Source organism: Odocoileus virginianus, chromosome 15 (assembly GCF_023699985.2).
Source record: "Odocoileus virginianus isolate 20LAN1187 ecotype Illinois chromosome 15, Ovbor_1.2, whole genome shotgun sequence".
Lineage (NCBI taxonomy): Eukaryota > Metazoa > Chordata > Mammalia > Artiodactyla > Cervidae > Odocoileus > Odocoileus virginianus.
Window position 1 is genome coordinate 28837820 of NC_069688.1, and position 144179 is coordinate 28981998.

At 36.5% G+C, this 144179-nt stretch overlaps 2 protein-coding genes, 1 long non-coding RNA gene and 1 other non-coding gene across 8 annotated transcripts; 2 read left to right on the forward strand and 2 right to left on the reverse strand.

Moving 5' to 3' along the window:
- The first annotated feature begins 1225 nt into the window (after positions 1 to 1225).
- ZC2HC1A (zinc finger C2HC-type containing 1A) lies at positions 1226 to 51071 on the forward strand. Of its 2 annotated transcripts, XM_020894107.2 has the most exons (10): positions 1226 to 1334; positions 16820 to 16893; positions 19196 to 19312; positions 24416 to 24557; positions 27051 to 27199; positions 32633 to 32732; positions 33350 to 33449; positions 42284 to 42400; positions 45965 to 46072; positions 49741 to 51071. In XM_020894107.2, exons 1-10 carry the CDS (start codon positions 1319 to 1321, stop codon positions 49904 to 49906), a joined length of 1089 nt encoding a protein of 362 aa, XP_020749766.2. In that variant the 5' UTR covers positions 1226 to 1318; the 3' UTR covers positions 49907 to 51071. The 2 variants fall into 2 exon arrangements, with proteins under 2 accessions (XP_020749766.2, XP_020749768.2); XM_020894109.2 differs by lacking the exon at positions 42284 to 42400.
- On the reverse strand, positions 19623 to 19745 carry LOC139038525 (small nucleolar RNA SNORA26). Its single transcript, XR_011491570.1, has one exon. It is a non-coding gene; the product is annotated as a small nucleolar RNA SNORA26 (small nucleolar RNA).
- A 1443-nt stretch (positions 51072 to 52514) lies between the features above and the next one.
- On the forward strand, positions 52515 to 64084 carry LOC139038465 (uncharacterized). 2 transcript variants are annotated; one of them, XR_011491468.1, is made up of 4 exons: positions 52515 to 55702; positions 56740 to 57021; positions 61923 to 62034; positions 63996 to 64083. It is a non-coding gene; the product is annotated as an uncharacterized lncRNA (long non-coding RNA). The 2 variants fall into 2 exon arrangements; XR_011491469.1 differs by lacking the exon at positions 61923 to 62034 and having other exon boundaries at positions 63996 to 64084.
- Positions 63628 to 115377, reverse strand: IL7 (interleukin 7). Of its 3 annotated transcripts, XM_020894110.2 has the most exons (6): positions 115067 to 115377; positions 108949 to 109082; positions 72460 to 72540; positions 71296 to 71427; positions 68096 to 68149; positions 63628 to 64671 (listed from the first exon to the last, which is right to left on the reverse strand). In XM_020894110.2, exons 1-6 carry the CDS (start codon positions 115074 to 115076, stop codon positions 64552 to 64554), a joined length of 531 nt encoding a protein of 176 aa, XP_020749769.1. In that variant the 5' UTR covers positions 115077 to 115377; the 3' UTR covers positions 63628 to 64551. The 3 variants fall into 3 exon arrangements, with proteins under 3 accessions (XP_020749769.1, XP_020749770.1, XP_070333304.1); XM_020894111.2 differs by lacking the exon at positions 72460 to 72540; XM_070477203.1 differs by lacking the exon at positions 68096 to 68149.
- Between the last annotated feature and the right edge of the window lie 28802 nt (positions 115378 to 144179).

Here is a 144179-nt window from a genome sequence, read left to right on the forward strand (position 1 = left end):
TATATAAGCAGACAAGCTTAGATATGATGTCAACATTTTGCAACTGAACAGAGTAATACGAGAATTCATATAAGATTAGTTACGGAAATTACACTAATACTGACAAATTGCGGAAACTCCAATATTTCGGCCACCTCATGTGAAGAGTTGACTCATTGGAAAAGACCCTGATGCTGGGAGGGATTTGGGGCAGGAGGAGAAGGGGACGACAGAGGATGAGATGGCTGGATGGCATCACCGACTTGATGGGCATGAGTTTGAGTAAACTCCGGGAGTTGGTGATGGACAGGGAGGCCTGGCGTGCTGTGATTCACGGGTCGCAAAGAATCGGACAAGACTGAGCGATTGAACTGAGCTGATACTAGAGTTAGCCAATGAGATGGCTTATTACTGCTAAATCAAATTTTCAGACATTTAGTTCTGGGGAAATGTGTTAGACTGTTAACCAGAGGTTTTAGCTAGTTTTGCAGTTACCTTTATCCTAAGAGGTTTTGACAGAAACAGGTTTCCATCTGTCATATATAGTTTCCCCCCTAAACTCCCTGATCAAAAACCTAGTTTTATGTCACCTCCTCAGTTGGGGCGCCGACTGACTAGTTCCAAGTCTGGGGCCTGGGAAGGCCAAAAGTAGCCTAAGAGGAACGTAGCTCTGGGTTTTCCCTTTAATTTTCGGCCCAAGCTTTTCTGCTGAGGAAATTGTTTCTGAGGGCCGAGAGAAATCTCAGTTCCACAATTCCAGATAGAAAGTACTATTTCTGTAGGAAAACAGTCCTAACACTCACATATCCATGTGTGAAGAGAAAGTCTAGGAAATAGACTCCGGTGAAGTGTGACTCCATAGCGGGGAATGGAGAGGGTGCTGCTCAAGAGTGTGTAGGACGTGGGGTCTGTTTGCGTGTTTGCTTCAAGTCCTCAGAGAGGGACAGATGGCAATTCAGAACTGCACTTCATTGAGGGACTGCTGACGGGAACCCTGAGGTGCTGAGATATTCTAAACAAAAGGCTAAGGCGTAAGAAAAACAAGGCGAGAGTCGAACAAAGGCCGCCATTGGGCGGCAAGAGGCAATCCAACACGGTGCACTCACCCAGAGAGCCGCTGAACCGCGGAGCTGGGCGGCCCCCGCGCAGCGGCTGCAGGAGGCGGGCCACCTAGAGTCCCCGCCCCCTCGTAGCCCCCGCCCCTCCCGCGCCGGGCCAATGGGAGCTCGGAATATTAGCAGGTGGGAGGCGCGGCCGGGTTGCTACAGCCGGAGCTGGGCGGTGGCGGCTGTGGCGGGTGCAGCTCAAGGAGTTCGGCAGATCCAGAAGCGTTGGCGCAATGGAGGGACTGGAAGGTGAGGAGATGAAAGGATGTGGGCGGGGCGCCTGGGGGTGGGGTGGCGGGGGGAAGGGTCTGCCCTGGACCTCGGTACCCGGGAGGCGAGGGCAGGTTTCATAGTGGTGGACCCCGCCGCTCCTTCGGAGGCCGGGATGATCCGGCTCTCTGCAGCCCCCGACGCGGTCGAGCTGATGATCCTTAGGCTACCCCTCCTCAGACGGTTTATACCTGAGGCGCTCCTCCGCCCTACCCCCACAAGCCTGATCTGCCCTCTGGTAAACGCCTGCAAATTCCTTCTTACCATTTTCTGGTCTGCCTGACTCCCTGAGTGTCCTATTGGTAATAACAGCCTCTGGCCAAATTTTATTTTCCTTGCAAAGTGGACTCTCCATTCATGTCTGCCGCCTCCCCACCGCCAGCCTTTGCAGGAGCCCCGGGGTGTGTCTCCAGCCTTGAGCTGCTGATACTTTCCTTGGCCACTTTCCTTGGTTTCCCTAGGTAACCGTTTTTCCATTTCTGCAGCATCTTTTATGGGAGGGGTGCCGAGAGCATCTCTCGAGGAAATGTCACGGGCCAGTTTTAGAGCCGGGACAATAGGTTAACAGAAGGGTTTAAGGGTTTATTCACGAGGACTCTCTAAGGAAAAGCCGACATTGATTCTTTATCTTTGAGTTTATCTTTGTGTTGTACCAGGACTCCAGATTTTGCTTTGTTCCCTGTTCTTTCACTTCCCGGTTCTCCTTACCTATGTTATCCTGTGTGATACAGCATTTGCTTAAAGACAACAAAGGAAAAGAAGAAAATAGCATTAGCAATAGCGGTTTCAAGATTCCTTTTCAAATTGTGCTTAATCCTTCTGATGAAGAATAACCCTAACAGAACTGAGGGATCCTGTTGCAATGATTTAGCTTTTTTTCCTCCTCTTAATTTACATAGATTCAGATGGAATTAATAAACAGAGTCATTGAGCCCTGTGTATTGTTGCATGCTGGAGAGTAAATTATTTTAGGTTGTGTTATGAAAAGAAAAGTAATAACTGTTAACTTTCTGCAGTGACCTAGTCTCACCAAAAAGCAAATACAGTAATGAGTATGATATTATTTCATGCTTTTGCTCCTAGGTGACGCTCTCATACTAACCACCTTGAGGATGATAGATAATCGACACCTGTGATGATTTTCTGTTTGTGTGCAGCTGCAGTGTACTATAACAAATGAAGTTCTTGTTCTTTACTTATTTAATTTATTTTAGGCAGATCACTCGAAGTTTCCATGAAGTAGGGATTGTAATGGTATTCCTTACTCAAGGTGTTTTTGTTTAGAGAACTCCTAGAGACATCTTATTATTATTATTTTTAATGAATTTTCAAACATATGGTGGTATTTTAGCATAGGATCTTGGGTTCTGGATTTCTTATGAAGTTATTTTAATACACATACAGTGCTTTAGAACGGTTTTTCTGAAGCTTTATTTTTCTATTATTTTATTTAGCATTTGTAATTGAGGCAAAGATCTTCATCTGACTTTTCATTTATTTATGCTAAGCATCTAAAACAATGTCTGATACAAAGTAGGTATTCAATAAATATTTGTTAGATAAATGACTTTGTCCATGAGAGGTCCTGGGGATGCGAGAAAAAATCAAAAGTCAAAGCGCTCTTCTCATTGAGCCTACATTTTAGTGAATCTTATGTTTTAGCAGTGCTGACATTACTTTTGAAATCTTACCATTAATGCTCTTAAAATACAATGAAAACCTATTATAATACTCAATTACATGGGTGAAGAAAAACATGAATTCTGCTGTAATATGTTACATATTAATACATATTAGTATGTAATATGTTATGTTATCATGGGTATGTTTTAGGGGCCCAACTTGTGATGTTTCATGTTAAACAGTACTTCTTTATGCGTTTAATTTTTTTTTAAACAAAATTAAGTTGCTACCATTAACAATGTTATGGTGTGTTAATTGTAATGAATTAGGTTACAATATATGAAATTATTCTTTTTCTAGAGCAAAACAGTTGAATATTGGTAATTTCAAAAGGTAATGAATTTTTTTATTTTAATAAAATAAAAGCTCTCAGTTTTGTTGAAATTAGTGCCTTTCTTTTTCTCCTCCATCTTTTAAAAAATTAGCCCTTGTTAGGTCTCACTTTATAAAGATGAAATTTGAGTCTTAATGAGGAATTAATTCATTAATTCATTAATTAATAATTCATTAATTTATTCCTCTGTGACTTCATTTAATACACAGTGGTAAATTGGTACAGTGATGATAGAGTTTTCCCTTATTGAAAATTAAAATCCAGCATATCAAAGGTGTCTAATGAACCTCATATTGCAGTATTCAGTAGAAAATCTTTGAGAATTTGCTTAATACATACCATGTGTGCTTGTGTGGTTAGTTGCTCAGACATGTCTGTCTCTTTGCGACCCCAAGGACTGTAACCTGCCAGGCACCTCTGTCTAAGAATTTCTTCAGGCAAGAATAATGGAGTGGATTGCCATTCCCTTCTCCAGGGGATCTTCCCGACCCAGGGATCAAACCCCTCTCCTGCATTGCAGAAGGATTCTTTACCATAATAATTGAGTAAATATAGTACTGCTTGCCATTAAATTAAAAGGAATTAAACCCATGTTTTTAATTGAAGCCAGTTAGCACGATTGAAGTGACTTAGCAGCAGCAGCAAACTAAACTTGATTGTGAAATCAGAAAATATATGTACTCCTGAAAAATTTTATTGAAGATTATCATACTCTTGGGGCTTCCCTGGTAACTCAGCTGTTAAAGAATCCATCTGCAATGCAGAAGACCCCAGTCCAATCCCTGGGTTGTGAAGATCCCTGGAGAAGGTATAGGCTACACACTCTGGTTTTCTTGGGCTTCCAGGGTGGTTCAAATGGTAAAGAATTCAAGTGCAATGAGGGAGACCTGGATTCAGTCCCTGGGCTGGGAAGATCCCATGGGGAAGGAAATGGCTACTCACTGCAGTATTCATGCTTGGAGAATTACACGGACAGAGGAGCCTGGCAGGCTACAGTCCATGGGGTTGCAAGAGTTGGACACAACTTAGCGACTAAACCACCACCCTGCGCTATAGGTGTGTCTAAAGGCAATAAAAGTCATTCTAGACCTGGGAAGGTTCAGTCTCTTTCAAGCTTTTCATCTGTCAAATGGAGAGAGGACAAACCCTAAGCAGGTTTTATCCATATGTATTGTCATTCCTTTCATGTGTGGATAAGTCATTATTAAAAATTGTGACAGATCTTCCTGCCTAGTCCTTTTTTGGACTGCTAGAATTAGTAGGGCTTAGGGTACTGCCCGCTAAAACTTGATTAACCTTTGATTGCTCTTTTCTAATGTAGCTCTTAATGTAGTTGAAGAAAGCCATGCTGTCCCTTTAGGGGTTTTTGTTTGTTTTTCCCTAATCTAAGCTCTGGTTTAACTGATAATTCATCATCTTTACTAATTTATCTTGATTCTTTTTTTTTTTTTTTGGTACTGACTTTGATGCCATATTATTTTAATAGCCAATGTATTGGACAGATCTGTGCTTGGATCCTTGCTTTGTTTCTTTTTAGCTTTGGAGCTAATACACTCCAATCTACCTGAACTATATTAAATATTAAATGATGTAACATATATTAAGCATTTGGCAAACTGCCTAGTACATAGGAGGCCGCCTTTAGTGCTTGTTTATTGGATGGATAAAAATCCCAGGAAGTGTGTTAGAACCTTAAGAGTGGTTCAGTATAGGTACAACATAGCAGACTTGGAAGGGGTTGTGGGCAATCTCACTAGATAACTGTGGCAGCAGAAAAGGTTGGAGAAGGGAGAGGCTGGAAATGTGTATATGTGATAAAGATCTGAACTAAGGCAAAAGCAGCAGAAATTAAGGGGAGATAGGTATAGAAGACATTTCTGTGATGGAGAGATGAGATAGAACTGCTGGATGTGGGAGGGAGGAGGAATCGAGGATAAAGCAGTTGTGTATCTTGGACTAAGACGTAATACTATCTTTAACCAAGAGAAGGACAAGTTTGGAAGATGAGGTAATGATTTTGGCTTTAGAAATGTTGTATCTGTGTGGTACTCGGGGCATATCTGGTAGAAAAGTTTTATAGCTGCCTGTAAATATCTATCTGGAGTTTTTAGTTTAGTAGTTATCAGCTTATTAGTGACAGAAAATAGGTATGTTTGCTCAGCGAAGCTAGATTTAACAAGATGAAGAAAAAAAAACTTGGGGGGGACTGATGCTTTAAGGTTGAGCAGGAAAGGAAACTAGAGTAGGGGGCAGGCATTCTTTAAAAAGGCTTAAAAATTGTCAAGAAAGGGAAGTGGGGGAGAATGAAGATTTACCGAGTATGTTGGAAAAAGCCTGTCACACTTTGTATTCTTAGAGACCTAGGTACTAACCAGGTGCAACCCTGCTGGCTTGTGAAATCTGAAACACTTGGGCTTAGGAGAAAGAAAGATCACTGAAGCCAAGAGAGAAAGGGCTTTAAAGGTAGAAGGGATTGGTGAGCAATGCCTCGTGATACAGGAAGGTCCTGTAAGGTGAGGATTCAAGAGGCATTTCAATTTGACAATTAATAGATTAATGGTAATCAGTTGCTTCTGTTTCCTAAGGTCTTTGTCTCCTTATTGAAGAAACTTTACCTGATCGTACCTACTTCCCAGACACACGCAGAGTATTATGACTGTCTTCTCTCTGCTTACTCTGTTCTGTTTTTCTGTCGTTGCACTGTGCTTTTCACTACAATACATTTTATAAACAGTGATAGTAGCTCAGTCGTGTCTGACTCTTTGCAACCTCATGAACTATAGCCTGCCAGGCTCCTCAGTTCTTGGGATTCTCCAGGGAAGAATACTGGAGTGGGTAGCCATTCCTTTCTCCAGGGCATCTTCCTGACCCAGGAATGGAACCTGAGTCTCCCACATTGCAGGCAATATTTTACCATCTGAAAAACTAAAGAAGCCCATATAAACAGGTAAATATATAAAATGTCAGGTAGTGAAAAAAAGTGATTCCCCCCCCCCCCCCCCCAAAGAGTAGAAGCTTGGTAAGATCAGGGTCTTTGATTTCATCTTGTTTGCCTAATTTCATCCCTGTTTGCATCCTATTTTCATATTTCATCCTGTTTTCATCCATTTCATATCTCATTTCATTCCTGTTTGCCTAATTCCTAGAACAGTTCCTGTCTCATCGTAGGTGCTCAATAAGTACTTGTTGACTCAACATATGTGTCTATTTTAATACAGTGTTTAGTCCTGATAAAGCTTGCCTGTATTTCAGATTGGGAGTGAATGAAAGGTAGAGAGGAGTTAGTCAGTAAATGTAAGCCAGTGTTTCAAAAAACATGTTACACAGGATATTGGTCCTAAATAACTTTTAGGCACAGAAAGGATTTCTGTTGGGAAAATAACAGCATACTAAATCTCTCTCTCTCTCTCTCAAGACTGAGGAAGTTCTACTCTTAAGAAAACCTGTTTGTTTAATCTAGCATTTTCCAAACATTTAACCATAAGCAAAGGATTTGAGGGTGATTGGTAGAGGTAGTGGAAATGACTAGTCAAGTTCAAACAGGATAGGAATGGAAGTACAGCCAGGAATGGGTTATAAGAAAAATGCAAGTCTCTGTAGTTAGAGCACTTGTGTATTTTAAGAGTCCAGAGGTGGAGCTTTCTGAGTTCTTTTAGAAGTGGTTGTTTTTGCTGGAGTGCAGGTCACTAAAGTGGACAAAGGGTGAAGGCTGTGTGCTGAGTAGGTTAAGGGTGACTGTGAAATACTGAAATCTAGGATGAGCTGAAAGAGGAATAGCTTACAAGATATTAGAGATCATTGACCTGGAAGTAATTTGATTTTAAAAAAGGGTTGGAGGGGGAAAGTAGTAAAACAACTGCCATGTACTTCAAAGGAGAGGTTTATTGAGATCTTTTTTTAAAAACTTTTATATTGGAGTATCGCTGATTAACAATGTTATGATAGTTTTAGGATAGCAAACGGCCTCAACCATATGTATGCATGTATCTGCATAATGCCCTCCCATCCATGCTGCCAAATAACATTGACCTGAGTTTCCTGTGTACATGTCAGTCCCAAAGGTTGGTTTCAGATAAGCAAGTGACCAGTGGTGAAGGGACAGGCATGTTACACAGAGGCCAGAACTGTTCTTAAGTTATGAGTCTTCTTTTGGAAATGTTCCCTGCTGTTTCTTAAATGTATACATTTTAGAATGTCATAACTATTTTAGATAAAAGCATATTCTTTCATATCACCTATATAATAGTATTATATAAAGATGTCATTTCAAGCCTTATTATCATGCAGAGCAGATTTTGAAATTGTTCAGTACAGTAAGTCATTACAGAATCAACAGTGTGTTTAGGATAAATTTTGTAAGGAGAGGGTGGCTGCTTTAGAATATTAAGTACTTACTCACTTGGTTCTGTCCATCAGTTTGAGTGCTTCTTTCATCAGTGAGTTATCATCTCTCTCTACTGTATTTTTATAAGTCACCCAGTTCTCTAGCTTTTGCCACTCAGGAGAGAGTAGTAGAGTTTGCCTCATGCCCTGGAGAGTAGTAATTTTTATTTTATTGCTTGTGAAGCATTTTTATGTATAACATCTCAGTTGATCCTCTTGAATTTTAAGGTAGATTGAGCAGATGTTATCTTCATTTAACAGATGTTAAACTTGAGGCCACCTATGTGACTACTCATATATTTTCTTATAGTTCATTTAGTGAAAACTTTTCCAACAAGGAGAGAGACATCATGTTCTTTGCTCAAGGTCCTCACAGATTCTCAGTTCTGTGTAAAGACAAGTGAAAGTCACTTCCTCAACATCTTGCAGTTGGTCAGTCGGTTTCATCATTCTTATTTATGACAAACTTTCTTTTTTAAATATAACACCAGTAAGGGAGGTGTCTTATTATCCATATACTTTTAAGGGAGATTTTATTAAATAAATATGCTATATTTATTATGATGTATTAGAGATAGAAGGGGTGCTCCTAGGTCATTTAATCTTAACATCCTTATTTTATATAAGAGGAATGTGAGCCGTAGAGAGGTTTAATATCTTGCCCAGCAAGTCATAGTTCAAAATGACAGAGCTGAGACTTGACTTAGATAATATGAGACAAATTCCAGTGCCTTTTCTATTGTAGAGGATATTAGATCATTGCCATTAGGACTAACTGTGGCTTCGTGACTCTAAAGCCTAAGCTGCTTATCATGACCTCTTGGTAGACATTCTTTGCAGGAGATGTTGATACCAGCACACGTGACATATTTTGTGGATTATAGGGCTATGCTCTAAAAGAGAAAACTAAATTTATATATATATATATATATTTATTTTGAATAACGTAATGACTTTTCATTTTTTGAAATAATTTAAAATGTTTTCTCTTTAATGCTATTTCCTCTTTTTTATGCCTTTGGTGATAATAATTTTCTTTTTCTTTAAATACAATTTGAACTTGTTTGAAGACTTGTAGGAATTAATCCCAGGGGTTGATTTTATGGTAATATTCTTGTTGCCATTATATTAAGTTTTAAACTTTTGTATTAAAAAAAAAATGGAAGAGGATTTGGTTCTTAGATATAGAACCAAAGAAGTAAATCATGTAGACTGTGGACTTTATCAAGCAGTGATTGTATATCTCTACCCTGTGTCACTATTGCTTGGTACATGCTTGGCAGGTAGTAGGAACTCAAGTCGGCATTCACATTATTTCCATGTGTTAACTGATTTTTCTCAACAGTTAATTTTCAACAGATTTTTCTTTGTTATCTATTTAACAAGGAAATACTAAAATATACTTTGAAGCAAGTAGCATGTGGTACTATTCAGCATTTTATATTGATACATTTTTAAATCATTGTTTGGAATTTAAAGGAAGACATGAAAACTATAAATAGGAAAGCAGTATGTAGTATCACTTTGACAGTCCTTATGAAGACATTTTAATCCTCATGTATCTAATGGATTCAGCTGCCAGCAACTGCCTCAGCTTTCTGGACAATTAATGGAATTAAGTGATCCAGATAAATGAAGTTGCTTTGATCTCCCTAAATAACCTAGTCTTTGGTACTAGAAAGGACAAATCAGGCAAAGCTTAGCTATGCTTTTGTACTGTTCACAGCTTAACTGCCACCGTACAGGCATTGGCTTCTATCTGAAATGACAAATAGTCACTGTCTGCCACTGAAATAGGGCAGAGGAACACCTGAAGTATGGAAGAACAAAGCGTTCTTCTGTTACGTCTGCTTGTCTTCCCACCAATGTCTGTTTTGATCCTCCTGATAAGTTTTGTGTGGACTCAATAAATGCCCAACAACATATATATGAAGTCAATAACTGTACTTTTTTCATGAGTTTATTTGTCACTTCTAAAAGATAATGGTTCTCTGATAAAACAATTTTAACCATCAGTAAAATCAGTTCAGTTCAGTCTCTCAGTCATGTCTGACTCTTTGCGACCCCGTGGACTGCAGCACGCCAGGCTTCCCTGTCCATTACCAGCTCTTGGAGCTTGCTCATACTCACATCCTTCGACTCGGTGATGCCATCAACTGTCTTATCCTCTGTCATCCCCTTCTCTTCCCGTCTTCAGACTTTCCCAGCATCAGGGTTTTTTTCCAGTGAGTCAGTTCTTTGCATCAGGTGGCCAGAGTATTGGAGTTTCAGCTTCAGCATCAGTCCTTCCAAAGAATATTCAGGACTGATTTCCTTTATGATTGACTGGTTTGATTTCCTTGCTGTCCAAGGGAATCTCAAGAGTCGTCTCCAACACCAGAGTTCAAAAGCATCAGTTCTTCAGCACTCAGCTTTCTTTATGGTCCAACTCTCACATCCATACATGACTACTGGAAAAACCATAGCTTTGACTAGATGGACCTTTATTGGCAAAGTAATGTCTCTACTTTATAATATGCTGTCTAGGTTGGTCATAGATTTTCTTCCAAGGAGCAAGTGTCTTTTAATTTCATGGCTGTAATCACCACCTGCAGTGTTTTTGGATCCCCCGAAATAAAGTCTGTCACTGTTTCCATTGTTTGCCCATCTGTTTGCCATGAAGTGATGGGACCAGATGCCATGCTCTTAGTTTTTTGAATGTTGAGTTTTAACCCAGCTTTTTCAGTCTCCTCTTTCACTTTCATCAAGAGGCTCTTTAGTTTTCTTTGCTTTCTGCCATAAGGGTGGTGTCATATGCGTATTTGAGGTTATTGATATTTCTCCAAGCAATCTTAATTCCAGCTTATGCTTCATCCAGCCTGGTTTTTCGCATGATGTACTGTGCGTATAAGTTAAATAAGCATGGTGACAATATATAGCCTTGACGTTTTGCTTTCCCAATTTATTCAGTAGAAAATATGGTAAGGATACTATGTTTGTCATTTTAATGAAAATTACAGATATAGAAATAAATTTAGGTGTGGTATTTAGCTAGAAAATAAAATGACAAATTGGCTTAGTTATATAGATCCCAAGGAATGCAGTGAGTGTGTGTATGTATGATGAAATTTGTTATGTGAAAGTACATGAAAGATGCATTATGATAACTTGATTTTGTGAAAGTTAAAGAGACTTCTTTGTTTAATGAACTGTGTCAGATACATTAATGTCCAATTATCTCAATTTGCTGGTCCAGTGAATCTTAATATTATGTGTATGAACAAATGAACAGTTCACATAATGCATAGTAACTAGGTGATCTTTTCCTTAAAGCATAATACTTCTGAGTTTGGTGGGGACAACATTCTTTTTATTCTAGACTCCCTAATCATATTAGGAAGCCACCTCACTAATCTCCAGTATTATTTCTTCCTTTTTTTTTTTTTATTTAAAACTATTATATTGTGGAAAAATAGACATAACATAAAATTTACAGTTTTAACCATTTTTAAGTGTATGATTCAGTTGTATTAAGTACATTCGCATTGCTGTGCAGCCATCATTACTGTCCATCCCCAGAATGGCCTCATCATCCAAATTGTAGCATCTGTTTTCTTCTTATTTTCCTTCCAGTTTGGTATATGTAATTGACATAGAGCACTGTGTAAGCGATACAGGATAATGGTTTGACTTACATATATCATAAAATGATTACCACAGTAAATTTAGTGAACATTTCTCATCTTACATAGATACAAAATAACAGGAAAAGAACATTTTTTTTTTTCCTTCTGGTGAGAAACTCTCAGGATCCAATCTTTTAACTTTCATATACAATATAGAACTGTTAATTATCTTTATCATATTGTCCATTACATCCCTAGTACTTATTTATAACTGGAAATTTGTACTTTCTGATGACCTTCACCCATCTTCCTTCAACCCCAATTCTGGTAACCACGCATTTGATCTCTTTTTCTATGAGTTTCTTTGGGAAGTATAAAATTATTGGGAAGTATAAAGTATTGGGAAGTATAAAGACTATAAAACTATTAATGTTCCTGGGGCAGAGTATAGTGATTTGATGCTTCTCTACATTTCAAAAAGATTACCATAATAAGTTTAGTTACTGTCTGTCATCATGCAAGATATTATATTATTGCTGACCATATTTCCCATGCTGTACCTCTCATACCTGTGATTCATTTATTTTGTAACTGAAAGTTTGTATCCTTTAATTTCTCTTACCTATTTCCCACCCTTCCCTGCACCCCCCCCACCAGAAACCATCTGTTTGTTCTTTGTGTCTATGACTATGCTTGTTTTATAAGTTTGTTCATTTGTTTTGTTTTTTAGATTCTGTGTGTAAGTGAAAGTATACAGAATTTGTCTTATTTTACTTAGCATAGTACCCTCTAGACTCATCCATTTTGTCACAGGTGACAAGATTTCAGTATGAGCACTGATTCAGTCTTGGGATATTGTATTTGTCCATATATCCATTTTATTGGCATTTAATTGTTCAGGGTAATCTCTTATCCTTTGTATTTCCATGGTGTTAAGTATAACTTCTCCACTTCCATTTCTAATTTTTTAATTTGCTCCCTCTTTTTTTCTTGATGAGACTTGCTGAAGTTTTATCAATTTTTTTTTAATCTTTTCAAAGAACCAGCTTGTATTTTAATTGATTTTTAAAATCATTTTTAATCTCTATTTAATTAATTCTCCTATTTTCTTTATGATTTCTTTTCTGCTAATTTTTGAGTTTTGTTTTTCTTTCTCTAGTTCCTTTAGGTGTAAGATTAGGTTGTTTATTTGAGATTTTTCCTATTTCCTGAGATAGATTTGTATTGCTATAAACTTCCCTCATAGAACTGCATTTGCTGCAACTATAAATTTTGGATCATTGTGTTTTTTGTTTTCATTTGTCTCTAGATATTTTTTACTTTGGGATTTTTTCAGTGACCCATTAGTTGTTTAGTTCTATATATTTGTGTGTTTTTTTGGACAGTTTTTTCCCCTTGTAGTTGATTCCTGGTCTCAGCATGAAGTTTCTTGGTATGATTTCAGTCATAAATTCATGGAGACTTGTTTTGTGGCCTAGCACAGAACAACCACTCGTTATGTAGTTTGTCCTGGAGAATGTTCCATGTGCACTTGAAAAGAGGTGTATTCTGATGCTTTTGGATATAATATTCTATATATGTTAAGACCATTTGGTTTAAGGCCAGTGTTTCCTTACGAATTTTCTCTCTGAATGATATGTTCATTGATGTAGGTGGGGTGTTAAAGTCCCTGCTGTTATTGTGTTATTGTCCATTTCCTTTTTATTTGTTTGTTAATATTTACTTTATGCATTTAGGTGTATCTGTTGAGTGCGTATATATTTACAATTGTTACAGCTTCTTAGATTGATCTCTTTATTAGGTAGAGTCCTACTTTGTCTTTTGTTACAGGCAGTGGTTTAAAGTCTGCTTTGTCTGATATAAGTCTGCTACTTAGGTTTTTTTCTAAATTTCTGTTTGTGTGGAATCCCTTTGTCCATCCCTTCACTTTCAGTCTCTTTTCCTTTAGATCTTGATTGAGTCTCTTGAGCAGCATATATAAGGTCTTGTTTTTGTTTCCACTGAGCTACCCTGTGTCTTTTGATTATAGCACTCTATGTCTATATACATTTAATTGTTAATAGGTATGTATTCACTGACATTTTTGAAATTGTTTCCAGGTTTATTTTGTAGTTTTGTTTTTGTTGTTGTTCTTGTTTTCTTGTTTGGCTCTCTTTCCTTGTGATTTGATAACTTATCTCTAGTATTAAGTTTAGATACAGGGTCAAACAGGACTGAAGCGAGGCAGCAGCAGACGCAGCAGTAGCAGTAGATTCCTTTCAGTGTTTTGTGTTTGTGTCTCATAGATTTTTTAGTTTGTGGTTTCAATAGCAATCTGTCTGTGGTTATTTTAAGCTGATGTGATGTCCTCTTTAGTTTTGAGTGTATTTTAACAATCCTGCATTTTTATTCCTCTTCTATGTTAAATGTTTTTGACATCATATTCTAGATCATTTGATTTTTATATTTCTTAACTACTTTATCTATGGAAGATATTACTAATTCTATCTTTTAATCTTTCTACTGGCTTTATTAGTGGTTGGTCTGCCACCTTTACAGTGTATTTGCTTTTACCAGTGAGATTTTTCCTTCCCTAACTTTCATATTTCTAGGTGAGGCCTTTTGGTTAGAGAAGTCCATTTTCATTTCTTGTAGAGCTAGTTTCATGGTACTGAACCTTTTAACTCTGCTTGTCTGGAAAACTTTTTATCTTTCTTCAAGCCTGAATGATAGCTTTGCTGAGTAGAGTATTGGTTGTAGATTTTTTTTCCTTTCATCATTTTAAATGTATCATGACATTCCCTTCTGTTGTGTAGGATTTCTACTGAAAAGTCAATTTATGATCTTATGTAAGTTCCCATGTATGTAACTATTTACTTTTCCCTTGCTGCTGTTAACACTCTGTCTTTAATTTTAGCCATTATAATTACACTGTTTTTTGGTGTGGTCCATTTGGGTAGATTCTGTTTGGGGCTACTCTCTGTGCCTCCTGAACCTGGATGACTGTTTCCCTTCCCAGGTTAGGAAAGTTTTCAGTCATTTTGTCTTCTAATATGTTCTTTGCACCTCACTTCTTTTTGAACTCCCATAGTGCAAATGTTAGTATGCCTGATGTTGTCTCAAAGGTCTCTTGGACTGGCCTGATTTTTAAAATTCTTTCTGTTCAGCTTGAGTGATTTCTACTACTCTCTCATCTTGCTGTTCCAGTCCTCTATATCATCTTAATCTACTGTGGATTCCTTCCAGTATGTTTTTTATTTCACTTAATTGCAGTCTTCAGCTCTGTTTCATTCTTCTTTGTGTTTTCTCTTTCTGAAACTTCTCACTGTGTTTTGCTGTTCTTCTCCCAAGTTCTTTGAGCATTTTTGTGATTGTTACGTTAAACTCTTTACTGGGTAAGTTCCTTAGCTCCACTTCCCTCAGTGCTTCTCGTCTTTTATCTTCCTCCTTTGTTTGAAACATACTCCTCTGTCTCCTCATTTTGCCTAACTTGCTGTTTTTATTTCTATTTATTTGGTAGGTTGGTTACATTGCTTGGTCTTGTTGGAGTGGAATTTTGTAGGAAAAGTTCTGTGCCTCCCAGCAGCTCACTACTCTGGTCACCAGAGCCTTATGTTTCAGGAGAGCCCCCATGTGGCCTCATAGGCCCGTCTGATATGGTGGGCTGATTGCTGTGAGCGGTCTAGTTGGCACTGATGGTCCCTGGTCCAGTTGATGCTAGGCTCGGCCTTTGTGGATGCTGACTGCGCTGGCGGTAGGCCCAGGGCATGCGGGGGCTGTACCCTGGGCTTCCACGGCTCGTGCTGGTCCCCTGGTGGGCAGAGCTGGCTGGATCTGATGTGGCTGGCTGAAGCGGTTTCCCAGACGGTGTCAGCCCACAGGTCTGCAGCTTTGGGGCCAAGGGAGCCCAGCGGCTGCTGCCTGGCTGTCCACCTGGCTGGTGGGTCAGGCCAGGTCCTGGAGTTAGTGCCAGCCCTCTGGTGGGTGGAGCTGGGTCTTGGGTTCTGTGGTGATAGGGCTGGGTCCGTGGTAGGCAGGGGGAATCAAGGCACCCGGTGGTCTCTGTCAGCCTGCTGTTGGGTGAAGCTGTGTCCCTGCAGTTAGATGCTAGCCAGTGGGTCCCTGGGACTGTAACAGACTGTAACAGGTGGGCAGGGCTGAGTCCTGGCACTAATAAGCTGGAGGTAGGACTCCATAACGTTTTTTGCTGGCATTAGCATTCCTAGTGGTAGAGGGAGCTCTAAGATGTGGTTGCCACTGAGTCCCAGTTGCCTGCTTCTCCCTGGGAGGCTCTCCAAGATGAGCATGTGTGCCTGCCCAAGACAGTTTAAAATGACTGCTTCTGCCCTGTGTTTTGGAGAATGCAAATTTTGTGTGAGTTCTTTAACAATGGAGTCTCTGTTTCCTGCAGCCTTCTCTGTCCCTTGAAAGTTAGCCCCCAGCCTTCAAAGCTAAACATTCTTGGGTTTCATCTTCCCGTTGCAGGACTCCCTGGATTGAGGAGTCCAGTGTGGGGCTTGGACTCCTTGCTCCTTGGGGGGAACCTCTGCAGTTGTGATTATTCTTGTGTGGTGGGTAGCCTACCTGAGGCTATGGGTCTGGACTATACCATGTCCCCACCTCTCCTGCCTGTCTCATTATAGTTCCTTCTTTTATCTTTAGTTGTGGAAAATTGTTGCTACTAGTCTTCAGGTTTTCATGATACCTGCTCCATAAATAGTTGTAATTTTGTTGTGCTCATGGAAGGAGGTAAACTCAGGATTTTCCTACTCATCTCCTCTAGCCCACTTAGCCACCAATGTTATTTTTTTAATGCTTTGATGATAAGTAATATATATTAATCTTCAGATAAATTTTGTTTTTAAACTTTAGTAATTTACAATAGAGACAGCCTGTATTTAATTAAGAGTATGACAAATTGATTTGGTTAAAATAGAACAAAACCAGTTTCAGCAGTATTAGTTTGTTTCTTTTTAAATTATAAATTCTGTGTTTGGTATTTGCCTTTTGATCACTGATAACTTTAAGTCTTGTGCATTTTAATTGGTAAAGTTGCTTATCTCAAAGTAATACAAGAGATTTTCACAAGAACTGACCGCTTATATTGGAGAAGGAAATGGCAACCCACTCCAGTATTCTTGCCTAGAGAATCCTGTGGACAGAGGAGCCTGGAGGGCTGCTGTCCATAGGGTCGCACAGAGTCGGATACGACTGAAGCGACTTAGCATGCATGCATGCATTGGAGGAGAAGGAAATGGCAACCCACTCCAGTATTCTTGCCTGGAGAATCCCAGGGACAGAGGAGCCTGGTGGGCTGCCGTCCATGGGGTCGCACAGAGTTGGACACGAGTGCTAAGTCGGAAGTGACTTAGCAGCAGCAGCAACAGACCACTTATATATGAAATTAAGTAAAGACTAAAATGTAGACATTTCACAACAAGAGCCACTGAATATTTTGACTACATTCTTTTCTGTCCTAGAAAATGGAAGTGTCCAAGTTGGAGAATTGTTACCTTGCAAGATTTGTGGAAGAACATTCTTTCCAGCGGCATTGGTGAGTACCTTATTCCTTTGGTGTTTGATAGAGCTTTAGTGGTTTAATACTTCAGAACAGTGGCAAGATATATAAAGAGATACTGGCTAATGTTCTTTGCTCAAGAGTACCAGTTCTATCTATTCATTCTTGCAGAGTATTCTCTTTGCTTCAGAGATTGATTGGTCTTCAAAACTCCTCTGTTAGGGTATTAAAGTATTCCTTCCCTTGTGGGACTGTTAATGAAACCAAAACAAAAACTCTTAGTAATACTCTTAAAAATAACATATTTAAAGAAGCAGAAGGATATGATGTTTTGGATTTGCTTTAAACCTCAGGAAAAAAATTTGGGGCTTGAGATAGATGAAATAAGATTGTTAAAATGTTGGTAATTATTGAGGCAGGGGATCAGTAAATGGAGCTAATTATACCATTTTATCAGTTCTTATGTATGTTTGAAATATTCCAAAGAAAAAGTATTTTAATTAAAACTGTTCCTAAAATATATTATGCATTCTTTAGAATGCAAATACATTTATATGCAAATATAAATAGAAGCACACCTTACTTTAAAATAAAATATCTAGCTAAATAGAGAATAAGTAAAAAACAATATATCTTATATATTCTGTTTTAGGTTCAAATATAAATAGGTATTTATGAATATTTTCATTTAGAATAAAGATTTTTCTTTGCGTATGGATCTGCTGTTTAGAGTTCTGTCACATTTTATTTTACATCCTTACTGTTTCCAGGTTTTCTTTAAAGCAGTGAGAGGGAATTAATGATCCAAAATGGCCACCTGACTATAGCCTTCTCTTAAATATTAACAGCTTTTTAATCCTTTCTTGCTCATACTTACTTAAGTAACTTTTGTTGTAACTTAAGTAACATTTGTTGTCATTGAGTCACTATTTTTCAACCATTTTCAAAGCTTTTTAAGCTGAGTTTTCACAGGGGGGATATCTTTTTTGGTGCTCATTTGTTTAATATTTAATCAGTATCAGTTTGTACAGTATATCAGTTTTTGGAGTAGGTGCTACATTCTTTTGATATATACTACTCAGTATGAGGACAGCCATTTCTAGAAAGTTGCCTGTTAACCATGCTTTTTTTTTTTTAATATTTAAGAAATTTTATTTTAATAGTTATAATTGTTGCATTTGTCAGAATGAAATCTGAAAACAAATATGTTTTACAAGTATGTAAAACAATTGAATATTGATTTTATATTGAAAATATTAGTGGCTCTATAACATGGAATCAGATAGTTCTGTTTCTTGTTCTCCTAGATAAAGCTTAATATTTCCAACTTGTTCATTGTTTATCAAAATAGAAAAGAAAACAGTGCATTGAGTATACTGTGTTGTTAGTCAACATGTTTTATTAAGGGGAAGGATTATTACTTATCCAGTTAATTTGAGATCAGTTAAGAGAGCTTCCATTGTAATGGCTGTAAATGAGTTGGAAACCATATTTTTGAAAAATTGCACATACAAAAGAACTGTAGGAATGAAACACTAGATAGCACAGGAAAAATCCATGATAAAAATAAGGTAGAAAATTTCATTTCCAGAAACGGGGAGAAGATGGTTGTGGAGAAAAGGCAGAAACATGACCACCTGGTCTTGGGCTGTGTTAACAAACTGCTATTACATGAGCTGAGTAGAGGAATCCAAACTGTTGTTATTATGTTAGCTTTTGTAATCCTAAGGCTAAAACATTTTCCATTTACATTCCTTTTTGTAGTATCTATTTTCAGGTATTTAGTAATAAAGATATAACTTTTTTGCCCCCACTTAAATAGCTGTGTCTTACATGCATTAGCTTCCTTATTCTTAGCAGTATGAAAACCAGGAGAATGTTAAATAACTTGCAATAAAATTTGGGAGAATATTTATATTTTCTTGTTGTGAGAAAGATATCTTATAGCATGTTTATATATATATGTTTAGCTATTTAGTTAAAGCAAGCAATGTCTTATTTATGCCTTATTATTATTGAAGAGTTGACTCACTGGAAAAGACCCTGATGCTGGGAGGGATTGGGGGCAGGAGGAGAAGGGGACGACAGAGGATGAGGTGGCTGGATGGCATCCCTGACTCAATGGACATGAGTTTGGGTGGACTCTGGGAGTTGGTGATGGACAGGGAGGCCTGGCGTGCTGCGATTCATGGGGTCGCAAAGAGTTGGGCACAACTGAGCGACTGAACTGAACTGATTATTTATCTTCAGGTTTTAAACTGGTCTCTAGTGACAATTAAAATCTTATAGTCTTCTTGTAGAAAAGAAAATGATATGTTGTATTTCTTTATTTGAACAGAAAAAACATGGACCTATTTGCCAGAAAACTGCCACTAAAAAACGGAAGACTTTTGATTCAAGCAGACAAAGAGCTGAAGGAACTGATATTCCAACAGTAAAACCTCTTAAACCTAGGGTAATTCTATGACCTTTTGAATAGTATAAACCTTGCTGCTATGTGTAGTGAAAAAAAATAATTATCTGTTATGCTAATATTGAAGAGTAAGCAGAATTCTATGTCATGTTCTCAGTTTAAAAGTTATCATAGACTTATTTATTTTGAATTTCAACAAAAGGGGGACCAAAGTACTCTCCAACTACAGTGAGGTTTTTTTTTTGTTTGTTTTTCTTTTTATTGTCAAATCGAAGGTCAAGTTTAGATTTAATGACTTAGGTATTAACTATACACATGCTAGTAAGTGGTAAGACTTAAAATCTTCCGATTCAGTTGTGACTCCAGACAGGATCTAGAGAGGAGATCTAAAAATCTCTTCTCTGGGTTTTATGGAGACTTTCTTTACCCTCCTGGGTTAGCCTGTTAAGGCACTGCGTCAGCCTTAAGAGGGCAATGGAAAGGGCGATACAGTGAGGTTTTTGTAGCATTGGAGAGTCAGTTCCTGAGCTATTAGGCTGGAAATAACTGAAAAGTCTTCGCATGTTCTTTGTAACTCATTGTTCATTACTTGGCTATAGTTTATGTCTCTGTTACTAGTAGTGTAATCCATGTAGTATATAAAAGGAAAGCTATTAGTTACAAATGCTTTAGCCTAATAAGTATTATCTTGATTGATTTTTTAGCATTTGTGATCTTAGTATGCCTTCCGGGGAGAAGTTTTATCCATTGCTCAATTGTTCACAAATTGACCACTGTCAGCTTACTTTCTTCTTTGTAAAAAAGCAAGGAATCTCCTATGCTAGCTAATCTCTCCTTAATACCACCTGTCATGATATTTTATTTGCTAAGAATAAATCACATAAATACTTAGACATGTTTTAAAGAGTCATTTTAGTGCAGTAGTCAAAATTTGAGTGCCTGATTTATATGTTTTTGAAACAAACTGTTTTCAGTAGTAATAGCTTTTCCCAGTGGTACAGGAAAACATTTCTCTATGGGACAGTTAATCGTACTAGTAAAGTCCTTTGATAATAAAAAAGAAGTCAGTTCATCTTTGTTTTTCAGTCTATGAATATTTAAGGGGAGGATGGAGAAGCTTGGACAAGGTGCATACGTTATTTAGTTTTCCCCGGTAACCTGTCAGATATGTGATTATGTTAACTTTAATTAGCTTATGTAAACTAGTCAAGTCTTTGGAGGCAGTATAAAGTTTGAAAGCTGGCTCAGCAGTCAGACTGCCTGGATTTACCCCTGGCTCTGCTACTCTGTTGTAACAGGCGAGTTACTTAGTCTGTACGTCTGTTTTCTGTAAAATGGTGATAGGAGTTATCTATCTTGTGGAATTATTAGGGGAATTACAGTAAGTTTATCCATGGTGATCTCTCAGTAATTTTTTTTTTAATTGGAAGGCAATTGCTTTACAGTGTTGTGTTGGTTTCTGCCACACAACAACACAAATCAGCCGTAGCGTGTGTGTGTGTGTGTGTGTGTGTGTGTGTGTGTGTGTGTAAATCCCCTCACTCTGGAGCCTCCCCTCCCCACAGGGCTGGGCTCCCTGTGTTATGAAGCAGCTTCCCACTAGCTATCTGTTTTAACATGGTAGTGTATATACGTCAGTGCTGCTCTATCAGTTCGCCTATCCTCTCTTTCCCCTACTGTGTCCACAAGTCTGTTATCTGTTCCTGCCCTGCAAATTAGTTCATCAATACCATTTTTCTAGATTCCATGTGTGTGTTAATATGGGATATTTGTTCTTCTCTTTCTGACTTGACTCCATGTAAAACAGACTTTAGGTTCATCCACCTCAATTCAGCTGACTCACATTCATTCTTTTTTGGGGGGCTGAGTAGTATCTCATTGTATGTATATATCACAGCTTCTTTATCCTTTCATCTATGAAAGGACATCCAGGTTATTTCTTTAAAGAGGAGGTTTGTATACTTTAAAAAACTTAATCTTTAAGAAAAAGCCAAGTAAAAACTTATTTTATGATAAGTAGTTTTATTTTCTTGCTCCTTAAAGTGTGGTCAATAGAGCAGTAATAGCAGCACTGTTTTGGAAACTTGTTAAAAATGCAGAGTCTCCGGTTCCTCCCAGACATACTAAATTCGAATCTGCATGTTAACAAAATATTTGAATGAGTCATATGCATATTAACTGGAGAAACAGTATATTAGAAGATTTTAAACATTGTAGTATGGGCTTCCCAGGCACAGTGATAAAGAATTCTCCTGTCAGTGCAATAGATGCAGGAGATGTAGGTTTGATCCCAGTCGGGAAGATCTCCTGGAGGACTAAGTGGCAACCCACTCCGGTATTTTTGCCTGGAGAATCCCATGAACACAGCAGCTTGGCATGCAACAGTCCATGAGGTCAGGAGTCAGATGCAGCTGAGCACACACAAATGTCATGGTGAGGTTCTCAATACAGAAATCACAAGCAGAGTGGAGCAAAGCAAATACAAACTCCCATTTTTGGAGGAATTCAGGCGTACTCCAGGGACTACAAACAAAATATGTCTCTTTCTCCTCTCAAAGTCGCTCTGTCATGTCTGTAGCCATTCTTTCTCCAGGGGATCTTTGCAGCCCGGGGATCAAACCCGGGTCTCCCACACTGTAGGCAGTTTCTTGACTGTCTGAGCCGCAAGGATATGTCAGAGCTGCCCAAAGAAGCAGATCCAGGAGAGGCTACCAGGAGAAGAGCAGGAAGTTGCTGGGGCACCCCTGGCCTAGAAGCTGAGAACCTGCCACCTTGCATTGAGGGGTCTCCTCACCCTTAAAGGCGACTCCTTAAAGATGAGGGCTCTTATCTGAAGGTACATATCCCCCGTTTATCGCAGCAGAGGCAGGAACGGGGGTGAGCTGCAGGAACCTGGAATGAGCTGAAAGTGGAATGAGCCTGTCTGAAACTGGACAAAAGCCAGGAGGGAGGAAGTGGGAGGAGGCACCGAGATGTGAAGAGGTCCAGGGCAGAGGCTCTCAGAAAGCACTAATGGGAAAGATAATTCCCTTTCTGACGGTGAGGGGGCCACTTTACAGTGTCCTGTTTCTGAAGTGGTTAGTGTAAGAATTGAGGGAAGTATAGATGGCAGCAGCAGGCCTCCTGGACATGTGTTGTTTTAGAGAAGCAGAAGAGGAATGTCTGTGTAATCAATTTTGTTGCTTTCATAATGACTAGTTGGAAGGTTGTTTTCTTGTTTGCTATTTTTTGAAAGAATTTTTAAAAGATTGGTGCTTTTTCTTCCTTAAATGTCCTCATGTATAAAGGCAGCCATCTCAGCCAGGAGTTTCCTTTGTGGTTCTTTTAATAATAGATTCATTAAAAAGAAACAAAGGCTATCATTGTTGTAATGGGATGTAATGTTAATGTGCAGAAAGGTTTCATATTTCAACAAACAACTCATTGAAATATAAAAATGATTAAAAGATTCTTACGAAAGAACAGCACAAAATATATTTAGGAATTTAGTCACTCAGCTGTGTCTGGCTCTTTGTGACCCCAAGGACTGGGGCTCGCCAGGCTCCTCTGTCCACAGAATCCTCCAGGCAAGAATACTGGAGTGGATTGCCATTTCCTTCTCCAGTTTAGGAATAACCTTATAGTAACAAAGGTGGAAAACTTTCACAAAGAATATTTTTAAAAACTACTGAAAGATCCAAACAAACATGTTTTCTAATGGAAATATGTCACATTCTTAGATAAGTAAATCTCAGCTAAATAGAGATTTTAAGTTAAATTGTGTATGAATGGAATGTTTAATTTTTCCAGTTTAAATGTAGTTTTAAAAAACATGCTGACTCTAAATTTCAAATGGAAAAATATACATATAAGAATAACCAGAAAATATTGAAAGAGAAGCAGAATAAAGTAGAGTTAACCTTTGTTGTTTAGTTGCTCAGTTGTGTCCAACTCTTGCAACTCTTCCAAGTGTCATGGACTGTAGCCCGCCAGGCGTCACTGTCCATGGGATTTCCCAGGAAAGAATACTGGAGTGGGTTGCTGTTCCTTCTCCAGGGGATCTTCCCGATCCAGGGATTGAACTGCGTCTCCTGTGTCTCCTGCATTGGCAAGCGGGTTCTTTACCACTGAGCCACCAAGGAAGTCTCTTTACTGAATATTAAAATATTATAAAATCTCAATATTTAAAACATGAGTATTGACACATGTAGTCGAAACAGTGGAACACAGAGTTCAGAAATAGGCCCAAATGCCAAAGAGAATATGATAAAGGTGTTGTCTCGGTTCAGTAGGCAGAAAAGTCAATAAAGGGTGGTGAGGCAGCTGCATAGCTATGTTAGAAAACAAAAAATAAAGTTGAGTCCATATGTCACTCCATACATGAGGATAAATTCCAAATGAATAAAAGATTAAAAATCTTAAAAATGAATCCATGAAAGGACTAGGTAGAAACTTGGGAAATTTTTATTTTACCTTGGTGTGAGGCTGGACTTGCTAAGGGACTGCAAATATGGAGACAATGAAAGAAAAAGTAAGTTCACCTGCATTTAAAAAATAATTCTGCGTATCAGAGGACACTTAGACAAGGTTAAAAGAGATATATGGTGGGGGATGGGCGAGGCTAGTCTATAAAAAAAATTACTTGAAGTTTTTAAAAACAGAAAAAAGGCCAATAACCCAATAGATACGTTGACCAGGCTTTATAAACACACCACAGAAAAGGCAATACAAATGATTCTTAATGATACAAAAAGATGTTCGTTTTCACTCATTACAGGGAAAAAGCCAGTTAAAAACCACAGAAAGAACTGTTTTTCACCTTTCTTATCAGTTAAAAAAACAACAACAATATTTCAGTATCATACAATGTTGGAGAAACTATGGGAGAATAGGGAAATACACCCTTAGTGGTGGGTTAAATGTTTGTAACACTGACAGGCAGTTTAGCAGTGTCTGACACAATTTACAGTTGTATTTAAAAGTTGCATATAAATACAGTTGCCTAAAGTTTCTTTTTAAAATTATAACTTTGGCAAGAAGATCATTTAAGGATCCTGATAAGAGAACACTTAAAATATTTCCTTGAGTTTTGTTTTAATATATTAAAAACTGTTTTTGAAAACTAGTTTTTTTCTGTTTTGTTTTGCTTTTTTAATTTGTTTACAGCCTGAACCACCAAAGAAGCCATCTAATTGGAGAAGAAAGCATGAAGAGTTCATTGCCACAATAAGAGCGGCTAAAGGCCTTGGTCAAGTGCTGAAAGAGGGTGGCAAACTTCCCCCACCTCCTCCACCGTCTTATGATCCTGGTATATGGCATATTTTGACTGAAACTGTTCATATGGGGACAAAATACTGATTGTATTGATAGAGTTCTTATAAATTTTAAGATATTACTAAACTTAATTTATAATAATTGAACTTGATGAAGCATAATCTTGGTAAGTTTCCTGTAAAATAATGGTGACAGTCCGGGCATTTAGGCTTATAAAGACACGGCAGTGTTGAACATAGAAATGCATCATATTTTTATGTCAGTACTTTTATTTAAACTTTGTCTCTCAGTACTTTTGTAAGGCATTTAATATAATTTAAGAATTATTGTAGTAGTGTAGTGTTAGTTGCTTAGTCGTGTCCAACTCTTTCCAGCCACAAGAACTGGAGCCCACCAGGCTCCTCTGTCCATGGGATTCTTCAGGCAAGAATACTGGAGTGGGTGGCCATTTAGTATTTAATGTAATTTAAAAATTATTGTAGTAACTATTAAATGTTCCAGGAAAACATTTTAATCATGCATATTGTCAGTTGAAATGGAGTCATTCAGTAAGATTCAGATAGTTATGTTGCTTAGTTCTTTGGTATCATCTCATCTAGAAAGGGGAATTAAATAATAATTTTGCTTCTAAAAATGTATTACTCTAGTGGGATAACCACCATATAAACATATTACTAAATTTTCCCTAAATTCATGTATTTTTATATTTTCTTCATTTGGTGGGTAAAAGTTGCTTGTTTATCCTTACCAAAAGCAAGGCAAGATGCTGGCAAGATGCTATGAGATAATTGAGATACTGAAAGATTTAAAATAGCACCGTTGACATTTTGCCATTGGGTACAGAGTAGCCTCAAGAAGTAGTTATTTTAATATAGCAAGTTAGCTGCTTTAAAATTGTGTTAGTATTCTAGATTGGGATTAGTTTGTTAGCAAAGGGAAAGTTAGATATGATCCTTTATAACATTTTATTGTCGAAGAGGTTGATAAACCATTTGTATAAAGGGCCAATAGTTAATCTCTTAGGTTATCGCAAGCCATAAGGTCTCTGTTGCAGCTGTTCCTTTCTGCCACCGTTTCTAGAAGTCAGCCACAGAAAATGTGTAAATGGCTGTGTTCCAATAAAACTTTATGAAAACATGTTGCAGTCAAGCTGGATTTGGCCCATGGGTCCTTGTTTGCCAATTTTGTCTGAGCCTTAGTAATTAACTTTAATGCTTTGAGTATCTCTGGAATGTTCCATCTGGGTGTGAGTCTCTTCTATTTCTGCCTTAATTTTCTCCATGAAGTTGAATTCTCTCTTTGTTTTAGAGGTGTTTGTATATTGTATCTGATTCAACATAGGTATATTTCTCATGTTTGCATAAGTCAGAGAGAGAGAGAGTGACAGTTCTTCAGGGTATTTTGAACTTTAGAGAATTTTTTTATCTCTTGGCCCTAACAAAACAACTTCTTTGTTATAAGAGGTTTTAGATGTGTTTCACTAGTTAGCAGGACACATTTCTGATCTTGAGATGAGTGTAAATTCTAAAAAGCAAACTCCATCTCAAAAAGTAAACCTGTTGAAATAAATTGATTTTTTTGTGACCTTGCTAAGTTGTTATATTTATTTCTCCTTGCTATCTCATAGATTTGAAATCTTTTACACTGCTACAAAATTTGATTTTTTCTGGGATAACTTTAAGATTTAATTTTATAAAAAATTTTGTTTATAGTATGCATTACATTTGGGAATCCCTGGTGGCTCAGAGGGTAAAGCATTTGCCGGCAATGCGGGAGACCAGGGTTTGATCCCTGGGTTGGGAATATCCCCTGGAGAAGGAAATGGCAACCCACTCCAGTATTCTTGCCTGGAAAATTCCATGGATGGAGGAGCCTGGTGGGCTACAGTCCATGTGGTCCCAAAGAATCGGACATGACTGAGCGACTTCGCTTTCACTTTCACATTTGGGAAGCATATTTAATCTTTGAGGCATCTGCAGTTTCTTAAACTTGAATTAATTATGTTAATGAGATATATTTTTATCACTTCTTCCATCTGTTGGGACCTCTAAGGAAAATAAAACTCTATAAAGCCTTTTACACTATTTCTTGACAGCTTTTATCTAACCAAAATTAAAGATTTTAACAGATGAGCCCAGTTTTTAAAGTATATGTTTAATGTAATCTGTTATTAATAATTAACCTAGTCTACCATATAAAAAATATATGTTTGATGAAAAGATATGGTATTATAGAGGCAAAAATGAATTAACATTTTTCCTTATTTTTTTATAGTGAGGATTTATTGTTTTTCAGCCCTCAAATTTGATTCTAAGCTGGAAGAAAATTGTGATTTAGCATATGCTAGCAGGCTTTTTTTCTCAAATGTCTTTACTAAGTTCCTATAAGTCAGGTTGGGTGGTTATAAAGAAACGAGTTTTTGCTTCGCAAACATTGTTTTTATGTCTTAAGTTACTGTTTATAAAACTTATAATTCTTTATGACTCATTTCAAGTATTTTATTACTAATCTGTTTCTTCTGTTTTAGACTATATTCAGTGTCCATATTGCCAGAGAAGATTTAATGAAAATGCAGCTGATAGACATATAAATTTCTGTAAAGAACAGGCAGCACGTATTAGTAATAAAGGCAAATTTTCTACTGATACCAAAGGAAAATCAACTTCTCGGACACAGGTAATCATTGTAATCATTCCTGCAAATAAATAATGAGGTGATTTAAGTTCATGGTTTTGTGTTTGTTCTTTACAGAACATTTAACTACAGTTTTCTCACCCGCTAAAATTTACATATTAATGTTCAAGGATTTAGTAAGAAATTTGAATGGCTATGTGAGAACAAAATTTGAAGTAGACTTGGGTTAGTAAAGACTTAAAAAACATACAGATTAAAAGAGGTATTAGGGAAAAAGAAAGGGTTAAAAATTGGTATAGTAGATTGAGAGGAAACTAGAGGGGTTAGATGAGTGAGAAATTGGTATTAAAAATTCACGTTTGAAAATCATGTGAATAATGAATATTTTCATGTGATATGAGTAATATTTCATGTGAAATGAGTAACACATTTCAGGAAATGAAAGCATAGGTGCACATCCAGACCTCTACTTTTGAACTTTTAGGCAAAAGGGATGTTAATATGTGTAAACCTTTATTTCTTCACCTGTGAAGTAATCTGCATAACTATTGTGAGAAACAAATGAAATGATGTATGTGAAAGCAGTTAAGAGAACCATAAATCATAAGATAATTTTGTAATGTGTACTTTATTTTTGCACTACTGTTGTTTTTTTTTAAGTATATTGTTATGTAAAAACTTTGACAGTATTATACTTCTAAGCAAATTTTATTTTTCACAAAGCTTTCGTTTAACTTTTTTTTTTGGACTGTAAATTTAGCAAGTGGTAATAATCAAATTCACTTGTTACTTATGAATAAAATATTGGATAAAAAGATCCCATTGCAATTGAGACCTCTTTGAGAGAATCCTGCTATTGAATTTCTGTAAATACTATTGGAAATAGAGCATATGATTATGGAGAAAGCACAGCAAACAAAACTCATTTTGAAGAATTTCCAAAACAGATGGCAAACAAAGCTTATCTTTTAAATAGTTAAAGAACACCCTAAAAGATTTTTAAGAATAAAATAATAGAGCAAGGGAAATAAAATAGGATGTGTATATTTCAACAGCGTGGTGCCAAATGATTCATAAATGTAAAATCCAGCTAGTTTTTAGTTCCCACCTTAAATTTTCAATTCTGATTCCATGCCCAGTGATGTATATTTATTTCAGTCTAATTCCATATTTTCTCATTGTGTTCACTTGTTTTTGAGTAATACTGTACCAAGTACTGGATCTATATTAGTAAACTAAGTAGAATACTTTTCCTAAAAATGCTTAAATGCTTCCTTATCATATTTAGTGACTCTAATCTGGTCTTATTGCAGCCCACTACAAATACAGTAAAGATCAGGTTTTTGTAGTTAAAAAAAAATTCTACCATTCAGTTAAGCTTTCATAATTCTTCATTAGGAATTTTGTCAGGTTCAAGCCTGGTTGTATTAAAGTAGACCCAGGAAATGCCGTGGCATTACAGGCCAAAACATGGCATCTAATGTATGCTGAGTTACATATTGTTATTTTAAAAGAACAAATTAAATAACCCATGCATAATTTAGATCCTGCATCAGATTAGGTTAGGCTGAGCTACCTTATGAGTTTCAAGCAACACAGTAAGTATTTTGTGTTTAGGAATTTTCAGTATTCTGATTGATTCTTACTTACCCTACTTATTCTGAAGTAGTGAAGTTTTAAGTCTGAAAATGTGCCTTTCAATTGTTGATAATGTTTTCTGATTATTAAAGGGCTTTCTATTCTCTATGGAAAATTAAGTATACATGTATATATTCTAAAAATTATCACCATAGTTAATATTTTAAATATTTATCTCTAAGCTCTTATTTTTTACAACACTTGTACTCTGACTTTTTTCTTATAGTTTTCTCCAGTTATTTTTTTTTTTTTTTTGGTAAATTATATGCAGAAAAAAATGCACAGCACATAAATTTATGTGTAACCACAGGAGCATTGAGAAATAGACTATTCTTAGTGTTACAGAAGCCTCACTGCACTGTTTCAGTCCCAGTATGTAATGTTCTCCCACTCTCAGCCCCAAGCATCTTGAAGTAGTCACTATTTTGATTTTACATACAATCAATTTTTGCCTTTATTTATAGTCTCCAGACCATGATGATATTTTTATCTATGATAGCTTTATAAATACTTTTCTTAAAGTGTAGTTGGTTTTTACCTTGTAGCTCATCCAGCCCAGGATTTCTCATGATGTGCTCATTTCTCATGATGTAGGTTAAACAAACAGGGCAACAGCAGACAGCCCTGTTTTACTTTCTCGATCTTTAACCAATCCATACAGGATACTAACTGTTGCTTCTTGACCTGCAAACAGGTTTCTCAGGAGACAGATAAGATGGTTTGGTATTCCCATCTGTAAGAGCTTTCCACAATTTGTCATGATTCAAACAATCAAAGGCTTTAGCTTAGTCAATGGAACAGAGATAGATGTTTTTCTGAAATTCCCTTGCTTTCTTGATAATCCAATGAATCTTGGCAGTTTGGTCTCTAGTTGTCCTCTTTCTTTCTTGAACCCAGCCTGGACATCTGGAAGTTCTAAGTTCATATAATGCTGAAGCCTAGCATGCAAGATTTTAAGCGTGACCTTACTAGCATGGGAGATGAGTGCAAATGTCCAATGGTTAGCACATTCTTTGGTACTGCCGTTTTGGAACTGGGATGAGTATTAACCTTTTCCAGTTCTGTCACCACTGCTGGGTCTTCCAGATTTGCTGACATGATGAATGCAACACCTTGATGGCATCATCCTTTACGGTTTTGAATAGTTCTGCTGGAATTTCATCATATCCACTAGCTTTATCAACAGTAGTTCTTAAGGCCCACTTGACTTCACACTCCAGAATGTCTGACTCTGGGTGACTAACCATACCATCGTAGTAATCGGGTTCATTAAGATCTTTTTTATACAGTTCTTCCATGTATTCTTTCTATCTCTTCTTGATCTCTTCAGTGTCTACTAGGTCTTTACCATTTTTATCCTTTATTGTGCCCATCTTTGGGCTGAATGCTGCCTTGGTTCAAATAAATAAATACCTTCTCCCATTTTATCAGAAATAAAAAAGTCTTTGTGAACATGAATATTTTACCAAGGAAATGTATTAGGTTTGTGATCTGTATAAAAACACATGAAATAATCACCTCCCTAATACATGGTAAACAAAACATGTATTGAGTATAACTGTAAAAATAGACTTTGTTCTTCTGATCATTAAAATGAATTTATGCAAAATCGTTGCTAGCTAGAGTCATCCTGAATGCCTAGTAGTAGAATTTCAGCTTGATGTGTAGAACTGATAAAATACAGCTCAGTAAGGAAGGAGTCATATTATCTAGGTCAGGGGAACAGCCAGTTACTGAGAGATATATGAGTATGTTTTAAACTAGAGGCATTCAGAGTGGTATGAGAAGTCAGTAAAGAAACTAACCTGACTTGTTCTGACGGAAAGTAATAGGAAATACTGTAGTAGATAGATACAGCTGGGCTAGATTCTCATCAGCTCAGAAAACCTGACCAAAAGACTGAGTAAAATAATAGGAGGTCTAATACAGAGCAGAAAAACAAAGCACTTTTTGAAAGAAATATTCTGCCTTTTTCTGTTTATAAGCCATTAAATTAATATAGAAATTCCTAATATATACATAGAAATCCTTATTCCCAGTTTATAATGCTTCAAGGGCTCTTCCTGCCTAAAACTTGACCTCTCAGTGTATATTGTTCTGTTTTGATAATTAGCAAAATGTGAAAGAGTCACCAACCTGTTTCTTAATCCAATTTTATTGACTGTAGTTTTAGTAGGCATGCCTCTAATATTTTGACAAGTCTGTGTTAGGTCTTGTTTTCCATAGTGTTAGTTTTTAAATCTTTCCTAATATATTCAATAGTATTGATATTTTCATGGGAAAGACTGATACTACCAGAAATACCTCTTAGGTTTTCTAAGAAACAGTGTATTTATATGGCTCCATATACATTTCCAAAGTCTCCTAGTCATTTACATTTGACTGACAGTTATTGAAGGTTTTCTAGTTGCCAAGTGGTTAAGAAATGGAAGTTTCTGGCATTATAGTGTCAAATGTGCTTGTTTATGTGTGTGTGTATGTGTGTGTGTGAGACCCGTTTATAAGATTTATTTTTGTAAAAGGTCAAATACTGAATTTTGAAGAGTTACAATGTGTGATTTTAATGTTTGTGCTTAGCCAGCAGTTTTTAATAGCAGAGCATCTTAAATTTTATACTGATAATAGGTTATAAATATGATTTGATTTTTATTTATTTTTTATTTTTTTCCATTTATTTTTATTAGTTGGAGGCTAATTACTTTACATCATTGCACTGGTTTTTGTCATACATTGAAATGAATTAGCCATGGATTTACATGTATTCCCCATCCCGGTCCCCCCTCCCACCTCCCTCTCCACCCGATCCCTCTGGGTCTTCCCAGTGCACCAGGCCCGAGCACTTGTCTCATGCACCCAACCTGGGCTGGTGATCTGTTTCACCCTAGATAATATACATGTTTCGATGATTTGATTTTTAAAAGTTGGACTTAAAACCAGTTTCTCTCATAAAGTCCTAAGAATAGGGCTCAAGTACACAGGCAAGCACAATAATCACCTTATAGTTGGCAAACAGGGCGAGGACTGAGACAGTATGAGTCTTAATTCCTGCTCTGTTAAGTGGGTGTAACCCTGGGCAAGTTTACTTCTTTATATTGGGGTGGGTGATCAATAAGATGCTTTATATTCAGTAACAGAGAAGAATTTTGTTTAAATAAGAGACAGTAAAACAAACTTGATGGTGATATTTCTCTGTAGAGAAAAAAATGAGAATAAATGAGATAAGCTGAAATACCGTATCTTTTCTCAGCCCATATCCCATTCATGTAACATGCTCTGGTGAGGTTAATGAAGAATTAGCTCTTTGTTTTCACATTGGGGCAACAATCCGTTAGACAGCTATTTAAAACTTGTTCAGGCTTATATGTGCTCTTAGGAATTTTCATCAGTAAGATATGTGTCTGGATTATATATACGAAATATAAAACCATACCAAGGAACATACAAAAATCTTGACCTTTAAAACCACACCACTGAGTGAGCATCTTTGGGTGGTTTTAAGTTTTTCTAATAATATGGTTGGCATTTAAAATCTTAACATTGAGGAAATTTTTTCCATTTGATCCATTTTGTTTTCTTTGAACTGGGAAAAGTTACTCGCTATTTTAGCAGCAGAACATCTGAGCCAGAATTTTAGTATGCCAATTTGGAGAAGGAACATTTCTTGGGTAACTTCTCTCTAAGGTGATATGTTTTAACCTACTCTTTCTAAATTTGGATAATTTGAGTAGGTGGTAAAACATATGACACATTTAAGGGAATGTGTGCTTTTGAAATACTGGTTTGTAATCCATAATCAAAATGTGATGTTGATAAAACATTGTGTTTTCATTGTTTTAGTATAAGCCGCCTGCACTTAAAAAGTTAAATTCTCCTGGGACCACCTCATCAGGATCATCACGATTACCACAGCCAAGTGGCACTAGCAAAACTGTTGTGGGTAATGAGATCTGTAAAATAACTTGATTTTTTTTTTATTTTAACATCAGAATCGGTAGAGAAGGAAATGACAGTATTCTGTTTTGGATTATTTAACACTAGGTTTATTAGGAGTTGATGTGGAAGATAAGTAATTATTTTGGGTAAAAATAAAGTAACTTTCAGTAGCTTATACTTTAGATGTTTTGTAGTCCTTTTTTAGCGTAAATGTCTGTCCTTGATGTAGTTACCGATATATCATCTCTTCAGAGTAGTCAACCAAAGTCCTTTTCTTGATTCTTTGACCACAGTATTTTTTCCCCTTGTTTCTGTCTATACCTGTCTAAACTTGATAATTATCCTTAATAGGCAAATATTTAATGTTTTAAAGAAGATCTTGATTGCTGAAGTGTACCTTCATTTGTATGTAAATTGTAAGAAATAAGTACAGAAATTAGAAATGAAGGATGCTGTGTGTTGTTCCATAAAAATTTTACTTAATTTTGGATTTGATCATTCATTTTGATTTTTTGCCACGAAGATTTATTGCCACGAAAGCATTGTTTTGTCAGGTGCTCTGGTTAATGTGATTTTTCTTTTTCAGAGTGTTGTTAAAACTAATGCCTTTTTTATTAAAAGGTGCTCCCTCAGCTAAAGTGTCTTCAGTTGGCAGCTCTTCGGGAAACAAACTTCAGACCTTGTCTCCCTCCCATAAAGGGATAGCAGTCCCTCATGTAGGGTAAGTCTGTATGGAACTTCATCTCTTAGTGATGTGTATATTCACACATGCCTGGTACTAAGGTTTTGTTCTATTTAGGTAACATGGAGTCACACAGAGTCAGATACGACTGGAGTGACTTAGCACACACAAGCACATACACAGTTGGCTTTTTCATTAATCTCAATTTTCTAAGTTTGTCTTTTAATATATTGCTGATCAGGAGCTTTCACATTGCTTTTAAGAGTCTAAATTAGTATAACCAGTTTGGAAGAAGTTCTGGTGGCATTTATCAAGAGCCTTAAACATTCACATTTTCCATTTCATAGTTTTAATTCCGAGAATCTAGTCTAATGAAATTACTTAAAATACAGTAGACCTTTTATACTAACAATTTTTTTTAAGCATGTATCAGGCACTGTGCTAGACGTTTAACATTATTTTTATTAAAACCACCCCACTGCCATAGGAGGAGAGGATCAGAGAAGCAAAGTAATTTGCTCAAAGCCACACAGCTGTCAAAGAGTTGGTAGCATGATACAAATTGACCTGTCTTTGGTGATAAGCATCAGTCTCTTTACATATGGTTTTATTATAATGTAAAAAAAAAATGTGTAGCTATGTTTGAATATCAAATTGTGAAAATCTACAAAGTGATACTATACAATCATAAAATATATATAAATTTTAAAAAGATGAGTCTACTGTTATTGGAGAAGTAGGTTGGCTATAAACTCCGTGTATACTTTGATAGAAACTATAACAATTTAATACTATTTATGTTTCTATAGTTTTATGTATATGCTTTTTAATAAAGCAGCATAATTAAGCCTTCAGCAATTATTTTATTGTGGGAAAATTCATTGATAACACTAGAGTTTTTAATAGAAATCTTTCTATTCTAGTAGAAACTCACTTTTCATTTTGATAAACAAGAAAACTAAGGGATGGCCATATGATTATTAGAATGTAGCCTTATTCTTTTATTTTTTACAGATACTGTTTATAAAGTTGGTTTAGGAAGCCTGACACATTATTTTCAGAGCTAGAGTCTCAGTTTGGTTTTTATATAGGAAAAAATAGGATGGTATCTTTTTTTTTTCCATTTATTTTTATTAGTTGGAGGCTAATTACAATATTGTAAGGATGGTATCTATCAATAGAGAGTAACTGCCTTTTGTTTCCTAATTTGGATTACATATAAAGTGTTTAAGATCTAAAGATAGTTTATTGTAATTATCATTGTAGAAAAAGAACAAGATCAGCTAACAAGATCTGGTTAGTTAAATGATTTTCTTTTTGTCATGCTTCCAAAAAAGAGAGACAGGCTATCCTTAAGAAAGAGACAGGTTATCAGTAGAACAGCTGGTTGAAAGTAAAAGGTTCTCATCTTCCAGTGCTAAAAAAAAAAAAAACTTATCTGATTTTCTTTTTATAGCTTCTCTACTGAGTTGACTCATTAGGTACGTAAATATAGAAATATCAATATGTTTTAAGTTTATAAATGGGGGTTTCATTTATGGTTGACTGAATTATAGGCTGGTAATTTTTTTAGTACCTTTCCTATCATACTGGTAATCTTAACCAGTTGGCACTATTAAGTTATACTGACACTCTTTTTAAGGGGGCATCTGAAGCTGGCTGGTAAAATGGAAAGGGTTACTGAATTTTGGATTAAAATACTAGATTTCTAGATCCTACTTTACCCCTAACTAGTAGCTACCTGACTTAGTTCTTATCTGTTTTCTCCTTCTTGCTCTGACAACTTTAAGTCTGCTTACACCTTGACAGCTGATGAACATTTGTTAATCTTTAGGAGGAAATTTTTTTACTAATGAGAAAAAGCTTTGGGCACAAGAATTTTAAAAGTTGTGCACTGCTATAATGCTATAAAGATTTAAAAATTTTTGTTTGTCCCTTGTTAAACTGTCAGACATGACTGTTTAAATCTCATTTGTCCATACTATATATGATGCTTATGTGTTAAAGGACTGTTTCTAACTGCTGGAAAGAGAGTGGCAATGTATGCTTCTGACCAATATATTACTTTTTTTTTTTCTTTAAGGCCAATATATTACTATGAGTTAATATAATTACTGTATTAACTGATAGCAATATGATTATTATACTGAATAGAATCATTCATAGCTGTCAGAGCTCATTCCTTTTTTAGAATTACTGAGGTAATGGTTTGTTTCTTTTCCTTACTAGATTATAAAATCTGTGATGGCAAAGCTCTGTGTGTGCTTTGCTTACAGATGTAACTACAAAATGTAGTATAATGTTTGGCATACAGACACATGAATTTTTCATGAATATATGAAATAATAGTGAGTCAATAAATTCAGTTCCTGATTTGTTAACTTTTTGCAACATCACAGAATCATGGTTCTGGTACTTGTAAGGTAATTACTTGAGGTTTGTATGACTGTTCTTTTGTCTTCATACTGAAAAATTGAAGGCAAAAAGAGAAGGCGGTGGCAGAGGATGAGATGGCTAGACAGCATCACCGACTCCGTGGGTCTGAATTTGAGCAAACTCCAGAAGATAGTGAAAGACAGGGAAGCCTGATGTGCTGCAATCCATGGGGTCGCAAAGAGTCAGACATAACTTAGTGACTGAACAACAACAAAAATGATTATCATGATTTTTATTAACACAGATAAATCAGAATTGAGTAAAGACAGGAATAAGACATCTAGAATTAAGACATCTGGTTCAAGAAGTTGAGCATCTTTTAAGATTAGTAAAATGAGTCATTTTGGTGGTTTGAAATTATTTAAAGTCAGGTGTGTATAATCTTTATTGTGTCTGCCTGCAATCATACATATCAGTGATCTATAATATTTAGCATATATTGAAATCACACCACAGAAAAATTTACCTTTTTACTTGAAAAAATTCTCATATGTTTGATAATTCTAGACAACCTGTGGGTCAGCTGATTTTAATAGAATTTTTTAAAGCAAAATACACTCTAATAGAAATTTTTTTCTTGTACCAAAAATAGTTTTCTTTATTCCTAGAGATATTAGAAGTATGATGAAACCCAGAGTTTTAAATAAATATTGCTATACTTGAATTGTGTCAGATAGTTTACACAGTTGTACCTTTAGAATTATGTTGTCTTAATGGTTAATTACTAACTTAAATGGATATTTCAGCTGATAATTTTCAATAGTTGAAGTATCAAATTGCAGAGATTTACTTCTGTTCAATTGCTCTGAGAACTAGAAGTTTACTTTGGAGATAGGATATAGTAGGTGTGTTAAAAGTAGAGAAACAGTGCAGGTAAGGAGCATTTTTTTTTTTTTTTGGATGAAAAAAGAAATTGGTTTCTCATGCTTTATATTAACAGGAGTGAGGAATGAATGTCTAGGTTTTGAGTATATGTTTGTATGAGTGGAAACAGGCTTTTCTTATAAGCCAATCTTTTGATGTGTGTGGTTTGTGTGTACCATTATTTAGATCTTTATGAACTTCTCTGACTTTCATTATTGGTCTGGAAATGCCTCAACCTAAAATTGCACAGTTTGGCTTCCTATGTGGATAACAATTATTTCAACTGTTAGTCTAAGGAAGCTCACTTTGCCATGGAATTGAGTTACTATGTTATCTGTATAGAACTTAATCAATGAGTTTAGGACCAGAAGTATAAGTATGGAAGGCTTTGAAACTTTGAGAGCCTCGAAACATCATAGCTGTAGATGTCCACAAAGACACAAAATACCTCTTGGTAAGATTGATCCCCAAATTATTTTAGAAGTCGTCTTTTTGTTTTATCTCTTCTGCTCTGTTATAGTGTACAGGACTGAGTGGCTTATTTCCTAAGAATTCACCCATGGTGTCAACAATAAACAGGGACCTTTCCTAGGTTAAAGTTTATCTCAACTCAGAAATAGATGGATATGTTGCCAAATACTTGCTGCATTGCCAAAAACACTCATTTAGCAATGAATATTGGAAAGCCTGCTGAAGCATTGTTCCTTTCTAGATACACTATTCATATCATGGCAATTACATACAGCTAGAGATAGTCCTTTTAAAAACCCTGGGTCTATCATTTATATAAATGTATCAGCTTGACAAAATGTTATGTATTTTTGTCTTGGACTATAAGATAGTGATTTTGATCATAACTCTTTATGGTAAAATTTTAGATCATCATTGAAATCTGCCTTTCATTTAGATTTTCAAAAATTTAAAATACTGGCATCCTCTCAAGTATGGAATTTTGATGCTTTAGAGTAGGTGATCTTTTTGAACTATGGTCTGAGGGCCAAATCCTGCCCAACAGTTGTTTTTATTGGAACATGGCTGCACATGGCCAGTGGTAAATTGTCTATGGCTGCGTTCATGCTATAGTTGCAGAGTTGAGTGCGACAGAGACAGTATAGCCTATAAAGCCTGAAATATTTACTTTTTGGCTTTTTATAGGAAAAGTTTGCCACTCCCTGTTTTAGAACGGGTAAGTTGAAGGTAGGGATTTTTATTTATTTATCATTTATTCCCAAAGATGGAATTATATGGACTATCTAAGAAGTTAGACCACATATTAGTGTTCCAGTTAACCAAAGGGTATTTTTTTTTAACTTTCATTAATCCATTCAAACACATTTCTGTGACTGAATTAAAAGAATAGTAACATTAAAAGTATACTTCCATGTTGACTCTGACCAAATCTAAATACCAATGTAAGGATATATCCTTGAACTTCATATGGGAATTCTGTGTTTTGTATGTCAGATGGGAATTCTGTTTTGTATATCAGATTGCTTAGTCTACACCAAATTTGTCCTGTGTAGATGTGCTTGGTTGGCTTTAAAATAATGTTCCTTCTTTTCTTTAACAGCAGCAAGACTGTTAAATGAACTTCTTTATTCCTGCCTAAATCTTTTAGACCTTTCATGTAGCATTGTCATTACTGAATTGGACCCTTTGAAAGAAAAATAGCATAGAGGCACTCTGAAAACATTGATGTTGATAGTTCTGTAATGATTACTATCACACTGAAATTACAATTCTCAAACTTTGTAAATAAGGTAAAAATATAATATGGTAGATTTTTCATTGTTTTTCTCTAAAATTTATTATCAGAGTAACCCCAGTTGTAGATAGATGTATAAGCTAAGTATTAAAATCACCAGTGGTGATGTTTTTCATAACTTGCAACATCAAAGACCCCTGAGAGCAGGGCAAAACATATAATAGAGAATTCCTGCTTCCTTTACTTGTTTTATTCACTTTCTTAAGTCAGTTATCGTTGGTTTGCAAGAACAAGAAACACAGCAAGAAGAAACTTCGACCAAAGAGCAATCAGTTGGGTTTAAAACTTAAAATTCCTTTTGAAAATATGTCTCTACTTTTGCAAAGAATTCAGTTTCTTTCCAAATATCCCTTTATCTTGTTGCTACTTTGACTTATTTTTAATGCTACTGAAGGAAGAGGGACAGAAAAGAAATGGTTTAATAGAGAAGGAAATGTGGATAAAGAGCATTCTTGTTCACTAAAATAAATGTGAAAATGGTACATGAGAGCTGGTCTGGATCCAAGTCAGTTTAGGAAAATATTTAAGTATTTGAAAGATCTTTTGTTGTAAACTGATAATCTTAGCTTTTTAAATTTTTTATTGATATATAGTTGATGTACAGTATTCACAATTTTTAAAGGTTATAATATATTTAAAATTCTTAGAATATTTGGGTATATTCCTTGTGTTATACAATGTATCATTATAGCCTAATTATTTTATACATAGTAGTTTAAACATCTGTGTCCCCCACTCCAAATTGCCTCTCCTTCCTTCCCTCTTCACACTGGTAACCACTATCTTTGAGTCAGTTTCTTTTTTTGTTCCATTCACTAGTTTATTTGTTAGATTCCACATATGTTATGTAATAGTATTTGTAATGTATATACTTTATATATTTGTAATTTATATACAAATACTATTAGTAATAGTATTTGTCTTTCTCTAAGTGATGGACTTCACTTAGCATATTACCCTCCATGTCTATCCATGTTATTGCTAATGGCAAAATTTCGTCCCTTTTAATGGCTGTGTAGTATTCCATTTTCCATTTGTTTTTGTGTGTGTGTGCATGTATGTACATATATATATATATATAAACCTCATCTTCTTTATCCATTTATCTGTTGATGGACACTTAGGTTGCTTCCGTTATCATGGCACTTGTAAATAGTGCTGCCGTAAATGTTGGGGCATATCTTTTTGAGTTAGTGTTTTTTCAGATGTATACCCAGGAGTGGAATTACTGGGCCATGTGGTAATTTTATTTTTAGTTTTTTGAGAAATCTCCATATAGTTTTCCACAATGATTGCACCAGTTTTTATCTTTACCAATAGTGTAAGAGGGTTCCCTTTTCTGCACATCCTCACGAACATTTGTTATTTGTGTCTTTTCTATGATAGCCTTCTGACAGTTGTGAGTTGGTAGCTCATTGTGGTTTTAATTTGTATTTCTCTGATGATTAACTACAATGAGCATCTTTTCCTATGCCTTTTGGCTTTAGAAAATATCAAGTTTGGAAAAATGTCTAGTGAGGTCTTTTGCTTTTTTGATATTGAGTTGTATGATCTGTTTATATATTTTGGATATTAACCCCTTATTGGTCATACCATTTGCAAATATTTTCTCCCATTCATTTGGTTGTCTTGTCCATGGTTTACTTTGATGTCCAAATGGTTTACTTTCATTTTAATTAGGTCCTGGGATAATTACCTTAACATTGACTGTCATTTCAAGATTTTTAAAATATGTATGTTAGCAAAATTTTATATGTAAAAGCACCTAAATAGATACTAATTTATATAAAGATTATATTTATTAAAATTATGTAAAATGCATTTATGTGCAAACTTACATATTATATGACCTTGATTACATTGAGAATTTAAAATGTATTTTTATTTAGCTAGCCCTTGAAAATAACATAGCATAACAATAGAAATCTACAGTGGAATGAAGTGATTTGAGCTTAATAACAACATTTACTAACATTTAGCCTAAGTAGCATTTGAACTGTGATATACATACATATACACAGGTAGACCTAGACCTGGGTCTCTGGCATTGCAGGCAGATACTCTACCATCGGAGCCACCAGGGAAGACCAGCCTAAGTAACATTTGAATTGTGGGTGTGTATATATACACATTCATATACATGGTAGACAAACAAATTGAGTTGAATTTCATAGCACAGGTATGTGGTAGTAAAATCATCATTGAAATCTGCCTTTTAAAAAAATTACATTTTAAAAATCTGATAATACTAGCAATCCTTTCATATATAGAAAATCTGTAATATTCCCAATAGAGAATTGCCTTTACATTTTTATTAGATTCTACTCGTCTCCTTTGTTTTATCATTTGTTAGATTTTAGTAGTTCTTACCTTGTGAGAGGAATCCATGTTTTAAATGTTTCTAAATTTTAATTCTGAGTTTTAATTTCAGTAACTTTTTTTTTTCTGAGGAAGAAAGTAAAATCTTTTCTTTTTCCAAATCCACAGATACCGTTTGTAAAAAAAAAATACTGTTTGGAACAATAATGCTTTGATTGTTATTACATAATTTTTAAAAAAATCTGATTTATTAATTAAAATTCTAAATAGGTTAATTTTCTACTAATTGCTCACAAATAAAATGCATAAAATGTTAATCTCACAAATTTTAGAAGTTTTGTTATTTTATATGTAATAAATATGCAATATGTTTATTGGAGGCATTTTAAAAAATTCTTTAAAATGTTTTACTGAGTGTGATGTAAACACCTAATGTAAAGCAGCACCGCCTGCAAAGTATTGATATCAACTTTTACAGCAGAATGCCTGCTGCTTATAGGATATTGAAGGAACAGAGACTGGATAAAATGAGTCCCTCTGTAGAGATCCTTATTATCTAGAGGGATGACCAGATTCTTTGAGACACTAAACTCTGTAATAAGAACAAAGCTTCAGGTCTGTCTGATTTACCACAGTATCCCCAGAATTTAGCACAGTGCCTGATACATAGTAGGTGCTCAGGATTTAAATGAGTAAACAAAAATCCCTTAAAAAAACTCTTTGTTATCAAGCAGTGATGTGTCATTCAATAGTCATTGAAGGTAGAACTCCTAGTTTTCTAATTTAATTTTCCCTGCTTCCTACTATGAATGGATTGATTGATGATAGTATCATTTGTTTGATGTAAAATAATGAAATCTCTGCAAACCTACAGTTTTCTGTTATTCAGTAGCTGACAGTCCTTTCTAATTTTGGTTAAAAATATTAGCTTCAGACAGCATGGCCACTTATAATTTTTCCATGTAGTTTTTAAAATTGCCATCATCAGTGTTTTCATAGGGTCATGCTTAATGTTTCTTTGGATAAATTTCAGAAATAGGAAAGTTCTGTGAATTCAGGGAAGGGGACAGTTAGATGATTTGTGAGCTCCATAAGAACAAGCATCATATGTGTATTTATTTACCAGAATAATAACTTCCAGTTCACTGCTAGCTTCACAAATTTTAAACAGTTGTCCTTCTTAAGGTGGTTTTTTTTTTTTTTTAAATTGATTCCACTGCCCTGATATGTGTAAGCGTGGATTATGTTAGTATGTTTGTCAAAACTGGCAGGGTGGCCTGTGTAGTCAGATTTTCATATTTAATAATGGCAATTGTATGAACTATCTGAGGATTCTTTTTGACATTAGTCCTTACTCTGGCTGTCAGATAATTATGAAAGAGCTTGGGGGGTAGATTTCTGATGAATCAGAATAATGTCTTATTTTTTTTTTTAATATAAAGAAACAGTAGCATTCTCCTTATGGGTACACCTTTATATATTTTAATAGTAAGATGGACAAGTTAGGCCCTCCACTTCGAACTGGAAGACATGTGCAAAAGTTGTATGAGAGTGATACAAAATCAGACAGTGCCATCAAAAGACATGAGTTATTACCCATTTACAAGTAAGTATTTGTAACTCAGTTTGGTTAATGTTTTTCAGATATTTCCTTAAAGGCTTTATATAATGAAATACTATAAATCTGTACATTGCTATACTTAAAATTTTTTATTTACTCATTTTTAAGCCAAGAAGTGTTGAATAATCTTCTAGGATTTATAACACTTTGATTTTTGATGAGCATTTTTATTATCCTGTCTATTTTTAGAGCGTTCATTGAACAAAATTTACATTTTAATTTTAAATTAAATTTTAATTTTCAGAGGGTTGAAATGAGTTACCTTAATAATTTTATTTTTATGAAACTTTTTTAGGAGTAAAATAGGGAACATTACATCATTTATTATATAAATAAAATATTGCTAGAGTATCTCTTAGTTAAGTAGATGATAAATTTATTATAAAAAAGCAGGAAAAAGATCTTAGAACACATTCAATCCAGGGATCCTTAGTCTTTGTGTTAGATAGTTACAAACTCCACGTAACACAGGGCAGTAATCACATTCCCTTCTTTGTACTGGCCCGCAGACTAAGAGGAGAAGCAGGAGTGACAGTGGCAGTCTTGGGACTCTGCACGAGTCTTCCAAGCTTACAAGTTTGTGCCCCCAAAGCAAGTCTTGCCCTCTCATCTTAAAATGATGACTTGAGGGTCTCATAAGTTAAATTACTTAATAGAGCTCACCTGATTAACTTTTAAACCAAAGTCTACCACAGCATTCTTTTTTCCATAAATAATAATACATTTAGCTAGATATATAATAAAACAAAGACAGGAAAAGTCTGAGTCTTTAGCAGCCATCATGTGTTGTTTTTAAGTAGACAGTGATAAATCCTAGAAGGAAGAATTTGTGCGCTGAGCTTTTCTTTGTACTGTTCCTGCTGTCTGTACCTTCCGAAGCAGATCGCAAAGAAACGGTGTTTAGCAGTGGGGTAGAGGAAGTGCCGTTGCAAAGTTAGACCTTCTTTTATTATTGGCTTTAACTCTAGCAGGCAGATTGTATTAATGGACACATAATAAGGTAGCACTTTCAGACTCTGACCAGGAAGAAAAATGTGTTGATGGTGTGAGACCTGGAGTAGCATGTTTTAAGTACTGATCAAAATGGTTCTTGGCATTCCAGTTCTACCTTATAGATGTTACTAAAAATACACAATAGGCATTGAATAATGACACCTGTTGTTGATAACTTATATTTTATGTATTTTTAAAATTATTTTCTAATTTGAGTAACTATTGATATGAAGTTGTATGTGTATATGCATTGCTATGTTTGTACTGTCTATATATCATATGTACATTATATGGGGGCAATAGTATTTCTAACAAGTTTTCGTTCTTGAGCCAAAAAACCAAAACCCCTGTTCACCCTGTTCCTCTGTGACTCTCACTTGGAGGAATTGCCATTTGGCAGGGAGTTTTCAGAGACTGAGTTCCTAAAAAGGCATGTGATAGCTCTGCAACGTCCCGAGAGGGGCCATGTGAAAGGAGAGCAGCATACGCCTCATGGGTGGACTTGCAGTGAGTGTTTGAAGGCCATTTGAAGAGGTTCAGGCTGACCCATCCGTGCACCAGGGTGATTCTCGTCAAAGTTTAGAAATAGTTTAAGTATTCAAAGTTGCCTTCCTTTGAATGACATCACTACATGTTGAATATAAGATTTGGAATGAGACCCACATAAATTCAAATTCAAACACTCTGGCCATGTAATATGAGTGAAAGTTGCTCAGTCAAGTCTGACTCTTTGCGACCCCACGGACTGTAGTCCATGGGAATTCTCCAGGCTAGAATACTGAAGTGGGTTGCCTTTCCCTTCTCCAGAGGATCTTTCCAACAGCAGGGATCGAACCCAGGTCTCCTGCATTGCAGGAGGATTCTTTACCAGCTGAACCACATGGGAAGCCCCCAAGAATACTGGAGTGTTATCCCTTCTTAAGTGGATGTTTCCGACCCAGGAATCGAACTGGGATCTCCTGCTTTGCAGGCAGATTCTTTACCAACTGAGCTATCAGGGAAGCCCGGCCATGTAATAGCTTTGCACTTAATCTCTCTGACTATGAGTTTCTTCAACTTTAAAATGGGAATGATATCTTCAGATATTTTTGTGGAGATTAAAGAAAGCGAAGTATGTTTAGTACCTGGTATCATATCTGGCATGTAATGGGCATTTGGAAAATTTGTATGTATTTTGGAGACAACTGTTTAAAATTTGTGGAGACTCTCTCCAGCTTTGCTATATAAGTAGAGAAGGAAGAATTTCACCCAGAGTTTGAGAACTTATAAAGGTGTATTTTTAAAGAGAATTCTGCTTGATCAGGTAACACAATATTGCTTATCTCTGAAATGAAAAGATTTAACTAAATTTCTAAAGAGAGGGAGGAAACTAACACTATAGAACATCTTGCACCTAGTTCTGCAATGACTTACCTGTCACCTTGGGGAAATTACTTAACTATTCTTTGCCTCAGTTGCCTCCTTTGCAAGATAGAATTAGTAATCCTTACTGCTTCATAGGATTATTATGAGGATTAAATAAATTTTATATGAAGACGATTTGAAATGTAGCCATAGGAATTCCCTCGCGGTCCAGTGGTTAGGACTCTGCACTTCCACTGCAGGGGGCATGGATTCGATCCCTGGTTGGAGAACTAAGATCCCTCATGCTGTGAGGTGTGGCCAGGAAAAAAAAATGCATCTACATCAAATGTAGTAAACAGTGTTAATGTAAGTGTTAACTTGTAGTAGCAATACTAATAGTAGTAATACCATCATCACCCTTAGCTATGCCAAATGTAGTATCAATTACATTTTATATATCTGACTTCTATAAGTGATGATGGTCACATGTTATACGCAAGGGAACTTGGACTCAGATTGCCACACCCAGAGTTGTTCAGTGGCAGTTGGGATTTGAATCCAGATTCATCTGAATTCCAAAGCCTATACATTTTACCATTTTTACCTCATACGTAAGTGTTCTTTGATTCCGGAATTTTCAGAAGGTGAGTTCAGAAAGGTATGATCAGCCACTTTACTGATAACAGATAGCCCAGGTTGTGTAGTTGGTGAAATTAAAATCTTTAGAGGCAAGAGTATATTATTAACCGATTCATTCTAGTTGCTTTTTCTAAGATCAAGCTTTCATAAATGGAATATTATTCTTTAAAAATGGTTAGCAAAATTTTTAACCACATCTCATACATCTAACATTATTATTTAACTCTAGGCACTCAACAAGACTTATCTCTAGTTTGAGGGGACTGTAGATTTAAACTTTAAAAAATTTTGAAGTGTTTTAGAATGACTAACATAAATTTCATGTCAAGAATATATAGACATTTTTAAATGATTTTATGTACCCTCAAGATAATGTTAGTCAATGCAAAATGCTTCAGCTTTTACTTCGTATTAAGGATTTCAGATGTGAAATAATTATGGATTTTAATCTTTTGAGTTTACCTCTCTATAGCTTCTAATTATTTTTCTAATCATTCTAATAAGCAATTTGTGAAAGAAATGCTTACTATTCAGTAGTTTTTTTTTATTATGCCATCTATTTCTGTCTTCTAGGACTAACATCAAACCTCGAAATTCCACACCACCTAGTTTGGCCCGAAATCCTGCCTCAGGTGTGCTTACAAGCAAAAGAAAAACATATAGTGATAGCTACATGGCCAGGTATGTTTGTAATAACTAAAATAAAAATAAGTGTTCCTTGTTTTCCAAAGACCATGTACAAAATTTCTGTCAGGTTATTAATAGAAAATCTAATTTTTCCTGTGTGATTTAATTTGACTTTAATGTTATACAATAAAGACCTAATTTTGGGTGTAAATAATATTTTCTTATACCTTGTAGATGTAATTTTCATGGTAAATATTCAGATAGTTTGTTCAGTACCACTGGATGCATTTGTGTTTTTTATGTCTTAATTTTAACTGCAGCATGGTTATTTTTACCTCTTCAAATTGAATAATAGACTTTTTGCACTACTGCTGTTATAATTTTCAGCAGCATTTTAGTGCATTTAAATTCCTCTGATGAGACTGTGATTATCCATGTACGTCCATTTCTAACATGTCACAGTATTTGCGCGGCTTTGACATTGGCTCTGTTTTTCAATCTATAATGAAATCATTCCAGTTATAAATATTTTATTTTTCATATGTATCCCAACTTATTCCATAAAGTTTTAAGGAAAGGTACAGAAATGTATAGTGAAATACAACATCGTTTTTTAAATGAAAGAAAAATAGGAAAAGGAAAGGTGACAATTAAAAGATAAAGTGGAAAAAAGAGTGTGGTTAGTTCACAAAGTTTGTGTCATGAGACCTGTAGATAGGCCAGCCCTGGGCCACAAAGTGGCGCATAAACTTCGTTGTAGTAGCCACAGTACAGGAGAATAGAAGAATAGTTACATGATTCTTGTTGTTTGAAGCAGAAAAATAAATCATTTTTTCTGAGAAAGTACAACTAGTCCTGAGACCTTAAAAGTTCTGCTGTGATTTCTCATACAGAAGCACTGCGTAATTTAGTGGTTAACTTATTAATTAACATCCTACTGAATCCATACTAAATAGGGCAATGGATTTCATAGGGTTTGTTTTTTTTTAAGATGCCTATAGTGCACGCCTATAACATGACCATCTTGTGATACACCGAAACCAGTTGTGATGTGGTTGTATTATATGAAAGTATATATATTGTCTACTTTTGTTATAAGTATGTAATGTGTACAGACATTCATTATTAATATTTAATCTGGGAATAGATTTTTAAGTAAGATGCTAGCTCTCCCTCTTGGTTTTGCCCACTAGAGGAAGAATCTATGGAGATTTCCAAAACCAAACATGTGGAGGTCTCTCCCAGATGGAGAGTGGGGTCTGGCCGTCTGACATTTAGAAAGTTTCAAGGGTGATGCTTATGCTTAAGATGAGAACCACAGAGGAATTGATAAGTTGCTGTCTTTTCAGCTAGATTGTTTAATAAGTATTGTTTGTCTCACCTGAGGCTTTGATACATATTTTTGATTCATATAAGGAAGTGAGCTTCTGTTTCTTAGAGTCCTGAATTATGGCTGTACTGTGTTCTATATGTGTGGAACCATGTGCTTTGAATCAGTGCTGAGTTTAAGATTAACATTCTGTTATAAAATGGAAAATTTAATAAATACATATGCTTGAATAAATAAATAATTTTATCTTTCCAAAGAGGCAGACAAAGTGTTAACAGGCAGGAGCAAAAGTCACATTAAAAAATGTTTGGGATATTCTTTTTTTTTTTCTTTTCTTTTCAGACCTTTTTATCTGATAGGAAGCCCTGAGCCTTACTCACCTGAGTTAAACTCATCCTCCCTCCTAGACAAAATTATTTATAACCGAAACAGAAGGAGAATTCTCAGAGATTTATTTTTCTGGAAGTCTGATAGATTACGTATCCTGGACAACCCCTTCCAAATAGAACACCTAGAAATACTGGATAAAAGGGAAAAATATATATTTCTGAATGTATAGCTTAGCTTTCAGTAAAGAAAGGAAATTTCCAAAGAAAAAAAATAGGAAGAAAGTTAGAGATCAATTTGGTAAATTAACTGTGACACTGCAGCTACTTTTGAGGTTTTCAGTGTCTTCACTACATAGACTTGGGTTTTAAGGTCATTTGGGGAGAGAGGAATTGACTTCTGGGACTTGTACAAGATAGTGTTAAAAACTTTTCCTCACCCTTCCCACCATGCCTCTTGCTCTAAGCCAGGATTCTTGAGAAGTTCAGCAAAGATTCTTCTTAGACTCAGCCAGAGACGTTTATATGACTGTGTATTACGTTCGTCACTGGGACTGTTTTCAGAAACAGGAGGTGATAGCAGGGCCGCATCAGGTGTTTTCTCTTCATGGGAGGCTTTGCAGCATTCCTGAAGCTTGTCTTCCTCAGCTATCCAACTGTCAGCTTAGGTATAAGAGAATAAGATCTCATAGGCGGGTATAGGGTCAGTTTAAGAAGTCCTTTCTCCCAAAGGGAATCGGCATCTCATAAGAACAGTTTCATAGACATAGCTTCCTGGTTATCCTGAGGGATATGTCCGGTTTCAGTGAACTGCTTGCAAACCCTGTTGCCTAGAAACATAGCTGACATTTCACCTCTGCTGGGTTTTCATTAAACAGAGCTGAGAAGTTATCCCAAGGTCAAATGTGTCCACAGAAGAGGAGAAAGGTTGTATTAACCCTTCTCTCACAGTATTCAGAGAGTTATCTCTTGAGTGAAAGCTGGACTGGGGAAAAAAAAAAACAACTATCAGGAATAAGAGATTCCAAGGATACTTGTCTGTCCTAGCCATGGCTCAGAGGGATGTGAATTCCCACTGATAATTCATAACTATAGGTGGGCCTTCATATGAGTTTAAGGTTTGAAAGTAAAACATCTGCATATTCTAATAAATTCTTAACTGAAAAAATAACTTGGATACTCTTGGTTGAAGAGCTTCCTCGAAGCTTAGAAAAGCAAAAGCAGAAAGAGCCATCTTGTGAAATGCTGTTAACCCAGGCCTCCTGATTCTCACAGGTGAACACATGAGCTTGCAATTCTGAACTACAAAACAAACATATTTCAAGCCATACAGGGAAACAGGGAATCAGTCATGAGTGACAACAGAAAACAAACACATATGCCCAAGACTTAAGATACTGAAATTCTTCAGACATTACTTATAAAATAAGTCAGTTTGAAGTATATAAAGGAATAAGACAGGGAATTGAAGTCACTAACAGTGACAGTATAATATCACAGAAAGATTAGAGATCTTTGCAGAAGAACCAAACAACTCAATACAAGAGGGATAAAGTTCAGTTCAATTCAGTCGCTCAGTCATGTCCTACTCTTTGCGACCCCATTCACTGCAACTCACCAGACTTCCCTGTCCTTCAGTTTCTCCTGGAGTTTGCTCAAACTCATGTCCATTGAGGTGGTGATGCCATTCAAACATCTCATCCTTTTTTGCCCCTTTCTCCTTCTGCCCTCAGTCTTTCCCAGCATCAGGGTCTTTTCCAGTGAGTCAGCTCTTCTCATCAGGTGGCCAAAGTATTGGAGCTTTAGCGTCAGTCCTTCAAATGAATATTTAGGGTTGATTTCCTTCAGGATTGACTGGTTTGATCTCCTTGCTGCCCAATAGGCTTCTCTAGCACCACAGTTCGAAAGCATCAGTTCTTTGGCATCAGTTCTTCAAGAGCATTAATGATGAGATTAAGAACCTTTTAGTTATACTTAATAATACTGTTTTCTGTTTCCCAAGGCCTACAGATTGAAAATTACTGTCATGAACTTTGTGTTTCATCTTTCTCTCTGTACCTCTCCAGGCCAGATGGAGACTACATCTCTTCATTTAATGGTGGAAACACGAAAGGCATTGAAGGAAATTCAGCGGGACACTTACCAAAATTCTGCCATGAATGTGGGACTAAATACCCTGTAGAATGGGCAAAGTTCTGCTGTGAATGTGGCGTTCGAAGAATGGTTCTGTGAACAGAATCCAAAAAAAGAAAAAGCTTAGTCCTGAATATTATGATTATTGCTGCTTGGACATCTAGAGCACTTCCTCTAGTGATTTCGTGCTAAAATTACTCAAAATACTTTTTTTCAACAGTTTTTGGAGCATAATTCTTTGGCCGTGTAATGTGCGTGTATATATGTGTGTGTACATATACTGTATATAATAAATACCTGGTAACCTAAGCTGTGCCATTCAAGGACATACCTACTTATCAGTCAGAAAATAACTTTTAAGTGGAATCATTTAACTTAGGTGTTCCTTTTCTGTTGTTAAAGTACATTATGTATACTTCCACAAACAATCCAGCATTAGTGCTTAACGCTGTAAGCTTTCAGATGATCATTACTTTGAGCAGAACATAAGAATAAACATTTTTTATTATTGACCTATTTTCAGATACTATCATTGTAGGATGGAATGCTTGAACTTTTGAAACTGAGAGAATATTTTAGTTACAATTAGTTGTGTCGTTTTCCTGTAGAGCTCTTTAATAATTTATAAATATTTTTTAAAAAGAGAGGGAAAAACCGCTATTGCCTATGTTGCTCTTTACTCAGTGTATTATTAATTCTATAGAAATTTTTACTCAATTCTTTAAAACTTAATTATGCAGTTCCCTTTTCAGAGACACAAAGCTGAAAATACATATGTTTCTTTTTCTAGTTATAACTGAATGATTATTTTTTTTTTGCTCAGTGTGTATTAGTTGAACATACATTCTTTCTACTTCTAATTGTCTTCAGATTTCACTTTTGTCCTTTTTTCCCCATTATCTCATGTCTGAAGAGTAGTTTGCTACTTCATTTTTGCAGAGTTTGCAAATTAATTATTTAATAGAAGATGCACAAAGTTCCTTGCAAAATCTTGCAATTATATCTATGTATTTGAATTTAGAAGAAATTAATGGATTTTAAAACAGATCATCTCACCTAATAAACAGTTAACTTCAATAATTAATCGTTAGTGCAGGGCATGAAGGTAAAAAGGATTGAATTTTAATCACTCGAAGTATAGTTATATGTATTTATGGGTAGGTTAAGAGAATGTTAATATTTAATTTTCCCTACTCATGTTTTTCTTCCAGTGTTTAGTGCTGAAGCACCGTTTACTTCACAATAAAAAGCCTCTGAAAATGCATTGCTTAATGGATAGCTGCTTTATTATGTAATTAAACATTCACAAAAATGTAATTATGCTTTCACCTTTATTTTGACTAAAATACAGCTTTTAATCATTGTCACTTTCAGTGTAACATTGTATTTAGTAGTAAATGCCTTTGGTTGCTTGTGCAGCCAAATTCAGTAATTCAGTAGTTATTTCTGTTGAATCAAACCTAACAAACCTTAATCTTATTATAAAGGTACAAGCAAATCATTTATAGGCAATTTCTAACTTCTTGTTTATGATTCTGATCAACTGTGAGGATCAGGGTAGAAATTTGTGGCTTACAGCTTTCTCTGAAATTCATTTATACTTAACTTTATAATTTTATTCAGTTTTGTTTTGTTTGTGTTTTTCATTTGGGCAGAGGGTAACTTAGTGGTAATGGAAATTTATGACTTACCTTATAGTACCTTTCCTGACTGTCAATTTTTTTTTTTTTTCTGGTTGCCTTTATTTAGTCATATTGGCCAAAAGGAACTGTCAGAGGCCAAAAAAACTATACTACAGCTTATTCCATCAACTAAAATATGCTCTAATTTAGGAGAATAATGTACATATTAGAGTTCCATTTCAATTGTTTATGTTCTTCTGTTCTAATTATTAGAAACCATATAAAGAAAGAACTTTAAACTCTTACTTTATCTAGAATTGAACACTGTTCTTCCAAGTATGTTTTTAAAGATCACATAATTTTTGTCTGCCCAAGGAAGGGATAGGTAAATGATCTTAAACAAAGTGGCATATGTTTGTTTCTCACTGAATTTTACTGTAGCAAGTAAATGTTATAATGTACTATATGGAAATGAGTTGGTAAGAAATCATCTAATTCCAAAACTCAGAGATGGTTATAAACAGTAAGTAGGTGAACTATATTAATGAATTATGAGACATATCGATTCAGTGTATTTAAATGCATTTTTATATTACTTGCATATATTATTTTCATGTTGATTTGTTGTGCAATAGTTCAGTTTTTAAGAAATTTTCCTAGATCTATGCATCATTTATTTTATTTTTATTTATTTCCACAGGTATCTTCCAGTGTGGTAGAATGAAAAGATGATTTAAACTTAAAACTGTAAAAATTGCTTATATAATATTCTGAAAGTTATTAGCTTGGAAAAGTAAGAGTAGTATGGCTGCTGTTGTCTCTTGTTCACTCTGTTTTTTTAAATTACAATGTCTTCATTTTTGAACCTATTCAATAAAGACATGAAGCAAAAAAATGCCAGTTGGTTTTCATTGATGTAGTATCTTTTTTCCAGACACAGAAAGACAGGAATCTACTGAAATAATAAGAATATATTCAAAGTCAAAATACAGACTTTAAATGAGAAAAGAGTTTTCACTGGCAGTATTTTTATGTGCTGTCAGCTTTTTCTTTTTTTTTTTTTTTTTTTGCTGTCAGCTTTTAAGAGGAGTTGCTAGTTTTATTTTGAAGTGTTTTATAACTTCAAAGCATTATAAATCTATTTCTTCACAAGATTTTTAAGGCATAGAAATTCTCTTTTTAGGCGATAAAATTTAGCAGTTGAAAACATTAGAGAAATGAGGTTAATAAGGAAACACTATGAGCATTTCTAATTAGGTAATATACAGTTCAGTGGCAAAAAGTATTTGTGATGAATACTTAATTAGATATCATATTTAAAGCTTTAAACTATAGCTGTCTGTAGTGAAAATATTAGACATGTTTAATTTGTACTCAATTTTCCTTAGGCTCGAGGTGGATACTTTCTACCATGAGTAGAAGCTCAGGGAATGAAAAATAATGGAATACGTACATAGCTACAGAAAGTCAGCAGGGCTCTTATGTCTTTATTAGCGTTGCACATATATGTATTTTATACTTTAAGTGTATTTTTAGTTTTAAAATGGTTAAGTGTATTTTTAGTACTAAAAATAGATTGATTTGTCCAACTGATTGTGCTGTTGAATATAGTAGTGGAGAATCATTGAAACAAAGTTTACAATAGCCATATTCATTTTTATTTTCATTTAGAAAAATTTTAGTTAAATATTGTCACAATATTTCTATACAACTTTTATGTGTGAATTCTGTTTTTGCCACTAGAGGGTGCTTTTGGATAATTTAAGATTGCTATCCTCTAGTAATGGCCTCTCAGGAATAAGGTGCCGAGAAAGATTGAAGGCAGGAGGAGAAGGGGATGACAGAGAATGAGATAGTTGGATGGCATCAGCGACTCAGTGGACATGAATTTGAGCAAACTCCGGGATTTGGTGAAGGACAGGGAAGTCAGGTGTGATGCTGTCCATGGGATCACAGAGAGTCAGACAGACTTAGCGACTGAACGACAAGAATAACAGTAATAAGTATTTTTTTTTTATTACATGAAATGACAGATTTATAAGATGTAGTTTTTTGTTATATATTTTGCTCTGATTTTAATAGCCCATGTGTTTTTAGTTTGTTTTTAAGAAACGTAGTTTAGCTCGTTTGGGGCACCAGCCAGGCGATATTTGATTAAAAAATCTTTCATATTAACACCTCACATAATTTTCTTAGCAAAAATTATGCTTCCCAAGCGTATTACTCATGCACATTACCATGTAATTCTTATGCTATTACTTTAGCATTTCATCTTAGGACAGGAAAGCTTAAAGTTATCATCTTTAAGGTGGTTTTTTTCCTTTGATCAGCTAACCTTATCTAATGAATGCAAGTGAGATCAATTTATACAGGAGCTAAGCAAGTGCTTAGACCAAATAATATTAGATGCACAAAGCTAAAACTTTATAAACATTTTAAAGAATTTTTCTTTTGTTCTTCATTCTATGAAATGCTGGGAATCAAGAGTTATACATAAGGTGTGATTTAGTCCCTGTCCTATAGTTGATAATTTATTTGGAGAAGTCATTATATAAGCATACTTACAGTTTAGGACAAAACAAAGGACTTTTAATTGAAGTATAGTTGACTTACAACATTGTGAAAGAGTTTAACAAAACTTAATTATAAAAATACCAACAAAATGCTTTGTAAGTGTTGAAACTTCTTATCACAAGTCATACAGTTCACCATTTCCCTTTTTTTTTTTTTTCTCTTTACCTTGTCCCAGTGCTTAGGAGAAAACTTGCTGGAATATAAAGAGCTGCAGTACCTTTTAGTGGGTAGAAGTGATAAAGAGGATATGTGTATGATGAGTGTGCGCACTAAGTCATTTCAGTTGTGTCTGACTGTGACCCCGTTGTAGCCTGCCAGGCTTCTCTGTCCATGGGATTATCCCGACAAAAATACTGGAGTGGGTTGCCATTTCCTCCTCCAGGGGATCTTGATCCAGGGATCGAAGCTGAGTCTCTTATGTCTCCTGCCTTGGCAGGCAGCTTCTTTACCACTAGTGCCGCCTGGGAAGCCCTATGTGTATGGTTCTTGTTCAGTTGCTCAGTGGTGTCTGACTTTGCGACCCCATGGACTGTAGCATGCCAGGCTTCCCTGTCCTTCACCATCTCCTGGAGCTTGCTCAAACTTATGTCCATTGAGTCGGTGATGCCATCCAGCCATCTTGTCCTCTGTCGTCCCCTTCTCCTACCTTTAGTCTTTCCCAGCATCAGGATCTTTTCTAATGAGTCAGCTCTTCGCATCAGGTGGCCAAAGTATTGGAGCTTCAGCATCAGTCCTAATGAATATGTGTGTGGTGGGGTCTATAAAATGGGAGCTGTCAGAGCTGTGAAAAGTGAACTGCTTGGATTGTCCTGAGGACTGAGGACAAATCTTTGAGTAAAAGTTACTGACAGTTGAAACTACTGTTCAATCTTATCTCACGGAACTCTTCACTTTCACTGTCCTTTTTTATTTTTTCACCTCTTTACTCAAAGCCTCAGTTTCTATGCCTGTTTTGAATTCGCAACTGTGGATAGGAGGCTGCCAGTAGTGGTAAGTATACTTGACAATGAAATACTGATTTTCATTCCTTGAATCACCAGTCTTAAAATCTTAAATTATAATACATGTGAAGACTGCCTGGGGCATTAAGATGAATGCCCTTACCCACTGATGGTGGAGATATAAATTTATGATATTTTTTGAAGAAGTTGACTAAATTTTATTTTAAAAGCATTTAAAATACACATGCCTCATAATCCAGTAATTTTATTCCTAAAATGTGTTTCTTCTTGAAGAAGTAATCTGAAGAAAAATATTTATGCAGAACCTATTTAATAGTACTATTATTTGTAGTGACAAAAATTAATTTAGTAAGTTAATAAAGCATTTTTCAAATAATTTTTAATGGCATGGTGAGGTTATGTTTTGTTATTAGAACAAAAAGCTAGCCTAAAATAGTGAATGTGTGTAAAATACAATTCCAGTTGTATAGAAGATGAGACAGATAAAAAGGCTTTTAAAGTATTTATATTCCTCTTTATGTTTATTTCTACTCTTAAGTAGTTATGATGTTACATATTCTTTATATTTTTGTATTATCAGTTTTTAAATGAATATACTTTAATACTTTTTAATCTTTAAAAAATGAAGAGGTTTATGTTTTTCAGAACCACTCGCATTTGATAATAATTTATTGAAAATCACTACCTCCTCTTCGTTTTCTGATATTCACAAATGTAGCTGATAGTCTATATTAACAGTAAGTATTAATAATATATTTAAGCTAGTTTCTGTGATACTTTTGTTAAAAGTGGTTTCTGTCAACTCTGCGTAATTTTAATAAGATAATTTTTCTTGAATTTCTTGAATACTCATATTCTGATATAGGCCTCCCTCAACTGTTTTACCACCTATGATTTGAAGAATTTTGACAAGTCTGAGAAATGCAAGTGAATTTTTTATTTATAGAGCTAAAACAAGAATTAAACTTGTTCTAAATGTTTTAGAGTTTTTTTTTCTTTCTGCTTTTGATCTTTGAGGGGCAACTATATATATGTTTACTTATTATACTGTAAAACTTTAAAGATTTTTCAAAGTTATCTTATTTCTCCCTCTTGTTATTTTATTCAAGAGGAATACTTTAAGAACCAAGAAGTTTCAATAATATATTTCCATTTTTGCTAATCTTCCCAAACTTAGGAGTCCTAATAAGGAAAAAAAACTCATATGGACTACACAGGAAGCCTCAGAAATTCTTCATTTTAAACACTAATTCTTCAAGGGTGATTTCCCTTTAAAAACTTGCTATTCATTTAACTACTACAATTTGAAAATTTAAACCTAAAAGTTTGGTTTCCAATCTCTTACTATAGACAAAAGCAAAGCACCATTTGAATGAGCAACATGTGTTCTAGATCAGCTTTGTATTCTTGGTGAGGCTCTGTATTCTCACGGTCTTTGTTTTTGATGAACAGTGTTATGGTTCTCCCTCTGGTATTACTAGAAAGATTGTTTGTCACTGATGCAGTTACCAGAAAGCTGTTATGTGAGGAGGGGCTTATCACTTACTGCCTTAGATACTTTATTTAACTAAACTTTGAACAATATTAGAAGTTAAACTGCTTAAAACATATTTAGTAGTGAAAAATTGTCTTGATATATTTTAAACCTGAGTTTTCTTACAATCTCTAAGGGTCATTTGTCATGTTTGTGGCTACCATCTTTTGAAAACCCTGTTTGGTAAATTTTCTCTTTCAAATTCTTAGCCAGAATGTAGTTTTCCACCCTTTCTTGCAGCTATGAAGTAGATATGTAACCTTGGAACTATGGAACAGACTGCGATTCTGAAACAAATAATGTGAGGAAGCAGACACTGTAGTATGCATCTGTTTTCTCTTGAGGATGGTGGTGAGACACTGGGCTTTGAAGGGAAATGTGACAGCGTCAAGAAGTAACACCCATTTTGCAAGATGCGACCTGTTACTCGTTAACTCTGAACCAGTGACCACACCAAGGGAAAAAGCAGGAAGAACACACTGATTTATGTGAAGAAGTCAAATGACATCAAATGGTTTAAAGGTAATGGGTTTTTAAAATATCAGTGTTGAATGATGCTTTTGCAAAGGTAACTGGGATTCTTTCTTACTTTTTATGTTTATATACACAGTATCTGTGACAGCAGCCCTAGAGCCCAGAGCTTCCAATTTAAGTCCAAATGCTAAATGATTTAAAGTTGTTTTACTTTTAAAGTCACATGTCCCCATGGTGGCCCTTTAGCTGACTGTCCTCCACTGAAGTAGTCTTTCATTATGATTTGGGCATTGTTTCTGGCTGAACAACTGCCTAACTTGATTAGCTGGCTCTTCCAGAGATTTCTGTGAATTATCCAGTAACTTTTAATAAATTCCTTTTTGGTTAAACTAAGTAGGCTGGGATCTGTTATTTGAACTCAAAATGTTTTCAGTGGTAAAATTTAGTATGACTTTGTGCTTCCCCTTCACAACACCAATACTATTGAGAAAAGTGCTTAAAACCATGTTCTACAACAGGAAATCTTCAGTACATTGAGTTAAGATACCTTTCCTCACCCCACTCATTGGTGAGAGATAATTACAGACTGAATTTTAAGAAATATACTTTAAGTTAATATAATTATATTCATCTGCCAGGCCCAATTTGAGGCTTATCAGTAATGTATGTAAAATCTTTGCCACAGATGTCTGACACTGAAGTTTTTATATAATTTTAGATATATGTACATGTTATATATTCCTCAAATATTTAGCTGCTATTGATGTGCCAGGCACTGATCTAGAGTCAGTGAACAAACCAATCAAAAGCCCCTGCCCTTTTGAGGTTCACATTCTAGTGGATGAAGATTGACAATAAAGAAGATAAATCAATATATTTTACATTAGAGTGTGATGAGTGTTATGGAGAAGAAGTGGGGAAGAGGTGGTTAGAATGAGACTGGTTGGAGAGTGGAAGTGGGTCGCAGTTTTAAGTAGGGTTTGAGGGATGATGGCATGAGAAAGTGACGTTTGAGCATACAACATACAGAGGGCTGAGCCCTTATTGGTTATTCTTTTTGTTTACTTTGTTGAAATTGTTTACTGGGTTTAAGTGCTCTGTGTTATGAGCATTTAATATCTTGAAGCATGGAGGTGGACAGCAGAGGAAAGAGATTTCATGCAGAAGATAAAAAAGACAAAGCCTCTAAGGTAGGACCGCTGTAACTATGGATTGGTGTGAGCCAAGAACAAAAGATTAGAAACTTAAAGTTCCCAGATTGTTCATGCTATGGAGGCCACTAAAATGGTTTTGACTTACAGGAATAGGGAGTGATGTGATCTGGTTTAAACGTATAATCTGAATGTGTGTTCTTTGGCCCTGAATATGTATTCTGTGGGTTTTCCCTGTGGCTCAGTGGGTAAAGAATCTACCTGCAGTGCAGGAGGCACAGGCAGATGTGAGTTCGATCCCTGGGTCGGGAAGATCCCCTGGAGAAGTGCATGGCAATCCACTCCAGTACTCTTGCCTGGAGAATCCCAAGGACAGAGGAGCCTGGTGGACTATAGTCCATAGGGTTGCAAAGAGTCAGACACGACTGAAACAACAGTACCGCACACACAGCCCTTAAATTAATTAGAAATAAAAAGTAAAGTTGTTACACATTCTACCCTAAAATGTCACACAAACTTATTTTTTACCTTAGCTTAACATTCGACTTTCGGGAAAGAATTACCTGATACAGTTGAGACAAACAGAAACTTTCCAACCCCACCTGAGTATAACACAGAAGGAGCAGTTTCTTCATTTTGCAAGACCTCCGTACAGTTCTCTAATCTCTGTTCATTAAAGCTGAAGCCTGATTTCCTTATTGACTCAACTATTTTCTCCTACTTGGGGAGGCAAAGTTTAGTCATTAAGTTTCAGTGCAGTTCAGTCACTCAGTCATGTTAGACTCTTTGTGACCCCATGGACTGCAGCACTCCAGGCTTCCTTGTCCATCACCAACTCGCCGAGCTCACTCAAACTCATGTCCATTGAGTCGGTGATGCCATCCAACCATCTCATCCTCTGTCATCCCCTTCTCGCCCTGCCTTCAATTTTTCCCAGCATCAGGCTCTTTTCTAGTGAGTCAGTTCTTTGCATCAGGTGGCCAAAGTATTGGAGTTTCAGCTTCAGCATCAGTCCCTCCAGTGAATATTCAGGACTGATTTCCTTTAGGATAAACTAGTTGGATCTCCTTGCAGTCCAAGGGACTCTCAAGATTCTTCTCCAACACCACAGTTCAAAAGTATCAATTCTTTGGCACTCAGCTTTCTTTATAGTCCAACTCTCACATCCATAAATGACTACTGAAAAAACCATAGCTTGACTAGATGAATCTTTGTTATCAAAGTAATGTCTCTTCTTTTTCATATGCTGTCTAGATTGATCATAGCTTTTCTTCCAAGGAGCAAGTGTCTTTTAATTTCATGTCTGTAGTGACCATCTGCACTGATTTTGGAGCCCCCCAAAATAAAGTCTGTCACTGTTTCCATTTTTTCCTCATCTGTTTGCCATGAAGTGATGGGACTGGATACCATGATCTTAGTTTCTGAATGTTGAGTTTTAAGCCAACTTTTTCACTCTCTTCTTTCACTTTCACCAAGAGGCTCTTTAGTTCTTCTCTACTTTCTGCCATAAGGGTGGTGTCATCTGCATATTTCTCCCAGCAAACTTGATTCCAGCTTGTGCTTCATCTAGCCTGGCATTTCTCATGATGTACTCTGCATTGAAGTTAAATAAGCAGGGTGACAATATACAGTCTTGACATACTCCTTTTCCTATTTGGAACCAGTCTGTTGTTCCATGTCCAGTTCTAACTGTTGCTTCTTGACCTGCAAACAGATTTCTCAGGAGGCAGGTCAGGTGGTCTGGTATTCCCATCTCTTTAAGAATTTTCCACAGTTTGTTGTAATCCACACAGTCAAAGGTTTTTGTGTGATCAAAATAGAGCAGAAGTAGATGGTTTTCTGGAGCTCTTTGGCTTTTTTAATGATCCAACAGATGTTGGCAATTTGATCTCTGGTTCCTCTGCCTTTTCTAAATCCAGCTTGAAATCTGGAAGTTCATAGTTCACGTAGTGTTGAAGTCTGGCTTGGAGAATTTTGAGCATTACTTTGCTAGTATGTGAGATGAGTGCAATTGTGTGGTAGTTTGAGCATTCTTTGGTATTGCCTTTCTTTGGGATTAGAATGAAAACTGACCTTTTCTAGTCCAGTGGCCACTGCTAAGTTTTCCAGATTTGCTGACATATTGAGTGCAGCACTTTCACAGTATCATCTTTTAGGATTTAAAATAGCTCAACTGGAATTCCATCACCTCCACTAGCTTTGTTCGTAGTGATGCTTCCTAAGGCCCACTTGACTTCCCATTCCAGGATGTCTGGCTGTAAGTGAGTGATCACACCATCATGGTTATCTGACTCATGAAAATCTTTTTTGTATAGTGCTGTGTATTCTTGCCACCTCTTCTTAGTATATTCTGCTTCTGTCAGGTCCCTACCAGTTCTGTCCTTTATTGAGCCCATCTTTGCATGAAATGTTCCCTTGATATCTCTAATTTTCTTGAAGAGATCTCTAGTCTTTCCCATTCTGTTGTTTTCCTCTATTTCTTTGCACTGATCACTGAGGAAGGCTTTCTTATCTCTCCTTGCTATTCTTTGGAATTCTGCATTCAAATGGGTATATCTTTCCTTTTCTCTTTTTGCCTTTTGTTTCTGTTCTTTTCTCAGCTATTTGTAAGGTCTCCTCTGACAACCATTTTGCCTTTTTGCATTTCTTTTTCTTGGGGATGATCTTGATCACTGCCTCCTATGCAATGGCATGAACCTCTGTCCATAGTTCTCCAGGCACTCTATCAGACCTAATCCCTTGACTCTGTTTGTCCCTTCCACTGTATAATCATAAGGGATTTGATTTAGGTCATACCTGGATGGTCTTGTCATTAAGGTTCCCTTCCTAATGTAGTACCTGATATTCATAAACTTACCTTTCATTCTTATCTTCTCATTCATCAATGTAAAATCATCTCAATATAAACTTCAAGTATAACGGACAAGAGATCCTTCTAAGACACCATGAAAGGAAGGATGGAGGATTAATAAAAGATGCGTGTGGATTAGAACGGGAATGTCTTTAGGTCCTGAGGAAGCTGTCAGGGTTGGTCCCTCTGCCAGGCTGTATGCTTTTCTCACTCATCTGCCCATTCTCTAATTGTGTATCTTCTTCCCTCACTACCTGTTCCCCCATCCTTTAAATTTGCCAGTGCTAAACTTAATAAAACCTTAAAAACATTCTATTTCAGTCTTACTTTGCGTAAATTTATTTGAGATTGTGGCTCAGATTTCTGGAACAGGGCACCTGAACTAGTTCATTTTCTCAAGCTGTATGACATTTATCGCAGATTGTTAGTCTCTCAATTGTACTTCGGGGAGATGCCCTAGAGGGCCCCATTGGTTGGGTTGAGAGGCATGACTTCACACAGCTAAGAACACTTAACAGAAGTCATGGTTGGTACAGACTTCCTTAAAGCAGGTGTGGATGTGTCAGGGAATGGCTGACATTTAGAAAAAGTATTTGATTATATTTATAATAGCCTTCATTTAAAACATTTTTTTTAATTGGAGGATAATTGCTTTGTGTAGGTTTCTGTGGTATAACAATGTGAATCAGTCATAAGTATACATAATCCCCTCCCTCCTAAGCTCCTTCCCGACCCACCCCCAGCACACCCCCTCTAAACCGTTAGAGAGTACCAGGCTGAGCTCCCTGCGTTATACAGTAACTTCCCACTAGCTAGCTATTTTACATATGAAGGTGAAAGTGAAAGTTGCTCAGTCGAGTCCAATCTTTGCGACCCCATGAACTATATACAGTCCATGGAATTCTCCAGGCCAGAATACTTGAATAGGTATCCTTTCCCTTCTTCAGGGGATCTTCCCTACCTAGGGATCGAACCCAGGTCTCCCACATTGCAGGTGGATACTTTACCAGCTGAGCCACAAGGGAAGCCCAGCCACAAGGAAAGCCCACTTTACATATGGTAATGTATAAATTTCAATGCTGTTTTCTCAATCCGTCCCACCCTCTCCTTTCCCCTCTATGTCCTCAAGTCTAAGAAAAAAAGTCAAATAAATAACCTAACTCTACACCTAAAGCAACTAGAGAAGGAAGAAATGAAGAACCCCAGGGTTAGTAGAAGGAAAGAAATCTTAAAAATTAGGGCAGAAATAAATGCAAAAGTGACAGTCTTTAAAAAGTGCTGATTTAAGGCATCCACATACATATCTGAAAGACAGTGTCCATTGAAATAAAACAAATCTAATTAGGGGATAGAAATAATAAAAAATGTAGTATCCAAGATCATTACTAACCAACCTGCTGTGTCTTTACTTACCTTGCTAGTAGCTAGGAAACAAGAGAAATACAATCATAAAAGCCTGGTGGTTTTTTCCATGAATTTGACACACTATGCTGAATAAGAATTTTGGGGTGTGAGTTTTCTCTACAATTCAATTCTATCATAAACAAATGATAAAAATGAAAGTCAGTAGTTGAAAAGGAAAATTTTAATAATTTTTAATGAAGTATTTTAAAATAATCACTCTTTATTTTGTCACAATCTCAACCCTGTTAGGAACATTATAGACAGCCTTCATGGAAACAGTTTCAAGAACACGTTTAAAAGTTTCCCTTTCGAAGCTTAAAATGTCCTTTTCATAGCTGATGGTTTACCAACAGCACCGGTTCGTCAGGGTGGAGGTGTACCACATAGCTGACCTGTTTTGTGGTGGATGGAAACATAGCCTTCTTTGATAAGTCTGTCTGAAGGAAAAGCTTGGTGGAGAATCAGTTGCTCCCCAAAAAGTGTTAGTAAACTCCCTTTTCTGGAATTCATAATAAAGACCAAAGAGAAAACCTAGTTGGCTCACCGCCTCATTACCGGGATCATCAGTGAATCTGTGCAGCTGTGTGTACAGCTCGATACAGCCGTCTGCTCCAGTGAGGAGGAAACTGCGTGGGTTGGGGGCCATGAGACAGAGAAGCTGAGACAGACGCGAACTGAGGGGAAGGTCTTATTGAGGATGGCACCTGAGCATTGTCTGTAGATTAAATAAGTCAGTCAGCTCTGAACCAGGTGATGATGAGACCACAGTGGCTATTTTAGAACACTTGGCCCGCCTAGAATAGTGTTTTCAGTTTCCTTTGTAAGTGAAGACTATTGGCAAATCTAAGCTTAGAAGGATTTGCCAATAGTCTTCACTTATAAGAATGGAAGATGCCTGCCTTATAAGCTAGTTTTCAGGCCCTGACAAAAACAGGCAGTAAAGTAGTATTCCTATTCTTACGTAGTTTGGGGGCCCCAGTCTCATGTACATTCTTGATAGTTAAGAGATTAAAGACTGTATTTCAATGGAAGTGAAAAATCAAATAGTGGTGCAGTATTAAAAATGTTGGCTTAAAAAATTCTTTTGGAGGACTTCCGTGGTGACCCAGTTGTTCAGACTCTGCACTTCCACTGCAGGGGGCCCAGCTTCAGTTCCTCATGGGGGAACTAAGATCCCATAAGCCACATAGCATGACCAAAAAAAAAAAAAAAAATCCTGTTGGGATTAATTAAATGAATCTGACAGTGTTAATACATAGGTCATTTATTATCAAAGGAGAAATGTTATCCAAAGTAAGCAATTGTAATACTGTATGAAAATATTTTTATATACAGATATTGTGTCAAAATTAAATATACACATTCCATTAATTAAAAGGCCAACATATATTATTCTCTTAAAAATATACTTCCCAAATTGCAAACTCATGTAGACAAATTTTATTACACATAAATGACAAAAGTAACCCAGTGCTGTGGTTTAGCATCCTTAGGACAGGTGACTTTCTGTTTTGTGAAACTATTCACTATTTTAATTTTAAAACATCTGTAATATCATTTATCAAAGGCACTGTGTTATACATTCATGTTTAATTACATCTCTTAATATCTTTCAGTTACCTTGGACTCCTTGATGCTACTGCTTCTTTATATGACTCATTCTCATGGGCCTTATCCATATCTCACTGTGAACTCTGAAACATTTCCAGCACAGACAACAAAAATTCCTACTCTCATTGCAGTATACTGATGCATAATGGGCATAAAACTATATATTTTGGTAATAATGAAATGTTAATTTTTAATCCTCATAACCTTTATATACTTCACAGAATTTATATATCTTCTGAAAATTTTAAACACATTTAAAAAGTATTATTGCAACTAATACCTTATATGGATTGTCTTAAAAAAAAACTGTTCAGAATTAATACCAATTAATATATGTCCTCATACATGTGAAATAGTTTTGTTGATTGCAGCATTTGGTTTCCATTGTTTAGGTCCATCTTCTGGAACTACAGTAAGGATTTCTCAGTTGCTGTAATCTGTTTTAACCAGGATGCATTCAGTAACTTCCAGGAGGCATTCTGCCCTCGAAAATCGCATGAGCAGATAGATTCTTGGAGGATACAAATAAAGCTCAAGGTTTTATATTGCTACTCCATATTTTCAATGTTCTTTAATGCCCCTCAAAATTTTATTCCAACAAGTTTTTATCTTTTGTAGTAGTATCTTTAGGAAACACAGGTCATTCTGTTTTTTCTGTTCCTTTAAAGATTTATTCTCTTCCTAGAGAAATACATAAAAAAAGTTTTTAAGTGCACATTTTAATAAAAATACACATTGTAAAACATTCAGTCTTAGTTTCCACTATACTAGGTTATATTAAAAATTTGGTAATTAAGAAGAAGAATTTTGGGACTTCCCTGGTAGTCCCAGTGATTAAGACTTTGCCTTCTAATATAGGGTGTGCACGTTTGATCCCTGGTTAGGGAGCTAAAATCCTACAAGCCTTGTGGCCAAAAAACCAAAACATAAACAGAAGCATTATTGTAGCAAATTTAAAAAATGGTCCATGTCAAAAGAATCTTTAAAAGAGAACATTGAATGACATTTTTTTAAAATTATGGTTCCTAGCTACAAGCATTGATGTGTAGGATATACAAAGTTGTTATGATTTAAAATTTAGGATTAAAGAGCCATGTCAGGTGGCCACCGTTTTTACCAGTGCAACATAAGTGGACATAAGAGTGCTGTTTAAACTTTTGTGAGAAAGATCTGCACATTATTCAACTGAGTTTTTTTTTTTTACAATGGAGAAATATTTTTATTGAAGAAATAATTAATACTGAAAATATTTATTTTGGCAAAGATGATTAATAAGAATATACCCAATTAAGTTTGTTCCCTAGTCTTCACTAGAGAATGGAAGATGCCTGCCTCATAAGCTAGTTTTCCTACTCTGTCAAAAATCTTCAAAAGGGCTACCTGTACAAGTTACAGAAAGTGGAGAAAGAGACACCTCGAATATTATAGACATAGAAGAGAATAGCGGTGCATATCCTCAGTTATATTTTCATGAATCCCAGAGATGTGGACTCTGGATGCCTGAGAAGTGAATTACTACAGGGTAATTTCTTCATTTCAGTAACAACCGATTATTAGATATTTCCTAGGTCAGGTACTGTGCTCAGTGCTACATATACATTATTTCATTTTATCTACTTAGTAACTATAAAATTGGTGATTTCACCTTTCACATTTGAGGAAACTGAGATGCAAAGAGGATAAGTAATCTGCCATGGTCATATAATCAAGTAAATATAATAGATTGGGTCTTGAGCTTGTTTGTCCTATTTTTGTTTGGTCATATTCAGATTTCTTTCAATTATATATTTAATAACACTAACACATACTCTTAAAATAATTCATTTACAAGATTAGAGGACAGATTTCAAAGGTAAATATGAAGGAGGATTTCTAATATTCTTTGTATTGAGGATCCCAGAACATTTTTTTGTTTGTTTTTGAGGCAAGGAAAGTCAGAAGACCACAAAGATGGCTCTGTCATCTTCCAAAGGGCTACCTGTACAACCTACAGAAAGTGGAGAAAGGGACATCTCAGATGTAATAGGCATAAAAGAGAGTAGCTCTGCGTATCCTCAGTTATATTTTTGTGAGTCCCTGAGATGTGGAATCTGGATGCCTGAGAAGTGAATTAATGTCTCAATTAACTAATGTCTCAGGGTTTGGATGCCAGATTCCTTTACAGAACAAAGAGGGAGGGGTGTGAGGAAGTAAAGTAAAAAAGTCATATGCCAAAACATCTTTAAAAAGTATAAACTGAAGTTTATGTGACTAGCAGACTTGAAATACATAGACATGAACATTTCATGACTTTTCTACATAGACCAAGACTAAACATTCATTAAACAGACAAACATGATTTTATGTCTGTAATTTCAGGAACACAGGTGTTACCTCCTTTTTCTAAACTTTCTTTCCAAATTCCCTTAGCCAGAGGCACTCAGTATATTGATACTACTCAGGTATTCATTTCAACTATTCCACTTCAGGTTGAAATACCTACGGTTTCCTGAGTCCCAGGGTGTGCAGACTCACTCTGCTTCTCTAAGAGGAGTAAGGGATTTCCATACTCCTATCCTGGGCTGGGAAGATCTCCTGGAGAAGGGAGTGGCAACCCACTCCAGTATCCTTGCCTGGAAAATTCCATGGACAGAGGAGCCTGGTGGGGCTACAGTCCATGGAGTCGCAGAGTCAGACACAACTGAATGACTCACACACACAGAGTGGTCAAATAATGTAATAATGGAAATGTGATAAAAGAATCTATCACTGTCATGAACCAGGTGTGTGCATTTTTCCATGCCTCATTCTAGTTAATATATCATTGTCACATTTAGTGAAATATGCCTTTTCATTCATAAATATTTTGCATATTGCTATATAATTTTATGTAACAATCTAATAGAATGTGTGCACATATAGAGTATTCATGTACTATTTCACATATACAGTATATGTATGGGCTTCCCTGGTGGCTCAGTGGTAAAGAATCTGCCTGCCAATGCAGGAGACATGAATTCAGTTCCTGGGTCAGGCAGGAAGATCCCCTGCAGAAAGAAATGGCAACCCACTCCAGTATTCTTGCCTGGGAAATCCCATGGACAGAGGAGACTGGCAGACTATAGTCCATGCGGTTGCAAAAGAGTCAGACATGACTTAGCAACCAAACAACAACACTAATATACTGTATAATCTATGTGAGTAAAATAGATTTTAAAAGGGTCCTCATTTTTAATATGTATTCCTTTACTAAGGTCGCTTTTTTAATTTGTATCTTGTTTTCTAGTTTATTTTCTTCTATATAGTTTGGTCATGCCTATTACCTATTGAGGTTTTAGTTTTCTTTGTTAAAAAATCAATGCTCTGATATTTTCCCTAGCTTCTTTAATTTTAAAATAGTGTTTTTTAAAAATGCAGTTTAAAGAGATCCAATTTCTAAGTATCTCCCTTTTCCTTTTACCAATATTATAATGACTATTTTCAAAACCAACCATATAAAAGGAAACAGTTCAAAGAGAAACATACAGAAATTGTTGAGCAAAAAGCTGATAAAAAAGATGTTTGCCTTCACCCTCTGCCTTCACATTAGCCTCTGCTGATTTGCATGGTCTCCAGCCCATGTGTGCATATGTGCTCAATCACTCAAGTCGTGTCTGACTCTTGCGACCTCAGGGACTGTGGCCTGCTAGGCTCCTCTGTCCATGGGATTCTTCAGGCAAGAACACTAGAGTGGGCTGCCATGCCCTCTTCCGGGGATCTTCCTGACCCAGGGATCGAAGCTGCAGTCTCATGTCTCCTGCATTGGCATGCAGGTTCTTTACCACTAACATCACCTAAGAAGCCCCCTCATGCCTGTAGACAGCACCAAACTACTAAAATGACATCATAGAACACGGAGCTGGGAAGAGAGGTGCACACTGGCTCCAGCCCACCACCCAAAGGTTACAGAGCGCTGCTTTGGGGAAAGGCCTGGCTTTCCAGCCCTTCTGATCCGCTTATTTTGAAAGCTCATTGTGTATGAGGACTTCTACTTTGTTGTTTCCTTAACAGGGCTGGTCTTTATCAGGATGCCGGAGTTATTTCAAGCTGTTGAAGGCAAACATCTGGAGGGTGCAATAACTCTTACCAAATTCTTAGTGGGTTGGGCTTCACCCAGGGAAGGGGGTTTTCTTCCTTTACCCTTAAAAACAAAGTCATAATATTGATTATTAGTCCTTTATTACTCCTTCCATTATTATGACTGCTAAATTTCATATTACCTTCAGCTCATCTAATCTACTTGAGAATCTAAATTATATATTGTTAGTATGGCAGAATACTAATTTCATTTAGAAATATTATCAAATATCAGGGAAAAGGGAGAAACAAGAAAGGTTAGGTTAGTCCTCCAAATAACCTAGACTCATAATTTTGCAGATGTGTCCAGCACTGTGTTAATTGCTGTGAGGTCTGAAAAACAAACATGGAAGGGTATGCTAACAGAGACAAAACTAGAATTTCAGTCAACATGAAAATAATACTGCACTAAGTTGTTAAATCCTAACCATAAATTTTATTAAACTTTACCCATCAGAAGCAAGGTGAAATGCACAATAGTAAAAAGCTTGTAGCATGCCTGACTCATGAAGAAAATTCAATGTAGTTGACCATCTTTAACATCTTGTCTTCTCATTACAAGAAAAAGCTGGATTGTATCAGTTAACTTTGTAACCATTTTAATATCAAGATTTAAATTTTCATGTTATTTCTCTCTCTAAAATTAGTTGATTTTGGAATATGGTGATCCATGCAAAGTTCCTCACATGAGAGAAAGAATTGCAAACATACAGCATACCTATGAACTTCAACCCTTCTATTTGAAGAGGTGATATTGATAGCTTGCTCTGCAGTCTTTTCAGTTAAGCCCTGATTTGAAAGTTATCCTCAACCTAAGGTATTACTAAGCAATTGCATTTGTAAGCAACATGAAATGAACTTCCTATTCCTGCACAAGATAGTACAGTAATCCTTCTGTATTTGTAGGGGGATTGGTTCTGGGACCTGGGTGGATACCAAAATCCAAGGACAGATGCTCAAGTTCCTTATATAAAATAGCATTGAATTTGCATATAACCAGGCACATGCTCCTGTAGACTTGAAATCGTCTCTAGATTACTTATAATACCTAATACAATGTAAATGCTGTGTAAGTAGTTGTAAACACAATGTAGATATTGCATAAGTAGTTGTAAATGTGGCTTGACAAATTTTAAGTTTGGCTTTTTGGAAGTTTCTGGAATTTGTTTTGAATATTTTTGATCCACGGTTGAATAAAAGAATGCAGAACCAATGGATATGACAGGCTGACTGTACTTTTTTTTTAATGTCATCTTCCTTATTTTTTTGTTTTTTAAATGTAGAATAATTGCTTTACAATGTTGTATCAGTTTCTGCCAAACAACGTGAATCAGTCATAATTATATTTTTATATATATACACACATATATATCCCCTCCCTCAGAAGCCTCCCTACCCCTTCCCATCCCACCCTTCTAGGTCATCACAGAGTGCCAGACTTGGGCTCCCTGTGTTGTATCGAAGCTTTCCACTATTTACCAGTTTTACACATGACAGTGTATATATGTCAATGCTACTTTCTCAATAAGTCCTGCCCTCTCCTTCTCCTGCTGACTGTAATTTAAATCATTATAAATAAGGATTAAGAGCTGAAGTATAAGCTCTTCATGAATCTTAAACTTTGCCTTGAAGGCAAAGTTTGCCTATAGATAGAACAGGAGAGATCAGATGTATAGAAAACAGAAGAAATTCTATATAAGAAGTTAACAAGAGTAAGGGGACAAGACTGGAAATAAGCTTGGCAAAAACACACCACCAGGAGGAGGCTGGCTTGCATGAAGTAAATAACCATAACAATAAATGAAGTAGTCCAACTTATTACGGTCCAACATGTATTTTCATCACTGTCTATAGGGCTCAAGGACAATCTTGCCATTTTACCTTCCGTGGGCAACTACTAATATTAAAATTTTTTTTAAACAATCCTTTTTCTATCATAAAAATGTTAACTTTTAAAAATATATAATAAATATTTTGGCATATTGGCTTTATATGGCAGCTAGTAAAATTCCTAAGAGAGTAAAGTAATAATAGTAATAATAAAAATTTATTGAAACTTTTTAGTACTAAGCAGGTTTCCCAAGTGGCTCAGTGGTAAAGAATCCACCTGCAATGCAGGGGATATGGGTTTGATCCCTGGGTCAGGAAGACCCCCTTAGAGCAGGAAATGGCAACCCACTCCAGTGTTCTTGATGGGATAATCCCATAATCCCATCGATAGAGGAGCCCTGGCAGGCAACAATGCATAGGGTTGCAAAGAGTTGGACATGACTGAGCTCGAATGCATTCATGCTATATGAATTATATCATTTAACACTTAACCTTTTTGACATCCTATAGTGTAGATACTATATTTTTCTCCACTTTGCAGGTTAAAGAAATTATTGTCTAGTCCCAAGGTAATGTCTTCCATATTTTGTTTTGTTGCTTACATTTCATAACTGCTAGTAAAGAAGTAGAAAAAATTAGCCCTGTACTTATCAAAATTATTGAGGCAAAAAAACTTGAAAATTGTTGGACATAAATACACTCAAATTTTATATAAAAAGATATTTGTTAAATATTTGATTAATTTTTATAGGTTATGAGTTCTTACAAATGTGTACATAAATGGAATAAAATTAAGATATTTTAGAAATAAAAATTTACCATCCTCATCCAACTTATCACCTTAGCCTCCTTGAAAATTACTATGGCAATGTGACGTGAAAGCCGCTCAGTTGTGTCTGACTCTTTGCAACCCCATGAATTATGCAGACCATGGAATTCTCCAGGCCAGAATACTGTAGTGGGTAGCCTATCCCTTCTCCTGTGGGATTCCTTCTTCCTGGCCCAGGAATCGAACCGGAGTCTCCTGAATTGAAGGCAAATTCTTTACCAACTGAACTATGAGGGAAGCCCATGGCAATACTATTTATTATTTTCTTTCATTTATTTGTTTTCCTTTTTTAATTGAAGTATAGTTGATTTACAGTGTTGCCTTTTTTTATTTTTAGTTCCCTTTTATAAATGATTTCTTTGCCCTAGCCAAGAGAGGAATAGGTACTTTATAAGTTGAAATTTTCCTCTTCTAGAATTGAATAAATGCATTTTAGTTTTCTTATAAGCACTTAGATTTCTCTGCTAATGCTTATGATCATCAGAGAATACTAGGATCCTATCCCGGGAGGAGTTTATATTTTGGTTCAAAGTAAATAGTCCTCAGCTTACCTTGCTGGTGCAGTTTAGCAGTGTTAATGTGCCCTGTGAAACTGTTGATAGGTGAAGCTTGAAATCGTCACTGATATTCATTTTAAGGAATTGCTTCAACTTTCGAGCAGCACGATTCAAAAATGAAGCTTCCTATTATAGAAAAAACATCAGAAGGGCTGTGGTTCAAATAAAATATTAAGAAGTAATAAGCTTTTCTAAAGAGCCTAAAGCCAGAACTGTATTGCTAAATAATGCCCCACCTCCACCCCACTTTTCTTCTATTCCAGTTAATCACATGACTGATGAGCAACTAAACGGGAACTGTTTAGCTCCCAGGTGATAGCCTCAAGTGCCTAGAACTCAGTTTAATGATTATGTGACACTTTAAACTCTCTTTTTTTTTTGTTATGTATGATCTTATCGCTTATGAGTAAGCACATAAGTTTATTCAGTTTTAAACTAGATAACTAAAGGAGAGCGCTTCTGAAAGCAGCAGTAATAAAAGGTATGTGTGATTTTTATTACTATTATTTTTGCCCCTTTGGCGATATGAATAACTGGCAATTATTAAAGGGCCTATTTGCCTAAAACAAGTGTTTCAAAAATAGGAATTTTTTTTTAATTTATGGATACACTCAAATGCCATGAGGTTAATTAATTCAGTTATTGTGAGTTTCCAAAAGGCTTGAATAGCACACTAGTTTCTGAAGAAAGAGATGACACAAACTTTTATTCAAAATTCTGTAAATTGTAACATTACACCAAATAGAGGGGGTAATGATTTGAAGATAAGAAAATATTGAAAGAAAAAAGTTAAAAATGCCTACAACTAAATTATGCCCATTAATTATGTCTGTATATGCAAGCAATCATTCTGACAAGCATTTTTCCTGAATAAATGTTTCAGAACGGAGATGTGTATCTTTGAATTCAGCAGTTCTACTGTTTTCAAGGTGAAAAATGAAATGTTAAAATTGAAAGGAATATTTATCAAATAAGCATAGGAAAATTTGTAAAATAAAAGTATAAAAGACCACAATATAACAACATATCAATGGGAATTGTCAGGTTAGAACCAAAAGACATGTCATTAATTATCAATATAATAAAGAGATACATGAAATATAAACTTCTATGATATCAAGCTCAAATGACATATAAATTCCAAATAATTATCATTACCTTATTATCATCACATGAATGTTTTTTAAAAAAGTTAGGTTCGTTATTCAGGCAATTGCTATCAAAGTTTATCATGTTGTCCTGTAATAAATAATATAAAATAATATGGTTAAACTGGGGACCTTTCTAGTATGTTGTAATTATAAAAATAACAATGTAACAATATTTGGTATTTATATGTGCATTTTTAGGAAAACAGCCTGGCTCAGCTGATTAGGCAGGAAGAATAGTTTTCTATAATTAAAGAATAAACAAGTATATACACAAACCCTTAAAAAGAGCTTCCCTAGACTCCATAGTTTAATTCAAGAAATGAGAGAAACTGGTTCTTGGGAGGGGGTAATGAAAGTATCTATTTTAGTAGTTGCACTATATCAGAGTTGTACTATATGGGAGAAGGGAATGGCAACCCACTCCAGTATTCTTGCCTGGAGAATTCCATGGACAGGGGAGCCTGGCAGGCTGCAGTCCATGGGGTCGAAAGGAGTCTTTCACTATATAGGAAACACTATAAATTTAGAAATCATGAAGTTGAGATTCATGTAAGCAGTTATTTGGTCCAGTTTCCTGACACAATCAAACAGTGACAAAGAGAATTAAGAATTATTTACTTGACAGGGTAAAGTTGAAATTCATTCTACAGCATTTTAAACAAACCGGTTGGGGATGTTTGAGGTAAATTTTTGCTGTGAAAAAGTGAGACTGAATGTGTGTATTGTCATGTAGGAGTGGGAAGGCAGACTGGCACATTCTCATTTTTCTTATCTAAGAAATTATCTTATCTAAGGAATTTCTTATCTTTAGAAGGTGGGGATTTAGAATGCAGTTGACACATTAGAATTTCCTAAGGATTCAGATTCTTTATGCACAGGATTGGACTAGCTCTGTCCAGCAAACTAGCAATTCCATGATATCAAAGCTTCTATCAAGCAATCTTAGCCTATGTGTTGTCATCAAAAAACACAAAAAGTGGGGTAATGGCAGGATTTAACCATGGGCTTCTAATCTTCATCTGCCTCTCAGAAAAATATGCATTAGTCTTCTCACCTGTGAAAAGCATAAATAGTCTCTGGGTTTATCCTGACATTAAATGTATATATTATCTGTTTTACCTGTAAGAATTATACAGCCTGAATATGTAATCATTCATATAACCATTCAACACTTCCTACAAGTCAGTGTGCAAGGTTCTCTGCCAAGCTTAATGGGAAAACAAAGATAAAAAAAAAAAGTTGCATTTTCTTGTGCCATTTGATATAAAGGGCAGATACTGCATCCTTTGACACTTGTACATCATTTCTTATGTTTGTGAAAGTATGCTTATATAAACAAGATTTGTTAGCACCAACCATCCTAGTCATACTGCAAATATCTCAAGTGCAAATAGATATATTTTTCTATAGCTATCCTCATGTTGCCATTATATTAATATACATTCCTGAAAAGATAGTGGAGAATTAATGTTCTCTGCAAGGAGATCTAACCAGTCCATCCTAAAGCAGATCAGTCCTAGGTGTTCATTGGAAGGACTGATGCTGAAGCTGAAACTGCAGTACTTTGGCCACCTCATGCGAAGAGTTGACTCATTGGAAAAGACCCTGATGCTGGGAGGGATTGGGGGCAGGAGGAGAAGGGGACGACAGAGGATGAGATGGCTGGATGGCATCACCGACTCGATGGACATGTGTTTGAGTAAACTCCAGGAGTTTGTGATGGACAGGGAGGCCTGGCGTGCTGCGATTCATGGGGTCACAAAGAGTTGGACACGACTGAGTGACTGAACTGAACTGAAGTGAACTGAACATTCTTTCATTTTCCTATTGACTTATATTTAGCCTCAAGAAGGACAATAAATCATTCATACATTTCTCTCTGATAAGACATGCATTTTGTTTTTGCCATGTTATTATTGTTGTTTAGTTGCTAAGTCACATCCAACTCTTTTGCAACCCCATGGACTGCAGCCTGCCAGGGTCTCTATCCATAGGATTTCCCAGGCAAGAATACTGGAGTGGGTTGCCATCTCCTTCTCCAGGGGATCTTCTGACTTAGGGATTGAACCTACGTCTCTCGCATTGGCAGGCGATTTCTCTACCACTGAACCACCTGGGAAAGCCCTGTTTTTGCCACACAATGCCTCCAAAAAAAAAAAAAAAGATGAACAAATATGCAGCTAATCTGAATGACATTTTTCAATTTACCAAAAATTATAATATGGAATAGTACCTATTTCTTGAATCATTTTAATAAATTGCATGAGACATGAATATTTGAAAATCCATATTAATTAAGCCACTGCTCAGGTATTTAACAAGACTCATTTTTGGCAGATACAGAAAGGTAATGTTGTACCAGGTGATTTGTTTGTCAGATGTTTGCAGCAGTAGATAAAACTGTTACTTAAAAGGTTGACATAAAAGGCTGACTCCTATAGAAGTCACAATTATAACTGAATAGTTAACTTTAGTTTGCATTTTATGACTAAATTTAACATAAACATAAATGAGTAACAACTACAGTTGCTTTCTGCAATTGTTTTCATTTAAGCCCTATGAGAAAGATGGTTCAGACTAAGATTTATAGAATCATAGAGTTGGAAAGAAGCTTACACGTCCATCTTTTGATTTAGAAAATAGCACAATTACTTTATCAGTAGTTTATTAAAGGAATCTTGACATATTTGAATATTCATATGTATTATGAATATGAAAAATAAGAGACAATCCAAGATCACATTGACTATGAACTCAATATTCTCCAGTAAAAACATTATGTTATCTATGTTATTTCTTAAATACCTAATGTCCTTTCCATTTGTAGAATTACATATTCTTTCATTGCAGCATAGTTTTCTTCTATCTTTGAAATTTTTCTATTGCATTCATAGCAGTCCCTTCCTCAGAAACACTAACTACTTACAAAACTGATTGCTATTTAACTTTTTCTTTTATATATTTTCTTTGATTTTTTTTTCAAGATTCACTTTTGTGTGGTTTTTGCCAACATGCCTTTGATATGCCTGTTCTAATTGGACACTCATGGTCACATGTGGTCTAAGTAAACTACTGTCTATTTACAGCTTATAAATGATTCTCATCAGCAGTTACATAACTGATGGCTCCCTCCTTTCTATTCTTCTATTTTGTAGATCTGGGATTAAGGATTGGGGTTTGGACATAGAAAAGAAAGATTTAGTCTCATGGCTTACTATTCTTTGAAAATGAACTTGGTCCCTACAGAAATTTTCTTCCATTTCTGATTATCACTATTAAAACCCACTCATGGCCCAAAATCTTATAACATAAAAAGATTCATTTGGAGGACCCTTTGAAAAGTGAAACTTCTTTTTAATGAAATTTGTAATCTGTATGAAATTTGAAAAGGTCTATATTGTTCTTGGAATACTATTTCAAATGTTACAGATTTTACCGTTAGTCGGGTAGCTTATCAGATTATAGTAAGAATTGGTAGCTAATTCCTAGCTTAAATGAAAAATCATTCATTTATTCTTCAATCAACTACTTGTTGAACATCTACCATGTACCTTATAGTAACTGGGGATAGAACTATGATCAAGATTACAGATGGCTCCTTCCTTCAAGAAATTTACCTCTGGTGTTAAAGACAGACATCAATCCAATAACCGCAATCAAATCTCAAGTTGATAATTGTCATAAATTAAAAGTATATGCTACCATGAAAGCCTATAAAGAATTTTATTTAGGAACTTCAGTAAAGACTTCCCTGAGAAAGGAACACATCAACTGAGACCTGTAGTGTGAGTAAACTAGAGAAAAAGGAAACAGAGGAGGTGAAAAGATACAGAAAACAGCATTTATGGCTTCAGGTAAATAAGATGGAACAACGGCAAATATGCTGCTGGATGAAAGAGTAAGAAAACTAGTATACAGCTAAGAAAGCAAGAGAAATCACTGGTTCAATGTGAAGCAGACAGTCTAGAGGATACCAGATTATGCAGGGGCTTAAGAACATGTTAAGGAGCCTTGCCTTGATCCTCTAATTAATGACTAAATACTTTTTTGAAGGATCATGTTAATACCCACATAATAAATGGTTCGAAAGGGTTCAAGAATGTAATAGGCTATTATATACTCAGTGCTTGAAATAATAGTTTATTGGACTTGGTGGTAGGAAAGAATGTAGCAATAGTTAAATTGACTCAAGAAATATATAGAAAGCAAATAAAACATGATTTGAGAATTAAAGTTAATGAAGACTGGCACACCAGGGATGATTCCTTGGTCTCTGGTGTGTGTGACACAATATACTGTGTTGCCATTCACTGAGATAGGGCATAGTAGATGAGATGGCGTGAATAAAATGTTTGATTTTAAATAGATTAAGTTGACATTCAGGATCCAAGAGCATACACAGAGAAGCCAAAAAGTTGGAAAAATTGGCGAGTAGATAGTTTTAAGACGGTGGTGATCCATAATGTACAGTGCCAACCAAGAGGTCAAGTAAATTGTCTTGTACAAAATCTATGCCCATAAAAAAAGCAAAATGAAATTAGAAAAACAAAACCTAACCTGCTATGATTTTATCAGAGTCTAACCTATCTGGGGTAAGAAAAATACTCAATATCAGTCCTTGCTCCACATCCTTTCTCACATAAGTTGGTAGGCATTAGAAGCACTAGTAAAGTTTACAGTCCAGGAGCACAAACATATCAAAGGACTGAGACTTAATTGACGGACTATAAAATGCTTCCCACCTCCCCACTTTAAAACTGGCTTGAAACTAAACATTCAAAAAATGAAGATCCTGGCATCTGGTCCCATCCTTCATGGCAAATAGATGGGAGAAAATTGGAAACTGAGAGACTACTTTCTTGGGCTCCAAAATCATTAGAGATGGTGACTGCAGCTGTGAAATTTAAAGATACTTGCTTCTTGAAGAAAAGCTATGACAAACCTAGACAACATATTAAAAAGCAGATATCACCTTGCTGACAAAGGTCTATATATTGTTTTTCCAGTAGTCCTGTATGGATGTGAGAATTGGACATAAAGAAGGCTGAGCACTGAAGAATTGATGGTTTTTCTTTTTTTTTTTTTTTATTAAGAATTGATGTTTTTGAACTGTGGTTCTACAGAAGACTTGAGAGTCCCTTGAACCACAAGCAGATCAAATCCTAAAGGAAATCAACCCTGAATATTAACTGGAAAGACTGATGCTGAGGCTGAAGCTCCAATACTTTGTCCACCTGATGCAAAGAGCTGACTCATTGGAAAAGACCCTGATGTTGGGAAAGATTGAGGGCAATAGGAGAAGGGGCCAGCAGAGGATGAGATGGTTGGAATGGCATAGTTGACTGAATAGACATGAGTTTGAGCAAACTCTGGGAGAAAGTGAAGAACAGGGGAGCTTGGCGTTCTGCAGTCCATGCGGTCACAAAGAGTTAGACACAGCTGAGTGACAGAACAACAATAACAAAGCAATTCAACCATCAATTACCTTACAGAACTAAAGTACCAGGCCCAGATGGGGTTGCTGATTATTTCTATCAAACATTTAAGGAGGAAATCATAGCTATTCTCTAATATCTTCCAGAAGACAGAAGCAGAGTGAATACTTCTTATTTTGTTCTATGAGAACAGGCTTGCCGTAATACCAAAAGCAAATGAAGATAAGACAAGAATAGAAAATCACACATCAATATATCTTATGAAAAGAGATGCAAAAATCCTCAACAAAATATAGGAAATTGAGTTTAACAATGTATAAAATAATTATACACCATAGCCAAGTGATATTTACCCATACATGCAAGACTGGTTCAACAGTCAAGAAATCAATGAATGTAATCCATCCCTTTAACAGGGTAAAAAAGAAAAAGTGATCAAAAACAATTGAAAAACAACACCCATTCATTTATAAAAACCTCTCAGTAAGTGAGGACTAGGGGGAAACTTCCTTAACTTGATAAAAAAAGCATCTACAAAATCCTATTGCTAATATAATACTTAATGGTAAGAAACTCAAAACTTTCCTATAATTAGGAACAAGGAAAAGATGTCCCTCTCATCATTGCTTATCAACACTATATCAAAAATCTTAGGTGATTTGATAAGAAACAAAAAGGAAATAAAAGATTTACAAATTAGGAAGGATGAAATATAACTGTCCTTTTTAACTATTTGACATCATAATTTACATAGACAATCCTAAAGAATCAACAGAAAAAAAAAAACCCTCCTGGAACTAATAAATGATCATGTGAGGTCACAGTATACAAAGTTAGACAAAAGTTAATAGTTTTCCTCCATACCAGCAATGAGCAAATGTAATTTGAATTTAAAAACACAACAGTGTTTACAGTACTTAGGTATAAATCTAACAAATTATATACAAGATCTTTATGAAGAAAACTACACAACTCTGGTGAAAGATCAAAGGAGACTTAAATAAATGGAAAGATTGTCCACGTTGATGGATTGGAAGATTCAACCTTGTCAAGATGTTTGTTATCCCAACTTGACCTATGGATTTATCATAAACTCAATCTCAGCAAGTTATTATGTGAATATCAACAAACTGATTCTGAAACTTATATGGAGAGGCAAAAGATCTCAAATAGCCAATTCAATTTAGAAAGAGAAGATTAAGTCATAGAACTGACTCAAAAACTATAGCAAAAAACTGACTGATAAACTACAGCAATCATGATTGTGTGACAGTGGTCAAAGAATAGACAAATAGATCTGTTTGCAACACAACAGAGAGCCCACATAAACCCACAAACTCAGTCAACTGGGCTTTGATAAAGGAGTAAAGCGAATACGATGGAACAAAGTCCCTTCAGCAGTGCTGGAACTGGATATCCACATGCAAAACAATTCATCCAGACCTTATACTCTTCATAGAGTAACTCAAGATGGATCACCGTCCTAAATCTAAAATACATAACAGTAAAGCCCAGAGGATAACATAGGGGAAAATCTAGGTGATCTTGGGTAAAGCTTTGACTTTTTATATAAAATTCCAAAGGCATGATTCGTGAAGGATATAACTGATACTGTACTTCACTAAAATTAAAACTTCAAAACACATACATATACATACATATATGCATATATATACTTCCCCTGATTACAATAATTATAGTAGCACTATTTGTATCCATATGTATGGATAGGTGTGTGATAAAGTATATACTATACATATTTAGTATATAAAACATAACATATATAAAATATATAATATACATGATAGCAGCACTATGCATATCCATACAATAATATACTTTTTATATAGTACAAACACATGTACATACAAACACTTCTCTTTGAAAACAAAATTGGCCAAATAAACTTTTTATAGGGACTTGTTTACATAGACAATGGGGCACCAACAGAAAATTAACATGCTGTCATTTAATGGCCGCATCTGTGATTAGTCTTGCATGCACAGTATCTGATTTCTTAAGAATTTAAATGTTTTAAAATATCATTTAATATCAGCATTCCAGCCAGAGGTTATTTTAGCCAGACAAGGTGAATACCAAGACAGGAGTGTAACATTCTCTTGCCACCTAGGATCCCATAAAGTGGCCCAGTGTACACTGAAACCATAGATTCCTGCCTTAGCTCTATTAAACCACAGACATTTTAAAAACTGAGTCATAACTGACATATAACATTAGGTTTAAGCATTCAATAATTAGATATTTGTGTATACTGCAAAACGATCACCACTATAAGTCTAGTTCAGTAAGTTTAACATCCACCACTACATATAGTTAAAATGTTTTCTCCTATGATGAGAACTCTTGAGATTTACTCTGTTAGCAATTTTCAAAAAATATATATAGTATTAATAACTATAGGCACTGTGCTGTAGATTATATTCCCAAGATTGAATTCCCAGTTTTATGGGATCATTCTGCTTTATACCATAATGACAGCTTGTTTGGTTAGCTCCCCCTTGCATTCTTAAAAGTCTTCCAGTTTGGGAAATAAAGTATTTTCTCACCCTACTTGTATTATGGCATTTTGATTTTGGTTTGCATGATATAGTTTTCCCATCTGTTGACTTTTTAAATTATTTTGAACATAAAAATATTTTTATGTCATCTATATTGCTTACATGTCATTATTCAAACAATACTAAAATGTATAATGAAAAAGTTTCCAATTTTTCTCCACTGCCCCCACTAGAGTCACCTCCCCAAGGTGATTCATATTAGCAGTTTGACAAGAATATTTTTTTAATTGGTTTTAATTGGAAGATAATTGTTTTACAATATTATGCTGTTTTCTGCCATGTATCAACATGAATAGGCAATAGACATATGTATGCCCCCTCATTCCTGAACCTCTCTCCCACCTCCCACCCCATCCCACTCATCTAAGTTATCACAGGGCACTGGATTTGAGCCGCCTGTGTCATAGAGCCAGTTTCTGCTGGCTATCTAATTTCACATATGATAATATATATGTTTCAATGCTTCTTGCTCAAAAAAAAGCTATGCATATGTGTAATGTGCATTCAAAATTCACAGATATAAATGATATATAGGGTTTATGAAAGCATGTTCCTCTACCATTTAAAATATAGGATCATAAAATATATATACTCTTCAATCTGTTATGTATTATTTTCACTTTATATTATGATCTTTATGATCATCCTAAGTTAAATATATCTTTTTAAAATAACTTCATAATCTACATTAAGTGTATTCTGAGGTTTATTCAACACTTCTATCATTGATAAAAAAAGTCAATATTTGTTCAACAAACTGCTACAATAGACATCTTTGTATGTGTATTTGTATGTGTATATTGTTGTTATTTAGTTGCTAAGTTGTGTCCAACTCTTTTGTGACCCCATGCACGGCAGCCTGCCAGGCTCCTCTGTCCATGGGATTTGCCAGGCAAGAATACTGGAGTGGGTTGCCATTTCCTTCTCCAGGGGATCTTCCCAACCCAGGGATCGAACCTGCATCTCCTGCATTAGAAGGAAGATTCTTTACCACTAAGCCACTAGGGAAGCCCATATATATGTTATCTCCTTTTATATTAATTTTTGCATTTTTATAGAATTAGTTTACATAATTGAGACTTGCTGAAGGGAATGGTATATCCATTTAAAAATTATGTTCAGTACAAATGATTCACATTTCCACCAGCAAATGTGTCCATTTTGTCACATCTTTGCCAGCACCAGATGTCATAAGCCTTTAACAATTTTACCAGTCCTGATATGTGAAAATTTGTGCCTCATTATAGCTTAAATTTGCATCTTCATGACTACTAGAGGATGAACATAATTTTATGTTAATTGGCAATTTGCATCTCCTTTTCTATAAACAGCCTCTTCTTCGCCATTTTCTTAAGTTGTTTGTCTTTTAATGATCAGTTTCTACATTTTATATTAGGAATTTTAAAAAACTTTATGTTTTGTTTCGGGTGCGTCTCTCATATAACATACTTTTTATACAATTAGTTTAAAATTCAGAGATTAAAATAACACAGATATTTATTACTATTTTATGCTCCTTTTCATCTGTTTTGTAATTTTGGTATGCTGTTGGCTTTAGCATTTATTCTTTGTTATAACTAATTAAGCTCTGATATTCAAGAAAGGAAAGATACTTAATATAGTAATTTAATAGCTAAAGTGTTTTCTAATAACTTTTATGCTAAAATTCTAAGGTCAATATATAGTGCTACTAATTAACAACCAAAAGTTAATTAATCAGAGCTCCGAGGTTACCAAAATATAATTATGCTCATTCCAGTCCTTCCTAAAACCAAGAGTAGCCAAAGCAAAGCAATTCTAATGAAATTTATTGTCACTTTGCTTCTTATTTAACTTACATTCATGAAATAATGTTTCATATTGTTTGTCTCCAAGAGCTTCCCTGATGGCTGACACAGTAGAGAATCTGCCTGTAATGCAGGACACTTGGGTTCAGTCCCTGGGTCTGGAAGATCTCCTGAACAAGGAAATGGCAACCCATCCCAGTATTCTCTCCTGGGAAACCCCACGGACAGAGGAGCCTGGTGGGCTATAGTCCATGGGGTTGCAAATGTTTGGACATGACTGAGTGGCTAGCATAGTACATAAAAGCAGAAATACAGAGTTAAAAGCTTTAACAATATTGACAGTCATTCTGTAGAGAACAGTCCAGGAATAAAAGCAAAAAACACCCGTCCAAAAACAATATTGAAAATGACTTTATTATCAAATATGGAGTGTTAAAATAATATAAAACTACCCTCAATATACTTTTCATGCAGAAAAGTTAGAAAAGAGTCAAACATGACTGAGAACACACGCACGCATGCACGTACACATATATGTATAACAGAATCACTTTGCTATACACCAGAAACTAATACAACACTGTAAATCAACTATACTTCAATAGAAAAAATTTAAAAGTCAATCAGCCAGCAGAATTCATTAGAAGCACTTAATAGTGTTATGTATACAGAACAAAGGAGGATACCACAAAAGGGTAATGAGCAAATCTTAGTTTCAAACCCATTCTTTATCTTGTGTAAAATTGTCTATGCATTGTATGCCTTTTCTGGAAGTGAATATATATATATTATTTGTGGGATGCCCTTCCAGTGTTAAAAGACACCTTAGATATATAACTTGATGTTTTATTCAGTTGTGTTAATCAAGTTGTGGCTTTGTAAGCTTGGGGATAAGAAACAGTGTTCCAAGAATGGTATGATTCAGCAGTTGGCAGATTTCAGTAAATATCAATGTTCATGTCAAATAGAAATACATAATAGTTACTGAAATCTGGCGGCATATCCATTTATAGTTGGTGCAGTGCCATGGATCAAGAAGTTGTGCATATCCACTCTGGATATGTAGGAAATGTTATTATGAGACATATATAAAAGTTTCATACAGGGCATCCATTCTGTGTGTCTTCTAAATAGACTGCAGTCCTACTTCAGTACCATGGAAAGAACACTGCAACTGAGATGTGGATAACTACATCTTAGTATTTCCACTGCTGGCTTTAAATAATTTTCCAGCAGTAATAAATTTACAAAGATTATGTAAGCCAAATTTCTAATCTTATGAATTATAATAGAAAAGTGAGGCAAAGCAGCAGTCAGCTGACTTGTCCAAGTCTCAAAGTCAAAGTGGCAAAGCTGGGACTCTGACCCTAACATTTTCATTGCAGACCAGTGGGCCTGTTAATACAGCACTGTGCTAACATAAGGTAGCTTCTCCTTGAATTTCCTCATCTGTAATATGAGTTTGTTGAACCTGAGCAGTGGTTTTCACACACCACATTCCATATAATCCTAGGGTTCCACAGGATGACTTGAGGACCACTTGGAAATAAGCATGAGATGATGCATAATAGTCAAGACTCAGGGCCTCATTAGACTTTTACGTAGGATTCATTTGGAAAAAAGTTTCATGGATAAATAGAAATTTGAAAAAACACAGTTACTGGTGATTCACTTTTAAGTTCTATAAATGCACAGTCATCATGTATATGTTTAAATATTAATAGAATTTCACCCTCATAAATCAAGTAATTTATAGTCTCTTTTTCTCTCCAGCTGCTGGGAGTCATTTCAGTCCCACTACTCCTTTTGGAAATTTTCATCTAAGAACTCCATTCACTTAGTATTTACTACTTTTTGTTTACTTGTTTCCAGTGCAAGAGCTATATTTAACTAGTCTTTAAGTTTTCCATTGTATCTTCATGTAATCAAAATTTACTGATTGAAGAATGACAATTACACTTATCACACATTACCAAAATTTCAGAGAACATCAGTCATATGTAAACTCTGAATTCAGAAATAACTCATCTTTCTGAATGCTTCTCAACTCCAATTTATTTTATGAGCCATATGAGTTACCTTTCTAAATCCCAGACCTAATTCTACTGTTGTGCATGTTAAGTTGCTTCAGTCATGTCCAACTATTTGCAACCCAAGGACTGTAGCCCACCAGGTTCCTCTGTCCATGGGGATTCTCCAGGCATGAATATTGGAGTGGATTGTCATGTCCTCAGGGGTTCTTCCAGACCCAGGTATTGAACCTGCATCTCTTATGTCTCCTACATTGGCAGGCAGGTTCTTTACCACTAGCGCCAACTGGGAAGCCCAATTCTACTGTTAAGGAGTTTAAAAAGTCATCAGTGGCTCCTTATTACCTAGTCCTAGAAAGTCAGGTTCACATTCCTCAGGTTGCCATGCAAGGCCTTCCAAGATCTGATCACAGCCTAACTTCCAAACCTTGTACACACATCTCAATCAATGCTCAAGCCATATAGGCTGTTGGCTGCTAAATGTGACCTCCTAGCCCTCATATTTAATAAGTTACTGTCTCTATGTATTTTATCTTAAATTATCAGCACTATCCTGTTGTGTTGTAATTCTTTATTTAAGAGTTTGTCTTTCAAAACTGTTAACTTATAGGACTGGAACTAAGTCTTGTAGACTTTTTTTTTTAATACTCATGTTCAATATCTAATAGATTAACAAGAGATTAATTTCCAAAATATATAAATAGCTCATATAGCTTAATATAAAGAAACAATAAAAAATGGGTAGAAGACCTAAATAAACATTTTCTCTAAAGAAGTCATACAGATGGCCAACAGGCATGTGAAATGATGGCCAATTTCACTAAGTAACAGGCAAATCAAAACCATAAGGAGGTATCACCTCATACCAATCAGAATGGCCATCTTTAAAAAGCCTAAAAATAATAAATGCTGAAGAGAGTGTGGAGAAAAAGGAATACTTTTATGCTGTGGTGGAAAAGTAAACTGGCATAGTCACTATGGAGAGCAGAATGAAGGCTTCTAGAGTTTCAGTAGGATCCAGCAATCCCACTCCTGGGCATGTATCTGGAAAAACTCTAATTCAAAAAGATATATGCAGGCTAGTGTTCATAGCAGCATTATTCTAGGACAGGAAAGCAACCCAAATGTCCATCAATAGATGAGTGGATTAAGAAGATATGGTACATATATACAATGGAATATCACTGAGTCAAAAAAAGAATGAAATAATGTCACTTGCAGGAACATGGATGGACCTAGAGATCATCTCATGAAGTGAAATAAGTCAAAGACAATTAATATTACTCATATGTAGAATCTAAAAATGATACAAATGAACTCATTTTAAAACATAAATATATTCACAGACATAGAAAACAAACTTACGGTACTGAAGAGTAAGGAGGGAGGTGAGGAGTGATAAATTAGGAGTTTGGGATTAACAGATACACACTACTATATACAAAATAGATAACCAACAAGGACTGACTGTATAGCACAGTGAACTATACTCAGTATCTAGTACTAACCTATAATGAAAAAGAATCTGAAAAGGAATGTACATACATGTATAACTGAAAAAAATAACAGGTTGCATATAATCACCAGCAGACATTCTATAGATTCATATCAAATTGTATTAAAACCCTGGACTCTATTCTTATTTCCTTAAGACCTATCCATTTTTCAAAGTTCTATTAAAACTGTAATTCTCCCTTTACTAGTCACTAGAATTCTCAGAGGGCACATCATACATCTTTGAATTGGTAGAATAAAATAAGCAGATGCTTAATAAATATTTAACTGAACTATTAAGGAACAGAAGTTAAGATTTTTCCAGAGATCTAGAAAACCTCATTTCTAATCTGCCAACGTATGCACAATGATCATCTTAGGAGATTTTAATTATCAGTCTTAAGGTTAATATGCAGTAATGGTTACATAGGATCTCCTAAGCATGGCAATCAGCAATTAACAAATGTGCCAAATATAAAATTCTAATTACCAGTGCTTATATACTCTGCTCTCTACTGCCTTACCATTTTCCTGAACTTTATGTATAGTTGTCCAACTATAGGGCCCATAGGATTTTATGAATAAGAGAATATGAGGAGCCAAGTACTAGACTAAATATATTTAAAGATTTTGGTGAGCTGAAGTGAGATGGTCACAAATAAAACAAGAAAAGAGATTTACTGAAGAAAAGTGTCCAGCAAAACAATATAACCAAGGATGATGGACCAAATTATTGTGCAAAATCACAAGGGGAGTACTTTATTCTGAGAGTACTGCTGTAAACACTGTCTAGTCAAACAACAATAAGCAAGACATTAGGTAAGCTATGTGTGCTTGTATTGGTAGCACATGAACCAAGAATGATAAGGAGTCATGAGTATAGCCAATATGGTAAAAAACTATAAGTCATATAATAAATTTTGCAATGTCACTCATGTGTATTTACATCTTTATCCTAAAATTTAAAAATGATATTTCAGGTTTTGTATATAAATATAGTAAATTAGGTAAACTCATTTATTTAGTCATTTTGAGGGGCCTACTCTATGCTAGGTAATATTCAATGGATGCTGGGAATACAGTCATTAATAAAAGTGGCATGAAGATAATGAAAGTATATAATGCATTGCAGGGAGAGGATAGGCTACTCTAATTCTAGCAAGGAGTGAATTTTATGCTCATCAATTCACCTTTCTGTTATTTTGGTTGGGTGGATTTTGTGGCTAGTAATTATTTTCTTCTTTTTTAAGAAAAGGCTCATGAGTGCTCTGCCCTGTTCATTTTGACAAGGATGCATAGTTTTCTACCTGTGCACTTTACACTTAAACAGTATCTTTGTTGTCATTGTTGTTCAATCGCTAAGTCATGTCTGACTCTTTGCAACCCCATGGACTGCAGCACTCCAGGCGTCCTTGTCCTTCACTATCTCCCAGAGTTTGTCCATTGAGTCAGTGATGCTATCTATAGCTCAGATGGTAAAGAATCCATTTGCAATGCAAAAGACATGGGTTTGATCCCTGGGTTGAGAAGATCCCCTGGAGAAGGAAATGGCGACCCACTCCAGTATTCTTGCCTGGAGAATCCCATGGACAGAGGAGCCTGGCTGGCTAAAGTCCATGGTTTACAAAGAGTTGGATGTGACTGAGTGACTAAGCACACATGTGAGTGTATCAAATTGAGTAAAAAAAATATCTTGGCTAGGTATAGGATTCTTCAAGTCACATTTTATTTCCTTCAGAATTTTGTAGCTATTATTCCATTAGCTTTTGCATTTAGATGTGTAAAATTTGAAGCCACTCTGATTCCCATCCCTCCCCTGAATGAGGTACCATTTATACTTAAACTTTTTATTTATTTTTTAATTTAAGGGTAATTGCTTTACAGAATTTTGTTGGTTTCTGCCAAATATAAACATGAATCAGCCATAGTGTACCTGAACTCTTGAATTCTTCTTTTATCTTAAAGTTTAATCCCACTGCCAAGATATAATGTACTGAAAATCATTTTATATCAGTTTTTATTAGTATATGAAACTCTATTTTTTTCAGTCACTTGGAGGAAAACTTTTCTCTATCATAGGTTACTTTACTTTTCCATTTGTAGTTTATCTTTTATAAGAACATTTATCCATGAATTGCTTTATTACTGTCTATGGTATTTCTATATGGTTGCCATGTTGTTTTTATCTGAAATTTACAGTAGCCAACTCTGTGCTGATATTTATTCAACTCCATATCTCATGATGCCCTCTCACCTACCAGAGAACACTGTCTTTTCTTAGCACTTCTAATTGGGAAAAGACATGATATCATCCGTTTTATCTGTTCTTATGAAGCCTGAGAACCCAGGGTAGATTTATAGGGGTGTGTGGAGATGGTAGTGTAACGGGAATGGAAGATGGCAGAATTATGGTCAGTTGTATTGGTGAGCAAGGACTGTGCTCCTTATTAACTATTTTTTGAGTCCACTGTGGGGTTTGATGATTTGCCTTTTTTAGTGAGAGAACGGTCACTTGGTCTTCAAGATTTCTTTCCAATTCAGAGTGACCTGTTTTGCTTTTGATGGAGACCATAATGTTCAGGGGTCATTTGCCCACTTTACTTTGCCTTTCCCCAGCAGACATGTCCATTGCGTCTCTGCTACGTGGAGTACTGAGATCTTTTTTAGAATTTTGTCCACTTTTGTGACCATCTGTAGAAGTTTTCTATGGCTTCCATAACAAATGACCATAAACTGGATGGCTTAAGACAAGAGAAACATATTCTTTCACAGTTCTGGAAGCCGAAGTTCGAAATCAAAGTGTTAAGAGTTCCATGCCTCTCTCCAAGCTTTTGGAGGCTGCTGGTGTTCCTTAGTTTGTAACTGCCTAACTTTGATTTCTACCTCTTTCTTACATGCCATTTTCCTCTTTGTCTCTTACTCCCTTTCTTCCCTTCCAAGGATGCTTTGGATTTAGGACCCACCCAGTCCATGGCTATCTCATCTAGAGAGTCTTAAATTAATTATATACATCTGCACAGGCCTTTTTTCTACATCAGTCACATTCACAGGTCCTGCTGTGCATAGCACTTGGGGTGCCACCACTAAATTCAGAATACCGCCAATATTATTGTTTGGGGGAGGGGCTGTTGTTTTAGAATATTTATTCATCATGTGGGTCCTTGAACATTTTTTTCTCATTTGCAGGCTGCCAGCTTTTAATGACTTTTGCATAAAGAAGTGCCTTTTACTTAGTTTGATTCTCTATTTTATACTTTTGTAAGGTTCTGGGCACCCAGTTTTAGCTCGTTTTAATGTGCTTCCATCTGTCATCTTACCCTACTAGTATGTTTTAGTTTACGGATAACAGCAATACAGATACCTTTAGACTGTATTGTGGGGCTTCCCATGTGGCGCTAGTGGTAAAGAACTCACCTGCCAGTGCAGGAAATGTAAGAGACGGGGGTTCAGTTCTTAAGTCGGGAAGATCCCCTGAAGTAAGGCACAGCAGTCCACTCCAGTATTCTTGCCTGGGAAATCGCATGGACAGAGGAGCCTGGCGGGCTGCAGTCCATAGAGTCACACACAACTGACGTGACTTAGCATGTGTAATTATTAAAATTATGGTAAAGTCCATTCTGAAGTTCTGAATCTATGTTATGTCATTTCTTTGCTGTCATGAGATCATTGTTCTGTTGCTTAGTTGAGATCACAGTAGTTTTAAAAAGAATATGATATGCCATCAAAATAGGTATGACATACTCCAGCAGATAGACAGCACTCATGATCTCCTATCTTTTCCATTTTTCCAGTTACTGTAGTTTTATCTCTACCTGCTAAGTTTCTAGAAATCTCTTTTCAGTCTACTGAATTGTCTGAGAAAACAGTTTATTCAGGCTTCCCTGGTGGCTCAGCCAGTAAAGAATCTGCCTGCAATGTAGGAGACAGGTTCGATCCCTGGATTGCAAAGATCCCCTCGAGAAGGGAATGGCTACCCACTCTAGTTTTCTTGCCTGGAGAATTCCATAGAGGACCTTGGTGGGCTACAGTCCTTGGGATTGCGAAGAGTCAGACACGACTGAGTAACACACACACACACAGAGTTTATTCAGTGTGAACAAACTAGGTTTCTTTTCAAATGCCATATGGAGGGAAAAAAACAGGGTTATCTGAACCGTCCACAGATTTTGGTCTGTGCATTTTTTTCTGTTTGTTTTTATTTCTGTTGCAGCTCAGAGGTATCAACAGAGAAAACCAGTGCAACATAGTCTGATGTTCTTGCTGGTCTGGATATTTGTATAAGCTCTAGTTGTCAAGCCTGGGTCCCAAGTTTGTAAATATCTAATGCATATTTATATGCCCAGCATTATCTCCAGAGAGATCTGTGATGTCAGGGTACTTGGATCTGCAAGTGATGCCAATCCATACATTCTTTTCCAAAGTAAACTTTCCCCAACAAACATCTTGAACCTGATGTTGAGCCCAGGTGACCAGTTAGTATTCCTTTTTCTTGTGATGAATTCACCCTGTCAGTGGATATCAGTCAAGAAAAACTTCACTCTTTGATAAAGAATATCATGAAACCTTAAAAAAATAAGAGCTTGGGTTCTTAATCTTATACTTTCCAGGAAACTATCTATGGAAATGTAATTGTTTCCTCTTTAGCAACCAGACATGCATAAAAATATACATTGGATTTCTAGAATTTATGTCACCATAAAATAAGTATTACTACTCCTATTTTTAGTTATTTTATTTTGCATCTTTTGTAAAAATAAACTTCACTGTTTTAAAAAATTGTTGTTGGCTTATAATGTTGTGTAAGTTTCTTGTGTACAGTGAAGTGATTAATATATATCTATATTTTTTCATATTCTTTTCCATTATGGTTTATTACAGGATATTCAATATAGTTCCATGTGCTACAGGACCTTGTTGTTTATCTAAAAATAAACTTTCCTTTTAAAAACAGTTTCAGGTTTTCAAGAAAACTAGAAACAAAGGACAAAGTTCACATATATCTCTTCCTCTTGATCCAATTTCCTTTATTATTGATGTCTTGCATTAGCGGCAGCTTTGTTACAGCTCAAAAATAAATATTTTTACATTATTATTGACTTAAGTTCATCATTTCCACTTGGGTTCACTCTTATATGGTAAAGTTCTATGGGCCAAAACCCCAAACACAAAAGTGTATGTGATATATCTACCATTGAAATATCATATTGAAGTTTCTCTGTTCTAAAACTATCCTGTGCACCATCTATTCCTTCTTCTCTCCCTCCCTCCCCGATCCCTGTCTTTTTATTATCTTCATAGTTTCATCATTTCTAGAATGTCATATAGTTGGAATCACTAGTATGTAGTTAACACTGGATTTTTTTTTTTTTGCACAATATTCATTTGAAATTCCTTCCTATCCTTTTGTGGCTTCATAGTTCATTTCTTTTTGTCACTGATTATATTCCACTGAATGAATATACCACATTTGTTTATCATTTACCTGTTAAAGGACACCTTGGTTGGCTCATTTTTGGCACTATGAATAAATAAAACCTCTTGAACTTTAGCATGACAATTGGGAAGGATTGATATCTTAACAATAGTAAATCTTCCTATTGATAAATATGGAATATCTATCTAATTCTTTTTTATTTCTTTCATCAGAGTTTTATTGTTTTTCATATATATATGAAAGGTGAGGGTGAAGTCGCTCAGTCGTGTCCGACTCTTTGCGACCCCATGGACTGTAGCCTACCAGGCTTCTCCATCCATGGGATTTTCCTGGCAAGGGTACTGGAGTGGGGTGCTATTTCCTTCTCCAGGGGATCTTCCCGACCCAGGAATCGAACCCGAGTTTCCCGCATTGCAGGCAGACACTTTATCCTCTGAGCCACCAGGGAAGCCCCTTCATATATATATATATATATATATATATATATATATATATATATATGTATATATATATATACAGTACCTATTTCATTATTGTACTTATTTTTACCTGATTACTGCATTTTCATGCTAATGTAGGTGGTGTTGTGTTTTTAATTTCAAATGCCAGTTGTTCACTACTGGTATATAAAAAGCAATAGACTTTTGTAATTACCCTTGTACCTTGTATTACCTTTCATATAATTGCTTAATAGTTTCATGAGTTTTTTTGTTGATTCCTGTGAATTTTTTATTAATACAGTCATGTCATCTAGAAACAAAACTCCTTTTTCCTTCTGTATTTATGTTACTTTTTTTCTTTTTTTATTGGATTAGGTAGATTTCTCAAATGATGTTGAATAGGAGAGGTGAACATTAACTGGTTCTTAGACTTAAAATAAAGCATCTAGTTTCTTACAGATAAGTGTGGTGTTAGCTGTAGGAATTTTGTAAATAAACTTTATTGGTTGTATAAATTCCTCTCTATTCCTAGTTTGCTGAAAGTGTTTATAATGAATCTCTGTTAGATCTTGTGAAATCCTTTTTCTGTATTTATTGATATGATTTTTTTAGCCTGTTGATGTTATTGATGAAAATTAATTGATTTTCAAATATTAAACCAATCTTACATATGTAGTTGAAATACATTCCAATTAATCATATTGCATAATTAATGCATGGTTGAAATTAATTTGCTAAAATTTTGTTGAGGTTTTTTCCTCACCTATGTTCACAGAAATATTCATCTGGAGCTTTGCTGTCATGTTATGCCATCATCAGGTTTTGGTTTTAGGGTGATGCTGGCCACATAGAATGAGTTAGTAAACAGTCTCTCTTTCTAATTTTGCAAGACTTTGTATAGAACTCACATACTTTCTTCCTTAAATATTTGGTAGAATTCACCAGTGAAACCATCTGGACCTGGAATTTTGTTTTGGAAAGTTGTTAATTGTTGATTCAATTACTTTCATAGGAAAAAATAGACCTATCCATATCATCTATTTCTTCATGTGTGAGTTTTAGTTACTTATGTCTTTTAAGGTTCATTCATTTAAATTATCAAATTTGTGAACATAAAATTGTTCATATTTGTATTAGGCAAGATTCTCCAGAAAAAGAGAACCAATAGGGGGTGTATATATATATAATATATATACACATGTTATTATATGTATTATACATATGTTACACATATATTTATACATATATGTATATATACTTATATATGATATTTAAATATGTTTGTATATGCATATATGTGTGTATATATATACATTTATACATATATGTGTGTGTGTGTGTGTGTGTGTATATATATATAAGTAATGGGCTCATGTGATTGTGGGAACTGGGAAATTCAAAATCTGCAGGACAGGTCAGTAGGCTGGTGGTCTAGGGAAGCTGATGTTTCAGTCCTGAATCTGAAGGCAGCCTGAAAGCAGAATTCCTTCTTACATGGAGAACACAGTTTTTTACCTTACAGCTTTCAAGAGACTGAATGATGTCTTATTCTGCTCAGGTTGCTATATTAAAATACCACAGAATAGGTGGCTTAAACAACAGATATTTATTTCTCACAGTTCTGGAGGCTGGAGCATCTTAAGATCAAGGTGCCAGTAAATTTGGTTCCTGGTGAGAACTTTCTGGCCTTCAGAGGACGATCTTCTCACTGTGTCCTTACATGTTGGAGAGAGAAAGCTCTGGTGTTTCTTTTCTTGTGTGGGTGCTAAACAGTTCAGTCGTGCCTGACTCTTCTGCAACCCCATGGACTGTAGCCCCCTAGGCTCCTTTGTCCATGGGAGTCTCCTAGGAAAGAATACTGCAGTGGGTTGCCATTTCCTTCTCCAGGGGGATCTATCTTCCTGACTCAGGGATTGAACCCGCATCTCTTGCGTCTCCTGCATTGGCAGGCGGATTCTTAGCACTGTGCCACCTGAGAAGACCACTTCTTCTTATAAGGGAACTAATCCCATCATGAGTAGCCTACTCTTATGACCTCATGTAAATTACCTCCTAAAGTCCCCACCTAGTACCATCACAGTTTAGTTTAGGGCTTCAATATATGAATTTTGGGAATAATATAGGCATTTGGTCCAAAACAAATGAGATCATCTGCACCATGAAGGTAACTTAACCTGTTTTCTTCACAGTCTATTGATTTAAATGTTAATACTATCTAAACTATACCTTCACAGCAACATCTGGACTGCTGTTTGACCAAGCAGCTGGGTACCAGAGCCTAGCCAATTTGACCCATAAAATTAATCAGCACAGTAATGTTCCTTTATTATTCTTTTAATATCTATGGAATTAGTTGTAATGATCCCTCTTATTTCTAACATTAGTAATTTACATCTTCTTTCTTATTTTTTTAGTTAGGCTGACTAAAGAGTGGTTTACTAATTTTATTCATCATTTCAAAGAGCCAGATATCAGTTTCATTGTTTTTTTTCTCTATTATTTTTTTTTCATTTTTTCTCTAAATTACTAATTCTTTTCTTCTGATTAATTTATTTTTTTAAATAAAAATAAATTTTTGGAGTGTAGTGGATTTACAATGTTGTGTTCGTTTCAGGTATACAGCAAAGTGAATCAATTATATGTATGTATATATACATTGCTCTTTGTTAACATTCTTTTCTCATATAGGCCATTACAAAGTATTGAGTAGAGTTCCCTGTGCTATACCGGAGAAGGCACTGGCACCCCACTTCAGTACCCTTGCCTGGAAAATCCCATGGATGGAGGAGCCTGGTGGACTGCAGTCCATGGGGTCGCTAAGAGTCAGACACCACTGAGCGACTTCACTTTCACTTTTCACCTTCATTCACTGGAGAAGGAAATGGCAACCCACTCCAGTGTTCTTGCCTGGAGACTCCCAGGGACGGGGGGGTCTGGTGGCTGCCGTCTATGGGGCCGCACAGAGTCGGACACGACTGAGGCAACTTAGCAGCAGCAGCCCTGTGCTATACAGCTGGTTCTGGGTGTTCATTGGAAGGACTGATGCTGAAGCTGAAACTCCAATACTTTGGCCACCTCTTGCGAAGAGTTGACTCATTGGAAAAGACCCTGATGCTGGGAGGGATTGGGGGCAGGAGGAGAAGGGGATGACAGAGGATGAGATGGCTGGATGGCATCACCGACTTGATGGACATGAGTTTGAGTAAACTCCAGGAGTTGGTGATGGACAGGGAGGCCTCGTGTGCTGCGATTCATGGGGTCGCAAAGAGTCAAACATGACTGAGCGACTGAACTGAATTGAACTGAGTGAGTATATTTCAGTCCCAATCTCTCAGTTTATCCCCCCACCCTATCTCCTGATAGCCATAGTTTGTTTTCTGCATCCATGATTCTATTTCTGTTTTGTAAATGAGTTCATTTGTACCCTTTTTTAAAATCCCACCTATGTGATATCACATGCTATTTGTGTGTGTTCTCTCTTTTCCGTTTCCCTAATATGAAAGCTTAGAGGATTATCTTGTATCTTTCTTCTTTCTATGTTAGCATTCAGTGCTCTAGGCATTGTTTTACTGTGTCCCACGCATTTCGTTAATCTGTATTTTCTTTTCATTAAGATCAAAATATTTTAAAATTTCTCTTGAGATCTTTTCTTTGATTCATGTGTTATCTAAAAGTATATTTCTTAATCTCTGAATACTTGGGGACTTTCCATCTCTGTTTCTGTTATTTATTTTCAGTTTAATTACATTTTGGTTTGAGAGCATAGTTTCCATCATTCTATTTTTTAAAAACTTGTTAAGGTATATTTTTTGACTCAGAATATCTTCAACCCTATTGAAAACCCCATCTTAGCTTCCATTTAATGGGTATTGTATTGTTGTTGAATGAATTATTAATATTTTACAAACATCAATTAGGTCTGGTTAATTTATTGTGCTTTTAGTTCAATTACATTCTTACTTTCTGCCTGCTGAATCTGTCAGCTAGTGCTAGAGAGGTGTTGAAATCTCTAGTTATAATGGTAGATTTTCTATTTCTTCTTGCATTTTATCAGTTTTTGCTCCCAAGATTTCAATGCAGCTGTTAGACACAATCACATTAAGAACCAATATGTTACCTTGGAGAACTGTCACCTTTATTATTATGTAATGCCCTGTTTATTCCTGAGAATCTTCCTTCCTCTGAAATCTGCTTTGTCTGAAATGAATATAGCTGCTTCAGCTTTCTTTTGATTAGTGTTGACATATCATTCGCCATCTTTTCACTTTTAATCTGTGTCTTTACCCATTTAAAGTGGGTTTCTTGTAGACAATATATAGTTGGGTCTCATTTTTTTTTTCTATCCACTCAGAGAGTCTTTTAATTGATGTATTTTATTTTACTTTTATTTTATATTGGAGTATAGTTGATTAACAATGTTGTGTTAGTTTCCCATGTACAGTAAAGTGATTCAGTTATACATATACATGTATCGACACTTCCTTATTACTCAGCTGGTAAAGAATCTTCCTGCAATGCAGGAAACCTGGGTTCAATTCCTGGGTCAGGAAGATCTCCTGGAGAAGGAAATGGCAGTATTCTTGCCTGGAGAATTCCATGGACAGAGGAGCCTGGTGGGCTACAGTCCATGGGGTCACAGAGTTAGACACAACTAAATGACTAACACACACACACATACACACGTATCTATAGTTTTTCAAATTCTCTTCCCATTTAAGTTGTTACATGGTATTGAGTAGAGTTCCCTGTGCTATGCTGTAGGTCCTTGCTGGTTATTCATTTTAAATATAGCAGTATATACATGTTGATCCCAAACTTCTAACTGTCCCTCCCTAATCAGTGTATTTTTATTTCATCTTTACAACTTTAAAAAGTCATTAATAAAACAAAAACAAAAAACTTACCTCTTAAAAGTTTACTTTTCGTGTTAAATTGTAACAGATTCAGTCCTGCTGCTAAATTATATACACAGGAATTTTTTTTATCTTCTAGAATAACTCAATTAATAAAGAACTACTTTCATTTTTATTTTATTCAATTTAAATAGCTTCTCTGTTAATTATAGTTATTTAAACATAATCTGGGCTTCCCAGGTGGTGCTAGTGGTAAAGAGCCCGACTGCCAATGTAAGAGACACCAGATATGCGAGTTTGACCCCTAGGTTGGAAGATACCCTGGAGAAGGGAATGGCAACCCACTCCAGTGTTCTTGCCTGGGAAATCCCATGGACAGAGGAGCCTGGTGGGCTACAGTCCATGGGGTTGCAGAGAGTCACACTCAACTGAAACAATTTAGCATGTAAGCAAACATAATCTATTTGGAAATATTTATAAAGTAATATTTGACTAGAATTTGATCATTTATTTTCTTAGCTACTTCTGTTAGCAAACCAATCAATTGTAGGATAGGTATTAGCAGAGCGAGACTTTAAAGAATTAAGGTTTTTGAAAAGGAGAGAGAGATTTGAATTTTGGAAAGATAACTCAAGTGGCAGTGAAGAAGATGGATGCACGCAAAAGGTGGTGAGATGAGCCAGGGGCCTACCCAAATGCTATAGAAGTAGTGTAAGGGAAGTTTGATGACTGCCTGAACTAAGACTGTGCTGTGCTTAGTCATTCAGTCCTGTCTGACTCTGTGACTCCTTGGACTGTAGTTCCTTTGTCCTTGGGGATTCTCCAGGCCAGAATATTAGAGTGGGTTGCCATGCCCTTCTCCTGAGGATCTTACCAACCCAGGGACTGAACCCAGGTCTCCAGTATTGCAGGTGGATTCTTTACCATCTGAGCCACCAGGGAAGCCCTGAACTAAGACTAAGATAGTGGAAATCATAGAGTGACTGCCTTGACTTTTACAGGTGTTAAGAAGATATACTATTCTCTAGGATTTAATGAGGGATGAGATGAAGGAGCTAAGGTCTTAAGAGTATTTCAGGCTTTGGTGACTAAATAATTGGGCACATGCTGTTCTCTAAGACAGAGAATGTAGAAGGAGGAGCAGGCTAAAAGAGATGATAATTAGCCTTCCATTGTATCACAATACATCTGGGTGGAGATTTCTATGGTGTTTGAATTGAAGGGTTCTAAAGTTTGTGAGGTAGGTGTAGACTTAAGGGTAGATTTGAGAGTAATCTATGAAATTTAAATCTGTGAGGGCCCCTGGAATAGAGGCAGAGACAGTGTTAAAGATATTAGAAATGATAAAAGCCAACTATTAGTCATTAGATTATATAATTAAATAATTTAAAGGACAAACCTATATATGGCTGCAATTAGACTGAATCATTCCTGGAAAGTATTTGGCCATATTTAGCAGCCTTTATATTTTTAACCAGACACTGTTCTGGTGACTGAGTCACATCATTCAATCATATGAGTCTTAGGCAAAACAATTTTTTAATGGATAAAATAATGCTGTATAACGTAAAAAAATTGCTTATGTTGGATATCAGAAAAGTACTTGACATTTTATTCATAAGAAATTTTCAAACAGACAGGTGGTCAAGAAAAAAGACTTCTGAGCATATTTGAAACAAGTTCTGAGTTTCCATTAACTTATGGTGTTGATTTACAGTTCACAAGTTATTTATTATATTAGGTTGGCCAAAAAGTTCATATGGGTTTTTCCATAACATCTTATGAAAAATCCAAACAACCTTTTTGGTCAACCCAATATATTATTGCAATTCACATTATTATTTATATGAAAAACTACAATGTGAAAGATACCTTTGCTGGGCATTCTGTGCAATGCAAAGATGAATCAAACTTAAACTGTCCTTAAGATATTGATACCTATAGTGCTGTATGGGGAACTAAGGCAAAAACTTAGTTATACTTACAAGAAGCACAGAATTAAGACTCATAGACAATTTTTGAATAAAATTAAGAGAACAATCTCATTTACAATAGTATCAAAGACACATAAAGTACTCAGGAATAATTTTTAACAAAATAGGTTTAAAACTTACAGCCTCAAAACTACAAAACATTGTTGAAAGAAATTAAAGATCTAAATAAATGAGAAAACATCCCATATTCAAGGGTCAGAGGCATCATTATATATTGTTAAAGAGACAGTACCTATCAAATTGATTTATATAGGTGCAGCAAAGTCCCTAGCAGAATCCCAACTGACTACTTCTCAGAAATTAATGAGCTCATCCTAAAATTCATATGGAATTGCAAGGGACTGAACAGCCAAAACAGTCTAGAAAAAGGACAAACCAGAAGGATTCACACTCTGCTTTCAAAACTTACTCCAAAGCAATGGTAATAAAAGTCTGATACTGGCCCAGCATAAATATGTATCTATGAATGAAATGTAAGCCACACATATGTGATCAACTGATTGTTTTTTTTAAAGAGTACTAGGACTAGTCAATGGGGAAAGGATCATCTTTTCTTCTCCAATATGGTTTATTTATTGCTTTATAAATTCTGAATACATTTCACTTCAGTCCTTGATTATATGTAGATTAGAGACAGATAGCTTATTAATTACTACTAATATTATTAATTTAGAGGTATAATGTTTGACACAGAGCATTCCACATAGTAGAGGATTGATACATGTTTATAAAAGGAGGAAAACAATTAATTGTTCAGGCCAGTAATAAAGAAAGGGAGGAAAAGAAAGAAGAAAATAAAATGTGGTTTTTGTTCCCTGTTTCAAAAAGTTGGGGCACTATGATGGACCCCTAAGATAATTCAATGTTCACAGTTTGTAGGGGATTGGAAAGTACCAAAGTGGTTAAATGAGGTATCCAAGATTGAACTGGGGTCTCCTGAATTGCAGGTGGATTTTGTACGTACTGAGCTATCAGGGAAGCCCTCCAAGATCACAGTGCTTGCTAATAATAAAGCCAGTAACACATTTAGGTCTTCTGATCCTTCACTCAGTGTCCCTTGAACTGCACTGCAATACTATTTCCCTGAAAAGCAATCTACTCAAGGCTATCAATGAAAGGATATTTTTTTTGCTGCAGAAGATTGCTTGATTTATCCATAAAATAGATGCTTAATCATGGATGCTAAAATAAAATGAGGAAGAAAGTGTTAGTTGCTCAGTCGTGTCTGACTCTCTGTGACCCCATGGACTGTCGGCCACCAGGCTCCTCTGTCCGTGGGATTCTCCAGGCAAGAATGCTGGAGTGGGTTGCCATTTCCTTCTCCAGGGGGTCTTCCTGACCCCAGGGATCCAATGTGTTTCTCCTGCATTGCAGGCAGATTCTTTACCATCTGAGCCCCCAGGGAACCTTAAAATAATGGCTAATTGAATTTATGATGTGTTGTTTATTTTTTTTGTTACTGTGGTTGAATTGAACACTGAAAAAGAAACAAACTTCATAGGAGCTGATACCCACAGAGCGACCTTTCGAGATCTGAGGCAATAGGATTTAGGTATCAGACTAACATCAGGGTACTATTCTAATTTTTCCTTTAAGTTTATAAATTCTTTCCATATGAGGCAAGGACATACATGAGGTTATCCAGTGTAATTCCCAGATCACTAAAATTCCTTAAAAAGTCTCGGGGAGTAGGCCCAGTAATCTGTGTTTCAACAAATCTTTCAGTTCACCTCAAGTACCTTAAAAGTTATGAATCACTGCATTGCTCCACAGCCATCAACAATTGTATCTAAAGCTCTCTGAAGTTGTTCCACACTCTCTCCTTTCTTTCCATGCTAACCTACAAATTATCTACATTGCCAGAAAAAAAATTATAAGATATAAATCTGATGATGTTATTTCATTCTCCATTCATTCATCAAATATTTATTGAAAGTTCTAGGCCTTCAGGGAATAGCCATGAATACAAAGGACAAAGATTTCTATTCTTGTGGTGCTTATATTCAATGTCTTTTATTCCCCGCCAAATTCCCCAATGACTTCAGGATGCGTAGAAAAGAGGTCCAAACTCCTTTGTATAATGAGCCCAGCACTCAGTGGTCCAGGCTGTCTCCAAGGATTTGGTTCTTGTCTTGCGACCCAACCACACCATGCAATTGGTTTCTTAATTATATTCATTTGCAAGGTGATCCATCCCTTCCCTAGGGGAGCCCCCAACCCTGTTCTGTTCCTTTTGGTAAAACCTACATGTTTTTTAACATTCAAGAATTATGTGTGACCCTGCTATTTTTAAAATGGATAACTAACAAGGACCTATTGTATAGCACACGAAACTCTGCTCAATGTTATGTGCCGGCTTGGATGGGAGAGGAGGGGTTTGGGGGAGAATGGATACATGTATACGTATGGTTGAGTCCCTTTGCTCTTCACCTGAAACTACTGCAACATGATTAATTGGCTCTACCCCAATTCAAAATAAGAAGTTCTAAATATAAAACAGAAAAAGAATTATGTATGACCAAAACCCACAAGAAGAAATAGATGATCTGAATAGGCCTATATCTATTGAAGAAACTGAATCAGTAATTAATAACATTCCAAGGCAGGAAGCACCAGGTCCAGATGGGTTTACTGATAAATTCTAGCAAACACTTAAGAAAGAAATTAGACCAGTTCTCTACAATCTCTTTCAGAGGGCAGAGTAGAGGGAACACGTCCTAGGTCAGTCTATGAGAATACCATTACTTTAACACCAAAACCAGAAAATGACAAGAAAAAGGGTGGGGGGAAAAAGAAAAGAAAACTACAGACCAGTTTCTCCCATCAACACAGATGCAAAAATCCTCACCAAAACATTAGCATATCAAATCCAGTGAAATACAAAAAGAATTATACACCACAACCAAGAGGGGTTTATTCAAGCAGACAAGCCTGATTCAACAGTGTAAAATCAATTTAATCTACCACATCAATACAGTTTTTTTAAATCATATGATTTTATCATTTGATGCAAAAAAAGCATGTGACAAAATCTAATACCCATTCATAAAAAAAAAAAACTCTCAATATACTAGGAAAAGCAGGAACTTCTGCACCTTGATAAAAACTGTACAAAAATAGAACAGCTAATGGCTTCCTTGCTTCCCCGGTGGCTCAGCATATTAAACAGTCCACCTGCAATGCAGGAGATGCAGGTTTGATCCCTGGACAGGGAAGATCCCCTGGAAAAGGAAATGGCAACTCCAATATCCTTGCCTGGAAAACCCCATGGACAGAGGAATCTGGTAGGCTACAGTCCATGGGGTTGCAGAAGTCAGACATGACTTAATGACTAAACAATACTAATGTCTTACTTAGCAGTCAGGAATTCGAAGTTTTCCCACAAAGGTCAGGTAAAAAACAAGGATGGCCTGTCATACCACTCCTTTTCAAAATTGTACTGAAAGTCCTTGCTTAGGCAATAAGTCCTTGTTAATGCAATAAGGCAAGGAAATACAAGGTATACATATTGGTAAAGAAGGCATAAAGCTCAAAATGGCAAAGCAATGGAAACAATATAAAGATGAGTGGTTGCCAGAGGTTGGTGGGGGAGGAAGGATAAATAGGCAGAGCATAAAGGACTTTTAGAAAAGTGAAAACAATCTGTACAATAATGGATATGTGCCATTATACTTCTTCCACGTCCATAGAATGTACAACACAAGTGTGAACCCTGAGGGAAATTGTGGACTTTGGGCAATTATGATGAGTCAATGTAGGTGCATCCTTCATAAAAGTTGTATTTCATAAAAAGTGAATGGTGTTGATAATAAGGGAGGCTAGGGTGGGAGGATTGGGTATGTAAGAAAAATGTACCTTCCTCTCAATTTTGTTGTAAACCTAAAGCTGCTCTAAAAAGTTGTCTTAAAAAAAAAAAATCAGGAGGAAAAAGGTCACGTGTTCCATGAAGACTTGATTGTCTTCTCTCCTTAAAATGTGAAATGGCAGCTTCCACTTTGGTGTCCATATTGTATACTAATTTATAGGTAATCCTATTTTTATAGATGTGGCTACATAAAATAAAATCTGTATATCAAGAAAACAAGATAAAAAGTAAATGTAAACTGGCAAATGTTTTCAACAAATATGATAGTATTTATATACTATACTTATATAATCTTATATACTTATATACTTATATAATCTCTTACTGAATAATAGCCAATAGGAGAATGGCAAAGGATCTTGAAGGCTATAAGGAAGAAGATATTCTTAAACCAGTCTCCATCCTGTCCACTGTCATCTCCTCTGTCCATACCACTGACATAGCGATGATTATAGGTGTGTGGAGTTATGCTGTATAATGATTGCACAGAGGGATGGCATCACCAGAGTTTTGTACTACATTTAAATTCTAAAGCTTTTAAACAACAGAATCCCTAAAAAAGTAGAATAAATATCAACAACAGACTTAAATAAGTGATGAGGATCCATAAAAGCCAAAACAATCTTAAAAAGGAACATGGAGACTCACACTTCCAATTTTAAAACTAACTGCTGTGCTACAGTCATCAAGACTGTGTGGTATTGACATAAAGATGGGCATATAAGCAATGGGATGGAATTAGAAATTTAAAATATACCTATACATTTTAGTACAACTGATTTTCAATAAAGGTGCTAAGACAATTCAATGGGGGAAAGTAGTCTTTTCAACAAAAGGTGCAGAACAACTGGAAAAAAATAAAATTGGACTCCCTAGCTCATATCATATACAAAAATTAACTTAAAATAGATCAAAGACCTAAACATGAACTAAAACTATAAAGTTCTTAGAAAAAATATAAATGCAAATCTTTGTGACCTTGGATTAAATAATAGTTTCTTAACTATGCTACCAAAGGCATTACCAAAAAAGAAAGAATAAATAAGTTGAACTTCATCAAGATAAACTTTTGTGCTATAAAAGACACCAGAAAGAAAGGAAAATAAATGCAAAGAATGGGAGAAAATCTTTGCAAATTGCACATCTGATAACATCTAGTGTCCAGAATATATTTCAAAAACTCTCACAACCAAACACAACCCAATTAAAAGTGAGCAAAACATTTGAAAAAAATTTCTTCAAAGAAGATACACAAATGGCCAAGAAGCATGGTCAATACTGAAAAGATGCTTGACATCATTAGTAATCAGTGAAATATATATCAAAGGAACAATGACATACCACTTCACAACCACTAGGATGACTATAGTAAAAAAGTCAGACAGCAAGGAGAATTGGAATCCTCAAATACTGCTGATGTGAGTGTAAAATGGTGCAGTCACTTGAGAAATAGTTTGGCATTTCTTCAAAAAGTTAAACACAGAGTTACCATATGACCCAGAAATTCCATTTCTAGGTGTATATCAAAGAGTATTCCACAAAAACTTGTATAACCAAGATTTGAAGAAGCATTACTCATAATAACAAAACAGTGGGAAAAAATTATGCATTCAACTGATGAATGGATAAACAGAAACACAGTATATCCATTCAACAAATTATTAATCTATAAGAAGAAATGAAGTACTGATTCATGCTATAATATGGGTTAAGCTTGAAAACATCACGCTAAGTGAAAAGTCCAATACAAAGGCTCCATATTGTATGATTCCATTTGTATGACTCGTGGAGAAAAGGCAGGTCCATAGAAACAGAAAGTAAATTAGTAGCTACCAGAATCTAGTGATGAGGAATGGAAAGCTATTGCTAATGGTTTTATCATTCTTTGAGGTGATGAAATGTTCTGGAAGTAGATAATGGTGAGGATTGCACAACTTGTGACTATACTTAAAGTCACTAAATTGTACACTTAATAGTACTTTGTATTTTATCTCAATGCAAAATAAAAACATAAATGATGAATACATGTAAAAAAAAATAACAAGCAATCAAAGAAATGTAAGTCAAAATAAGTTGTTTTTCTATTGCCCTGCTAGATATTATCAAAAATAAAAATAATGCTGACAAAAATGATGACTTCATATATTGCTGTAAGAACTGTAAATTTGTGGGCCCTTTCTGAAAAAGAATTAGGAAATATGTATTAAGAAGCCTAAAGTGCTGATTCTATTTAACTTAGACATCTGAGTTTTAGGAATCTAAATTCCTTAATTACTAGACCATATAGAAAAAGGACCTTTATTATCTATTATGAACTTTCCATTCCTTTTGAGCTAAGTAGAAAAATGAGTCTCGCCCTTACCCTGAACCTTATATGGACTCTATGTCATGGTTTCCATCATCTATTTTCTTACTTCCACAACTCAGTTCTACTTTATTGATGTGCTCTGGATGATTTTAACATCCAGATGTATTCAAAATGTTTGTTCAGCTCCCCTTCATCTTTCCATACAATACAACCAGATCAGTTACAATCTTAGTGTTCCTGAACCCTTCTTTCATTATGTTATTACCTTAACTCTCTATCATGTGTTCTCCTTCCCCCTCAAAAAAAACAGGCTATTGCCTGCTTTGCCTCATCATAATGAGGACTTTTTCTGGAACTAGACTGTTTGGATTTGAATTCCAGCTTTGCCACTTGCCAACCAAGTGGTTCAGGTCTCACTTTCCTCATTACATGGAATTATCATGAGAATTATATGATTATTACATGAAAAGTGGTCAGAGCAGTGTTGGCACATAGCAAACCCTGAATTTGTGTTGTTTTTATTATTATTATTATAACTAACAGAGGATAAGATGATTGGGTGGCATCACCAACTCAATGGACATAAGTTTGAGCAGGCTCTGGGAGTTGGTGATGGACAGGGAAGCCTGGCATGCTGCAGTCCATGGAGTCACAAAGAGTTGGACATGACTGAGCAACTGAACTGAACTGATTATTATTATTATCATCTCATAGAGATATTATGAAGCTCAAATAAGGTGTATGAAACCACTTTGTAATGCACTATCCTCATAAATTATAGAGGACCAAGGACTATCTTATTTTCTAATGACTTACATTGTACACAGTAAATTTTCAAAATTTTCATTGAAATTAAATGTTATTTTATGACCAAATCACTGTTGACTTTTGGTTATGTCTAAATAACATCACATCAAGATAACTCACAATCTTGTTATATATACACTTGTGTCTTCCACTATGTTAGTGGTCTTTTCAAAGTAGAGTCTACAATGGACAACCCACTGCAAGCAAGGAAGGAAAAGTTTTAGGAATTCCATCTACATTTTTTCTTCATCTTTTGTAAATATTTATTGTCTGGAATATATCATTACTAACATGTATAGAATTGCTATGCAAATGCTATAACATGTAAGTAGATGCATACTGGAAGTGCAGGCTTAAGACAGTTTTACTAAATGGTATACTGTTTAAAAGGCCTGGAAATCAGCACATGAACCCACAGTATGGTTTCTCTCCTGGTGTCAAACTGATCTATTGAAGTCCTCCTGGCACACAGTTTATATTTCTTTGTTTCCAAATCTGACTCACAACCAGTTTGCTTAAAATGAGAGTATGACAGCCACTCCTTTTCAAGCTGCAACATGCATTCTTCACACCAAGACTTAACCATCACCAAATGTAAGTTCCTTAAAAGACAGGTCTGTATCTGGCCTATTTTTGCATCTACCCCCACACCCCCACCTCCCCACCACACCACAGGGTTTTCTATAGTAACTGGCACATAACAGGCTCCACATAAATGTTGGTTGAATGCATATAATGACACAGTGATTGATTGCTACTGGAAGGCAGGAGAGTGTGCTGGTGAATAGCAGAAGCTCAGATCCTGGCTCTGCCATGTAACAGGGTGACCCCGAGTCTCAGAATTGTCCTTTGGGAAATGAAGGTGATTAAGTAAATGGACTCTCCTGGGGTGTCCAGTGGTTAAGAATCGCCTGCCAATGCAGGGGACACGGGTTCAATCTCTCTGATCCAGGAAGATTCTACTAAGTCCCTGCCCCGCAGTTATTGAAACCTCCATGCCCTAGAACCTGTGTGCAGCAGCGATAGAAGCCGTTGTAAGGAGAAGCCCTTGCACTGCAACTAGAGAAAGCCTACAGGCAGCAATAAGACCCAGCATGACCAAAAATTAAATAAACAAATAATGTTTTGAAAAGTTAGTAAAGAGTAAAATCCATTTCTTGACTCAAAATATTAATTTAGTAGCATAATTTAATGCAGAAAATGCCCTCAATTCATGAAATAAAAAACTGGGCAATTACCATGTAGTGTGCATTTTTCATCAGCAGTTCTATATATTGAAGTGGTACAGCATGCAGTTATATAGCATCTTGAGTTTCCTGTATCCCCCCAAGAGGTAAGACAATGATTTCCCAAGGAGTTGTGCCCCTTCAGTATGAGTATGCAAAGAAAGAGTGAGTGGAAGGAAGGGAAAGATTAGACATTTATTTCCATCTTATGAACATGTGAAAGAGATTGCTTTGTCATTTGGAGTTTCAAGTACTGATTACTGTTAAATCAACACATCCTATTACATTAATATAGCTCTTAAACTGTAACAAAATAATTTTGGTCAATGAATTATTTGTCTATGTTGACAGTCCCAAAGAATAGCAACAATATCAATACCACCTCCTGGAACTAAAAAGCATTTCTAGCAAGATTTGAGGATACAAGATTATATACAAAAGTGCTCTCCTATATACCTGCAATGAATAACTGGAACTTGAAATTCAAAACACACCATTTACAAAACTACCCAAAATACAAAATCCTGCGCTTAAGTATAGTTCTAACAAAATATAAACAAGATCAATATGAGGAAAAGCACAAAACTATGATGAAAGAAATAACAAATAGAAGGATATTCCATGATCATGGATAGTAAGATTCAATATAGTTAGGATGTCAGGTAGGATGTGAGTTCTGATACCTCACCAATGAAGATATGCGGATGGCAATAGCATGTGAAGGATGTTCAACATCATATGACACTAGGGAACTGCTAATTAAAAGCACAGTGAGATACAATGAAACATCTATTAGAATGGCTAGCATTTAAAACACTGACAACAGCAAATGCTGGCAAGGACGTAAGGCAACAGGCGCTCTCATTCATTGCTGTTGATAATGCAAAATGGTGCAGTCACTTTGGAAGGCAGCATGGCAGTTTAATACAAAGCTAAACATAGTCTTACCATATGATCCAGCAATCATTCTCCTAGGAATTTATCCAAATGAGTTGAAAATGAATGTCCACACAAAACCCTGCACACGAATGTTTGTAGAAGTTTTATTCGTAATTGTCAAAAGTTAGAAGCAACCAAGACATATCCTTCAATCAGTGAATGGAGACACAAACTGTAGTACATCCATTCGATGGAATTTTATTCAACAATAAAATGAAATGAGCTATCAAGCCACAAAGTCAGGGAAGAACCTTAAATACCCATTGCTAAATCAAAGAATCCAGTCTAAAAAAGCTACAAACTGCATGATTCTAACTATATTACATTTTGAGAGGCTAACCGCAGAGACCATAAACAGATCTGTGGTTGCCGTGGGTTCAGAGGAGGGAGGGAAGTATGAATCAGTGGAGCACAGGGAATTTTTAAGGATAGTGAAACTGTTTGCATGATACTGTCATAGTGGATACAGGACATTACTCATTTGTCAAAACCCATAAAACTGTGCAACACAAGAAACAAACCCTAATGTCAACTATGGGATTTAGTTAATAATGATGTATCAATATTGGTTCATCAACTCTAACTAATGTATCACACAAATGCAAGGTGTTAATTACAGGGGAAATTGTACACAGGGAGGGTGGGTATGTGGGAATTCTCTACATTCTCCTCAACTTTTCTGTAAACCTAAAACTACCCTAAAGAATAATAGCTGTTATCAAAAAATGTCCAAAGTAAGTAAAAAATACCACAGCAAATTATATGTATATATATATGTATAAAATACTTAAGTATATGCCTATACACACATTCAGATAAAATAACTATACATCTCTTTCTCTTCATGATAATTTTTCAATCTTAGTTCCCTGACCAGGGATCAAACACATTCCCTGTAGTGGAAGCATGAAGTCTTACCACTGGACTGCCAGGAAAATCCCTTCATGATAAATTTTAAACATTATATTCCACTATTTTCCTTCTTCTAATATAATGCTTTTATATGGACTGTCAATGGAAGGTGAGGAAATGCAGAGAGTTATGCTAAATTAAGTTCAGAAAAATTTTGGTAGTGAAGGGAACTAGGATTGATGAGTCTGAGGGCTAGGAAAGAATTTTTTTAAAGGATATAATGATGCCAACTCTAAAAAAAAAGATACTGTTAGCCCCCATTCACTTTTATTCTTGAGTTATTTCACTGTCTTTCAAGGAATATAAGTAAATACTAAAAATATAAAACTGCATACCAACAGTACATATAAAATTTTGCCAATGAGTTAAAATGTGAGGAAAAGAAACACATACCAAGTCATCGATGTTGACCATTAGAACATTCTGATATGCTCCACCGTCTTTACCGTTAATGTCACAATCAGATGATGCTACTGGCAACAGAACAAGGATCAGGGGAGGAATTCCAAAGATATACCTAAAAGAAACTGAATTCAACAGTAAGTAAGAATCAGCCAAATGTTTTAAGTCATATTATATCATCTGATGGCAGTGTTTCAATTGGCCTGACCACTAATTTCTAAGAATTTTTAAAATGTATCTTGCTTCTGCAGAGTGTAGGAAAAAACTCCAAAGTTCAGTATTATGTAACAGCCAAAGTAAGACAATATTTTAGAGTCTAGGTTTCTTTCATTTTAATTCAGATATAACTCTTTGGGATAGTGCAGAACAGGTGTGATGACAGCAAAGTCTCTTTGCTCCATCGACAGAAAAACAGGTAAACTATAGGTTAAAAATTAGAAATTCTTGAAAGTTTATGATCTACAGCACATGACTGTATATTTATGTAAAACTTGGTGGCTGATCAAGTGTCCAGCTGTTTTCTGGAGGCAACATTGCAGGAGGTTTATCTCCACAGTACGACACTATGATTATATTCTTTTTTTTAAATAATGGACCTTAGAAGACTTACCTTTCCCAGAACTGGCACAAAGTTGACAGTTATATTATAAGACTCCTTATCTTTTCAGTATCTTCTATTTCTAAATGCCCAGAGACTCATATTCTCTTCAAACACAGCCCTGTTTAGCTTCTTGACATGTTAGGAAAACAATAAATAAATTCATACCCTGTTGATGAATTATTTATATCTGTTTTTAAATAAGTGTTCTTAATTAGGGGCATTTTTTAATCAAAAGGGATGAAATTATAAATGACATCATTTTGGCAATAGTACTACACTGATAGAAAGCCAGTGATTCCCTGAGGCATTAAAATCTGGTTTTGTGGGGACTTATTGTATTTCTTCACAAGCTTTCCAGAGTGTCTTGTTTGCATCTTTCTGTAAACTATTGAGTATTGATGACAATGTATTTCCTGTGACTTTCACCAGTGAACTTTAACTATTCTCCTTGAGTGGAAGATATTTCACATGTATGCCTACTCCTGATTAAGATTACAAACAATGCTGCTTGGCACCCAAGGAACTAAAGACTGTCACATATATCATAAACTTCCTGATAATCTATTACATCATTATCTGCAATACAAAAGTGAGTAGCTCTCCCCATTAAATTATGCGCTGTTAGTGACCCATATATTTACAATAGAGAATGTAGACTGGGTAGCAGATAGAGGAACAAACATGAATCTCACATCGAATCTTCATATGTCACTGACATTTAAAAAGGTAAGAAAAACAAAATGAGAGGCAGAATCTACTCAAAGCTCTGACACTAAGTTTCTGTAGGCATGATGAGCAAGAATTCACTTAGGACATTAACAATGATGATGATGCTAGTTACCTTTAACTGAGTACCTGTCGTGTACCACCAGTGCCTTATACTTACTGTATCTAAAGATCAAAGGGTCCTACCAGGTAGTTAATCTTTTTGCTAAACATAAATAGGAGGTGCCAGGTCTGGATTCTATCCTGAGCCGATTGATTCACCAGGATTTGATCATAAATGCCCATAATCTTTCTAAAAAATAATTTTACCTATTTATTTACTTTTGGCTGTGCTGGGTTTTCTTTGTTGCATGGGCTTTTCTCTAGTTGCGGAGCACAGGTTTCTCATTGCCATGACTTCTCTTGTTGAAGAGCACCAGCTCTCGGGTGCACGGGCTTTAGCAGTTGTGGTCCCCAGGGTCTGGAGCACAGATTCAATAGTTGCGGTGCACGGGCTTAGTTGCTCTGAGACATGTGGTATCTTCCCAGATCAGGGATTGAACTCATGACTCCTGCATCAGTAGGTGGATTCTTTACCACTGAGCCACCAGAGAAGTCTACCCATAATCTTTTGATAACATGTCATCATTTTGGTCTAAATGAAAACTCCCTCCATGTTCTGTTTATCTCCACCTCTCTTTCTTCTACTATTGTCTCTCCCACCTTAAGATTCTCAAACAATGAGAATTGCTAATTATTTAGCGTCCTAACTTTGTAATGAGGTTTGTATAGATAGTACAGAGCCAAACTTCTTCTTTTCTCAGTCATGTTAAAGGTGTCTGGCAAGGATACTTCAGGAGGAATAGAGGATAAGGAAAGTTTATACAGCATATAACTTGAAATGAGCTTTAAAGGAATATTAACAACATAATTAAATATTAGAATGAAAAAGAGACATTTTTACTATTGTACATAAATGTTATTTCAAAGGTCCACATTTTACACTTTGATTTAGGAGGCAGTTTTATTTTTTCTGACCACTAGTTATCGTGCCCGCTTCACTCCAAATTTCAGTAAAGAGTGCTCCCAAAATTCACATTGATCCATTTGGTCATTGGATGGTATTTTATCAATGCTTTCAAATGATGACTTAGTGGGAAATTAAGTCTTTTTTGTGCAATTCTAAAACAATATTTGCCTTATCTGTAAACAGTGTCTTTGGTTGCCACTATTGTTGTTAAATAGGTCAGCCCTGGGCTTCCCTGGTGGCTTGGCAGTAAAGAATCCATCTGCAATGCAAGAGACATGGGTTCAATCCCTGGGTTGGGAAGATCTCCTGGAGAAGAAAACTTCAACTCACTCCAGTATGCTTGCCTGGGAAATCTCATGGACAGAGGAGCCTGGCAGGCTACAGTCCACAGGGCCAAAAAAGAGTCAGACATGACTTACGAATTAAACCACCACCAGCAGTTCAGCCCCAGATAGCCTAGGGCAACACAAAGTATAGAGGAAGACTTGGGGGCTTCGTCTTGGTGCAGAAATGGGTTAAGAGACTAATTGAAGGACAGAGCATCTCAAAATCTTCACTTGCCTAATTTGTGAAATGAAAACCTCAGACTAAATGATCCTTTGATGTCCCTTTCAACTCATAAGCACCTTAATTCTAAGAATCTACCTAGCCATCCAAACACAGTAACTCTTTAAACTTGAAATTCCCTGGTGAACAATGTTGCAAATACATTCCAGTGTTTCAAACCCATGTATCAGAGGTTCCTAGATTTCTCATTAACAACTTGCTTTCAACTGAAGTCTTTTCTCCATACCACATGTAGAATAACTTATTAACATTGCCTAGTTTGAGCCTGCTTTTGACATTGTTGTCACAATAGGAAAGGACTCTGCTTTTATTTTTAGATTATGCATAGAATACCAACTCCATCCACCACCACCTACCCCCCCACCTTGACCTTTCCCTTAGGTTACAAAAAAAGATAAACTGTAAAGAATAATGCAAGGCAAGCTTGGGCTTGTGGAATTTTCTTTAGATTTCCTGAAGGGATTGAAACTGGAGAATTTGTTTTCAGTAGGGAATTTGGTTAAACCAGAATGATGGCTGTCTAAAAAAGTCTTGTTGGTTTTTAAATTAAGCCAAATAATACATTCAATCCTCAGATGCTTAAGTTATGGGGTCAAAGTGGATATAAACAAATTAGTTTCTACAATCCTTCAAATCCAATCTTTCATGACTGTTTAAGACCAATCAGTGTTTGTTGACTATCTACTGTACACATTACATAGACCTATTTTCACTGGGATTTTTAAGACACAGTCAACAGATATTCAGGATGGAATGAAAGACATTATCTGAATATATAAGATTTGGCTTTAGTATGAGCAGTTGGCATAAGCAAGTGAGTGAATAAAGAAAAAGTTAATAAACAGTAGGAAATAACCATATGTTATATGAAAACCAGCTTTTTAAGGTTCTAAAATGAATTTTACATTCACACAAAGAATTCTAATATTTGCCACAAACATATTGATTGGATTATAAATTCTATCCATAAGTCCTGTGATAAACAGCATATAAAGACATTTCTGAAGCCACCCTATAATACTATATACAGTATTTCATTTAATCCCATAACCATTTCTTGAGGTAAACACTATCAATTACTAAACATTTTGGCAGATGGAAAATCTGGAGCCCAAATTTTTCCCCAGATAAAATGAGTTTTGTAAGAGGCAGGATTCAAATCCAAGATTATTAGGTTGAAAAGTCTAGAAACTAAGCTTTTCGCCACTGAGCTACACTACTTCCTATAAAAATAACTGCATGTGTATCCTCAAGGGAAATGTACAAAAACCCCATCTTTCTCCACATGAAACTCACTGTGGTGCTTCCTTGGCCAAGCTCTGAAACATTGCACCACATACTCCTCTTTCAGGGGAAAAAAGACATTGATTGCTTGGTTTTATTACATTAGGGTATGTGTCACAGGTGCAGCCATAAAGAAAAAAAAAAAGTCTCACATCACAGTGAAATCAACATGTAAGGTGGTCCTACAAAGTAACCTTTTCCATTTTTGTCTAAGGTATTTCAGCATTGTTATGATGCCCTGTGTAATTCTCTTTAAACTTGTTCAGGCTTTCTAATCTTCCTTAGTTCTCCATTTGTACCACTTATTCCACTTTTGGGTCCTCAAATAATTAAATTATCAAAACTAGAGAGCACACTCATCAAGGACTACAAAGGAGGTCCTCAACTACTTCAACTTCCAAAAGAAGTGTCAAAGTGAAAGGATAAAAAGTAGTGAAACCTCTAATGAAATCTATTGGAACAAACTGCAGATAGCCACTTAGAGTAATTATTATTAGGAATTTAGAATTCTAATATTTTGGTTGCTGATAACTTATGCTACATGATTAGTGTAGATATTCAGGAAATAGGGGCTCCTTGTCGGTAATGGACATCTTAGCTTCCTCTTGTTTTACGTCTCCACTCTAGATCAGAGGTGATGGGAGGATCAGAACTGGGAGCCATCCAGAAAGAAGCAATTAAGCAGTTGCAGGAGATTTGTGGGCATTGTAAGGAAGCAGGAATATACCTAATTTCTAATTCTACATAAACTTCTAGAGGAGGCCCATTAAGAATTCTCTATACTCTAAACCCTACTCCTTTATTTTGTTACTGATCAGGTACTTCTGGGCTATGTCAATTTTTGACGTTTGAATACCTGTGAGTGGGCAAAAAGCTCTTCTAATCTAAAGGTGCAGCCAGGAAAGGCATCAAACAGGAGAACAACCTCCTGTCTATTCTGGCCGCCTCTCCCATTCGTCTACTTTTGAAAGAGGAAGTATTTACTGTAAAACAGCAGAATTTTCCTCAGCCGATCGCTCCCTAATCACATCTCCCCTCCCCCCAAACTCCCCAGCACACCTTTTTTTAGATTTTTCCTAGTCAACTTTTGGACTCTTTATACTAGCCATATGGTTGCTAACGCCATCGCTTCAACTCTGTCCTTGTCCATTTTAAATTCGTATTTCACACAAGTAAAATCTAGTCGATCTCAGCAAGGGTCTAAAATGTAGAATTATGCCTGTTAATTCTGCCTCCGTCAAGAAGCACCCATACAGAAAAAAAAAACAAACAAACAAACAAAACAAAACCCAAAGTGGCCCTTCTCGGTCCCAGCCCGGAGCATTTGGTTTCCCAGCAAAAGACACCGGGTACAGCCCCAGTCGGAAACTCCCAGCCTCACTGGGTGAAAACGGGGTTTTCCGGAGACCTGTCCCTCTGGGGTTTAAAAGCGTGTCCCGTGGGAGCTTCGCTTTCACTTCTCTAAGGACTTGGAGCTGCAAGAGCCCACATCCTCGCAGATCCCGGGGCGCCGGTGAGTATCCCGGCGCGGCCAGCAGCCCGGGGTGGGTGGGTTGGGCGCTCGGTTGACAGCGGGCGGCGCTGGCTCGGGGAGAAGGACGGAGCGCATTGCTACCCCGGGACCTGGGCGCAGGCTGCCTCCGCTGAACGGCCCGGAGGCTGCAGCGCCGGGTCTCGGGGACAGAGGGCCGGCGTCGGGGACCGAGGCTCCCACGCAACCTGCCAGGTGCAAGTGGCAATGGGCCAGGGTACTCGGGCGCGGCCGTCGGCTGCCCCGGGGCAGAGCCCGGGCTCTCCGCAGGTCCAAAGTGCAAGGCCGGGCTGTTCCCGGACGCGCCTGGGCGCGGGGCCCCGCAGCGCGTCCCAGAATCCCCGGGCGTGCCGGGCGCGCGAATTTCTGCGCCCGAGAGAGGAGCGCTTACCATGGAACATGGTCTGCGGGAGGCGGGCTTGGTCATGATGACCGCAACTGCAGCAGGAGCACGCTCTCACCGCCCATAGTCACTCCCAGGACCCTGGTCTTCCGCGGAGTTACCGGGAGTCCGTGCCGGGTAGGGCCGTCTCTGTCGCTGGTTCCTCCTACCCACGCCGAGCCTGCTGTTTCATCCATCCCAAGGGGGGCGGCACACACCAGGGCCCGGCTCTGCGCTTTGCCTTTCCCATAACTTCCGTAGGATCAGCCGGCAGTGTACTTTCAGTTTCTACTTTGCGCTTGGTCTGCAGGTTCGATCTCCAAGTTAATCACTGGGGCGCCTTCACAGCACCCCCCGCCTCCCTTCTCCTGGTCACCTGCGTCCTCCCCGAGCGCTTCCCGTGCGCCTGGACCAGAGGAGCGCGCGGATTCCCAAAGCACCGCAGGAGCAATGACTTGGTCTTCTGATTCCGGGCGATTTGAGGCAAAAGACTTCCCAGATGACCTCTAGCCGCCTTGGCAAAGTTAGGCGACTAGGATCTAAAAGCATCGGTTGCTAATGAGTCCACAGAAGCCGCAAATGTGTGGGGCAAGAGCTGGGCTATTGCAAGCGGGAGGCAGGGAGGAGGCGTAGCAGCTCTTGCCGCAGATGTGGTGGTGGACGATGCCAAGCCCTCTTGTTTTAAAAAAAAAAAAAAAAAAGGGAAGTAAAGAATGATGAATGATTAAGAGGGCCATGGGCCACTCCCTCGGCCTCTCTAACCTCTCTTGGTCTCTTTCCTCTCTGTCTTTTGTACATGCACCTGCCCAGGTGGGATCTCAAAGGACAATAAAACGGTGGGTCAGTCTCCTCTGGTGAGAGCTATCTTTGGACCTAGAAATTAAAGCCCAAATTAGGCGGAGAAAGTGGAGACTGATGAATAGCTCCTAATAATGTCTCCCACCTGTGCTACCACTAAATTGGTTAATAAATCAAATTATCCATCTTGACTGTATGTTACAGAAGTGATCTTTTTTTTTTTCTACACCTGAATTATTTAGATATTTTCTGTCTTGGTTTGGTTTCTGATATTCTGCAGAAACCCTGCTTAAATGAAGGTGGGTGATGTAAAGAAATAACAGTGATAATAATATTATGGCTATCATTTACCTAGCATTTGTTCTGTACTAGTATTGTGCTAATCCTTTTATATATGTCATCTCAGGCAAAATTTTCTCTGTGGTAGATAATTTTGTGGGAACTAAGACGTCCTTAAGTATCTGCCCGAATTCACTCCTCTGGTTAGTAACAAATGTGGGACACAAACCTACTGTAAATCAGCTCTAGAGTCCCCACTCGGAAACCTTGGGTTAGAAGTCCTGTGAACAATGTAGAAATTGATGCCAGGACAGAAACAGAGTCACGTGTTGTGTGGGTATGACTTTGCCCCTGTGTGGGGGCCTCAGGACAATTTTCTGGAATTTGTGAATTCTCAATTGAGACCCAAGCAAGTCAATTAACTTGAGGATGTGAGCATTTCAGATTCTTTGATAGCGTGAACAAAGTAAAGAGGGAAAGAAAGCAGAGAGAAAGAGAGAGAGAGAAAAAAAAAAAGCAATAGAGGGTGAAGCAGTGTTGCTCAAGGCTGAAACTTGGATTTCTATTCCTCTTTTAGCCTCACTTCTCACATCCAGTCCATAGGCAAGTCCTGTCAGCAATACCTCTAAAATAAATCCTGAATCTATTCTGTGAATTGCCTAAGGTTAAACCATTAAAACCCTGCTGTCTAGGGACCTTCCATTTTCCACTCTTGCCCACAACCTCTTCATTCCCTTCATAGCAGCAGGATATTGATTTACATGTGCCATTTTCTGTGACCACCCCTGACCACTTCCCAGGGAACATGGGGCTTTCACGGCCCTGTGAGTGATCTGGGCTCCTGCTGCCCTCCCCGGCTCTCTAGTACCCATGACTTTTTTCCTCCCTGTGTCCAGCCAAGCTGAATTCCACTTAGATGAGCATCTAGGACTTCCCTGGTGGTCCATTGGTTAAGACTCCTCCCTTCTAATGCAGGGGTCGTGGGTTCGATCCCTGGTCCGGGAGTCGAGACTCCACATACCATGTGAAAAGAAAACGAAAGTATCTAGCACACAGCCATGCAGAAAGTAAAAGAATGAGAGAGGAGAATTGAGTGAGATGCATGAATGAGAACATGTGTGGAAGAGACAGTATGTGAAGGCAAAAGGAAAATAGGAGGAAAGGGGAAGAGAACAAGGGAAACGAACAAGAACAGGAGGCAGAATATGGCAGGGGTGGGGTCAGATGTCAAGTATTTCCATCTGACTGGAACTTAGGGTGGAGGTGGGGAGTGGAGAAACAGGAGGCCGGAGTGACAGGTAAAATTGAATTGTGTAATTAAACACAACTATGTTGGCTATTGATTTATTTAAAATCCCTGATAGCAGAATTGAGGTATGTAACTGCATATAGCCTGCAAATTTTCTTTTTATTTTTTTAACTTTTCAGGGACAGATAAAACAGCATCCATCAATAACTTGCTCAGCAGGAAATCCGTCTTCCTTTTTCATGCAATCACTGTAAAACCTAGTTGAACAAGAACTTGTGCATAAGTGAACTTTTGGGGAGCATGAGGGGAAATTATTCAGAGCTCCAGGAGAGGAGATGTAAATTCCCCACCAGACTCTGACCCTAAATGTGAAGAATCTCTGAAGAAAATATTCATAAAGCATTGAGTATTTTTATCATTATATGCAAATGGGCACTTTCTAACTTCAAGTTATTATTTTTCTGTCTATGGCAGAATTAATACCAGTTGGAAAAAAATTCCAAAAGTAGTCTTAAATTTGTAGTTGATATTTTGGTAAAGTGAACATTATTTTTCATCAGATAGATAAGGATAAAAGAAATGTCATGAATTTTTATATGCTAATATTTTGTGATTAGAAAAGCTAGGTGGTTACCATCAAGTTCACTTATAGACCCAACTGGTGCAGAAAAGCCAATATGGAAACAAAATAGTATATACAGTTTATGAATTATAACCAATAAATATTAAGAAAGAAGACAACATTCTCAGAATGATTAATACAATGTACTTGAAAAAATGGAAATAAAACAATATAAATGTCAGCTTAAAGAGAGAATCATCTGAGGTTAATGAATGTCTTTTTAAATGTTCCACAATCTTTAAATAGTTCATTATTGGCAATCTGTAAATTTTTTCTTGATAATTATCTGAACTATTTTTACCCAACATAATATGACCATTTTTTGTAGTCTGAGACCTGAATGCTAGCTATCATTCTATCATTATTTTCTGAAGTTCCTGTAGCTTAATTTTCCAGGCATAATATTCAACATATTTCAAACACACAACACACAAAACAGATTTATGGCCATGTGTTCGTGTAGAACACATGTGACCTATGCTTAGAAGGGCTACAGATTTGGTTTAATGGTCTGCAGTCACTGTCTTGAAATTATTAATTATTTTTGGACAAAGGAACTCTCATTTTCACTTTGCACTGGGCCCCACAAATTCTGTAGCTGGTCATGCATACTCACACATATTAAGCTACACATTGTGGACAGCCACACATGTCATCAAGGTGATTTCAGCTTAGTGGAGAAAACAGATGTTAAATGTAGAATTTCAAGGATAGTAAGTATTATGAAAAGGAAGATTTGAGATGTATTTCAATTAGAGTTTTAAGGAAGTCTAGGCCTGTTTTAAAAATTAGTGAAACTGGGATCCAAAATAGGTTAATTTACCTGGTGGCTCATATGGTAAAGAATCTGCCTCCAATGTAGGAGACCTGGGTTCAGTCCCCGAGTCAGGAAGATCCCCTGGAGAAGGGAATGGCTACCCACTCCAGTATTCTTGCCTGAAGAATTCCATGGATAAAGGGAGGAGCCTGGTGGGTTATATTCCATGGGCTTTCAAAGAGTTGGACACGACTGAGTGACAAATAACAACACACCCATTCAATGGAAAAATAGCTATAAGTGAATAACCTTTAATTCTAAAGCAGATCTGTTTGATTTTCACGCCTGAGCTTGACAATGAATTTTCAATTTTATCAAATGACTACTTAGAATTCATTTACACAGTCATGTTTTTTCTTGTTGCTCCTGCTGCTTCTGCTAAGTCACTTCAGTCGTGTCCGACTCTGTGTGACCCCATAGATGGCAGCCCACCAGGCTCCTCTGTCCCTGGGATTCTCCAGGCAAGAATACTGGAGTGGGTTGCCATTTCCTTCTCCAATGCATGCATACACGCTAAGTTGCGTCAGTCATGTCCAACTCTGTGCAACTCTATGGACAGCAGCCCACCAAGCTCCTCTGTCCACAGGATTCTCTAGGCAAGAACACTGGAATAGATTGCCATTTCTTTCTCCAGTTGCTCCTGAATAAACCACAAATTTACTATAATGCTAAATTCAAGTTGCTAACATTTTACTTATAATTTTTCAATTACATTCATAATTGGTGTGTGTTTGTTCTTCATATCATATTCAATTGAGCCGGGGCTATTTTTGTCCAATTTTCTTAGCTTCATAAAGGGATTTGGGAATTCTGTTGTTTTCTAGAAACTGTAATGTTTAAGCACTATATGACTGATTTGAACTCAATAATGAAACCTATTTTATTGTGTGGGATGCAGCCTAGAGATAAGATGAGACTACCAGTTTCAAGCATTGCAAGAATGAAAATAAAAAGGATTCTTTTGAAGGCTTAATCAAAAAGGCCACTGCAAAGTATCAGGAACTGCTGGAAATATGCATATCAGCATGTGAATGATTGCTTGAACCATGACAATGAATGAAATCACGCAACCTGCAATTTCAGAGAAAGGAGTCAGTCAGTGTCTCAAGGAAACTTGAGACATGGGCATTAAGGGCAGGTGGAGAACTGGGTGCCAAACAACAAACTGACAAATGATAGAGCATGAAGTAAGAGAGATGTTAGCTTAGCATCCCAGAAGTCAAAGAGAGAGAGAGAATTTCAAAACAGATTAATTAGCCAGTATTTCCAAATGTCACAAAGAGATTGAATAAGATGAGGATTGAAAAGCATGGCCACTGAATTGGACAGAGTAGAAGAGATTTCTGTGGTTCTCATGACAACAATTGGAGAAGAGCAGTGTAGCGAGATACAGTATTCTGGTTTGTGGGATGTAAGGGAAGATGCAAATTAAGTGAGAGGGGACAATTTTTTAGGATGTCTGGTGAAGGTAAAAGGAATCTGATAATGATTTGAAAGGCATGTACAGCATAATGGAAGTTCTAGTTTTCATATATGAGAGGTACTATAACATATTTATATATTAATGGTTAAAATTGGGTTTTTCTGAAGAAGTTAAAAAGGGTGGAATCAAGAAACCCAAGATATCAGATTAATATTTTTCTTACACTCCTTCCTCTTTCATCTCATTCCCTAAGTTCTGTAATTGTAAGCAATTAGAATCTACTATAATCCACAATGCCTAATTTTATGTTCCTTGTTGAAATGTTGCCTATGATACTCGTCTACTTCTGGATTGAGTACTGGCTAGTCTGTGGAATCTAAAAAAAATGGTACAGAACCTATTTCTAAGGCAGTGATAGAGATGCAGATATAGAGAACAGACTCGTGGACACGGTGGGTAGAGGAGGAGGGGATGTTGAAATGAGTTGGAGATTAGGATTGACGTATACATGCTCCCATGTGTAAAATAGCTCAGGGGAACCTGCTATAAGGCACAGGAAGCTCAGTTCAGTACTCTGGTGACCTCGATGGGTGAGATGGGGGCGGAGTGGGAGAGAGGTTCAAAGAGAGAGGATATATGATACTATAGCTGGTTCACTTCATTGTACAGCAGACACTAACGCAAGATTGTAAAGCAATTATATTCCAATAAAAAAAGTGCTGCCAAACTACCTTTCAGAAGGAGCAGCTGTAGCATATGTAGTTTGCATTAACCAATCTGTTTGCACACTAATGGATGTGTTGTTGGCAATCAGAGGTCCAGTTATTTCCTTACTGATATGGTGTATTGAGGTAGCAGTACCTATACAAGGGGAAAAGCACTTAAAGGGAACTGCCAAAGAAATCTACTTGCTAGAACAGATTTGCCATAAGGTTTTTGATTTCCTTTGACAGTTTGCCTGTGTGTGCTAAGTCACGTGCTGGACTCATTGCAACCCTGTGGCCTCTATCCTGCCAGGTTGCTCTATTCATGGGATTCTCCAGGCAACAATACTGGACTGTGTTGTTATGCCATCCTCCAGGGGATCTTCCCGACCCAGGGATTGAACCTGAGTCTCTTACATCTTCTGCATTAGCAGGCAGGTGTTTTACCACTATGGGCACCTGGGAAGCCCCTTTCACAGTTTAATATTTGATAAATACTTAGCAGGAGAAAGAAAAGAAGGAATTGTATAAAGTCAAATATAGGACAAATTTGAAACAAGTATTTCTTAAGGCCCTCAAAAGACCTGAAGAAAACGAAAATCATAAAATGGTGGATCAAATTAATACAAAGCAACTATAGCAGTAACAGCACCAGCAACATATGAGCTTGACCTACTCCCTATCTCCCAGCACTTTTCTAGATTCAACTTCCCAAAATTTCTTTGAATCTCTACTCTTTTTTCCCTTCTGATAGTGATCTTTGGGCTATTGAAAATCCTGTTTTGTTTTGTTTTGATTTGTTTTTGGATTTTGCTTTAAAGTCACTGATTTAAATCTGGGTGTCACTGGAGAATGCCTGCAAACACTGCTAGTTTCAGAGGTTGATTCTTTTTTTTTTTTAATTTTTTATTTTTTAATTTTTTTTAAATTTTTATTAGTTGGAGGCTAATTACTTTACATCATTACAGTAGTTTTTGTTATACATTGAAATGAATTAGCCATGGATTTACATGTATTCCCCATCCCAGTCCCCCCTCCCACCTCCCTCTCCACCCGATCCCTCTGGGTCTTCCCAGTGCACTAGGCCCGAGCACTTGTCTCATGTACCCAACCTGGGCTGGTTATCTGTTTCACCCTAGATAATATACATGTTTCAATGCTGTTCTCTTGAAACATCCCACTCTCGCCTTCTCCCAGAGTCCAGAGGTTGATTCTTAAATGAACAGTGTATTAGTACAAGTAAACACAATATCCATTTTTTTGTCCTATTTTTTAATTAGGCCTCATTGTAGGCCAGCCACATAAAGCATGCCCTACAAAGTGAAAATATATCTACTGAAAACTTAAAAAATAAATTGAAATAGCTTAATACATTAAGAACATGTTTGTATTTGGTAAACAGTCCTAATTTCATAAAACTTACTTTAGAATAAAAAAGTTATGAAATGGGTTAGTTTAGAATTAGAATATAAGGAGCCTTAGTTTTCTGATCTGAATAAAAGTTTAGAAAGCTCAGAGAGTGAAAATGACAGAATATCCTTTTTAGAGGAGGGAAATAGCAAGAAATAGAATGTATCACATTTCACTGGTAATAAAAATAATATCTTAAGACAAATCAGGGTGAAAAGTGTTGGTCAAAAAAAAATCTAATGAGGAAGACATGGTTAGAAAACCTGTTAAACATTAGAGAGAATTAGTAACATAGTAAAACAAACAAGGAAATCAAAGCCTATATCTACCATTTCATAGGCTATGTTACTCAGGGAATACATAATACTTCACTGCATTTTTCGAAGGTATCATTATGTCTTCCTAGAAATAGTGGAGGTCAGCACATAAGTGTGTTGAAATCTCTCTCAACCCTAAATAACCCCATTAAAAAAAATTCAACACACAATTATCAAGTAATATGCCATACACTATTCTTGATGCTTGGAATATATCGGTGCACAAAACAGACAAAAATAATTTCTGTTGAGCTTACATTCTAGTGGAGGAGATAAACAATAAAAAAATAAAAATTATATTAAATGTTAGAAATTTATTAAGGTCTATGGAAAAAGGGTAGGATCAAGATAGAGATTTTGTGTATGTGGAGGGGAGTGTGAGTTGGGAAGGGTGCTATGATTTTAAATGGGCTTCAGTGGGCACCTGACATTAGAACAAAAACTGAACAGTGATTGAGTGAATCACATGGATGGCTGTAAGAAGAATCTTCTGGAGAGAGGAAAGCCAACGCAAAGTCCTGTGGCAGAGAGAATACCTGGAGATTTCAAGCTGTCTGCTTCTAATTATTCTCCTTTCTCCTTCCTTTTTTGTGTACCTGACTCATTGTGAAGAGCTCACACTCCAGTTCATTTTCTACTACTGCAACCTGACTTCTGGCTACCACATCCCAGTCATCAGTGAACTAGCTGGCTAGTCCTTGTTGATGGTGTTACTTCTTAAATTGCCTTTTTAAAAAATTATAAAAACAGAGCATGTGAAGTATAAGCATTTTAAAATTATTTATTTTTAATTGAAGGATAAATGCTTTACAATGTTCCCTTGGTTTCTTACGTACAACAGTGCCAATCAGTCATAACTAAATATAAATATATATATGTGTGTGTGTGTGTGTGTGTGTGTGTGTGTGTGTGTGTGTGTATACAGGTCCATCCTCTGTGTTTGCATTTTTACTGCTTTCCTAAAAGTAGGTTCATCAGTACCATTTTTCTAGATTCTATATCTATGTGTTAATAAATGATATTTTTCTCTTTCTTACTTCACTGTATATAACTGGTTCTAGGTTCATCCACCTCAGTTCAACTGATCCATACTTGTTCCTTTTTATGGCTGAGTAATATTTCATTGTAGGTATATACTACAACTTTTTAATCTATTCATCTGTCAGTGGACATCTAGGCTGCTTCCATGTCCTGGCTATTGTGAATAGTGCTGTAGTGAACACGGGGGTACATGTTACATGTGCCTTTTTGAATTGTGGTTTTCTCAGGATATATGCTCAGTAGTGGGATTGCTGGGTCATATGATAGATTTATCCCCAGCTTTTTAAGGACTCTTCGTACTGTTCTCTATAGTGAAAGAAAGTGAAAGTTGCTCAGTCATGTCTGACTCTTTGAGACCCCATGGACTATTCAGTCCATGAAATTCTCCAGGCCAGAATACTGGAGTGGGTAGCCTTTCCCTTCTCCAGGGGATCTTCCCAACCCAGGGATTGAACCCTGGTCTCCCTCATTACGGGTGGATTCTTTACCAGCTGAGCCACAAGGGAAGCCCAAGAATACTGGAGTGGGTAGCCTATCCCTTCTCCAGGGGATCTTCCTGACCCAGGAGTCCAACTGGGGTCTCCTGCATTGCTGGCAGATATTTTACTAAGTGAGCTATCAGGGAAGCCTGTTCTCTACAGTGGCTGTATCAATTTACATTTCCATCAACAGGGCAAGAGGATTCCCTTTTCTCCACATCCTAAATGGAGACAAGAAACATTTTAGAAAATCAAAACTCCATCTAACCCTCACATTTGTGTCAATCCTGCTGTTTATATATGTACTTAACCAGAATAAGGCCATACGTATTGTTCTACAACATGCTTTGTTTTCAGTCATCTGTTTCTACCTTTGTATTTCAGTAACTTTTAATCTAATACCTAGATATTCAAATTTCTAAAACTGACCCAAAAACATTCATTACATTGGCGTTCTTGTTTCTTTCAGTAGATTATATTAGAAACCACAATCTGGGCACTAGAAGTGCTCATTACTTCTAGCCCTCTTTGGTGGTCATAGCTGGAAAATTTATAAATTGTTATTCTCTTTCTAATGAAACTTTAATAGTTCAGATTTTTAAACTTATAAACTTATAAACTTTTAAATTTATCACTTTTCTACCAAAGAAACTGACTCTTAATATCATTAACTTAATGGCTAATTTTTAAACAATATATACAAAGTATATAGTTGCAAAATATTGATACTAATATTATATTAAGTAACATAAATTCTAAGGGAATTTTAGACCATATTCAAGCTCTTTCTGTTCCTTGAATGCATCCCTCTAAGAACATATGTAACATCAAAATGCTATATTCCAAAGTCATTTAAATCAGTCTATTTTATGTTTATTTTAATCAATTTAGCTTATGATAGTTTAGGTTGTTTTCAAGAGTATTCTAAAATTTAGTGGTTTAGAAAGTGCAGTACAGAGTGGTAAGTTCTCTTTTTCCTCTTCTACCCCTTGTCTTCTTCACCCAGTGGGTAAATATTTTCCCTATGTCAGAATTAGAGGTTTTTTTTTGCTTTTCAATAGATGCATTATATGTAAATGATTCATAATTCTGCCAACCAATGCTCTGCTGCTGGCTCCTTGGTTTGGACAGAGTCATAAAAAAGCACTTCTGTCCGGTGCTTTTCACCTCTTAGTTTACTTGACATCTCAGAAGCACTGGGCCCTTAATTGATTCTTTGTTGGGTTTTTATCTCCTCCTGTGTTTCCACTAACACCATCCTCCTAATCCTCAGCGTATAGACCGACAATCTTCCCTTCTCCTTCTTTGGATTCACTTCCTCTGCTTGTCTGTTGATGTCTCCCTTCTTCAGGGCTTGCTCTTGGCCTCTCTCCTCTCATTTCCAGAGTCACCTCCTCCTCTTGGATGGTGCTAACCACTGTTTTATGCTCCTTGCTCACCTTTTACATCTCTAGCCTAGTCCTGTGTCCATGTGTGCTAAGTTGCTTCAGTCATGTGCAATTCTTTGTGCCCCTATGGACTATAACCTGCCAGGCTCCATCTGTCCATGGGATTCTCCAGGCAAGAATACTGGAGTGGGTTGCCATGTCCTCTTCCAGGGGATCTTTCCAACCCAGAGATTGAAACCCAAGTCTCTTATGTCTCCTGCTTTGGCAGGTGGGTTCTATATGACTTTAAAATGCAACCCTGTTATCCAATAGGCTATGATGCATCTCTGAGTTTCTCAAAGATAGCTCACACTCAACATATACAAACACATACTGATTTTCTACTTCATTCCTCCCACCCTATATCCTTCTAGAATTTATACTTTAATTGTACTTTTTATCCTCCATGTTGGAGGAAATGTAGGATTGATAAAAATTAATTGCTAAATTCTATTTGATGCTATATGCTTGCTTGTAACCGTCTCTTTCATCCTTTCCTGCTGCTTTTATTTAGGCTCTTTTCCTGTCTCATCTCAGTTATAAAACTCCTTGAAAGATGTTTGTGACAAAATTGCTTCAGCCAATCCATGCTTAAAGGTTCTCAGTGGCTTCCCTTTTCCTTAGAGCAGTGTTCACGGACAATCTGCACAGAACTCAAGCTCCTTCCTGATTTAGTACCACCCTCTTGCCATCCAATCACTTTGATGCCCCACCTGGCATCTTGAGCCCTCAAATCATTCAGACTTCCAGGCTCCCCAATCTCTGCACAGACTGTCGTTCAGCCTAAAGTGCTTCCCTACTCCACTCTTCAAGTAAACTCAGGTTTTATTTCCAGTGGGATGTTCTATTCAATGTCACTTGTATGGTCTAGGTCCTTAGTTTATCAGATGTTCATCAGCTATACTGTACTTGTTTCAATAATTTCATCCCTACCATGTGAGAGCCTTGAAGGCAAAGCCTTCTCTTTTGCTTACAGTGTCTTTTGCGTCCAGCACAGTGACTGTTTTGCATCAGGTGTTTGATTTAAGCTTGTTGAATGAATGCATGACCAATTCTACTGGTGCTTGTGTTACTCTCTAGACTTACAATCTCCTGAAGACAGACATTTATCTTGTTTGTGATTCTATTCTCAATGTTAGCACAGTCCCTGACCATCACACTCGGTAAACATATAGTCAATATCATCTTAGACCTAAATGCATATATCATTGTTGTTCAGTCACTAAGTCATGTCTGACTCTTAGTGACCCCATGAACTGCAGCAAGCCAGGCTCCCCTATCCTTCACTATCTCCTAGAGTTTGTCAGACTCATGTCCATTCGGTCGATGATGCCATCCAACCATCATGCTAGATATTTACTCAATGGGGCTTCCTTGGTGGCTCAGTGATAAAGAATATGCCTGCCAATGCAGGAAATGCAGGTTCAATCCCTGGGTCAGGAAGATCCCTTGGAGAAGGAAATGGCAGCCCATTCCAGTATTCTTGCCTGGGAAATCACATGGACAGAGGAGCCTGGCAGGCTACAGTCCACGGGATCTCAAAAGAGTTGGACATGGTTTAGTGACTAAACAACAATTTACTTATTTGCTGATAATTAGGGTTTAGATTAATTAGAATATCTTGCTCCTCAGAATTCTAGATACAGACAGACTTCACCATTTAGACACATTCAACTTAGTCATATATTCGAGCAACAAATTCACTGTTATGATTTCATCATGCATATCTGATATCATCCATGTTATCTAGCATATTTGGCATATTAAAAATGCAGTGCAAAGAACAATTCTTACCCTAAGGAGTTTAATGTTCTCAAACCTCGAATAATCTTGATAGAACAGCATTATAAATATAAAATAAGCCTTTCTTATTAAAAAATGGCCTCCAGATGGGTTTAATGTGTTTAATTAATTGTGTGTTATTGTGTGTATTCTATAACTGAGAAATAGACATAAGGATATAGCAAAATGGAGGGAAGGAGAATTGATATAAATGTTAAATAGTTTCTTACATCAAATATTTATTTAAAGCATTCCATTTACATATATTATTAAATTGAAAATAAAATTATTCCAGAATCACTTATTTTTATTTGTGACATTTGGTTTATGGGAATTATTTGATTATAGCAATGATTATAATGACTAAGGGTGGTTTCTAGGCAGCATTGTAAATAGATTTAGTTCATATGTGTCTTGGCAGATGACAGTTAATATTGCAAAAACTAAATCCATGAAATATGATTTATAAACTAGTGTAGATATTGGTTTTCATGTTGATTTTAAAATGTATTTTCATTTTGGAATTGTGAATTGGAAAAAGATATTCTATCTGAATTGGATGGGCAATAATTTGATAACATTTACTAGTAAATTCATTGATGAAAACATACTTTTAATTAATTTGGTGTAACCTCCTGCATTTTCCAATATATATTAAATACTTTCAAAGTGTGAAATGCCACTTAAATTTCATTATGTTTCAGTAATGATATGATATTATTCAGGTATGATAAAGTGATCATAAGAAGAAACTGTGTTCTAAAATCAAGTTATGTTGAAATACTAACATATTGAACAATAAGAGGGTCTGTATAATATTATGTGCCTTGATTACTAATATAGGATATTATGAGCAGTTAACACTGGAAGTTTTACTTCCTAATTTTTTTCCCCTTCAGAGTGACAACCTTATGAATTTATTCACCTATTTTATTTTATTCCTTCAGTCATTCTTCAATATGTATTTGGGAAACCCTCTTAGTGTATGTTGCAGAGCCTCTAATATATTCTTTAAAAAATATTTCTGTTGTGATTATGGGTTTTGTTTTCAAAAACAGTGAAAAGATAAATCATAAAAGGAATTAAGGAATTATGGAATTCTTAAAAACGCAATTATTAATTTTGGCCAGATCACAAGTTTACATGGCTATAGAGGCCAGGTAGGTAATGTGCAGACAGCCTGCTGGGGAGGGTGATGATTCATTGCCGAGCTCAGGCCTCGTCCAGACGAGGCCAGAATGCAGGATCAGCGTTGCCTGGTTTTCTAGTTTTGTGGCCAAGGCTGAAAATTTGCATATGTGCTGGACCCTCCCAGTTTTTAAGTGTTGACTCAGTTCTTCTTGAGCTTTCCTGTAGCTCAGATGGTAAAGAATCTGCCTGCTATGCAGAAGACCCAGGTTTGATCCCTGGGTCAGGAAGGTCCCCTGGAGAAGGGAGTGGCAACCCACTCCAGTATTCTTGCCTGGAGAATCCCATGGACAGAGGAGCCTGGCAGGCTACAGTCCATGGGGTCACACAGAGGCGGACACGACAGAGTGACTAACACTGCTGCTACTACTGTGACTCAATTCTTTTGAAAACTTGACTTGCAATTTTGGTATATCCTATGTAAGCTCATCTTACAGTTTTCATAAATTCAGCCTTCTTCAGGCTGACTGTTTACCTCTCTTATTAATCAATAATACTATGGCAAAGAGTGAGAGCAGAGAAGAAATATGCAAAGGCCTTTTATCAATGAAGATTTCCCCCTTATAAAGTAGCAATTTCCCCTACCTTATCCCCATATATTTTTTCCCATGTCATTTATCAACATTTGACAGATTGCATATTTACTTGTTTGTTCACTGCCTTTTTCTCTCCACTGTAACATAAGCTTCATAAAAATTCTATTTGTTTATTTTTTGGGTCACTGACATACACTTAGTTCCTAGAACATTTCTGGAAAATAGTAGGTTCTTAATATATATTCACTGAATATTCCACAGATAATTGTAAATAACTAAAGAACTAGGGATATTTAACCTTGACAAGAAAAGACATAATCAGGAGTACAATCAAGAATGAGCTGGCATTGACTCTACTGACCTGGGAAAGTTGATGACATTCAGTGACTTTCAGTGATGTCCCATTGGTTGCCTGAAACCAGCCATGGTGAGAGTATTTCTCCCACAGAAGACAGCATGATAAAAATGTTAAATGTGTCATTTATCAGTACACCACTTGGCATGAGTTGTGAGATAATAGCTTAACAAAAAAAAGCACTTTTTAACATTTAGAGCTATCCAACAGTGGAATGGTCTAACTCATAGGTGGTATTAAGGTCTGTTTTAGAGATCTGCTTATTGAAGATACAATTGTAAAACTTATTCAGGCACATAGAATTGCTAGGTCATAGAATATGTTGCTATTTTGAAATTTATCTACCCCTTTCTCTCTGGCTCTTTAAAAATTTTTCCTATTGATATTAATTTTTATAAAGTTTTACTATGGTGTGTCTAGATATGGATTCCTTTTTATTTATCCTGTTTAAGATTTTTGGAGCTTCTTGAATGTAGTTTGCTATCTTTTTTCAGTTCTAGAGAATCTCACCTATTCAAATATTTTCTCTGCCACATTCTTTATGTTCTATTTCTGAAGTATAACACTGTACTTACAAAATCTCTTACTATTTCCTCCATATTTTTCATCCCGTTGTCCTTCAGTGCTTTAAATGTTTAGTTTCCTCAAATCTTTCTTCTAGATTACTAATTCTTTCTTTAATTATGTGTAAACAAGTGAAACATCCCATAGAAATTTTTTTCATTATGTGCTTCTGTTCTTGATTTTCTTTTTGGCTCTTTTTTTAATGTGCTATGTCCCTTTTTATAGTTTTTAGTGCCTGCTGAAATAATCAAGCTTAATCTTTTATTTTTTATTGAATAATGTAAGCATGTATGCCTTGTAGTCTTCTTATACCTCCAGCTATTGATCATAAGGGTAGTATATCAAGTATTTGTGGCTATGTTTCTATCTCCTATTTTTCTGTTTGTTTTCACTCACAAGGTCTTATTCCTTTGTGTGTCTGATAATGGCACATTACCTTGTGTGTTAGACATTGTTTTAGAAACCTCATTTGTAAGAATAATTTGAAGTCTAGAATAATGAATGTCATCCTTTAGAAAGGACTTTTGCTTTCTTTTGTCAGGTAACTGAAGGCACTTCCAGTCTGCAATCATCTTAATCTGAGTTCAAAGTTTGAGATTTCTCAGACCATCCAAGTGATGAAAAGCTTGTCTAAGTCAATCAAATGTTGTATTACTTACAGTGCCTCTTTACAATAAGGGTACCCCTATTTGGTGCCATATTTTAAAGCAGTGAGTGGTTAATTAGAGCCCCCAGTTTTGAGTTCCTATTCTCTGATTCTTCCCTTTTTTGTATAGAAGCCAATTTTTGATTTGTGGTTACAATATTTTCTTTTGTGTTGCAAGACAGAGAGAGAGATTTCAATGTCCATTTTTCAGTTGCTTTATTTCCACTTGACTTTTTTTTTTCTGTTCACTGTGTGTCTTGCTAAAGCTGAGAAGAGTCTTCTTTATCTCTTGCTGCCAAGTCACTTCAGTCGTGTCTGACTCTGTGTGACCCCATAGACAGCAGCCCACCAGGCTCCCCCGCCCCTGGGATTCTCCAGGCAAGAGCACTGGAGTGGGTTGCCATTTCCTTCTCCAATGCATGAAAGTGAAAAGTGAAAGTGAAGAAGAGGGTAATTAGCATAAAGCTATTTACCAATGTCAGGGCAGAAGAGGGGTCTTAAGCATGCAGATTTCTCCTTAACCTCCTTATCTCTTCTCTTTACTATAGTTCCTCCTTCTCCTTTGCTTACTCTTCCAAAGTTTAGTCCCTCTGGTCCTGTTTCCCAAGAAAATTATCTTCAGACTCCTATGAAGGGGCTGTGGGGGTGGGTGGAAGAAATAGTAGTCTGTCTTTGTTTGGTACAGCTGTGGGACTGAAATCAAGCTAAGTTGCTTAGATGTCTCCAATGCCTCAATTGTCAGTCACACTTCTTACTACTGCCTTCCATGCATAGAATCTGATGAATGGATTTTTGCTAAGGAGAACCTCTTCCCTTCTAATTGATGTAACTTTTTTCAACTGCTAGCCTTTTGTTCTCATTGTCTTAATGGAATTTTACAATTTTTTTATTTTAATTTTTGGAATGTTTCTAGACATAGTAGAAATAAGTGCACCTTTCAATCTGCCAAGTTTTAAAAAGTAAATTAAATTAGGTTTTTAAATGCTTTCTGTGAGCCTCATCTGTTGTCACGTTTTCTGTAGCCACTTTTATTATTTTTTTAGTTCTGTATTTCCAATCCAAATCCCGATTCTCTACTACTACTATTACTAAAGAAAGAAAGAAAGTAGTTGCTCAGTCATGTTTGATTCTTTGCAACCCCATGGACTGTAGCTTACCAAGGTCCTCTGTCCCTGGGATTCTCCAGGCAAGAATACTGGAATGGGTTGCCATTCCCTTCTCCAGGGTATCTTCCCAACCCAAGGATCAAACCAGAGTCTCCTGCATTGTGGGCAGATGCTTTACCATCTGAGCCACCAGGGGAGCCCAAACTACTACAAATAATAATAAAATCAACATTTACAAAACACTCACTAAATGTCAATCATTGTTTTAGGTACTTGACATGTTTTAACTCATTTAAACCTCAATGCTATGATACTGTATCAGTTATCTATTGCAGCAATAATGCTATATGACAAAATGATAAAACACCCAAAACCTTAAAAAATGTAAAACAATTTACAACAATAGCCACATAATAATTTTTTACAAGTCTCTGTTTCTGCTGATCTTCAGTCAGTTCAGTTCAGTCACTCAGTCGTGTCCACCTCTTTTCGACCCCATGGACTGTGCATGCCAGGCCTCCCTGACGTTGGCATCACCAACTCCCGGAGTTCACTCAAACTCATGTCCATTGAGTCGGTGATGCCATCCAACCATCTCATCCTCTGTCGTCCCCTTCTCCTCCTGCCTTCAATCTTTCCTGGCATGAGGGTCTTTTCAAATGAGTCAGTTTTTTGCATCAGGTGGCCAAAGTATTGGAGTTTCAGCTTCAGCATCAGTCGTTCCAATGAATATTCAGGACTGACTTTCTTTAGGATGGACTGGTTGGATCTCCTTGCAGTCCAAGGGACTCTCAAGAGTCTTCTCCAACACCATAGTTCAAAAGCGTCAATTCTTCAGCACTCAGCTTTCATTATAGTCCAACTCTCACATCCATATATGACTACTGAAAAAACCATAGCTTTGACTAGTGTCGACCTTTGTTGGCAAAGTAATGTCTCTGCTTTTTAATGTGCTGTCTAGGTTGGTCATAACTTTTCTTCCAAGGAGCAAGCGTCTTTTAATTTCATGGCTGCAGTCACCATCTGCAGCGATTTTGGAGCACCAAAAAATAAAGTCTGTCACTGTTTCCACTGATTCCCCATCTATTTGTCATGGAGTGACTATGGCTTTGGCCACTCACTGGTTTGCAGTCAACTGTCAAGTTGACTGGAGTTATGGGTCTAAGATGGCTTTGGATAAGACAACTTGGTGTTTTCTATGTGTTTGCTGATTTTTCAAAAAGCTGTTGTTGTTCAGTCACTGAGTCATGTCTGACTCTTTCTGACCCCATAGCTGTGGCATGCCAGGCTTACCTGTCCTCCACTATGTACCGGAGTTTGCTCAAATTCATGTCCATTGAGTCAGGGATGTTATCTAATCATCACATCATCTGCTGCCCCCTTCTCCTTTTGCCTCAGTCTTTCCCAGCATCAAGATCTTTTCCAATAAGTTGGCTCTTCACATCAGGTAGCCAACGTATTGGGGCTCCAGCAACAGTCCTTCCAGTGGATATTCAGGGTGATTTCCTTTAGAATTGATGATTTGATCCCCTTGCTGTTCAAGGGACTCTCAAGAGTCTTCTCCAACACCACAGTTCAAAAGCATCAATTCTTTGGTGCTCAGCCTTCTCTATGGTCCAACTCTCACATCTGTACATAACTACTGGAGAAACCATAAGTTTGACTATAGGAACCAAAAGGCTACCCTGGGAGTATCCCCATGGTCACGCCAAGATTTCAACGGAAAGAGTGAAAGCACCTAGTCTTTCCTGAAACCTAAGCTTACACTTCATGCAATTGCTTTCTATCATTCTATTGATAAAGGAAATCAAAACACTAGTCCAGGCTCAAAAGGTGGGGACAAGCTCTGCCTCTTCATAAGAAGAACTACAAAGTCAAAGTGCTAAGTGTATGAATCCAGTAAAGAACTGGAGCCATTCATGCAACTTTTCCCCACAAATAGGCATTATTATTATCTTCATTTTAAAAGGAACTGAGCTACTAAGTAACCAGCTCAAGGTCATGGATTAATTAGATGGTGGCACTAGCATTTGAAGTCCAGCTGTCTGGCTTCAGTCTGTGCCCTTCACTCCTGTGATTTACTCTCTTGAGTGACAATATTGAATCAGCTGAAGAGATAATAGAGAAAGAAAGGCAAAAGATATCAAAGGGGCTTTGAAGTAACTCAATAAAGAGAAAGAATGAAGAAGCCACACAGAAGGGGGGAAAAAGGTTACTGCAATAGATGACACTGAAAATCTTCCTCCCTTTGTGAAATTAGAAGAGAGAAAAAAAAAAAAAAGATTTGCATGTAGCCTCTGGGTTTTGGAAAGAGAAAAAGCGTACTGTCGAAGGTAGCTGGCTTACTGGAGTCTGCAGCTTGTTAGAACCCATCTCATTTCCACAACTGGAGAGAGAGCCCAAGATCCAAAAATGTCACAAGGATAAGATCTTGGTGGTATGAATAGTTGGGGAAAGGGTTTTGTAGCTTCTTGTACCAGCTGCAGTATGAACTTTAAATCCTGCAGTTTGGTTATTTAAGTTGGTTTATAATGCTTAGGTTCTGTATGAAATTGACGTGGAAACATGAGTTAAGCTGATATTCATCCTCAAATGTGTTACATACTGGCTGTTCTTAATTTTTAATTTATACTTTTATTAGTTCTGCTAGCGTGTCTTCCTTGCTCTCAGTCTCCAGTTTTTCCACATCCATTTTTTTTTTTTGCAGCAACCAGAGAAATTTTTCAAAATGTGTATTTGATCATAGCACTTTCTGCTTAAAAATCTTCAGTAATCCTAATTATCTTCAGAGTGAAGTTGAAATTTGGTAAGGTCCTTCATTAGGCAGCTCTCTTTACCTCCCAATCTGTTCCCTAGTGTCTTTTCTCTCTCAGCCAAAAACCTTACAGAATTCCAAATATGTCATACACTTCCATGTCTGGCTCCCTTTTCTCACACTGCTCTTTTGACAAGAAATATCTTGATCAACACAGATTGTTTCTTTCTTTTTTGTTCCCTCCCACCTTTCCTCCCTCCCTACCTCCTTCCTTCCTTCCTTCTGTTTCTTTTAAAAATTTCTGCCAAATTGAGAGGAATTGGAAAGGTATATGACTTGTACCAGGTAAGGAAGTTGGGAGCAGAAGTGACCTGTGTTCAAGGCAGAGAAGAGGTTCCATGTGATTCTTTTCCCTCTTCTCACACTTCTTCATTAGCTAAGAAGGACATGGTTTCAAATGAAGCAGCTGTAAATTGGTGGACCTTCATCAGGCTAGATTCCTAAATGACAGTGTGAAAGAGAGTTCCCCTCCAATCTGTGATAAACTTGTCCGAAGAATGAGAAATCAGTTTTCTTGTGCTAAGTGCCAGAGATTTGAGGCTTAATAAAGTACCACATCATAACCTAGTATTTATTTAGTTCTTCTTTGGTAAAATTCCTCTCCATGTCCATTGCCTATTTAAGCTATTCACATTGATTTATAAGACATCTTTATATGTTATACATTAACATAGACATTGACCTTTTTATGTCATGTGTGCTGAAATAATTTTCCAGGTTATTAATTACCTTTTGACTTTATGATGTATTTTCATGTTCCAAAGCTTTAAAATAATACATAATCTACAAATCTTTGAAAAAAAATTTCCCCATTTTAAGATAAGAAAGGCTATCTGAAATTTGATAGGTTGATTTTCTCCAGTTTTATTTATTTTTAATTGAGATATAATTGACATATAATAGCATATTAGTTTTAGGTGAACTGATTTGTAAAGTAATTATCACAATAAATTTAGCTAATGTTTATCACCACATGTAGTTTCAAACTGTTTTCTTGTGGTGGGAACTTTTTTTTTAAATTGAAGGATAGTTGTTTGTAATATTGTATTAGTTTTAGGTGTACAGCAAAGTGATTCTGTTTATATATATATATGTATGTATATACATACTGTTTATATTATTTTTCAGATTCCTTTCCATCATAGGTTATTACAAGATATCAGATGTAGTTCCCTATACTATGCAGTGGATAGTTGTTGCTTATTTATTTTATATATAGTAGTGTGTATCTGTTAAGTTTCAGACTCTTAATTTATTCCTCTCATACTTTTCCCCTTTGGTAACCATAAATGTGTTTTCCATGTCTGTGAGTCTCTTTCTGCATTGTAAATAAGTCCCTCTGTATCACTTTTTTAGATTCCACATGTAAGTGATATCACGTGATATATTTGTCTTTCTCTGTCTGACTTACTTCACTTTGTGTGATAATTTCTAGGCACATCCATGGTGCTGCAAGTGGCATTATTTCACTTTCTTTTATGGCTGAGTAATATTCCATTGGATATGACATCTTCTTTATTCATCTGCTGATGGACACTTAGGTTGCTTCCATGTCTTGGATAATGTAAATAGAACCAAAATAAACATTGGAATGTGTGTATTTTTTCAAATTTTAGTTTTCATCTCTTAAAGAGAAATTTTAAGATCTACTCTCTTGGAAACCTTTGAGTATACAAAACAGTACTGTTAGTCTGTTTTTCTATAGTCACCAAGCTGTACGTTACATCCCCAGGAATTACTTATTTTATAAATGAAAGTTTTTACCTTCTGACCGTCTTTACCCATTTCTCTGGTTTACTTCTTTCCTATTTTTAAAACGTGAATTTTATCATTTACTGTAATTTATTTTGATGCACAACATTGGGTAGCGGTATAGCTTTGAATAAATAACAACCATCTTAAAACTTACTTCGCTCTTTTTTCTGAATCAAAAAGACAATTTGGTGGTGTGCTTTTGAAGTATTTCGTAAACAACATCCTCATGACATTGAATGCCCATTCAGCACATTCAGGATGACTTGGCCCTTTAGCACTTCGCAGAGCACATCAGAGGATGGGCAGGAAGCAGAGATGTTTCCAGTCATAAGGGCAAATGCCTGATTCAGTGATGCAAGCACTTTGGAACTAGAACAGGAAGCTTGGTGCTTCTGTAGTGAGTGCTTGATTTTTTCACTTATTGATTCAGCCTTTTACACCATAGTAAAATATAAATTGAGCACTGGGAAGCATTTTGCCAGACTAAGGGGATACACCCTTTTTTTTTTTTTTCTCAGTTGTAAAGTAAAGCAATCTGGTAATTTACAATCGTGGGGACTTTCACTATGCTTAGAGATAAGCGCAGTACAGATAGTGAAAAATTATCTATTTTTTTTCAGCTGCATGTCACATGTTCTAAGATTTAGACTAGGATGGAGTAATACTCAGTTCTCTAACGAAGTACATGTAGGTGTTCCTCCCTTAACACAAAGATCTGATAGGGCCCATGAGATCTAAAAGAGCTCACCAGATTGAGACTCTACAAATTGTAATCAGAAATGTGTCTTAGTGATGGTGGTAGGATAAAGGTGGTGTGTGTGTGTGTGTGTGTGTGAGAGAGAGAGAGAGAGAGAGAGAAAGAGAGAACCTAACCAGATGCAGCCAAGCCAGAGGCAAGTTTTTTCCTGGTTGGTCTACAGTCTTTTGCTTTAGTAGTTGGCCTTCATATTTCATGAGATGAATTCCCCACCATGTCTGAGCCTGACACATTGCAAAGACTTTTTGGTGGCTCTGGTCTACAATGGTTCTAGGAACAGAGGAAGGCAAACCTTTTTAGTACCACCGACACAGAGAGCTCAAGATAGCAGCCACATTACCAGTTTTCTGCATTTGTAGAAACATCAGGTCCCACAGTGTATTAAAATACTCCTGTCCATTATAATTCCCCAGGAAATTGCAATTTGAACTCTCCATAGAGCTGATATTTTGGTAGCCTTTCCCTCCTCCAGGGAATCTTCCCAACCCAGGGATCAAACTCAGGTCTCCCACATTGTGGGCAGATTCTTAACCAGCTGAGCCAGAAGGGAAGCCCAGGAATACTGGAGTGGGTCGCCTATCCCTTCTCCAGTGGATCTTCCTGAGCCAGGAATCAAACCGGGGTCTCCTGCATTGCAGGCAAATTCTTTACCAACTGAGGTATCGGGGAAGCCCAGGTTTAATATTAGAAAGAACTCAAAAAATATTGGCGTTTTGTTTTATGTTGCTTGATAATTTAGTCGCTCAGTCATGTGCAACTGTTTTGTGTCTCCATGAACTGTAGCCTGCCAGACTCCTCTGTCAACGGGGTTTCCCAGGCAAGGATACTGGAGTGGATTGCCATTTCCTTCCTCATGGGATCTTCCCAACCAAGGGAATGAACTCGCTTCTCCTGCTTGGCAGGTTGATTTTTTACTACTGAGCCACCTGGGAAGCCCCCTTTTGTTTTATAGTTGGTTTTTTTTTTTTAATCTCTTGCATTTTAACGGGTGGAAAAGGTGAAAACAAAACTAAACATATGCATCAGTGATGTTCTTGCGCAGTTAACACAGGTCTTCCATATCTTGGCAGATCACATTTCTATGCTTCTCAAGATACAGATCAATTGTTTTAATAATGTGGTCTGACTTCTCCAATTTGATATCTCCGAAGGCAGGATTGTGTATTCCACGAATCAGAAAGGTTTATCATCCTTTATCACAAACTGATAACTTGTTTTAACATAAAAATTTAGTTGCAACATGTCTCCCCACAGTCAGCAGATGGTCTAAATACTTCCAGTGTTATGTGGTAAGTCAACTTGGGGCAATTTACACTTCCCACCTCCAAGTGCATCACCAGGCAAGTTATCTGTACCAGGGGTCACAGAGCAGATGGGCTGACAGACTGAATTATAATACCTTGAGCTACATGTTTTATTAATTTAATTTAATTAATTTAAATTTAAATAAATATACCATGACAATCAAAAGGAAGGAAAGGAGTCAGTTAACAATCTGAGAACATGGGATAATCAGGATGGAAATATCACAGCTCCTGAATCCTGAGATATTACAAACCAAACTTGGGTTTCAGATATTTGGAAATATCAAATTGATTATATCAGCCTTAAATTAGGTATCAATTTTTTTTTGAAAAACATTTTTCCAATTTTAAGAGCAGAAAGACCTATGGGATAAAGCTTTATGTAAACAGTAAATGAAATGCCAAGCAAATGTAAAATGTTGTTTTTTTATATGTTAGTAACAGAGTATTCTGATAGCACAAATCCTTCTTGTAAATTCCATCCTGGTGATGAGCTACTCAATTAGATTCATTCATTCACCCATTTAATTGTTTATTGATGTGCTGTTAGTCACTCAGTCATGTCCAACTCTTTGTGACCCCATGGAATGTAGCCACCAGGCTCTTCAGTCCATGGGATTTTCTAGGGAAGAATACTGGAGTAGGTTGCCATTTCCTTCTCTAGGGGATCTTCCCAACCCAGGGATCGAATTAGGTCTCCCACACTGAAGCAGACTGTTTATCACCTGAGCCATCAGGGAACATCAGGGAAGTTTATTGGTTTACTAAGCATCAGATGTAGTTCCGACTCTGTGTCTGGTGTAGTTCTGAACAGTAGGGAAAAAGTAACAGGGATAAAGCAATAAGCAAAACAGTATATATCCTGCCTTTACTGAACTTCCATTCTGGAAAGGGGGAATAGACAATAAAATAGAATAAATAATTAAGTTGCATGCGGATGGTAAGAACACTCTAAGCGCAATGAAAATGATAAAGAAAATAGAGTTAGGGAATATCTAAAGGATTAGGGGTTGCAATGAGGGTAGATCTGACTCTGAGCAGGCTGAGTCCTATTTGGGGGGGACAATGTGAGAACATTTTTGTGTTGAGATCAGATTCTAGAGTTAATCTGAAGGTAGAGTTATCAGGATTTCTTAACAGGTTATATTTGTCTGTTGTGGGAATAGCAAGTGCAAAGGCCCTGAAGTGAAAGTGTTCTTCATTTCTTCCAGGAACACCATGAACCCATTGTAGCTGAAGCAGAAGGAGCAAGGTGAAGCAATGAGGAGGTCAGAGAGGCAATGATGGAACCAGAGGTATAGGGCTTTGTAGGCAATATTAAGAACCTAGCTTTTGCTGATATGACTTATGTTTTAAAACAGTTCTCTGCTGTCTTATTGAAAAACAGACTGAAATGGGTTAAGATGAAAGCAGAAGAACCAGTTTGGAAGATGTTGTAACAATCCAGGGGCAAGAAGTTAGTGATAGTCCAGGGTGACAACAGTGAGAATGTCAGGGAGAGGTTAGGTCCTATATGTAATCTGAAGGTTGAGTCATCAAAATTTGTTAACAAATTGGATGTAGGGTGTGAAACAAAGAGAAGAATCAAGATAAACCTAAGGATTTTGATATGAGTACCCGAATAAGTGGTAATTCCATTCTAAGATGGGAAGAAGGAGTGGCACTTAGAAAAGAAGAAAGACTCTGTTTTGGATATGCTAATCTAAATTGTAAAGGTCACTTTAGAACTTTAGACTTATTAACACGTAGTTCAGGGGGAAATTGTGAGCTTCAGATACAAATTTGTGTGCTATCCGTGACAGAATAATACTGAAGTCTGTAGTGAAGATAAAGTCCCCAAGGCAGTGAGGTTAAAGGACTGAGTGTTTGACTCTTACAACGTAAAAGGGCTGGGAGATGAGGAAAGGCTGTGAAGGAAACAGAGCCGGAATAACCATTGAGAGGGGAAGAAAATCAGGAACAGTTTTTTTGTTTTGTTTTGTTTTTAAGCTTTAGGTGATTTGCAATGTTGTGTATAGTCTCTGATGTGCAGCAAAAAGATTCAATTACATATATATATATATATATGTATATACATATGTATGTATATTCTTTCCATGATAGTTTATTATAGGATATTAAATATAGTTCCCTGTGCTACACAGTAGGACTTTGTTTATCCACTCTATAAATAATAGTTTGCATCTATTAGTCCCAAATTCCCAATCTTACATTGCCCCAAACCTCTCTTTTGGTTATAAGTTTGTCCTCTGTGTCTGTCTGTTTCTGTTTGGTACATAAGTTCATTTGTGTCATATTTTAGATTCCACACACGAGTGATATAATATGCTATTGTCTTTCTCTTTCTTACTTTGCTTAATATGGTAATCTCTAGGTCCATCCATGTAGCTGCAAAATGGCATTATTTCTTTCTTTTTTAAGGCTGAGTAGTATATCACATCTTCTTTATCCATTCATCTATTGACAGACATTTAGTTTGCTTCCATATCTTGACTATTGTAAGTAGTGATGCTATGAACATTGGAGTGCATGAATGTTTTCAAATTACAGTTTTGCCTGGAGATGTGCCCAGGAGTGAGAGGTGCCTGATTATATGGCAACTCTATGTATAATTTTTTGAGGAAGCTCCACACTGTTCTCTGTAGTGGTTGCATCAATTTACAGTCCCACCAACAGTGTACAAAGGTATCTTTTTCGAGAATGTCTTGAAAGTCAAGTAAAGAACTATTTTAAATGTTTCTAGTTAATAAAATAAGGTGAAATTTGAGACTTGTTCGGGGATTGAGTAACATGAAGGTCAGTGAAGACCCTGCTTTGAATGTGGTTCAGTGGAGTGGAAAAGGTTGGAGGGGAAAAGAACAGAGACTGGATAGCAACACACAAGGAGCAGAGCAGTGTGGCATCTGAACAGAGAGATGAGGTCAAGAGAAATGTGTGTGTGTGTGTGTGTTTTAATTTAGTATGGAAGAAATAACAAGTGCTTGAACACTAGTGGAAATGGCATTGAGTAGGAAATTGATCATGCAGGTAGAAGAGATATTTGAGGAGCTGTAGCCTTTGGCCACCTCATGCAAAGAGTTGACTCATTGGAAAAGACCCTGATGCTGGGAGGGATTGACGGCAGGAGGAGAAGGGGACGACAGAGGATGAGATGGCTGGATGGCATCACCGACTCGATGGGCATGAGTTTGAGTAAACTCCGGGAGTTTGTGATGGACAGGGAGGCCTGGCATGCTGCAATTCATGGGGTCACAAAGAGTTGGATATGACTGAGTGACTGAACTGAACTGAACTGAGCCTTGAATAGCTAGGTTGAATGTGAGCTAGTGCCTAACTAAGAGGGCTTCCCTGATAGCTCAGTTGGTAAAGAATCCACCTGCAATGCAGGAGACCCCAATTCAATTCCTGGGTGGGAACATCCACTGGAGAAGGGAAATGGCAACCCACTCCAGTATTCTGGCCTGGAGAATTTCATGGGCTGTATAGTACATGGGGTTGCAAAGAGTCACGCGACTGAGTGACTTTCACTCTTACTATGGGCAAATATAGTTGGAGGCTGTGAGGGTGCGTTCTGATGTTTCAGTCTTACAGCAAAGAAGGAAACACAGCTGTAAGCTGAGAGTGATGACAGAAGAGGTGTCTGGGATGTATAAGAAGGGAGACATTTATGAAAGAAGTCGTGTAGAAGAGTGGATTAGATAATCAGAGTGTACAAGTACAGGTGGGTGGGAGATGTCCTCACCATCATCACAAAGGGTGATTCAGGACTGTAAAGTTGGTCGAAGCTTGCTTGACCCCTCGCATCCCTGCTCTTCTCCCTCTGCTTCCTGATGAGTTGTTACTGTTCAGACACTCCGTCACGTCTGACTTTGTGATCCAATGGACTACAGCATGCAGGTTTCCCTGTCCTCCACCATCTCCCAGAGTTTGCTCAAACTCATGTCCATTGAGTCAGTGATGCCATCCAACAACCTCCTCCTGCCTTCAATTTTTCCCAGTGTTGGGGTCTTTTTCAATGGGCTGGCTCTTTGAATCAATAGTGAAATAAAGTGAAAGTGTTATTTGTTCACTCATGTCTGACTCTTTGCAACCCCATGGACTGAAGCCCACCAGGCTCCTCTGTCCATGGAATTCTCCAGGCAAGAATACTAGAGTGGGTAGCCGTTCCCTTCTCCAGGGGATCTTCCCCACCCTGGGATAGAACCCGGGTCTCCTGAATTACAGGCAGATCTTTTTTTTTACCATCTGCACCACCAGGGAAGCCTCACATCAGTAGAGACATAATTAATCTTCCTTTCCTAGTCTAAACCATACTGTTCACACTTCTGTGACTGACTTATGGTCCTAGGGGCAAATTGTTTGCAACTTGTAACTTTTCCCACTGTTTTATGAATAATTAATATTGACCATATTTGGTTAAGCTAGGATTTAAGACTAGATTTACAGGAAGGATATGTTTCTGAATCAAGTTTGCAGATCAGTATAATCACGTTATTACTAAGACAATATCTGACCACAAATCCTTTCATTCTATTTAAAGAGTTTCACAAGTGGTCAAGGAGGATATGTATTTTTGTGAATGGATATGTTACCTTTATCTGTTTCTGTTCTTAGATGAGTGGAAAGAAGAGCAAGGGGCAGAGAAGCCACTGGAAGAGGGAACATTTTCTCATTTTTAGATTTTATAAACAGCAGAAAATAAATATCTCATGGCTGTTGCAGAATGATCAGTGCCAAATGAGAAAATATACCTGCAAGAATTTTTGATATAAAGCTAGGCTGAATCCTAAGTCACCATTGATAAATTTTGGCTCCAAGCTTAAAGTATCAGTGTGAATTGAAAGAAGTGTTTTATCAATGTTCTAAAATGTAATTGAACTCAACAAAGATCATTAATAGCTAAGACTTTATTCTTAATATAATGTGAGTGAAGTGAATAAGAGAAATTAGGCAAAAGAAAAGGAAATATGGACTTGAAACCAAAAGTCTTGGATTTTAATCCTATCTTTGTCATTGACTAGCAATCTGAAACAAACCTTGTAAACTATGAGGCCTTAAATTTCCTATTTGAAAATGAGCACTTGAGTTAGATACTTTCTAAAAGCTCTTCTAGTACTAAAGACAATTCTACAAAGTGAGTCTTTATTAAAGACTCCTTTTAAGTGTATCACCTATTAAAATACAAATGCAGAATTTGTTAATGTATTCTATTTTTCCATTTTTTAAAAAAGTTATTTTTATTTTCTTTAACATCAAAAACATTTTGTACTGGGCTATAGCCAATTAACATGTTGTGATAGTTTCAGGTGAACGGTGAAGAGATTCAGCCATACATATACATGTATCCATTCTCGCCAACCCCCCCCCATTTATTTTTAAAGAAAATGGATCTTTATTTTTTCAGTAATAAAACTAATACATATCTTTTTAAAAAGCAGTACAAAAAACTAACAAAGTTGTAAAATAAAAGCACAGGTAGTTCCATCTCTTACTATTAACATTTGATGGCTGTAAGGCTTTCAAAATCAGTCTTGAATATTCAATGGAAGGACTGATGCTGAAGTTGAAACTCCAATACTTTGGCCACCTGATGCGAAGAACTGAATCATTTGAAAGACCCTGATGCTGGGAAATATTGAAGGCAGGAGGAGAAGGGAACATCAGAGGATGAGATGGTTGGATGGCATGGCAGACTCAATTGACATGAGTTTGAATAAGCTTCGGGAGGTGGTGATGGACAGGGAAGCC

What these genes read in the sequence shown, in the direction of transcription:
- IL7 (XM_020894110.2), bottom strand. An exon ending in TGGTCAACATCGATGACTTG is followed by an intron (nt 72,541 to 108,948) that starts GTATGTGTTTCT and finishes TATTTATTACAG; the next exon opens with GACAACATGATAAACTTTGA. An exon ending in TGCTAAACTGCACCAGCAAG is followed by an intron (nt 68,150 to 71,295) that starts GTAAGCTGAGGA and finishes TTTGTTTTTAAG; the next exon opens with GGTAAAGGAAGAAAACCCCC.
- ZC2HC1A (XM_020894107.2), top strand. An exon ending in TAAAACCTCTTAAACCTAGG is followed by an intron (nt 19,313 to 24,415) that starts GTAATTCTATGA and finishes ATTTGTTTACAG; the next exon opens with CCTGAACCACCAAAGAAGCC. An exon ending in AGTGATAGCTACATGGCCAG is followed by an intron (nt 46,073 to 49,740) that starts GTATGTTTGTAA and finishes GTACCTCTCCAG; the next exon opens with GCCAGATGGAGACTACATCT.